This window comes from Gymnodraco acuticeps, unplaced genomic scaffold, assembly GCF_902827175.1.
Source record: "Gymnodraco acuticeps unplaced genomic scaffold, fGymAcu1.1, whole genome shotgun sequence".
NCBI classification, from domain to species: domain Eukaryota; kingdom Metazoa; phylum Chordata; class Actinopteri; order Perciformes; family Bathydraconidae; genus Gymnodraco; species Gymnodraco acuticeps.
In genome coordinates, this window is record NW_022989957.1 from 121,052 (window position 1) to 248,472 (window position 127,421).

Genomic DNA, 127,421 nt, shown 5'->3' on the forward strand with positions numbered 1-127,421 from the left:
TGCAGATGCTTGACAAGCTACCTACTTCTTTTACAAAAGAGCTGCAGCCCAGGTCCTCTGACTTCTCTAGATTTGAATTGTGAGCAATGGAAGTCATGGGTTTCTCTTTCTGTGAGCTTTTCCTAAAAGATGTAATAGTAGGATCTGGACCGAAACCATCTGGCCGTGCGTCTGCATTACTGGCATTAAAACGTCTGAAAAAGGAAACCACTCTCTTTCTCATTCGCTGAAAAACATTTCGCCTCTTTGGTAATCCTGTGCGCGTTTTGTCGACATCGCCCTGATCAGTAGGTGTGATGGCGGCTGCAGCACCATCGTTGGAATTAGGTGTGGACTCGTTGTGTGTTGTGTCAATATTGGACTTCTCTAGATTTGAATTGTGCGCAATGGAAGTCATGGGTTGCTCTTTCTGTGAGCCTTCCCTAAAAGATGTGATAGGAGGATCTTGACAGAAACCATCTGGCCGTGCGTCTGCATTACAGGAGATTTCCATGTCTTTCTCTCCACCACTCGAGTCAGTTTCGTAATTATTGACAGGAACATCCGATGGTTCAGAATGGTCCAGTCTGCAGATGGCCATCCACCTGACAGCATCTGTTACATAAGGGCTGCATTCCAGGTCCTCCTCCAGGTGACCCATTGTTACAAAGCTGTGGGTCAGGGCTTGCTCGGGTGTGATTTGTGAGTTAGCATCCAGGTCAAATAACCGTTTAAGCAGTTGTACAAAGGCCATCTTGTCTTTCAACTCAACTCTGCCCTTTTCCTCTGCGTAATCCTCCAATTTTTCATCCAAACTTGAATACTGGTCTAAAGAACGCTCTGAAATGTCAGACACGACACCGGTTTGTTTCTTGTATTCCTCTGGCGTTTTAAATCTCCACTCTGGACTATTTTCCCGTTCCCTAATGAAGTACTTGGAGGAGAACTTTCCAGCATTTAGCAAGTGGTCTCCTGGTTGGCCAATAAGATGGCAAATTACTTTCATAATACAGTATTTTGAGCCGTGAGCGAAGAGGTTAGCAATAATATACATCTCTGCAATAATACATCCCAGTGACCACATGTCTATGGCCTCAGAAATGGGGAGGCCCAAGTACACCTCTGGATCTCTGTATGCTAGAGGTTGCATTTCTGTTCCAATTTCTACTTCAGATGTTGGGATGGCCTCACCAAAGTCGATCAATTTAATCCTAAAGGGCTGATTCTGGTGGTTCACAAGCATGATGTTGTCATGTTTAAGGTCTGAATGAATGACGCCAATGCTCTTCAGGCCTCTGAATGCTACAAGTAGCTGCTGTGTGATTGGACGGATTTCATTAAGCGTATATGCTTTCTTTCTGTTTATCATAAAGTCCAAAAGGCTCTGATCCAACATCTCAAATGCGAGGCAAGAAATGTCTCCGAAAAAGAAATTGTCAATACATCTTATAAGGTTGTTCTTCTCTGGGTCAAGTTTCCTGATTTTTTCTAGCATTCTCACTTCTTCAACTTGATCTTCACTGTCTTTGTGAATCTTAATGGCTATAATCTCTGAGGTTTTTAGGTTGACACATTTTCCAACCTTGCCAAATTGTCCTTTTCCAATAAAGTCCAATACTCGATATTCTGCAGACTTGCTGGAGATTATGTCTTCTCTCTCTACCTGAAATGTTTGAGACATTTTTGCTATAAAAGGTTCTTCAATGGTCTCTAAATTGAGTCGATTTAAAGTGGATTCCTTTGTCCTACACTGAATGTAACCAAATGTGATAGAAACGGTTTCTTCCTGTAGGCATTTGGAACATGGAACGTGACATCATTGTGAGGTCATACCACGCATCAAAGTAAAGAGCATTCTAAATGTGTTGATGACATCACCATGACTCCAAAGGATCGAGCCAACAGGATTCGAAATATATTCAAATGACATCAATAAATAAACACAGATCCAAACGATTTTTAAATGTATCTTTTACAATAAAAAAACAACAATATATTCCTGTTGTCCAATCCAATTTTCTTAGAAAAAAAGTTTGTTCCTGTCACTGAGACAGAGTACCACAGCTCCTTACTGCTTACAATACAAATAACAATCAGTATTTAAATAACGCCTTATTTTAAATACATACAAAAAATAAAGGTTATTCACTTAAAATCATCAGCTTGATCAAATCACTTTTGGTTTCTTCTTTACATTGCAGAATAAGTCTAAGAGCTTAAACTGCGTACCTCAAAATAGTTCATTCCACTTTCCAGTGATGATCGACCCGACCCAGTCCCCCATAGTTGTTTTTGTGAGCAGCATAGAGTGGTGCAGTGACGAGTCCTAAAACCCGGAAGTGAGTTAGCATTTTACCACTACCGGTTCCCTCGTCTCAGAGTCAATGGGATTTCTCCATAGGGTTTTGGAAGATAGCTGGAAATAAGGTCTGTGGTTGAGACACATTTAAGAGACAGATCACGTTTTGTTCTACGACATTAAATACATCAGCAGTGACCCCACTGATGATTTTTGAAGAGTTTACGTGTCTGAAAAACGATGGTTGTTAACAAGTGGCTGAATAGGACTACAGAAGTTGTCGAGGACGTTGTACGTCATTACACTGAACACGTAAACACTCCTCTGAACACGTAAATACTGCCCCAGAACAGGGGCAAAGTTTGTTTGCCCCTGTTCTCTTTGAAAGCAAGTACCTGCCTCCTAGGGTTGCCAACTTCCAAAAATGGAGAAACGGGACACATGCATGTGTCCCCCGCGCGCGTGCGCGCAAAGATTTTCGGGTTTCTGGCGGATTTAGTTACTTTTTTAGTTACTCCACCTCCTCACCTGCTGCGACCTCGGTGAGAGGAGGACACAGCTCTTTTAGAATATCCCGAACAGTTTTGGGGCCAAGCACATTGGCTGTTATCATCTCAGCCTTTGTTCTTCCACATTGCATTTTCTTTGCAGTGTTCGAATCACTAAACATGGCACTTGCCCGCTTATTACTGCAGTCCATGCTGTTGTAACTCAAACCATGCTTAACTGTGTGATACACTGATGTTACCTCACATGCAGCAACTTTGTCTTGTTCTGCAGTTGAACTGCTGAAGAATTTAGTTATATTTGATGCACCTTTATTTTGTGTTGCTCGCTTGTGCATTTCTGTGCCAGCATGCTGTTTCAGGTCGTTTTCTCCACCGTGACCTATTGAAAACTCCCTCCGACACAAGGTGCAGAAGACCCGAGACAGATCTCCACTCACGGGCTTTATCCAACTGTGTTTTTCTTCCCACTGTTTGTTGTAAGACACAAGTATTTTCTTTTTAGAAGGGCCAGGGCCCAGAACCACATCCTCTCTCTCTTCTCCTCTTTCATTATCACCTCCTCCACCGGCAGGGCTCATTTTCCCACACGACTGAACAGACTGACATGCCACACAAACAATGATGCCGCACCCGCCGCCCGCGGCCCACCGGAGAAAATCTCTCTCTCACACACACACACACACACACACACACACACACACACACACACACACACACACACACACACACACACACACACACACACACACACACACACACACACACACACACACACACACACACACACACACACACACACACACACACACACACACACACACACACACACACACACACACACACACACTCACGTGTAGTGCTGCGAACCGGAACGTCGGGAACCGGTACTGGACTTGTAAAAAGTTTCGGTTCAAGTCCGGTTAAAACCGGAACGTCGGGAACCGGTACTTGGACTCGCAAACAAATTACCACTTACGTATATTCTGGTGTCTGTGGTTATTTAAACATTCCCTGATAAACGTTATTCAGCGTCAATAAATGAGTGCTAATCCCAGTGTGCTCAGTGTACAACATCACATGTCATTTCACCTTCGATTCACGGTTTGAAAACGTAGCATTTCGCTACATGCTAATGCTAACCGGAAGTGAATAATTTTCAGAATAAAAGTATTAAATTAATAGTGTGAACTTCCGTTTTTTTCAGAATAAAATTGATTTAAATTAAATAGTGTATTTAATTCAAAATTACGCCATATGAACATTGATTTTAATTTCTAACAGTATGTATGTACATCACTATGTATGTAGTATGTACTGTATAATGTACACATGTAGAGTTGTAGAAAAGACATGGTGTACAGACAGTACACTCTGACTGTACAGTCACTACAGTGTAGCCTATACTGTATAGTAGGTGTGTAACAGTGTAATGCGTATAGTCTACTCTACACTCTACCTTTCAGCAACGTTTTAGGGATTTAGGCTCAGTCAGCTCAGGGACTGTTTGGTTACTTTAGTTTGGTAAATGAAATAAATGTTTGAACTTTGTAGTAGTTCACTGTAGTTGCTGTCATAAGTCATGTAGATTGTAGTCATTTTTTTTACATTTGTACTTTGTAGAGAAATGTAGACACAAGTTGGAAGGGAGCACAATAAACCTGACGAGTTTGAATTTGAGTTGATTATGAGTTAATTTTCAATTGATAATTAGCTCACAATAAGTTCACTTTAGTCACACAACTTGACACAATCCATGGGTTCAGGTCCGGACTTATAGGTCCGGACCTGAACCTGAACCTCTGGACTTGAGTCCGGACCTGAACCTGAATGTGAGTCCAGCTACGCAGCACTACTCACGTGCGAGCATTGTGCCTGCCCTGTCAACTGAGCGGTTGCGCCCTTCGCATACAGCACACAAACACACACTGAATTGCGCAAACAGAAAAATATGTTTTATTTTTCCCTTTACACGGGAGTCCGGGACAAACAAAGTCCCGTACGGGACACGCCCCTTTTGGCTCAAATACGGGGCGTCCCGGCTAATACGGGACGGTTGGCAACCCTACTGCCTCCTGCAAACTGTTCAAACAAACAATTCAACTTGTACAATTTTGAATCTATATTTTTGAATATGGATCTTAAGTCGGCGTGACGTTGAAGCCGTGCTGCTGTACTCGGCTGTAGTTTCTTTATAGCATAACGTTAGCATTTTGCTTCTGGCGATTCGATTTATGATTCGAAAAATTATAAAAGTAGGGTAGACATGGGTCGCCATTTGCCCATCCTGATCTAAACACTCAGAGTCCTTTAGCTCACCTGAGTCTCTCAGTCTGAGAGGAGAGGACTCTCAGTCTGAGAGGACTCTCCTCCAGCTTGTTGTGGAAACAGCTCCTTATGTCCGTTAGTGCAGCTAGCTAACAGATGCTAACAACACGGTCCTGCTGGCACCGGTCAACACGTTCTCTCTCTCTCTCTCTCTTCTCTCTCTCCCTCTCTCTCTCTCATTCCTCTCTCTCTCCCTCTCTTCTCTCTCTCTCTCTCTTCTCTCTCTCTCTCCTCTCTCTCTCTCTCTCTCTCTCTTCTCTCTCTCTCTCTCTCGCTCAATCACACTAAATGCGCTATTGCCACACACGTACACAGAGCCGAGCTTGAATGACACAAGCATACGTTTATTTCCATGCAACTCTCTGATTGGTCTGGTGTCTTGCCTCTGTTGCATTCACTGAACACGGGAAATTAAAGTCCTGCCGTCCTCTCTAGTGTCATGATGAGGTTCAGGTAAAGCATGGTTAATGTATTATATTATTGAGGGAGAATTGTCCGGGGCTACAGAAAAAACATTTCGGGCTTTAAGGCCAGGCGACGCCACTGATCATTATAGTTATTAAAAAATAAGAGAATAAATGAAAAACAGGTTTGAAATACTCTAGGACAGTAAAACAAGAATACAGTTTAAAATTGATTAGTAAAATATCCATAAAGAAAAAGTACATCTGTTTACAGTTCTGTTTCAAATGGGTGTTGAGAGATGTATCCATAGATCTCTTAATTTTGCTCTCAAAGTGCACCAGATTGATGCTTTTAACTTCAATATTTAAAAAATAAATCTTCCCGGGGGGCATGCCCCCGGACCCTCCTAGAGGAGGTTAGGTCCACCCCCATCTAAAACATGTTCACATGGATAGGATACTAAATACATTTGCACACTTTTATATGGTGGCCCATGTCCATATGTTTCTGCTTTGGTGGTCGTGCCACAACCGTGCATGTATGCACAAGTCATAGGTGCGCTATAAAATAGCACTACACCCTGCAATGTGTGTGAAAGACAATACACTTTACAGCATGTTTTGAAGTTGAAGTTACGTTGGTGTTTGTGTGTTGGTTGTTGACGGCAGTGTGCTGTGCAGGGTGACAGGCTGATCATGCAGACTGCGTGAGGCCTCACCTTGCGGAGGGGGCCTCATCTTGCGGAGGGGGCCTCATCTTGCGGAGGGGGCCTCATCTTGCGGGGGTAGCCTCCACTGAGCCGCAAATGCGTCTCAAATGCCTATGCGCTTATGCGTAGCAATTAGTGTGGTTTCGCCGCTGCGAGGCTCCACTAGCACCGCCTAACCCCCCCCCCCCCACCCCCTCGTCGACGCTCGCGAAACAGAGGACCTCATCATATAACTTTGCGTGGGGCCTCCAGTTGGCCAAAGACGCCCCCCCCCCCCGTGGTAAATGATTCCCCCCCCCCATTCGTTTGGTTCTAGAGCCGACCTTGTTACTCAATACGGTTCGAAGGTTTTGAAACAGAAAGTTAGTTGAGAAAGGAAGTAACTATACGCTGAGTGTATAGCACAGTTCTCATTTTTCACCCCTGATATCATTGGACACTTCCTCTTTCATCACTTACTTAAGATGTTTTACTACAATTCATTCCAGTCTTGCATCAGGTCAGAACGACACGCCATGTTTGGGGGAAGATGTGTGTGGCAGTGAGGTTTGGAAAAAGGCCGGGGGGGAAATACACAGAATTCAAACGGGATGTGGTTAATTTGACGTAAAGTGTTTATCTCACGGAAAACAAATGAATGTTTAGAGTCAATCACAGAATAAACTTTAAAGGAATCTGAAGCAAAGTGTAAGTAAGTATATGTCATTCAAATGTTGGTTCTGGTTTTAATTACTGTAGCAAATCTCTGTGATTAACTGCTGTCTCAAAAAGATGTTTACTTGAGTAAACAGAAGCATATCAAAGGTGACCTGCAGCACTTCTATTTGAATCTTACTGCAAATTCCTTTAAAAGGCTGCAGCCTGCTGGGTGATTTGTGAAGTGCACATTTTACAATAATTTTAACAATCTTCCTGTTCACGTTCAGGGAAATATTTGTCATTATTTGCTCTGTTAACTAATTAAATCTCACATACAAACCTTTGGGATTATTTGGGAACTTCGTCAAGCGTTATATGTTAAATCTCAATGCACACTAAATAATGTATATGATAGAATATTGATTGAAAAGCTCTTTCTAATTAAAATATTAGATGAAAATAGATACTGGCTTAGTGCAAATATCTAGATTTCAAAATACGAGAGAGAAAACATAATTGTTATCATCTTCAGATAGTAATTCTGCAGAAAATCCACAAGAGGTCAGTATGTTCACCGATCGTAACTGCATTGCATCTCCATGAGAAGACCTTGCTTTATTTTACAATCACTATTAAATCATCTATTTTCTGAGATTAGTGTATTTGTATGCATGGTCCTTGATCCCAAATAAATACATTAATTCATTTGAAAAGTTAATCTCTTGTATTAAACTTCCTGTGAAATCCTGACCGTCTGTCCACCTTTGACCTTGTGTCCTCACTGTAGTTTGTTGGAACGTAATTAGAGTTCATGGTTGGGAATGCTTTTTGTCAATGAGAGGCCTTTACAGTAATTGTGATGTGTGTGCAGGCTTTCATTCTCTGTAGGCTCCATCAGTGCAGTAAACTTCAGCCTGACTCACCTCTGCACTAAAGCTTTCACAATGGAGGAGGGGGAGTGATCTTTGTGGAAAGTCTTTTGAAAAAACAGGAGCAGCTGACTGTTAAAGTGAATTCTTTCAAGGATGTTCAGTCTCTCTCCACTCTTAAAGTAAACCAGAGAAACAGTGTCATTAACGGTGAGGTAGGTACGTTTGAGAAACCGGCTCGAGATACATTTTTTGTTATATTCCATTGAATGCTCTTAACATCCCGATAGCAATGAATATCTTAAGTGCTTTGACAAAAAATCCATTAAAAAAATATCATCTGTGGAAGCCGTGGTGCTGTAAAAAGCACGACCAATCATCTGAGCCGGCCCGGCTAAAGTAACTGGATGGCCTACCTGCCTGTCAGCCTTCCATCTGTGCACAAATGTATCTCGTGCCCTCATTGGTCATGTGCGCGTTCGTGTGTGTAAGGAAGTGGCAGATTTTTTCCGGCTGTGTATTTTCAAATTCTAGCGCACTCGAGCTGGTTTCTCCAAAATAACCTACCCCACCTTTAAGTAAGCTAAGTAAACCAGAGAAACAGTGTCATTAACTATTGATATTAATAATTAAATGTAGCTGCTAGCCATGACATACTTGTATCTCCCCCCAACAAAGAGGCAGCTTTTTTCCTCAGGGAGGGCTCATTTCTTCATACATATTTATGTATATATCTGGCACATACATACATACATTGTTTTTACTGTTTCTTGGTCCTGGTGGTACTATGTGTGTCAAAATATAACTGTGTGAAACAGTGTTTTTCTTCTGTGGTGGGTGGCCATTTTGTGTCTGTCTTCCCTCCACTGAGTTTGGCATTGAGGTCCTGATGCTCCCTGTCAGCCATGGATCATCAGCGGCCTGTCAGTGGCTGGAAATCAAACATCCCAGCCACCCGTGTGTCTGCCAGCACTCTGCACAGTTCCTCTGCCCCCCCACCCGTGCAGAGGTGCATTGAATTATAGCCCGAGGACCAGGAGAGTGGGAAATCCCATACTAATAAAGTCCAGACTGGGAGTGTTTCCACAGACTGCTCCGCTCCTGAAGCTGCAGCATTCCTCATGGTCACTTAATCCTGCAATAACGGGGGTTTGGAAGTAGTAAGGTGCAAATACGTTGTTAATGTACTTCATTAGCTTTTTCTGGTATTAGTGCTTTACTCCACTATTTATTTTTCCGACAATTTTAACTTTTACTCCCAAATACCTTTTTTTACATTTTCAAAACAGGCTTTAGTTTAAATCTACATTTGGTGGCGTGATCATCAGTCAATGAGCGCTAATTTCAGCCTCAGACAACATGAGCAGTGTGTATGTATGACAATGACAGTATTACAATTGGAAATATAAATTCTTGAATGATCTGGTCCAGTTACCAGATTGACTCTATAAAACAGTTGGTAGTTATTGCTACTTTATTTCAAAGCCCATTCTTCCTTACTTTTACTTGAGTAAAGATGTTTAGTCAGTACTTTTTAAACATGAGTATCTGTACTTCTACTTGTGTGAAGGATGTGTGTAGCTACTCCATTAACCAGGGTCTGACTAACAACCAAGACACACTTAACTTCTAATCATTTAGTTCAAAGCTGTGGTAATGATGAAATTATCTGCTGTGTCATCCTGCAGGGTTTAACCAGTCAGCTAAAATCCACAAACCTCACAAATTCTTACGTGAAGGCGGTGTCATTAACTGCTCAGGTTTGACACCACCGACCTGAGGCAGCCCCATGCTGTGGCTCTTCTCTGGGCCAATGAAAATGCTGCATCATTTATCACAAACCCCCCCACCCTGACATGTTTTTGGCCCTCGAGCAGTGGGAGGGTCCCAGCACCACCGTGTTGGTTTCAGGCTGCAGGACGGGGTTGTGTGTTTTTATTCCTCCCCTAAAGGGCCCTCTGTGGTTGCCGCGGTTACCATGCTTTTTTGGATTGCCTCTCTATAATTGAGTTGCGTTTTCACCCTGGATTCCTCAGGCCGGCACAAAGCGGTGATTATTCCTGAGCAGCGGACGGGATGGTGGTGGTGGGGGGGGCTTTGAATGAATGCCATCACATTCTCATGAAGCCCATTGGCTGCTCACTCTTTGTCCTCCGCTCTCTGAAGGACACACAGAGCCTGTTTGATCCACAATGAGAGATGACTACATTTAACCAGGAGGGTGCAGGGGCTCAGGGTGGCATCACAAAACAATCTGCATGGCTTTTGGAAACACTCATTATGACCTTAGAGAGTAAACGTGCGGAACAGTATGGAAACTGTACAAACAATGGAGAGCACTGATAAATAAGATCAAAGATTAGTTTAAAGTTAGCCATGCTTGTTTCCTTTTTCACAGCCAGACAGTTTAATCTCCCCGTTCGCCATGGATGTTGCTATCTATGGAGGACAAATGTTTTTGCAATCCCTTGACAAGGTCTGTATTTTAGATATCAGTTACTGTCAATTTTGGCCTATGGCATCATCACTAATTAAAAGAAACATGCTTACGTCAAAAATAAAAGGTAATGTTATTCTAATTCTTTAATATTGTTTTTCTTCTTTATTATCCAATATTTTTTGGTGCATTTTATGGAAGATTGTGATCATATATATCAGGCTTTGGCAGTTGATACGAAACATTGATTTGATGCGCTTGGGATTTGTTGCCTAATTTAAACAAATGAAGACAGGGCATCACCAGACAGAGCCTTTAAGCCTTTCTAATGATAAACAAAAAACCCCTATAATATTGAGTTAGCCATCATATGATGCCTATATTCCACTTAGTTTAAAATGAAGTCATGCGTGACCGTTGTTTGTACAAACATCAGGGCTATAATCGTTTTTTCACCATCCTCCTGTTACTGCTCGTTGCTATTCATTAACTATGAATAGTACACACTCCCATATGTCCCCTCTTAAAGGCAGTGCAGCATGAAATGGCTTTATATGTTCCTATATAACCACTTTGAAGCTAAAGAAATTAATGTAGCAGGTTGTGATTTCTGTAACAATAGTGTGCAGACAGGGTCCCAGAATTGAAGAATGTAAGGCTTTATTTATAACATACCATTTTCTTTACAAACCATATAACAGTGGACTGCTTTACAATGAGAGACATTGCAATAAATACAGTTTGAGAATACAAGAGGAATAATATGAAAATATAGGTCATTTAATGGAACGAGGAAGTACGTCTGTAGAGTAAAAGTCAGCTTGGGTTTGGTCGTCTGGACCGTCATTAAAAGAAGGAAACACTATCTAGTGATTACATGAAGTACAAATAAAAGAAGGAATTCCAGTATGACTGGACAGAGGCTGGATAAGATGAAGATAAATCATATCGTTCCTCTCACGTGGATCATTAGCCCAGTTTCAGTCCAGGAACACACACTGAATGCAGCAGCTTCACCTGATGCTACACCGCCAGCCCACAACGTTATCACTACCTCCATCATTTAAACATCTTTTAAAAAAAGTGGGTATTAAAAAAGGGAATGCTCTTAAGCTTAAAACATCATCATCATCATCATCATCATCATCATCACTCTTGTCTCATTAATATATGCCACTACAGCTTCTCACAGCCTTAAAAAAAAAAGGTGAAGAAGGAAAGCAACATTTCATTGTATGCTCCGAGAAGAAGGAAAAAAACATAGTGAGGATAGCAAAAGACTTGCTCTGTTGTGTGGTTTATAAAATGCACTAGGTAATACTGATGTGGAAGTGGGGGTCTCCTCTAATAGTCAATGCCCTGGTCGGTGTAGTGGGGGCTGTATTCGTCCTGGTACGCTCCCTGGTACTCCTCCTCTGGGAACTCTGCCTGATAGTCACTGTCGCTGATCTCCGAGCCGTTGGTGCCGGTGCCCTGGCTGCCGTTGGCGTGGATCACGGGCTCTGTGGGGGGGGCGCAGTACTTGGGGTCGTACACCTGTCGGCCCAGACCATATACACTCATACCTCTCTGGGACGCCACCTTGTTGGTGCCCATCTGCAGGGAGATGGTGGAGTTGTCCATCGGCTGCTGCGCCGTCTTCTGGTCGTAGATGTCTCTGCGGGTCCCGGGGGCCGACATGCCCGCCTGAGGGGGGGGGAGCGGAAAGTTAACATGATGGAGGTGGAAATCATACACTGGTACTCAACGCCAGAGATGGCAAAAGTACACACATCCTTTACTCAAGTGGAAGTACAGATACTCGTGTTTAAAGTACTGACTAAAGTACTGACTAAACTTCTTTACTCAAGTCAAAGTAAAGAGGCTTTGAAATGTACTTCAGTAAAAAGTACCCATAACTAGCAGCTGTTTTAAAGAGTACCTGACCTCCCTTTATATTAATAGAACAATAATGTCATTGTTAGCTAATGAATGTTTCCATGCTGAACAACGGCAACATGACAACGTTTCCATTGGTCCCTCTTCTTTAGAGAAGACCAGGAAATGATGGATACACGGATCGTGTTCAAATCAATAGGCACGCAATGACTCTAAAGAATAATGATCACGCATCAAACACACATTCAGACTAAAGGAACATGTAAGAAGTAGAAAGTACAGGTATTTGGGTTCAACATGTAAGAAGTCAAAGTAAAAAGTCGTCAGAAAAACAAGTAGTGGAGTAAAGTACTGATACCAGAAAAATGTACTTAAGTAGAGTAACGAAGTATTTGTACTCCACTACTTCCCATCTCTGCTAAACACTCTAATTGGACAAGTTCCAGGAAGTACATCTGTTTAAAGGGATAGTTCGTTTTTTTAAGTGAGGGTTGTACAGTAAGTGATATTACCCGCATCAACTTTGGCTATTGTGCCAAAAACGCATTCAACTTAAGCTGATCTGACTCCGGGGTGGATTTACACATTATTTTTCACTTATGGGAACAGCCTTGGCAGGGTCTGCTCACTTTGTGCCCTTCTAGTATTTAACTGTTTAAGTCTCCTCTCGGGATCTGTTGGAAATAAAAAAGATCTAATAAGAGAAGCATAAAAAGAGGAGTGGGTTTCAACCTGGCTGGCTCCTTTGTTGGTTCCCATCTGCAGGCTGATGGTGGTCTGGTCGAAGGGTTTGTCCGTCTGGGTCTTTGGATCATACAGATGTCTCCTGGTGCCGTACGCAGTCATCCCCGCCTGACTCGCACACTTGTTTGTCCCCATCTGAGGACGAAGGAAGATAGGAAATCCAATTATACATCAGCCTTGTTGTTTTGAACCATTCACATGTACCTCATTACACAACCTTTTATTTATTTTAATGCTTTAACTTAGATTCCAATGGTTGCTTCACCGCAGTAGAAATAAGACTAGGGAAAAGGCAGCCTCTGTTTATTTCTCTGGAACTACAGCGGTTATATTTAAAGCTACAAACTAAACACAAGCTCTCAGTTACATCCAGTTCATGAGTTGTCATAAGAGTCCCCTTATCTCCAGTGATAGTTACCTGCAGTCCGATGACGCACTGACCGGCCTTGATCTTCTCGTCATCAAAATGTCGGGTCTGTTTGTCTGCATATTTCACTCCGATATCAATCTTTGTGTCCGAACCTCTGGTCTTTGACTGGAAGAGAGAACATGCTCATCAAAGCCCTGACATGACATTAGATGTATTTCCTGCAACAATAGAAAATGTGTTCCTCAGCGGACAATGCCCCCCTGTCCTCACCATGCTGGCCAGCGCGAGCAGTGTGGTCTGGACTTGAGTCATGTTCCCACTTTCAAACAGGTCATTGGCCTCAAAGATGTCATTGGGCTTTAGGCCATAGGCCAGGATGGCTTTGATGAAATTCCCAAGGTTTTCCAGCTGCAATGGAAAAAAAGAGGAAATGATGGGTGTCCAACAAAACCAGGAGGAAGCAACAACAGCACAAATAAAGCAGAGAAAGCTTCATGAATGAGTCTGAGTGAACTCATGAGTGTCTTACCTTGTGCCAGTTCAGCTGTGAGTGGTTGATTTTCCTCACTGACTCAGGTTGCAGGTTATTAATCAGACTTAAGAGAAAGGAAAGCACAACATGAATCAGACGGAAAACCCCAGAGGATATCTCTTTGATCTGCCGTGCCATGTTTCTGTGTGATACTTACTTGCAGAGGATGACTCCGTCCTTCAAGCCTTTCGTGAAGTTCTCTCCAATGGGCATTTGTGTTCTCTCCTCAATCCAGAATCGGAGATCCTCTTCCTTTTGTGTGTCATATTTCTGAGCAATCTGAGAGAAAAAGCATCATGTTAAACCTGCTGCAGTGAAAGAGACTGTAGGTCTGATATAAATGTACTTTCACTAGTCAGTTGAGTAGTAAATAATCACGTAAAGATGATAGGGAGTACAAAGAAGTCAAACCACTCGATAGGTTATATAATAAGTTGTAATATGAGATGCTTGGATCCACACAGGTATTGCATACACTGACACACATACCGCAGTAACAATGGGACCCTTCATGAACATGAGAAAAAGTCCCCTACACTGACTGGTTCACACAAAACACATCAAAATAACAATACTCAGACTTTCCAACGATCATGGAATATAAATGGACTTGATTTGAGTTCATTAGAAGTCTCTTTCAAACTAAGACAAGAAACATGAATAAAAAACAAGCAATGACACAATTTACTTGAGTGTAAATGGTATTTAGCTTTCAGTGATGTGTGACACATAAGCAGAAACAAAGAATGAACTACTCTTTTTCTCATCTTGTTTTCTTTTTGACCGTTTCCACAATTGAAGGGACCGGTTTTTAACCTTTAACTGAAGCTCTTAATAGTCATTCTTCACACAGATAATCCTGTCACTTTTCCAGTTTACAACCACCCTGCCTTCGAAGAGAAACAGTCTGAAAGTGCCCATAATCATGTACAGTACGCAACACAGAGCTCAGAGAGAGATATCAGGGAGAACAGGTAAATACTTTGAATTGAGATGTTATTGAAGCACACATTTGACTAAATACTGTTTCAGGTGTATCAAACCCTTAATCACACCCTCAGTTCTTCAACACTAGACGGACAAAGTGTTGCAATGAGAGAGATTCAATCTGTACAGTAATCCTCCTCCCATCTCTAAACAGAGTTTAAGTGTTGGCTGACACAGAGTAAACATCCCACAGACTGCTCACCCACAGCCGGGCGCAGAGTCCACTCCGCTTACACTCGGAGAAGAATCCCAGAGATAAAAACCATCTGTGTCTCTCAGGTTTCAGTGAGCCGCCACTATTTCACCGTGAAAACACTGAATGTATTTTTTACTCTTCAAAGTCACCTGCTCTAGTTTAAGGGCTGCAGAATTTGGAAAAAATAACTAATGGCGAATATGTTTGACTGATATTTCAATTGAGATATGATTGAGGGACTCATCAGTTTATAGTTGGATGTTTTGTAAATAAGAAATAAATATGTTTAGTCCGGAAAATACCATTTGTATACCGGGATATCTCCACAATGCTTCATTCAAAAAGTCTTTCAACACACATCTAGCCATTAACAAACAGTGTGCTTCCTGTGATTTGACCATTGGACATGTTGATTATTGTGCAGCTTTAATTCTTCAATAGTATTTGTTTCTTAGTGATGCAATTCCTCCAAAAACACATAATTTCTCATTTACATTTTCAACATATTCCCTGTGTCCTGAATCAACTAGTTACTGATCTGCAGATTATGTTGCCTTTTCAAACTGATTAATCATTCAATCTATGAAATGTCTGAAAAGACAACAGGTATCCAGCCCATGTTTCCATGTCCATATGTACACCTGACTTTTCTTGTGCTGTCTTGCTATGCAGTTATCATACCACAGAAATATTCACCCCCCTGAAAATGCCAGCTGTCACCTGCAGATCACATAGTTTTCTACATTATTAGAGAGGACATATTGTATTGTGCTCATTCAGGTTCATATTTAGTGTCTCTACTGCGACATGTCTCCATGCTTTAATGTTCAAAAAGCTCTTTATTTTCCTCATTTTTGCATTGACAATTACTCAAAGGAATAACCTATTGGCAAAGTTTTAGTTAGTTATATGACCTATAACATTGAGTGCATTGCACAGTCAGAAATGTGTCTTGCCGTCATGAAATGAAAACACAAATATGAATTTTTTTCATATCCTCTCTCCTCCTCCCAGCTCTTGTTAAAAGCCAAACAGGATGTTGTGCCCCAGTGAAAGGTTACAGTGAAAGGTTACCTCTTCTCTACTACGCATGATATCAGAGGAGAGGAACCCCATTGAGGAGCTGGAATGATTAGAGAGGGGGAGTAATTCTCTCTTCACGACTCCCGGCAGTTATTATCGAGGAAGATTGCCAAAAAACTCTCAGGAAAAAAAGGGGAAAAAAAGCAGGCATTGGAAAAAAGGATCTGATTCTTACGATGGAAACTGAGCTTCTGAGGGGAAATCTGGAAGGGTGAAATCTGAAATGTGAGCCAGCTGGAATGGAAAATCCGACAAACCCCTGCGCCATTTAATCTCTACCCAAAAGCATTTCCTGATGACAGCATGAAACTGCTCACATTTTTTTTTTAAAGGGTTCAGAGCTACTGTTTAACACTCTCACAGGAACGAACAATCACAGTTATGTAGTCAGAACCGGTTTCAGTCAGGCACAGATAAGAAAGGCTGATAGTAATGTGAAACATAACAACACCATCCAACCACAGTGGTTAATCAGCATGAAGCTGCTTAGCATTTTGTCACATCATACACATGGCCGAGTCCTGAACCAAGGCTGAGCAAACAGAGCGCCAGCTATTCATTAATATATAACCATCCCGGCGCATGAAAAACTCCCAACATAAGTGTGGCGAGAGGAGCCGTGTCATCAAGTCAGAGTTTCACAGGAGAAGAATAGATCTGGCTGCTGCAACTACTCATTATTTCCTCCATCAATTCATCCGTCAGTGAACAATCAACCTTTTTTGGTTAATTATATAGTGTGTATACGATGCTATGCCCATCGCAATTACCCAAAACACAGAGTATCCTCTTCATACGTCTGATTGTTTCCTCCCCATGGAGCCAAAACTCAGATATTCAGAGTAAACAGTAAATCATGATGGGACCAGATTGATTCCCAACTAGGTGGATACTCAGATTGCCAAGTCCAGCCCGTATCCGCTCCAAAATGTTATGGCTTCTTCCAGTGGCGGCTGGTGGAAATTTGTTTTGGTGGGGCTGTTGATATAGTGAGTATTTTGGGAGAAATGACCCCTTAAATTAGGACTTCTGGTGATGTAATGGCGCGTTTCCAGTGCAGCGCGGAGCTCGCTTTAATGCTGCGTTCAGACCGGACGCGATGCGAATATTCGCTTCGCTCTAGTCGCTCGAGTTTCACCGCGGCTGCCAGCTGTGTTTACTCGCATCATTCAAACAAGACGCGCTGGCTCGGGAGCTACAACTACAACAAAATGAACATATTTGACCGTGATTAAATTGTAATACACGTTTCTAAATGATGCCGACGTAACAACATACTGATACCGGTTAGTAAAAACCATGAATTAATGCTTTGACAAGTCTGCAGACAGACGGCAGGTGAAAAACCTTTTAGAATGCTTGTTTTCTGAATGGAGCTTGGCTAAGCTAACGTTATATATGCTCCGACCGTCCACACTCACATCAACGGCCTATGCAGACATAAATAAAGCAGCGACTGTATTCTCCATGACACAGACAGTCTGTGGTTTGTACTTGTTTCACTTTTGTCTAGTTTCTGAACAGATCGTATCTGTGCCCGGCTGTTTGAAGAGCAAGCATGGGAAACAAAAGATAGCATTTACCTGTTTGCATCCAGCTAGCCATGCCTTTCTGGTGTACCAGCTACGTGAGAAGCCTCGTTGATACGTTTTGTCTTTTTCACGAGCTTGCTGTGATATATACAAATCGGGTTGGTCCGGTCCAAGGTCTTTAAGTATCAATTTATCTCCCAAACTTCTCCTTTCGAAAGGATTGGAGAGTAGCTCTTGCACGGAATTGGGTGCGGACCGAGGTCCGGCGACTCCACCTGCACACCATTATCATCCAAATACTGCGTCACCTTGGTCACTCACGAGTCTAAAAAACAACTCACGTCAACGCACGTAAGCAACGTGAGTGCCCTCGTGACCAAAATATTTGACGGCGCTGATTGGCTGAAATTATGTTTCGGCGGCACAGTTTACTATTGAGACTTTTGCAACGTGCTGGTTGCTGCTGTTTGGCTCGGGGGCTCCGCCCGGTAATGATAAACTAATGCCACGGGCAAGGCCAGGCAGGAAACATGTGACTTATCAGTAACTTTAGACATCGTAACACCATTTTAAACGAGATTTTATTGTAGATTATACATTTTACTGATACCAATTGTATGATATTTACCTTGTTCATTAAAAATAAAAAATATATATATTTTTTTTAAATATATATTTTTTTATTAAATATTTTTTTGTATGTGGGAAGAGGTAGCCCCTAGCGCCCCTATGGGCCGGCCGCCACTGGCTTCTTCCTTGGCCAATGCTACACCCTTAAACCAAGTTTCATGGAAATCTGGCCAAAAGTCGCTCCGTAATCTTGACAAACAAACCAACAAACCCAATCGCGGTTGAAAAAACAACAGTTGCTTTCAAAGGATTCCAGTCAAAGTCTAACCCAAAGATTTAGTAAAGATTATCATTTGGACATTTCAGCAAAAACCTTTAACCTGCAGCAAACAGAAACTTTAGTCTACAACTTGTAGTTTCCAATTTGATGGTAGCCACATTGCTAATAGCAGTAATCTGTTAAACAATAATGTGTTTATCAAAGACTGAAGGCCACAGGCAAAGTGCAGTGTCTGGAACATCTTGCTCCACACAATCCTAACAGCAGAAAGAATCGAGAAAACAATGTTACTAAGTGGCTGTTCAGAAGTCAAGTTTAAGAAATGGATCTATGAGGGTGGTAAAACGCCAAATAACTTCACAGAGGTTTATGAAACTACGAGACATGGTTATACTCTGGAAAGTGATCGGAACGGTTATTATTTAACCTTAAAGACCTGCATAAACACACCAGGAATGTGTTCTTGTGCAGTAAGTGGTTGGCCAGTTATAACAATGTTTGTAAAAGTTGAGCGTGGTTCAAACTTTTTGCCGGACAACCCAGCATTTTTCAGCATCACCGGACTAACTCCATTCATATAAGTGAGGACGGTGATAAATGAGTTATCTTTCTGGAGCTGAACAATAGCCTCAGGAAGGGAGTCTTTCCGGCAAGTCTAAATTGGAGGCATCTCTGTGCTTGGGTAATCACAGGCTGCTCTCACAACACACTGTGCAGAACTCTGCTGTCAGCACATTACTCGAGAGCCTTCGCTATGACGACTGTGCTTCTTAGTCGGTAACACAGCACAGACAGACATTCGCAAAACGGCAATGATTCATTCAATAGTCAATTAGATGATCAGTTTTTAGCCTCTCAAATTTGAAGATGTCCTGGTTTCAATCAAATTAGGCGTCAACTTGCGATGTCAGTTGAACATTTTATACAATCACATTATTCAACCACAATTCAAGTCTTGAAAAATATGACAATATGGATCTCTAGTGCTTGAATACTATATGCATTATTTTCAAATTCAACTTGTCTTGGTACACAAGGCACTTAACTGGTTACTTCACTGTATGTAAAGAAAACATGTGAAATATAATCTGATGACTAAAATAAGACCTTCATAACCTAAATAAACTAACTAAGAACGAAGAAAATATTTAGGGTTGTCTTTGAAGATAACACTCAAAATGCTCTGACTTTTGTCCAACTGCACTTTGGCAAAAGGCACATATGGATGAGGTTGAATAAACATGATAAAAACTAACAAGGACACAGGACGAAGACTAAATAGAAAATGAGTGATAGCAAACAGTCTATTTAACCTCCAGATTGTGAAAGCTCCGTCACAAGAGTATCTATGCATTTCAGAATGACGCAGGTTTGCTTTTTAAATCAGTCCACCTTGAGATAATCCTCACATTGAGCGATAAATATGATGATAAACCACAGCAAGATAGGCGTAGATTCGTCTGTCAGGAGGAGGTCTGTTTTGCAGATGAACTGAGCTGTCATCAGTTACACCAGAGCTGTTTGACTTCTCCTCTCCAGCAGCTCTGCACACACTAACACAATCAATGTGTTTGCTGATAGGACCGCCGGACGCCACCCACAGGCAAAACAAACAGACGCTCCAGGACGGGGGTGGGAGGGACGCTCAAGAATTCAGTCATACGCTACGGTTAGCGTTTCAAGACATTTTATATCAGCAAAGGGAAGGCATCAAAAATGGCTATAATGCTTTTCTCGGTGAGCTAATAATATCCAATGTTAGATTTACCAGTTATTTTTTTATGGTAATCGCACAATTGAAAAAGGTAGTTTCATTCCATCATGCCACAGCTTAATGGAGTGTCTTGCTGAAGATATAAAGTCAAATAAACACAATATAACGATGGAAATAAAGTTATGTAGCATAGTTCCCATATCTACCGTCTTCTCCTGTATCTACTGTAGTGACAGAAATGTTTGAAGCTTTTAACATTTTTACATTGTCGATACAAACTGGCAGATCCTGATGTGTTACTCAGAGTTCATGACCCCAGTGAAAAGCTGTGATCTGAGCAGACACGCTGAAAAGCTCATGGCAGAGAGTTGTTGCCAGACCTTTAGCAAACACCTCAAAACAAGTCAAGTGAGAGCTCTTGAAATAAAAAAGACAAGATAACCCGGAAAGCTCGAGAGTCTCTGGTTTCACTTTTCTTTGTACACAAAGCACATAACTGCCTCTCTTTATGAGCCGGATTTAAAACAGGAAAAGGGAATAAAATATACAGAATAATGTAATAATTTTAAAATGTTCCATGAGGCCAGTTTCTTTTTCCAGTCACACAAAGGAAATCTATCTGCTTTCCATTTCCCCTGAAACATGAATGTGCTTCCAAAGCCTTTTATTGACTGATAAAATAATTCACTTTTATTGCACAATGGACCGATTTTCTGTTTCCTGTGGTTTATAATATTCCTTCCACAGCTTATAAAGTGTCGATACGGATTGCAGTTCAAATCAAACAACTCTATCTCCGATAAGCACCACGTTTAATATATTAACCGAGGCTGTATGTGATCGCCTTTTCCCACGTTTACAATATTTGCGAGTAGTGTTAGGTCACAATCGCAGAATGAGGTAACAGTGCTGTTGAAAGCTTTGGCTCTCTGATCAAAGTGTTTGTCATCTTGCCGTTACAAATTGGGTGTCTGTGGCGACACTCCCAGGAAAAATGACAAGAGGGCGATCTCTGGGAAGTGAGATCCAAAAATACGCCAATGGCTTTTTATATTATTACTGGTTAACAAAAACAATATGGTAATCATTCACAACCTATGACTTTAGAAGTTGAGGTAATAATTAGATAAATACAATATATATATGTTCATCTAAATAACCCGTTCTAATCAGAATACCCTGTCGTGTACACATCCAATGTGATATTTCCTACAGCAAAAAAAGCGCCACAACTGACTTGTTTTTAATCCAAATGTCTACCCAACTATAAAACCCTGATGCTCACAGCAGAGTGGAAGTGAAAGGCGGTGGGCCGATGGATGGGGTCCTCGTCGAGGGGTTTTTGCTGAAGGATTTCAGGAATGTGATGTATGCAGCTCGGAGAAGAAGAGCATGGGCTACTGATCACACCACTGCAATGGAACCCAGATGGGCCCCCGCCTGACACCCTCCTTTTGTTTATGTGCACTCCCTGACAGAGGAGGTTTTTCTGCAATTAACTGGGTCTACGTGACTGCAGTTGACACATTACAGTCAGGTTTAGAATACACATACCTCCAAATGGAAAAAGTAGAGGCCCTATTATGCTGTTGGGGGTTTTCCCTTTCCTGGAGTGTGCTATAGGGTTTGTGTGCATGTACATCGACTGCAAAGGGTAAAATCAAAGTTCCCTGTAACACTCGGCTTTGATTGGCTAGAGCTCCAACACATTGTACATGATAGGTTAAGGGGCGGGACATCTCAAGTGGTTGACTAATTCAATTCCATAATCAACACTGTAATGCAAATCCCATCAACACACAAGGTTAAAAGTTCACACCTAAACTCCATTAAGTAGCACCTCTGGAGGTCTGTGTTTACTGAAGTGACATGAAATTGTAGATCTCCAATCCAATCTGGGCATTTCTCCAGGAGCAGCTACTGAATGGACAAGTTGAAAAGTCACTTTGAACCTCAGCTTCAGGCCAACATGGACAATACGTTCTTGAAGAGCAATTTCCATGCTGTTGTTTTGTCAAAAGTCAATGTTCTTTTGTCAGTAAAGATACATTTCCGCTCCCCAAAAAGTTATGAAATGGATATAAAGTACAAAATAAAGTCAGCCGTCACACTGCCCACTTGATAAACGTGCTGGAAACTCTGGAGAAGTCTAATGCAGTATTTTTTGACTATTTCCGACGTTGACTGTTGCGTGAACAGCAGGGATGTCCAAATCAAGTTGGCTTAAGTCCCTGTGGTTGGATTGCATTGTGGTTTACTAACAGTTGTTTCTATTATTCTCCATTTTACAAGCTACTTACTGAACAATCCATGGTTAGACACTGGTATTATGGAAAATCACCAGTTTTAGCATCATAGGCCAACAATAATCTATATGAGGACTTTTTGCAGAACTTCAAACTTCACTCAAATCAGATATGCCGTTCTTTATGATGGATGACCAAACTGCTGCAGGTCAACACATTTCACAGCACTGTTAAACCAGTGGCCATCCATGTGTGCTGAAGTAATGGAAAAACATTTGGAAATTACAGGGAGCTTTAAAAATGGTGAGCGGCACATGTGATTTGTGGTTCATGATTGAAAACACTGTCCCTTTTTTAAAGTACTTATAAATACACTTCTCAGTGTCACTATAATGCAACACATGCCATTAAAATGCACTAAAGTCAATGTGCAATGATTTTCTGATGATGTCATCCATTGGACATTTCCTACAACCCCCACCAGTCTGCATCCAGACAGACATCACTTATATCTCTTTATTTAAAAACTCACTCGTTTTTGCAGTGCAGCCTCCTGTTGCACACTTTCCTTTATTATCATACTTAATACCATAAAGCTACTAAAATACCATTAATGCTACGTGGCAATCTAACTTTAAAATAGTGCAATCATCAGACAACAGATTGGAAATCAATACATGTCACATATGTATGCCAGGACCCAGACACACAGCCCCTCCATTCACAAACAATTGGATTTCTATCATATCCCTTTAATAAAATAATAAAAAGTAATGTTAACAATGCAAACACACGGTGGGCAAAGTCAACAAAATAAGCAGTTTAAATTAAACCAATGCATAAACAAGGATAAAAGGAGAGTTTTCCATCATTGAGGGGGGGATACAGTTGCTTCATGTGTAACTAAATGTTTTACACGGTTTACTATAACGAACACACAACTTTAAACCGTTAAAGTCAAGGAGCTGCACTTTCACGCTGGACTTTTGTACTAAAATCTCAACTGTTGGATCACATTTCACATTTCTTTCTCCTGCCTTTGTTAGTTTACCGTTTGAACGCATTCTTGACTTTTTATGTGCTGAAAAGAGCACCGAAATTTCTGGAAAATTCCCAAAGTTTAGGCAGCGTTCACCGTTCGCCAATGCACATTAAACTGGCACTTAGTTGAATGGCTTTGTGCTCGGCGTGTTGCTTTTCTCCCAGAGAAAGAGCCAGCGTTAACGGGCTATGTGTTTATGGCTCAGGTCCAAAAAGTATTTGTTAACTTCTCAAAGTGTCTGAGTAACCCCCCTCCCTGAAACACAAAGGTAAATACTTACTTTGCTTCGCACTTCTGCAGATAATCCGTAGGACGGTCCTTTATTAAAATGTGTCATTTTCTTGTTCGTTTCTTCTTCTTGTAAACCCGAAAGAGTATCCTTAGCTACAGTGTAGCACAGATGCTGCGGTGAAGGACTCCTATAAACTGCAGCTGCTTCTCTCTTGAACACGCAGACAGGAGGAAAGTATTCCGTGAGTTTGTCAGAGGAGAGGACCAGAGACACTGAGCTTTCTGCAGCTCTCACTCACTTTGCAAAAAACTGCCCCAAATAATGGACGCTGCTCAACAGCCAATCAGAGGGGCTGGTTTGTAATAGGCCCCTCCCCCTCCTGCTGCTCCTCAAGGATGGCTCATAAACTGTATCACAGTGTTCACACAGATTTTGAACTTGAATATAACTATTATCACTATCTGAAGTAAAAGTACTACTGATGCAGTATTGTCTATTGAAACCCATATATAAACTGCAATTACATTAAAACACAATTCATCCATTTGCAGTATTACATTACCACAAAATGATCTGAAAGTAAAAATTAAAATGCAACAACCAAGTTATATGTTCATATTTGTTTTGGCCTTCTATTACTATATTAAAATGAAACCTTTTATACATTTCATTTTAAAATCCTACCCCGGAACATATTGAAATGTTAATTCCAATTTGATTATAAATGCATTATAAACACTGTGATCTGGTTTTCCATTGACGCAGTCATTTAGCAGTCAGGGAACTAATGTTTACTTCTGTACAAGCTGCCCAATGATTCCTAAATCTACTTTAGAACAGGCTAAATGGAAATAATTTAATTGAAATGTCGGCGTGTCCATTTGAACTCCCATTAGCTGCAGCTGTGTTTACTCTTCTATGCCTAAGCCTCTGTAGGAGTGAACCCTTTCATCAGGAACACTTATCTAGCTTTTGACATATACTTATTGTAGAGTTTGTCGTTTTTTTTAATAGATTTTACAGTTTCATACCAACACCTACTTTATGAACTTGTTGCACAGGTCACACAGCCATCAGTTTCCCAGTTTTCACTCAATTAGTAACTCCAACATTTTAGTGATTCGCTATGGGCTAAAGTGGTACAGTATGAGTGGTCAGTGTGAACAAGCAGAAAGGAGTTTCTCCTCTCCTACAGCTGGGTGTTTCTTCTCCAGATTCTCTGAGATCTGTCCTATAAATAGTGCCAGATGTCACACTGACTCGGAAACTTTTGCTCCTTGTCTTCCCTCCTCCTATTCGGTTTAGTTCAACAAATCATCCCAGAACTCTTCCTGTCCAGTGGCTCCATCCAGGAACAGGAAACACAGCACAAAGAAAGAAAAACAGAGCTGTGACTATGCTTTGAACACCAAAAAGCGACATTTGAAACGATACCCCTTTCATGGACTCATTCAATTTCATTTTTGAATTTGGGCATTCATTTGTCTCAGCTGATAATTCAACCTTATTGGATCACCTTTAAAATTAGCAACAGGGATGCTGCCTCTCAAATGTTATTTATAAAACATTTCCTGTAGTTCTCTTTGATGCCTCCTCCTCTCTGACCCGTGGTGTTACCCAAGGCTCCACCCTCGGCCTCCTGTTGTTTCACATGCTTCCACAGGCACTTATCACACAAAAGCACAACATTCATCATGCACAATTAAAAACCAACGAAGAACTAAAGTGCTTGATGTCCCAAAGCCCCTGATAACTAATTATCATTGTCATTGAAACGGCTTATCAACTCAACAAGGCATTAAGACAACTCAAAAGTAAAAAAATAGCGCATTTATTCACAAGCATTACAGCAAACATTATAATGTGTTTTATTATATTTAAATGTAACAGATGTTTTCACACTATTCTCCCGAGGAAAATGGACTTGGGATATTTGTCTCTCAGAGAGGACCACTGCACGAAGAAATAGTCTGATATTGGGTACAGGATTTTCCCCGTGAGCGACAGCGTCTGCACCCGACAAATGCTCTCCACATAAACTATCAGGACTTTCTTCATTCCCAGAATTCCTAGCAGGAGTGCTGCCACACACAGGGGAACGCAGGTCCCCGGGCCGTTGCACAGCACCTGAAACAACAGACAGGGAGAGAGGAGGAGGGGATGAGCACATGTCCAGGAAGTGACACATAGTCAGAGTTATATAAGCTACATAGAGATTTGGAGTCAGGTGACATGTGCTGGGTAAAGGAACAATTGGATGATGTGTTTTCAAATCAATATATATGTAATCCCTTGTGTCCACGACAGACGGATTTAATTTACTCAACAACAACAACAACAAAAAAATCACGTTTTTCTTGTTTTCCATGACAAAGAGAGGTGAAGGGTCCAATGTAGAAAACTGATATCCATGCACTAATGTTTCCAAAGAACAGTGCATGTGGAACATATTTGGGTTTGGCTAAATATGCATTCATTTTAATATGTTTATGTCTTTTGTAGATGTTTTATTGTTTAAGATTTTTTTCCAATCTGGCTCACAGTTCAGACATCTGTTTCTTTAAAGTATGATCAATGATAACTATTGTTTGAATTGGTTTGATCTGTATTAAACCTTGGCCATTATACCCATGACTAAATCACAAGCGTTTACAATGAAAGTCAATATATCTGTTTTTTTTGTGGCTTTACGGTTTATCAGTGACTTACAGCTACAGCAGTGACTACCACCAGCTGTGATGGAGGTCACAGGTAGACACTGATTTATTTGAGTCAGGAAAAACCTAAAGCTAGAGGAGCGGACAGGAAATGATGCATGTGTTAGTTGTTAGACCTTCGGAGAGTTGAGTAGTATGCTTTTAGCTTCACATGACGGAGCATGAACATGTACCATCCCTCAACACTTGAAGAAGTGTGGTCTGAAGTTTAAAAAGGCAAAAAAACGAGAGCATGTGTATGAGTCAGTGAAGGCAGCTCAGTGAAACTCAAAGAGGGGGGAGGGGGCTGGATGAATAAGTGGCCTCAGGGTTGGAGGAAGCTGAGGGAGTTGAGGGAGTTTGGGTTTACAGGAAACCAGACGGAGCTGCTCTGGAGTCTGGAGAAACCATCACACAGTCACACAGACACAGAAATCATTCTCACAGCTCAACGACTGACAAGGAACAGTCACTTTGCTGAATGAAATGCTTCATGTAGCAGCAGATGTGAGCATTAGGACTACAAACAGCTGTTGTAAAGTGTCTCTACTGTAGGCTATTTTTATTATATGTACAGCACTTTGGCTCGACCAAAAATCGTTTATAAATGTGCTATATAAATAAAACTTGATTTGATTTGATTTGATTTGAAACACTTCACTTTTTAACTCTCATTTAGGTGGTCAGTGCTGTGAAGTAAATAAAAGGGAAATATTCCAGAGTCTACCATAAACGTCAGTAGATTTCCCCGCTTGATGTTAAGCTCCATCTGGCTGCAGTAAAAAGAACTCACACTAGTTAAGATTTCCATCTCCAGAGATTTCCATACACTTTCATAATCTGGTTATTGTCGGCTTTCTTAAAGTAGTTTCTAACAAAATAAATATGAGAAACACAGAGTTAGCCCAGCAGAAGAAACCTGATTTCATGGCCAACATCATGGGATTGCAATGTTATTGGCAAATCGTCAATAGACTGCATTTATATAGCGCTTTTCCAGTCGTTCCCCTGAAGCTGCTATACATGTAAGTCGACATTCATCCATTCACAAGTTCATAGAGGCAGAGTCTCCCACACAAAGTGCCTCCACTAGTCTTGTGACATCCCTATCTTATGTATTAATTAATTAGTTCTGCTTCTATGTATTTAAATATGACTGTTTTTAAAGTTGTCTTTAATTTACTCAAGTGTCAGGTATCATATTACATCAAAAAATGCTTTCGTTTCATTCTATTCGAATAGATTAGATGTACTTTATTTATCTCAAATTGGTATTTATTACACAAGTTTAAAATGTAAAATGTTATGTAATGTAAAATAGAATAAATAGTACTCAAATAAACAGTAAATATGTGCAAATCAACAGTAGAAAATATATAGTGTATACCAATGGAGTATCCAAAGAAAACCCAATATAATATATACAAAATACGTTAGAATCTAACTTGCAATTAAATCTAAATGCAGTGAGTTAGTGTGAGTACAGATTACAACTCCTGAATTTCTTAATTTAAAGACACTTCTGTGCAGAATCAGTACGCATGAGAGCGACTGCAGGTTTACGGCGGGTCAAACCGCGCTGCCTTCACAAGAAATGGATCATTTCTGGGAGGACTGCCCTGGCACCAAGTCCCCGGCTTTGTTTGGAACCAGCCACCAAGAACCAACAAGTTCTGTGGAGAGACGCTCACAAGTCTGCTCTCACAGCTCACATGGGCGTCCATAAAGTCATTGTGCATTTCCTTCTCTATTTACTAAAGATCTACAGCCACATACACTTATACCAACATTACATTAGTCTACTTCTTTGTTTTTTTCTAATGGAATGATAAGCAGAATGCGGCACTGATTTCATGTTCTGGTTCAAAATGAGATGTTTATAAATCTGAAGCTTTTACAAAACAATCTATTAAAGAGAACAATGTGTAATTCAATGAGCATGACTATGTAATGTAATATCAGTATTATAAAAGCTACAGCATTGCACATGAGAAGGAATGTGTTTGTAAAAGTGACAGTTCATCTTCCTTGTTGAGAAAGATACCTGCATTCTATAATACTATAACAAAGAAGACCTAAGAAATGTAAATATATTGTGCCCGGTGTGCCACAACTACATGAGATGGGTCCAAATACTTTTCTTTCTATAGTATATTTTTGCAACAGTCCTATGAACATAAGTCTACTTAATTGAATGGCATTCGACACTGATTAACTTTTATTGTTGTTAAATGAGCTATTAATAAGATTGATGTCGTGTAATTCAATGAGCATGACCACGTTGTGCAATATTTGTCAAATGATAGCACTGTACATGAATGAGAATGTCTCAGTGTTAGTTTGTTATATGCATATTATGACCATATAGGTACAATCTTAAAGCCAAGGCTCCAGATTAAAGGCCTGAAATAGTAGAAGGAATGCTTCAAGTGTCTGAGTGATGTTTCTGTGTGATAACAGCTCCCGTCTGCTCTCTGTCTGCACTCACCACGTCAGGTCTGAGTCTGAACACCAGAGGAAGGGAGAAGCGCAGGGCGTGCAGGGTGCTGAGAACTGAGGAGCTCCAGGACTGAAGCACCTCCCGGCTGCGTGGGATCCGACAGATGGAGAACTGGGGAACAAGGGCACATGACGTCACCGTTTGCATGTTGAATTTGGGTAAAACTGGCTCATATCACAGAAAACGAGTGTAGGAATATATATTATTCAAATGAATGTACGGCAATACTGAATAGTCTTTCTCATCAGTGTTTTCTCAATGGGTATTCAGATATGCATAAAGCAGGTATTCATTTAGTTTGTTGCATATGTGTGGGTGGCTGTGGCTCACTGGATAGTGTGCTGGGCATCGAATCAGGGTTCGAGTCCCACTGCAGTCAGCATGTCGTTGTGTCCCTGGGCAAGACACTTCACCTCAAATTGCTCCTGTGGGGATTGTCCACAGTACTGAACGTATGTAAGTCGCTTTGGATAAAAGTGTCTACAGTAATGTAATGTAATATGTATCCTTGGCTCAAATGATGTCAAAAGTATAAGAAAAGCACAAATAAAGAGCGTACTTCTGCCACCTGCTGGTGAGCACTAACACTCCACAGAGAGTCCCAGAAGATGCTGTATTTGAATCACTTCATAAGCAAAGACTGAAATTGTCCAGGGCTGGGGATGGCCTTAGTTAAGTAAATACTAATTAGGTCATCCAAAAGATAATTGTCAAAGATGATACATTTGTGCAAATCATTTAGAACTGTTACTAACACTTTGGTTTTCGTCAAAGGGGACAGGATGTTCTAATTTGCTTGATATGTCTGAGCAGATCATATTGGAGGAGACATTTCAGGAGTGAGTCTTGACATAGTTAGGGACATGGACCGAATGTCCTCCTACTGACAGCTGTGTACCTGTGACTCAGAGTCTGAGTTCTGTTTAGAGCTTTCGAAGGAGCAGATTTTCTCCTCACTCATCCTGTCAGTGTCGGCGATAACATAGTGTCGAGGTGTGTATCCTGCAGAGAGGGACTCCATCAGCCGCAGGATCTCTGTGGTGTGGCCACCTGGAAAACAAACAACACACACAGTCAACACATCATACACACATGACGGAGAGGAGCAGCATAGGACTTAGTTGGAAAATGTTGGCAAGACCATCCTTAGTATATTTAATACACTTGTATAATATTATATATCTCCAGATGTAGTATAACAGTGGCAAATACACAGAAAACACCCTAATAATTTAGGTCTGTTTATCATGTTTTGATCCAGCTCCATTTGTTCTAATGAAGATGGTTATTAGTATAACACTACAGTTATATGTAATGTGATGTAGTGTTTCTGTTATCAATATTACAACCAGAGTTATATTATATATCAGAAAAAATAAGCAAAACCACTCTCAAGGTTGTTTTTGGAATGTTCTGATTTGTTGTGGTTGTTTTTTTAAATAGGTTCTTATAAGTTTAGGGATGGAATATTTACCTGTTGATCAAACTTGTTCGTATTAAAGGTAAATACCGTCTGTACAAATATTAGTAGGGCAGGAAAATATGTATTTAAAAAAAGTCCCACCCCCACTTTTACTGATAACTTGGCACAGTCCAGTGCAGTAACGCAACGTGTTGTTAGCGCTGATGCTAAGGAAGTAAGCTAACTGTTAACGAACTTTAAAACGTTGTCTACCTGTTCGCCCTTATGCACTAATGCATATCTAAAAGGTTGGCAAGTACAACACATGTCTTTAATCACAACTGAGGTACAAGTTAAGCTTTTGACGGCTACTCTTCTCTGCAGATAGCCTACCTGAAGAACTGTATGTTAATATCATTATCGTTACCTGACCCTGCTACGACCAGAACAGCGACCGGACCTTTGGCTCCAGGCTTATAGTTTGATCCAGTCTTTACAATATAATATAAACGGATAATAAATAATAAACATATAAATCCAACAGCATACACGGCTCCTTCCAGGAACGCCATGACAGCTACGGCAGCTCCGGAGGACCAAAAATGACCAAAACACTCTTTTTTGATCCCTGACTTCAGAATTTCAGACACCTCCCTCTCAAGCTGAGTAGATTGTAGGATTGCATCACTGCTAAACGGTTATACTTATTATATTTGCAAGTGTTGACACTCAACTTGCCATGTTGACACTTAATGTTCCTCATTACCTAATAACGTAAGTAGGCTAATGTTTATGTTTGTAAAACTACACGTGGTCAGTGTTTATCTGCTGCTGGCCTCTCTAGCCCTGATGCACCAACACTGGTAGAACATCTTCAGGAGCCAATAGGACACATTGCAGGATCTGAGTCTCAGTTTAATAATGAAGCATGCAAAGCCTATTACAAATTGGCCTCTTACAACCAAAATGTTTAAAAGGAAATAAAATATGCTTCACCCTTCTTGTTCTATTTAAGAATGAATGCTGGTGTCTACTTTGGTTGCTGCAAAAGCATCTGTACTGCCATTGACTTGAAGTGTGGAGAGCACACATTGTTCACAAATGGTGCATTAAATAGCTCATAAAGACTCACCATACATATGTCATTGAGAGCATGTTTTGTGTTTAGTTCAATGTTCAGTAAAAATTATGTTTTTCCTTTTGTACAAATAGGCTATACTGAAATATGCTGAAATGCGGTACTTGGTACACTCCAAGCTCAACTTATTTACTACAGGTAATATTTATCAGGAAATTCAACAACGTCATTGCAGTTTTTCCATATATCCTGCAAGCTCTACTGGCTATGGAAAAAATAAACCCCAGACGCGTTATTTTCCGATAAAGTGGCGTCTCCGGTTTTTCCCACGGGACATGAACGCAGCATGTGTTCAGACAGCGGAGGCTGAGCAGCATCAGGATGGGCGGCTAGCATCTGTCTGAGTCTCGACTTTAACGGCAGCATCCTGAGCAGCTTCATGACAGGTGGGTGACACCATCATCACAACATACAGTGTAACATACAGTGTATGCAGTCTCACTGTGCACGTGCATGGTATATGTGCCTGTTGTCATCAGTGTGTGTGTGTGTATATGTGTGTGTGTTGTGCATGGCAGAACGGCAGCGGTCGTGCTGCAACGCTACAGGTGCACGGGGGCTGTCTACACACACACACACACACACACACACACACACACACACACACACACACACACACACACACACACACACGGCCACACGCACAGCCACACACACGACCTTGTCCTTCAGATGAACAGTGTGTGCAGACAGAAGGTCATCAGGAGACGCAGCTTGTCCCGGCGATGGGTTTCATTGATGGAAACAGCAGCCCGCCTGTTTTTGACTTGAGCAACATGACAACCTCAAATGTTTTCCTATTAATGACATGTAGTGATCAATAGCATTTTTCAATACATTATTAACTATCTGGATTAAGTTTTAAGTGTCAACACAAATCTCATTTTGATTTTCAGTTGACAAAATTGACTACAATCGATGTGATCAAATGCTGTTTATACATGGTCATTCTACCTGTGATGCATGGGATTTAGCCCCTGTTTTACTTTGCTCTTTCCTCCCTTAGACCCACTGAAATCTTCCTAAGCAGAACACCACAGAAGAAGACAGGGAGGCAGGATGGACTCCTTCTCCATGATGGGCAGCAGTAGGAGCCCTGTGTTCTTCACAGCTCCGTCCTCTCACCACCACCTCCAACACACACAGGCTTGTTTCCTGCCCAACGGCACCAAGAGTGGAGACACAGAGTCTTCCCGGCCCACGGTGGCCATCCTGGGCTCCGGGGACTTCTCCAAGTGCCTGACCATCCGCCTGCTGCGCTGCGGCTTCCATGTGGTGGTGGGCAGCCGACACCCCAAACTGGCAGCGCAGTCTCTTCCTCACGTGGTGGACGTGACACACCATGAGGACGCTGTGGGGAAGTCCAACATCGTGTTCCTGGCAATCCGTCGAGAGCACTACTCTGTGCTGTGGGACCTCAAACACCTACTGGAAGGTAGATACTTACACATATACACACTTAGAGCACTGTCATAAACATTTATTACAGCATTAAATCATGCATTCTAATTCATCATGCTTTTGAATCTTTCGTAGAAATGATCTGGACTGACAAAAGTGGAAAATAATATAAACACATGTTCTTTTTATTTATTATATCAGTCTTACAAAGAGGAACTTTAAAGATGAATCAAATTCAATATTGTTGCTAATGTTGTGTAAAACAATAATTCTACGAGAATTCTGGAGGTCCCTTCTAGACTCCAGGAGGGTGTCTTGCATTATTAAGTTTAACTACAGAAATCCTGTGTGTGTGTCTTGCCGTGCAGGAAAGATCCTGGTGGATGTGAGCAACAACAGGAGGGTGAACCAGTACCCCGAGTCCAACGCGGAGTATCTGGCTTCACTGATGCCAGGCTCCATCACCGTCAAAGGCTTCAACGTCATCTCAGCCTGGGCCATGCAGATGAGCTGCCCCAAAGACGCCAGCACACAGGTAACATAAACACATTCAATTCTTTGAACAAACTAACAAACACCAAACCTAACACAAGGTCCATTTACAAGATTTTCCTGCAGATTTCACTGGGTTTTCACCAACTTGTTCATAACCAAGATGGCTCGGTTATGATTATTGGGCAGAACAGCCTGAGTTCACTTCAAGGCCAACAGGCATTTTGATTCAGGATCTGTGTCTTGGGTTATCTAAGGAGACAGAAGCCAGCATACTGCATGCAACAAAGACAAAGACGGTTCAATCTGCCTTGCTGGCTATTTGAAACATTCATTTGATCGAATTTAGGCACAGATTATAAAAAAGCCCTCACATCCAGAGCAAATTAATTCCTATAGAAGGAACTCACAACAATAGAGCTGCCCGCTTCTGAAATAACCTCCCAGCCAGTCAGCTATCATGGTTAGGATTATAAAATTACAGGGCAAGTAAGAAGCTTCTCAATTAAATGCATGAGTTTCATGGAGAACCCTTGCAATCAGATATAATGCAAGAGAAGAGACTATTATTTCAGGATTAACAGGGGAGAAGAAATTGGAGTTAATAGATGTGCGAGAGGACAGGTGAAAAGACTAGTGTGGATTAAGGGTTATAAATGATAAATCACAGGTAGTATACACTCATAGTTCATGATACTATTAATCAGTTTGACATTCTATAGGTGATTATGTCCTCATCTTCCGACTTGTCATCTCTGTATGTCCAACCTCTAGGTGTACATCTGCAGTGACTCGGTGGAGGCTCGGCAGCAGATCATGGAGTTAGCCCGCCAGCTCCACTTCCTGCCGGTGGATATGGGCACCCTGTCTTCCTCTCGGGACATTGAGAACATTCCCATACGGTTATTCCCCGGCTGGAAGGGCCCTGTGCTCGCCGCCGTCGCCCTCTCCATCTTCTTTTTCGCCTACTCATTTGTACGAGACATCATCCACCCGTATGTGAAACACAAGCAGAGTGACTTCTACAAGATCCCCATAGAGATGGTGAACCGGACTCTGCCCACTGTGGCCATCACGCTGCTGGCGCTGGTGTACCTGGCGGGTCAGCTGGCCGCCGCCCACCAGCTGTACTACGGCACCAAGTACAGACACTTCCCCCACTGGCTGGAGGGCTGGCTGCAGAGCAGGAAGCAGCTGGGCCTGCTCAGCTTCTTCTTGGCTGCCGTGCACGTGGTCTACAGCCTGTGTCTGCCCATGAGGCGGTCTGAGAGGTACCTGATGCTCAACACCGCCTACCAGCAGGTCAGTGGGGGGGCTCAGAGTGATATGCTCCAGTGAAACAAGAAGATTTGTATTAATGTGTTGTCTTTGCTTTGATTAAAGAGGTCCTATTATTGGGGGTATTGAGGTTTTCCCTTTCCTGTAGTATGTAATAAAGGTTTTAGTGCATGTAAATGGTGTGCAAAGTTTCAAATCCCAAAGTTCCATCCAGAGGGAGTTTCTCTCCCACACACTCCCCTCCTTCCTTAAACGCCTCCATTGGTCTCCTTTGTTTGCTTCAGCAACATGGTGACATCACTATGTATAACACTTGCGCTTCAATTGGCTAGCGCTCCCACACATTGTATGTGAAAGAAAATCAAGAGCCATAAACCATAATTAGAAGATGGTAATAGTGATTGATTTCATCCCAAGCCTCCTCTGTGTGTGCAGGTCCACGCTAATGTGGAGAACGCGTGGAACGAGGAGGAGGTGTGGAGGGTGGAGATGTACGTTTCCTTCGGGGTCATGAGCCTCGGGCTGCTGTCGCTCCTCGCCATCACCTCCATCCCCTCCGTCCACAGCACGCTCAACTGGAGGGAGTTCAGCTTCATACAGGTACAACACGAAACAGGGGTGATGCTTGGAGAAACTTATTGTCAGGCAAATTCTCGGGTCATAAGGGGTCCTTTTCTAAGATTTCTAAGCAGTAGAAATCTTCAGTAGAAGAAATGTTTGGGCTGGAATATCCCTCTGATGCTTAATTAGTAATGGATATTGCAGAATGTGGGGTGTTGTACAGTGTAGGGGGGGGGGGGGGGGCGTCAGCAGGAAGAGTAGTAACAGTGTATGGTGGATTTGAAGTTTGTCACATGGAAATCATCAGAATCAGAATATTTTCATATCTTGGGTTTTGTGGCCGTGACTAAAAATATAAAGAAAAAAGTATACGAGGTGTGTGTCTGGCTCTCCTCTCTTTGTGAATGAACCCCAGCAGTTGTTGCTGTATATCCCATAATGAGTGTTCCTGTCTTTACTCCAGTCCACGCTGGGCTACATCGCTCTGCTCATCGCGACCCTGCACGGCCTGCTGTTCGGCTGGAAGAAAGCCTTCGAGGAGGACGCCTACCGCTTCTACCTGCCCCCCAGCTTCATGGTGGCCCTGGCGCTGCCCGTGTGTGTGATTCTGGGGAAGGTGCTCATGCTGCTCCCCTGCGTCGGCCGCAAGCTGCACCAGATCCGCCGCGGCATGGACAGCAGTCAGAACCGCTGCCAGCGCCTGGAGCCCGTGGGCTCGGCTGCACACGTCTCTCCGGAGAGAGTCACCATCATGTGAGCTCTCCCACATACACTGCCATATCTAACTGTTGTATGTGAACACATTCACATGATCCAAATGGTATTTGTTCCTGTGATCAGTTTTGCCGTCTGTGAATCGTGTTGTTCGTAGCTGTTCATTATAACTGCCCTTGTGGGACTGTTATGTTACAGTCTGTCCATCTAAATGGTAAAATGGAATATCTTGTCAATATTTCTTTAACACTTTCATCCTGTCGTTGTGTTCTGGCAGACATTACACTGAGGTAGAGTTTACTTTAAAGGAAAATTCAATACATTTTACAAGTTCTGCTCGGCCTGTTAAAACATCAGAATCTTCTAGTCTTCTTTCAAAGTCAAGAAAACAAAACAAACATGATAATGCAGCATAGGTCTCATTCAGATAGTACACGATGAGTCTATCAACTGAGTGTGTTTAATCAAGTTTTAATGTTAAAAGTTTAAAACACTTTTGTATACAGGAGTTTCAAGGTAACTTTGTTTAAAATCTGAGCTAAATAACTAGTCATGTTTACCCATAATTCCCTTCCTTAAGCACCAAATCAGTCAAAGGCAAGCTTCCCAAAGGTGACGTGTCATGGTTACACAGGTTTAAGTGTTACTTTACTAGATTGTGTTCCATAAATAAACATTCCTAAAGGTTAATACAGTTCTGCACTTTAAAAACTATTTCAGCACGTGTGTCCTTAGGAGTGTCCAGCAGGTGGCTGTGTTACAACACAAATTCAGAGGAAACAAAGTTTAGAAACACATTTCTAATGAATGAGTTTGAATGTGAGAAAGAGCCAAGAATCAAAATGTAAATTATAAAAATATTTTTAATGAAAACACTTAAATCTCACGTTACAAACATAGCAAATACAACTCAATTCACAACACATTTGTATCTCAAAGTTGAAGAAAATTGTATAAAACTAAGTCAACCCTTACAGTAACTTCGTGTGGATGTTTGAGTTGTGGAATATAATGTCAATGATGTAATGTTATCTGGCTTGTGTTCATGTAAGTGATACTTTAAAACTAAAGTGAGAATAAAATATTTTTACCTGTAGCAGTGTAGACACTTTATTTCAGAGCACTGTGCACCAGAGTACACTTAATTAAAAGGACATTTAAAGATGAAGCACAATACAGCCCCATAGGGTTAAGAAAATACCGTTACAATGTTTGTTTCATGAGGAGCCACATATTTACCAGATGCCTGCACAACACACACTACATTTAACTTTACACTGTTAAGCAACTTGAATGCATCTATTCAGGCTGAGTGAGCCATACGAATGAATTCAAAGCTGTTTTTATTACAATAAGTGCTTTTCTCGTTAGAGTCACATAAGCCGAATTGAAGCATTACATCCTCATGATAGTCTAACAGTGTCATTTTTGTAAGGCACATTGTATTTTCATAGATAAACAGGAAGGCACTAAATGGTGTGCTTTTTAAACGAGATTCGGCATTAAGATAAGGGCAGTCCACGTTCTAAAATGTTCCTAAAAACATGTCAGTGCACCTGTGCATAAAACAGTCTCATGTCTGGGAGCTGATCTGCTCCAGCTGAGGTACCAGCTCCTGAGCAGTCGGTCTGCAGCGACCGTCCCCGCTCCAGCAGCGGCCCAGCAGAGTCCTGCACTGCCGGCCCTGCTCCGACTGGAACACCGGGTGCTCCTGGACCGACGGTCGCAGATTGTGGGCCACCACCGCGTAGAGCACGTGCTGCCGGTCCCCGGTGTAGGGATGCTCTCTGGTGATCAGCTGCCACAGAGTGATCCCGAAGGAGAAGATGTCTGCTTTAGGAGACAGCCCCTCTCCTTTCAGCAGCTCCGGGGCTCTGTGCGTGTACGTGCCGCCGACGTGGCTCAGATGCGGGCTGAGACAGCTCACCTCGCATCTGTGGTCCAGTTTCAGAGAAGAACCGAAATCTACTATTTTGCACACGTCCTCCCCGGACACCAGCACGTTGGCTGGCTTAATGTCCAGGTGCAGCACGCTGTGTGAGTGCAGGAAGCGCAGACCGCGTGCAATATCTGTAGCATACCTGAGGCACCTGTCCTCCAGAGGGTCACACCCACCGTAGATGATCTGCTGCAGGTTTCTGTCCCCCACAAACTCCATGAGCACCGCTCCGATGCTGCTATCGTCTCCGAAATCCGCTGGCATGCAGGTGGTGGCCGCGATGACGCGCACGACGTTCTCGTGGCGCAGGTGCGCTGCGTTCAGCTCGGCCCAGAAGCTCTGCCGGGACGCCAGCTTGTTTTTGGTGCACTTCTTGACTTTCTTCAGCGCTACAGTCTCTCCGAAGTAATCCGCTTTGTAGACGGATCCGAACCCTCCGGATCCCGCAGGCTGCACGGAGCGCAGTTCCTTCCAGTGGATCACCGTGGACCAGAGCCGGCTGGCGACCTTTCCGTGGAGCCGCTGGACGGGAACCTGTAAGGTGGATCCGGGGTTTCTGGTCAGCGGGCTGCTGCAGGTCTCCAGGTCCAGGAAGGGGTAGAAATCTTTGGGGAGCAAGCGGGTGACGGGGATCGGGGAAGGCATGGTGGGTGGGTGTGTGTGCAGTCTGCTGCTGACTGATCAGCTGGCGCTTCTTCTTTTTGCGGTTTTATGGCCGGTAGCAGCCAGCGTTAAAGGTGCATTACCGCCCCCTAATGTATTGGAGTGTGGACCAGAATTATCTAACCAAAAAAAATAAAGTTAAATGTTCTTTATTAACTCTGTTTGTCTATAATTTGTGGTTGCTCTGTACGTATACCCCACTACAATATAGAGGTACATGGTGTACTTTTACTCATTTATTGAATACCTTATTACAGATTTTGATTAAGGATGTGAAATATAATCAAGTGTTGAATCAGACTTTAGTTCCATCTGGAGTACATTCACAAGCTACCCTGCAGTATACAAAGTCATTCAAACTAGCTGCACCTTTGCCATCTTTGAGAACACTTTAATGATCAATAATTATAAAACATATCATGCATATTATTCTGAAATGGACCAATCTGCACAATGACTATTTTTACTTTCGGGACTTTAAGTATATTGATGTTAATACTTTTGTACTTGAGTAACAGTTTGATTGCAGGACGTTTACTTGTAACAGTAATTCCTACACTCTGGTACTTCTACTTTTACTACAAGTACAAGATGTGAGTACTTCTCCCCCTTCTGGTTAATACATGGTCATCTGACCCTGCTGACATGCTGACTCCTGCAGTCCCAATTGTGTTGCCACTCCTTAAAAACATTCATTTTTACTATTTATTTTTGCTTCAGATTTGTGCACTTTCTGCTCTGCCCTCCCAGCAGAAGCCCCTCCATGAGGCCACAGCGCCCCCTGGGGTCCAGGAGTGTGAGGTACTTTCTGTTTGGGTTCAACGGGTTCATCCCGATGGTTCAACTCAGTTTACTTTGTGCAGCGGAGGAGGGCGGGGTACATCACTAACGTTCTGCATTCAGTGGTAGTAAAACACGATAATATGTATGTGTGATTCAGAAAACAGTTAATACTCGGTGCGCGCGAGCCACGGCCTGCTTAATTAGCCGCGAGACAGCTTTGTGCAGAGTCCAGTTTCAGAAGTGCACACTGACACATTTGAGCTCAGGCTGGGGGGAGGGAGCTGCAGAACATGTTACACAGCTCACAGCCTGTGTTTGTCCTTTTCACTCTTTTCACCGAGACTTTTCCAGCATGCAGGAACACATGATCACAGAGTGAACACTACTGCAGTGTAACATGCAGCTGATAACACAGGAGAGCAACAGGGAGCTGTCAGTTTGTTCATGTAAACTCTACAACTTATTTGTGCTAACCTCCTTGGCTGATCCACAAAAATAGGTTTTAAGCAAACAGTCATGATAAAGTGAGAGAAGGATAAATGTCAAGGAACACAGCAGGAATAGGAATTAGATAGCCTTCAGCGTGAAGTATACCGAGTAATGGGGTTGTTTAATATAACCGCATGATTTTATCAACCAATTACATCAGTTTTTGAGACCAACAGCTTTAATTTGTAACTGATACATCCACTCCACTTCCACTGCAACGTGCATACTCCTGAAACATTCAATACATCTTAATGTTTAGGATTGGTTTACCTCATATGTTTGAAAGTCTCTTCCACTGAAGAACAACATGGTAGCACAAACTGTCCTCAGAAGCAGTATGCTCAAAAAACATAGAATTCATGTGGTTTTTATTGTTTATTTCTTGACAGATCGCACTTATTTAGGCTTCAGACAAGACAACATCAACATTACGTTCTGTATTAAGTGTCAGATGTGCAGAATGACATTAAATAAGAGGATTGTCGAGATACGTTTGGCAGTTTCTAGGTAGGGTTGTAGTATCATGACTTTAGGAAGTAATGTTTGGCTTGTTGCCATGCAGATGCAGCCAGTAGCTCTCTAAACTATCCAACAACATATGACTATATATTAGCTGGCTTGCTATATCTTGTGTTGTTGCACTTTTATCTTGTTTTCAGATTAGTTCTCTTCTATCCTATCTCCTCTATCTTCTTGTCTGTCCTACTTTCTTCTCAATTAATGCTTGACATGATTTTAGGGTGTCTATTATCATCTGGACGGGGGCAACAGCTTGAAATGAACCATGTTGGCTAAAGCTGCCCCATTTACTGTCTTTGTAACAATAAATGGGGACTGTCCACGAAACTTAAAGAGATTTAATGTGGGCAGGACATAGTCCTCAAAGTAACCCCAGACTTACACAGAAGCAGACAAAACCACAAACAATGAGACGTAATAATAACCAAACAGACGCTCGCTCGGTTGTATCCTTCTCGTATGTTTATTGAACTTTCATTACATTGTGTAAAAACACTGGAGTTGACGACTGCAGCTCTTCTCTCTCATAGCAGCAAAGGTATGTAAATCAAATCAGGTTTATTCTGCCAGACAATAAATAATCTGCCTCTTTGGATGATGTCAAGGTTTAAAAAAACAACAGATAAAAGCTGCAGCATTCATTTTACACAACCTGTAAACATATACATATATATTCACTTATATATATACATATGTTTGTGTGAATTACTTTGCCCTATATTTATAAAAATACAACAGTAGTTTGTAAAATAGATTTGAAGTAAAATATTGAGAATTAGCAACGAGTCCATCATTGTCACGGGATGGCATTGTTGAAATGAAATGCAACGAATAACAAAACCAACATGGCTGGAATGCACTTCGTTTCTGAACGTCCTCAGCTCTTTCTGAACGGCGGAGCTTCTCACCGTCAGCGTCTTCATTTTCTTTTTCTGCCGAGTTACTCAGAGCCATCCCCCGCCATGACTCAGTTTCCCAATATCACAACACAACACAGGTGGGCAGGGGGGTGAGGGATGCATGTGATATTACAGGCAAGTCTGTAAAAAGACTACAAAAGTCACAGTACAATAAAAATATATGTCGCTATATAGTTCAACCGGGCACACACGCCAACTGTTCAGCTAAACTGGATACTTTGTACAAACGATACACTTAAGAACTAGAAAAGAGGTCTGTAGCACCTTAAGGAGCTTTAGAAGTATGTTAGCAGCTTGATCCAATACCAAAAATATATTGCAGTATTGCAGTGTTTCTTACACATTCAATAAAGTTCACTGGTACCACTGAAGCTTATAAAGAAGTCTGACATGCTGAAGGTCTGTGCCTCTCACTGAAGAATCTCCTGGGAGACTTTGCCTATTCCTTTTTACCCCGGGGATTTAAAGTTAGGACGCCAAATCTGGATCTACTTTCTCCAATGTGTAGGGATCTTCTATCTTTGATCCAAAGTTCATTGCTGTTACTTTCACAAAATCCAATCTCTTGCATCTGCCATGTGCGTAAAACACTAGCTGAGTGGATAATACATTTCAGGCAGAAATCACAAGGAAATATTCAAAATAAATGATAATATACTAAGTTGTTTTTTTCACAATGTCACACTTAGGAGTTATTTGACATACATTAAATGTATTTTTTAACATCTGATTAAACAGCCAATGAAAGGATAATACAATTAAGTGCTATATAAATGTCCATTAAAGGTGGGGAAGGTAAGTTTGAGAAACCGGCTTGAGATACACTTTGTTATATTCCATGGAATGCTCTTAACATCCTGATAGCAATGAATATCTGAAGTGCTTTGACAACAAATCCATTACAAAAGGTCATCTGTTGAAGCCGTGGCGCTGTAAAAAGCACGACCAATCATCTGAGCCGGCCCGGCTAAAGTAACTGGATGGCCTACCTGCCTGTCAGCCATCCATCTGTGCACAAACTCGTGCCCTCATTGGTCATGTGCGCGTTCGTGTGTGTTGGAGGAGGGGCTCTGTGAGGAAGTGGCAGATTTTTTCCGGTTGTGTATTTTCAAATTCTAGCGATCTCGAGCTGGTTTCTCCAAAATGACCTACCCCACCTTTAAGCTTCATTATTACTTGTGCTCTTACCTAAACCAGCGATAGAAAAGGCACATTGTTTGTTAAAGACCCCCCAATGCGATACACTTGTGCAAGTAAAGCAAAAATGACACTTTGATAGGAAAAAACACTGTCAAAATTGTACCTGTAAAAATAAAACATTTTATATTGTATTTACATGTTATTGTTCTCTAAAAGAGCTAAATATATCATCTATACATTTGTAATAAAGGTTTTAAACAAAAAAAAAAAGGTATTGGAGGAAATAAAAGGCATTCAATTTACAAAAAGTGCTATGATTACAAAAAAAAAGAGGCTTGCTAACATCTTTTGTAAATCCACAAACCTTCACAAGATACAAATAGCAGACTTCCATAAATGCTTTGAAACATTCAACTTTCACATAGTGTCCAATGTCCATTCATGTCTCACTCAGGAAAGGAACCGGGGGACTTAACACTTCTAGTTCATCATCATCATCATCATCATTTCTTTTGACTTTCAGAGCACAGAAACAACATGAGTATGTGAGGTAAATGATAACACTATTGGGTTATAAAAACATTTCATGGAGCTAAGATGCACTGCTGTGGTAAGGGGGGGGGGGGGGGCGGGGGAGTGAAGGTGTGGGGTGTAAAGTTCACATTTTTTGCCGTATGGTGTGCAGTCAGATATCTCTTGAAAAGTTTCAAAAGGACATCTTTGTTTCATGAAATGATATCAATCTGCTAAAGTATTTTCATCCTTCAGTTGCATTGTAGGTAATGATTGGCATTTCAAAAGAGTTGTGATACGGATACCAAAACATACATCTTACAAAATCTCATTTGTAATCTACAAAATAAGTTCAGGAACTATTGGGTCATAAGAAGTGAACACAGTAATGGATCTAAACACGTCTTTTTCTCAGCTTTTAGCACAGTGCTAAACACATTTCAGTCGACACCCAGCCCTGTTATATTGCTGCTTAACGATTGCTAGCACCGCACGTTAATTGTATGAAAATGCTCAAAAACACAGAATATAACTGAAAACGGAGCCATTGTTTTTTACTTCAGTATCCCCAGCAAACCTTGGTAAAGTTGTACACATGTGTTTTTAAAGAGGACATATTGTGCTCATCAACCAGAGCCCAGTGTGCTCTGATTGGTTAGCTGGCCGGCTCTGTGGACTTTAGCGGGATTTGAGCCTTAGCAGACCATTTACAGGCACACAAACCTATACACACACTACAGGAAAGGGAAAACCCCCAAAAGCAGAATCTTGTTTTCTAGCAGCATGTTTCAATCTTTAAAAGTATTTCTGTGATCTCACAGATTTGACTGTTAGCCCACAATGAAAACATGTTGCCCAGGGTAACACAAATATGCCTTAAAACTAATGTTTTCCATCGGAAATGTGACTGAATCACACACGGGTACTGAGGTCACTAATGATGCTAACCCAAACTAACACTAACTATGATTATGTTAGCATTCGTTAGCATCTCTTCAACCTCCTTTTTCCACTTATTGGGTCCAATTATCATCCCAAGTTTTGTGCATTTGCTTGTTCGAACACATCATTGAAGGTGTATTATGTTCAAGACACACAAGTTCTGCATTTTTGCCGCCAATCAGCCACTACAAATATTTGTTTCAGGTGAACAGTTCATATAATGACACTTCTTAGAAGCTTGATAGGAGTGTGACGTATTGATAAAAACACTTTCTTATGACCTTTGAGAAGTAAGGCACATCGAGGGTTACATAAACGGTAGAGATGTGTGTGTGTGTGTGTGTGTGTGTATTGCTCTCTGTGTGGAAACAGGTGCTTGTTAACTAAATAACTATGTCAGCTTTGAGAATGTCGAGAATTAAGATAAAACTTGAGCAGAAAATCAACCAACTATACTAAAATGAAATGTCAAAGTGTAATACTGTTGCTCAGTAGTTCCTTCTCAGTACCTTATCCATCATAATGTGTATTCATTTAGCTTAATGGAATGATCAAAAGACCAGATGTATGTTTTTGAAGGTTTAATCCTATTTACTACTAATTACTTGACTTTCTGATAAAAATCAGATTTGTAAGCTATTTTAAGTAAATTCCAGGAAGACATTGGTGTCTAGAATTTCACTACATATTTGAAATATATGTAATCCAGCATAGTGAGCATTATGTCGAACTTTACTGTGCTGCGTAACACAAGCGCACAGTGAAGTTATCGACAAGATACGAGCAGATGATCACTGTAATTGATCAACTCAAGTAATTCTATACAGATTAAACATTTATGAAATTCAAGCACTGCCTTGTCAGTGTCATTTTTGATGTAATGAATAGATGTAAATTGGCAAAAACATCCAAAACCTACAGTCTGGTGAAAGGTCAACTGTGATGACAGACAGAACAACAATATATCCCATAATCTGTTCACTCAAGCCGATCTATTCTAGGAGGTAAAGTAAAGAAAATGTCACTGCAATAAAATCACTAATAGCAACCATCTACAGTATGTGAAAACTCCCAAAAGACTGATGACCTGACAGCTCTCACCATGTTCACATTGTTGTGTGTGTGGCGAGTTGTAACTGCACCAAAGGCCTTTGAATAGGTTAGATATCATAGAAATCAGAAGTTATTCAAGCTGCGAAAAGTGAGAAACAGAAGATTTGGAAACTGGTTTGCAATATTTTCCTGCTATTATGTGAACATGTCATCAAGGAGTAGTGGTGGTGAGGATTTGTGAATTCTTCAATAAAAGGCTTAATAGGTGGAATCTCAGCAGCAGCATTTAGAAAGCTGATTAAGGCAAACTGTGTGTGTGTGTGTGTGTGTGTGTTACTGTAAGAGCTTATCATGATATATCTGCTTTGTACGTCTTCCGTATTAAGTGCTTTATCTTCAGACATGTTTAACTAGCATATTTTTTCTGAATAGCAGGGGGTGTAACTCAACGTGTGAGTGTGTGTGAGTGTGTGTTAGAGTGTGTGTGTGCCAGGCAGCAGTACATACTGGATCACTGGAAGGCCTGGTGGAAGCGGGGCAGTGTGGTGGGTGAGCTCAGGTTGGATATGAAGGAGGAGGGGAGCCTCTGCAGCGGACTCTCTGCAACCTCGGGGTCTTCAGGAGCCTGGGGGCGCATCTGGACCAGGGGCGGGGGCTCTTCGTTGGGAGGATAGGTGACGCCCGCCCCCCCGCTGCCCCCCGCCTGGTTGTACGGCGGCCCGTTGAGTGGCAGGAAGTTGAAAAGCTGCGAGAAGTCCATCAGAGAGGAGGACGAGGCCAGAGAGTCTGCGCCGGCTGCTGCCATCTGAGAGGACATTTTGGACAGGGACCCCCCCTCGCCCGCTTCCTCCAGCGCACCCACTTGAGGCTCCAACTCGAGTTTGGAGGAGGAGAGTTGGGGTTCTTGGGCTGCAGAGGATGAGGAGGGCATGCTGCTCTGCAACTCCATCAGGTAGGTCTCCAGTTCCCCCTTTAGAGTCTGCTCCCGCTCCTGCGAGGAGACGCTGTATGAGGTAAAGTTAGAGCCCAGTGGGTACTTAAAAGAAAAAGGCAGCGTGGGGTTGGGGAAGGGCTCCGTGTCCAGGACGGGGCCCGTGTACATGAGCTGGTGCGGCCTCTGTGTCAGCATCCCCGGCAGCTCGCCCTTGATGCCCCCAGACGCCAAGTCGAAGACGACGGGCTCCAGCGAATCAGCCGGCTCAGTTTTCACCCTCAGCAGCTCCCGGGCGTGGCTCTTCTTCACGTGGCGCGTCAGGTGGTCCTTCCTCCCGAAGCGCTGGGCACAGTACTGACACAGGAAGTCCTTGCGTCCGGTGTGCACCACCATGTGGCGTCGCACGTCTTTCCGGGTGTAGAACCGCCGCTCACAGTGCTCGCAGCGGTGCTTCTTCTCTTTGGTCCCACCAGAGGACTTGCCGGCGTGCGTCTTGAGGTGCTCCAGGAGGACCACGGTGCTGGGGAAGGGCTGCAGGCACACCTGGCAGGTGAGGTCTCCACTGTTAGCAGCATGGAGGGCCAGGTGCCGCTTGAAGCCCAGCTTGGTGTTGTAGCTCTTGCCGCACTCCTGGCAGCCGAACGCCTCCTTGTAGGGGTCGTGAGTGTGGAGGTGATTCTTTAAGTGATCCTTGCGGTGGAACATTTTCTCACAGTATGAACACTTGTGGTTTTTTTCTGGCGAGTGAGTTGCCATATGCCTTGGAACACAGACACATTCTATGAGCACTCAGAATCAAGAAGGCATGCTTTACATTACACACAAACACAGACACTAATATGCAAGAACAGATCATTGTGAACACTACTGAGCGTTATGTTAGCAAAGGTGTAAAGAGAAAGGAACATGCTGCTATGTGCTGTCTGTACCGTAGCAGCTTGTATTTGGAGACGAAAGCCTTGGTGCAGTCGGGGTGGGAGCAGCGGTAGGGTCTCTCTCCGGTGTGAGAGTACGAGTGCACCTTCAACTTCTCCAGGCTGTTGAAAGCTTTCTGACACTCCTGGCAAAGGAAATTCTTTTTGGGCTTGCCCTCTGCTCTCCGGCGCCTCCCTGTGGGCGGCGTGAGCTTGGTTCTCTCCAGGACGTGGTCACGGTGGCCCTGGGTTCCCGTGGCCATGGCACTCTAAGGCTGACCGGCTACATGGACAGGGGCGCAGAGCCCGGCTACTTCTGATGTGATTACTCTCTCCAGTTTTATGTGCTCAACACCGCCCGGACTCAGGGGCCTGAGAAAGAGAGAGAGAGAGAGAAGATGGTGAATGGTTTGGTTTCAGGTTGCTGACGGTACAAAAGACATTAAAACCTAAGTCATAAATCAACTGATGTGAGGAATGACAAAACAAGTTGAACTGGCTGCCTTTGGATTACATGTCTTATAGATCTTAGATAACTGTTTATATTCAAATGGGTAACAACTGGCTAAGTTAACTCTGGGGTTTACAATCACAATGGTTTAACTCAAAGGTTATCTGAACTACAAGCAATCCAATATATGAGCTCAAATGATACATGAGGGGAAATACATGTAAGCACAAGCAAAAGGCGATCTTCAGCAAAGTTAACTATATGCAATGTAAGCACACAAATGAAATGGAGTTAAATGCTGTAAAACCCTAGAAATAACAACCAATGTAAAGTAGTTGGCTGTAAAATATGTGTGTGTATGTGTGTGTCTAGCATAAGCTGAAAATGGCACTTTTAATGATTAGTTCACAGTTTTTTTTAGAACGACAGTCGAGTTATATGTTTTATCGAAGACACAGCCGAACTCTGATGCCTCAAACTATGAATTCTCCTTTTTTTTGTCATTAGGAGGATATAGAATTTAAGTCAGCTGTAAAAACATCCATCAAAAGCACTAACTACTGCTGCCACAGGGGGATTATTTTAAAAATGGCTGCCTGAGATGCAAAATCTGTAACGCTTCTATACCTTTAACCACTTCCACATTACTTCCTTATACATAATACCTTTTGTTTCTCCTACACCTTGGCTTTGGCAGTTTACCAGCTACCATTACTTACACATATTAAAAAGGATATTAGATTCTATAAGAGGACAAATATATTCTAATGAGTTAACTTATAATAGAAAATTATGTTTTTCAAACTGTTTTTTCTTGTTGTATCCCTTGCCTTAGTCCACATGTGTCAAACTCAAGGCCCGGGGGCCAAATCAGGCCATTGGTGGATTTAATTTCGGCCCGCAGGATAATTTGTAATTACTATTAGATCTGGCCCGCCGGTATATTGCACGCACACCTTCACTCCATCCCATAGACTGTATATATAAATACTCCATCCTGAGGGTCTCCTCCGCTCAGAGCCTGAGCCCAAACATTGATGACCTTGCCCCCAAGAGGAGATGCCAAGTATCTGAACTAGCATCACAGAGCAGCACTGAGTTTAATGGATGCTTCCTTCTGCACTTTCTCTCTCAGGACAACAGGGCATGTTTGGTTTTCTCTTTGAGGGAAATAGTTTTGTTGAAGCTGTTGTTGGCCTGTGGGAAAATCTAATCGTAAGAAATGACTCTGGAAAAGCTGCAGATCGAGCCATAAGAAATGAATGCAACTGATTATTTAATGTTTAATGTTGTTTTTATAGGCAATCATTTAATAGTCCCAGGTTTAATATGTGCAATAAGTTAATTTCAATAAGTTCTGCAATAAACATTGAACCAGTCCGGTCCCTCGACTAGTACCAATTTTTTTATTTTGGCCCACTGTGTATTTGAGTTTGACACCCCTGCTTTAGATAGACACAAATACAGATGAATAGATCTGATCTGTCATTATCACACATTGTATTTTACAATTGAAAACTTACAAAATACACAGAGATGTATCAGTCTGCACATGTTTATATGATATAATCTTATTATGGAAAAAATACTCATATCTACTAGTACAAAGTTGATACTACATTATCCATGTAGCACACCGCTTCATTGTTACTGCACAAAGGGCTGATATTTCTTTATTAATGAAATTAGAATTGCTGTGTAGCTTTTGTTAGAAGAATAAATCCTGGAGCCTTTCACTCTTGAAACAGAGATTTATACCAAGCCCTTGTCTCTGAATTGATTCATACTTTTCTAACAGATATGATCTAAATGACTGCAAATATCTGGATTGATAACAGCCGTCTGTCCTGCAGTAATAAAGACTTATTAGTGATTTAAATGTAAAAGAAGATTCACTATGCATTCAATTGTTGTTTTTGTGATTTGAACAATTTTAAGTAACATAATGATATTAAGAATTATTATTCTTATGTGTCTATATTTATAGCAATTAGCAACTTGTCATAACCGTACCAACTAATTATAAGTATTCATCAATATAGAAACAAATCTTAAATATCTTGCATATTCTTATACATTTCGATTATTTTTTAATTAAAAGTGTACAGTTAATAGTAATAACAAAATGCCCTGTGTTTGATAAGACCTTGTTTTGTGGAAAGTTGTCATATTTACTGAAACACACGTTAACAAACATTTGTTTCGGGGCTAAGAGAAGTTGCTAAGCACATCAAAAATGTCTATTTTATTAAGGCTGCAATATTGATCTCATTACTAACAATTACCTTTCTTCAGAGAAGCTACAGAAACAACCCAGGCGTAAGGAGGATGTTTTTACTTGGACTAAATCAATTATCTTGCCTTCAAAAAAACTAAAGCAACTCATTTTAAAGGGTCATTATCAAATCAATTCAAACATGTATAAACAGAATGATGCAAATCCAAATTCATTTCCCACATCTTGTCAAAGAATGAAGGCTCACCAAGCCTTTATAGAATAACATTTTAATATTTAGGAAAATGATTAGCAAAAGGCTAAGCTAGACAAATGTATGAATGCTCCGAAGCTCTTAAATATTTCTCCTAATATCTTATATAGAAAATTAGTTTTAGGCATCGACTAATTATAGTCATTTATAATGGCTAATAGCAAACTTCTGCATTAAAGAAATAATCTTTGTTTCTCATGCTACTAGTTCTGCCTTACATTAGCATCATTACATGCAATCAGATTGATATCAGTAACAACGCAGGTATTAACAGTCAAAATCATGCCATGGTAAATACAGAACAATTACACATGAATCCATATCAGCACGTTAAGACAGGTGTAAACAGAGACTTGAGCCAACACTGACAACACACTTCCTCTCAGTGACTGTTTCAATATCACTTTTACAAGCAGCCACACCAATGCTCTGGCGGGCTACACCTCGATAACACCATGGGAGATGCTTCTGATACCTAGTAGCTTGAGTGTAACGCTTATAACACCGATATCCTGCACCACATCTCTTACATAGCCATTTCTAATGTGCACAGTGCAACCTGCCACACCGCCAAAGTGAACACACGTCCTTTAAAGAGCAACAAGTCGGGGCATCGCATAATTACTCTGCCTTGACTTCTCCCTCCATTTTGCAGCTTTATTGACAAGCAATTGCCGTGTGTTGTTTACGAGGCTTGCAGCGGGTAGTAGCCGACCTGTCATGTGTGTGTCTGACACCGGGATCGATACTTGCAACGGTTTAAAAAAGCCATAAAGCTAAAAGGAGAAGCATGACAAAATGTCACTGTAGCCGCTACATGGTGGCATTACGGTTTCAGAAAAGAGATGCTGGAATCGATAAGTGTAAGTTGGCACGGCTTGTGATAAAGTGTGAAAATGAGGTAAATATCAATGTACATGCAGATAAAAGTGATAATGACGTTATTGCCGAAGTAAAGTGCGCCTGTTCCTGTACGTGTTTACCAGACTAGCGTTGTTATTATATTTTTTTTAAATAAACTAAGTTAGGAGGCAACTTTGCTCAACTTTCCTACGCTACTGGTTCCGGTGGTCTTTAATGTTCGCGGACACGCACCGTGACACTAATACGACCAGTGACATCATTTATTTTAATAAATATCAAAGCGTGTGCCGTCCCCTGCTTTTCTCTGCGGTCCTAAACTGGGTACTGATTAACACAAACTTTTTCCCCAGCTCACCCCTCTCTCATAATTTAAATAACCCCGATATTTTAATTCAAGAACAGGGTAACCGCTCACTTAATTCACATCAAACTTACCCCGGTCGCTTTAACATTCTTTCTGTTGGGTTTTTCTTCACTTTCAACTATTTTCCGAATTTTTAATAATTTTTTTCTCATATTTTTTGCTAGACGCGGCGGGCCTGAAAATTGTTTGCTTTCCCCACTTTCGAGCAGCCATTGTGTATGCGCTGCGATTCAACCCAACTATGACTTAGCCACGCCCACCTGAAATCCCGCCCACTCGCCACTCTTTTGATTTGTGTAAGCCGCTGCCACTTTCCCCTCAGTGTCAGCTACAGTCCATTTCAGTAAAACTCATTTTTGGACTTGCTCGATGCACTGTCAATCGCTTAAATGTGGTTTAGTAGCATTTACAAGGATAGGAAGACTAACATGGCTGCCAAGATATCCCATTGGCTCACAGGGTTGTCAGTCATTCTGTTAGTTTCCCGGGGCTCCTATTGGCTGATATCGCTGTCAGTTGTCTCTGACGGTGCGGGTGATTTTCCTGGTGCGCTGTTGCAACAAATAGAGAGGAGTTATCTTGAGCATGAAGGGGAGGTATTAGCCTATGGGTTGTGTTGCTTTACCAGTTAGCCACATGTATGCTAATGTATAGCTGCTCACTAGCTCTTTAAAGCAACATTCTTGTTAGCATTTCAAGGGGATATACATCATAACATAACATTTGAATAACTAGCATTAGCAGTTATTTTGGTCCTTTCACACACGGGATACTCTTCACTGGTGTGGATATTACGCTTATCCACAATTCATTAGACTACTGCAGGATACAAGTTGTTATCATTAAAAGGTATGTATTAACTTTATATAGCTTTTCCCATTTACCTCATTCCATCTTAATGCACAGTCGCTATGACGTTTGAATGGAAGCTGTTTGGTAACATGAGTGAAGGTCAACATGCTACTATGTAGCAACGCTACATGGTGTAGTGGAGGACGCCAATCTCCATTGAATAATTTGGGAAGTCTAGTAAAACGTGTTATTTGTTAAATGTGCACCATCTGTCGACACGATTAAAGACATTTCCTACAAGAGGAAGAAGCCAATTTCAATTCGGCATATATGTTACACACCAAGCTGACATATTTTTAATATTACTAGCCCTATAAAACATGGTTTAGTTGCTGTTTACCTTTGTACCACTTACACCTTATGTGGTTAGTGATAGCAACATGTGTACACCTAAAGGGAACGTTTATTGTAACACATGCAGAGTGGTTTTGTGGAGTATAACTTCTGATAGACATTATGAATATGATGTATCATAACTGTATTTTTGATCCTTTGAGGCCATTTGGGACCCTTTCTCTAGCCTCTAAAGATACAGATTGTCCAACAACAATATTACAGTTGTTTCAAAGATTTTCAAGTTTTATTCTGCTGACTTTATTTAAATATTCAAAGTATTACTCTGCTGTATGTTTTACATTCATCCCAGTAACATGTGATTCATTAATAGTAATACATCCCCATACAATAGTTAAACAACGAAACTGTGCATAAACTGAACCTCTTTTTTCATCTTTGCAGATCCCAATGGATAAAAAAAACTTACGAAAGCTTCGGAATGAGGACAATAACCCATGCATAGACGTACGTTTACCTACCCTTTACATCTTGCTTTGTGTCGAACATCGGCCTGCTGCAAGGTAACTGTGTTTCTAATTTTGTAATCCTGAAACTTGTTTCTCTTTTTCAGGAAAGTAATGCGTCCCAGCAGTGTATGAATGTCAACAGCTATGACAAGAACATGTGTACAAACTATTTCCTGAGATATAAGAGCTGTAGGAAATACTGGGTGAGTGCATGTTTCCAGGATCAAGGAGAACACACTGGCTTTCTCATGTTTACCTGTGCATGGCTGAGAAGTTAGCAGTCATTGATGCTGCAGTAGTGACACCCACTGGTGGGTCAGGGTGTCTGCACAGTGAGGGGCATAGGGGGAGGTTTGTCCTCAGTTGGGTCTGCAATAGAGAGAGAAATGGGCCGGAATCAGAGTAAAGTCCATTAAAGTTAAGATACATTTGATAAAAAGGGGAGTCATAAGCATCAGCTTTCCGATATTTGCGGAAAGGATTAAGAGGAAAAAAACAATAAACGTAAATTGTTGGAAGATGCACAAGACAGATTTAAAACAAACTCCTTTAAGACATGCACCTTATTATAATAATAATAATATATTTTATTTATAAGCGCACTTTTCATTTGCGTAAACAAAACTCAAAGTGCTTATTATGTTAATGTAATAATTATTTCACATGTATGTATCATGTCTAAATGAGAACAAAGGTCACCAGTGATCATGTGAGATCTTTAACAATTGTAACGCTTAAAATAAGTTAGTATAATTTAGTTTACGTTTTTGTCTTCAAATTCCCCAGAAAATGTATTCATTTATTTTATTTAAAACAAGGTTGCACAATAACACAAACCAACTTACCGATCAATGCAGGGTTAGTTCACTGATCTGCAATTTAAAATGTATTTTTTGTCAATGGTGGCTTTGAAGAGAACACAGATTTCAGTTCCTCTAACTTATCATTTTTACCTGTGTAATATATAAAGTACTTTTAATTTGTGTCTGTTTCCTTGTAGCAAAACATAATGGTGCAGCGGAGAAGAGAAGGAGTGAAACCGGACATGCCGACGGCTGCAGAGAGGCAGGAGATGATCGCTGCTATCGGAGAGAAACCTTACTGATATCAGCAGAAACTCAGAGACACTGTGAAGGCCAGCGAGGCCCGGACATTTACTACAAGCTGTGCTGCTGCACTGGCTGGGTTCACACTGACCCAAAGCCTGACCCATCCTAAGCTCAGGGCGTGTGGAAGTGCCCGCTTACTGGTCTGTTGTGGAATAAAAGGGAAAAGGAGGGATTTCACAGAAAGATATCAGATGTCATATTTATTGAGGAATAAAAACAATGGGACTTGAACTGAAACATCATTCAATTAGCTTTATAAGCTGTTATGTCCCGTAATGGTATTACAGAAGTTGCACTGTAGTCACAACTGTTGAGATTAATATTTAATCTTATCAAAAGTAGACTTACTTTTTCCCATGAGAACTGTATATTCTACAGTTCTCATATGTAAAAGTAGGTCTACTTTGTCTTTGAAATCTAAAGCATTGTTGGGACTAGCTCAGCTGTGGATTCTACCTGGCCAACATGTTGAAGTCTGCAGCATGTGTGATGGAGTATTGTAGCATCTCCTTTCGCATGTCATACTAGTTATTTTATTGCATACAAATCATGCATATTCTGTCCTGTATCATTCCCTACTATTCTTTGCCTTTTCCTGTTCTCCTAAAAAACTAAGATTGTCGGTCATGAAAAACAACAATTAGCTTTCTGGTTGATACTGTCATTTCATTTCATTTCAAACCTTTATTTAACCAAATTGGTCCCATTTAGATCATAGATCTCTTTTTCAAGGGAGACCTGCAGCATATAGGTTCCACATGAAACATAAAACAATAAAGGACATCATACATTATATTTACATAGTTATAGACATTTACAAGTGCCCATAGTATCAACGAGCATTTCATTTAGCCTAGCTTTAAAAACATGCAGAGGAATGAGATTGCTCAGTTTCAATTCTTGCTGAAGATTGTTCCAAGCAAGTGGAGCTGCGCACATAAAAGCTGTCTTACCTGAGACAGTCCTTGCTCTTGGCACATCTAACAATACTAGATCATGCGATCTCAGACAATAGCTGCTTGCAACTCTCTGTGTTATCAGAGAGCAGATATAATACGGGAGTTTACCCAACAAAGCTTTATAAATAAACGTGTACCAATGACTGAGCCTCTTTACAGTAAGTGATGGCAAACCTGCCTTGGCATACAGGGTACAGTGATGTGTAAGTGCTTTACAATTTGTGACAAATCTCAGTGCGCTGTGATAGGCGGCATCTAACTTGTTCAGGCAATGGGCAGGTGCATTCATATAGATCAAATCACCATAGTCCAGCACAGGTCAAAAGGTCACAGAGCCTTTTCCTGGCCTCAAGAGAGAAACAGGACTTATTTCTGAAAAATAAACCTAGTCTAACCCTCAGCTTTTTAAGCAGGTTATTGACATGAAGTTTAAAAGTAAGACAATCATCAAGCTAGATACCTAGGTATTTATAACTGGTAACCACTTCAAGTACTTGTCCTTGCATAGTAACAATATCCAAAACAGGCTCTGGTGTCTTTTTAGCTTTTGAAAATAGCATTACCTTGGTTTTATCAACATTTAAAAGAAGCGAGCTGAGTCTGAATAATGTTAAAAACAGCCTGTAATTTAACACCAGCCTCCTTAACTACTATACTGTAATTTCTTACAGGGCAATTCTTATTTTTTTGTTGCTGTCAACTAATATAATATAATGTGATATCATTACTTGTCATGTTCAGTGGCGCTGCAAGACACTGGGGGGACATTTCCTTTTTGGTACAGCACTTTATTTGACCGAGTGGACCTACATTATTTTTTCCATATTTTAAAACCTCATTTTAGAATAACAGTTTAGTAAAGCTGTCTGAAATGCTTAAAAACATAGCGAAAAGAACACAAGAGAATTCGCCCTGAGAAATAATGAAAGATTTATCAAATAAACCTTGCAAACTTAGACCAATCATATCAAGGAAATGCTACTAAAATACAATATTAATGACTCTTAATGTTCATAAACTAGACTTCAGATTATTTATCACCATTGATGAATCAAAAAGGAAATTATATCGTTTCCAAACTTTACTTTGCCGTACAAATCATTGAAATGTCTGGGAGTTTTCGCTTTTAACTGCGCGCATCCGCGAGGTGCATCGTGCATGCATATCTCGGCGGGCATGCATATTTCGGCACAACCATGGATGTATAATAAGTACAACACCGGCAAGCCTTCAGTCTACGGCACAACACCGGTGTTAAAGTCTAAAGTCTGTTTCCTGTCGATGTGTTTTCCCGCTCACCTGAAGCTGCTCCATCACCGGAGTGATGTATCACGCTAGGAACTCTGGGTATAGGAGGAGAGTAACCGAGACCTCAACATAATCACAGGTAACTTTATCAACTTTATCTGTAGCCTACTGTCGACATATGCTTAGAATAAAAGCAGAATAAAGTAGTTCATGAAGCAGATACATTAAAGTAAAATTAATTCCAGGTAACATTATCAGACAAAACTACCTTACGGTTAATTCAGTTGTCACATGCTAATGTTATACAGCAGGCTAACTCATTGCTACTGTTGACACATTAATGTTACTTTTTACACGTTATAACTCTCATTACAGAGAGTTCAACTGTCACTCACAGGTATTAAAGGTTATAGTTGAAACTGCATTGTTGTCTGTGGAGTGTAAATATGATAGCAGTTGGTGTTGAAACAGTTAATCAATTAATTTAATTTATTTTGATCAGGTAAAACATTATTTTGTAGTATCTGACATTTGAAGATTTGCTGCTTTTTCTGTTTAAACATGTTTGTGTTTAAATGCCTTAAACTCTTAAGATATTTCATGGACCTAACAATTAATGAAAGGGATTATCTATAGATTGATCGATAAAGAAGATAATAAGTAGCCTTCATTTGTAATTTTGCAGATAAAGACATTTGAGCACAGAGAGATTTTTTAAATAGTTTAAATCAATTTTGCTACGGGTGGTACTGCTCAGTTATGGTTTGATTTGACGCCTACATATCTTTGTATCCCTGATTGACAGGAGTAGAGAGGTAACCCTCACACACTGTGACTATTACTGGCAGATTTGCTGTGAGTCCACAGACCTCCATCAACCTCATGGATGTGTACGTTGGTCTCTGCTGTTCATTTGGGTAAGCTAAAGATTTCCTACCAAAATCTAAAATCTGTTGTACTGGATTATAGAATCCGGAATACCAGTCAATGGAAACAGGAGTTATCAGTTGTCTTAAACAGCTCAGGAAATAACCATTTAGATACGAATCTCATTCCTCCCGTTTCCTCAGACTTCCTGTGTGGATAGCATCAGTGCTAGAAGCTGCCAAACACCTGAGGTCTGACCACGCCCGTCGGAAGAAGGTCTACAGGATTCTGCAGAGGAAACTGGTCAGTGCTCATGTAATAGAATCCCATGTGGAACAACCATTGCTTTTTTCATGCAAGTTTTGGAAACTAAAAAAGACCATTGAGGTTGTTTGTAAGGCAAAAACTAATTACAGTTAAAGGCGACATGTGAACAAATTCAATTATTTATGTCATACATATATGTCTCTAATGTGTTCAGAGAAAATACCCTGTTTCTCCTGCTCCAACAATCAGAAAACATGTGTAATGAGTCACACTTGCGTATTCTACCTCTACCTCCATTATATCCTCATGCCTTGCTTTCACTACATAAATAAATGAAACACAAATTCATTGGTAAATTGAAAAATGGGCACAAATAATGTTTAAAGATTAGTCTTGCATATTAACAGCCCCTGGCAATCATGAAGTATTGTCTCATTCCCACCACTTGTTCTCTTAATATCCTTCTCCCTTTTGTTCCAGTGGTTTCAAGGGGTCGGTGTGAAGAACGGGGGTGTGTGGAAGCCCACGTACGTTTACCCTGAAGAGGTCAAAAAGTTGATCCGTTCTGTTTTCTCAGAGGACATCCGGGACTACCCTGACCCCTGCCATGCTCAGGTGAGTGTGAGATGCTTTCACAACGACACAAATAGTTTATAGGTAGCTCTGTAATAGTTCGAAAAACACTGACATTGAAAAAAAACAACTGAAAAAGAGCGTCAATAATTAATATTGAATTCTTATTTTTCAGTTATGGTTCAATTCAGCTCGTGGTCAAAGAGGTAATCCTGTGTAACTGTGTTTGTGTGTTTCAGGTGGTGTACCTCACTGTAGAGGATATGCACAAAGTTAATTTAAACTAAAGTCTGTCTATTTAATTGTCTTATCTATGCTGATGTACAATTTACAATTATAGACCAGCCCCAGTTTTGTTTCGTGTGAGGATTATCTCTGGGAAGGTTTTAAAGATGTGTGACTGTGTATCTCTATGCATTATTGGTTGTTCTGCATGTTACGGTATACAATCATTGTTACGTTTTATCTATTGGCCGTTTCAGGGTTGAATTTTCCGTGTTTCTGAAACTCTGCACTGGCTCTTTATTAATCAACAATGCTGCAAACCTATTTTAATTAAAAAGAGACTTCACATTCTCTATATCATTGTCTTTCTTACAGGCTCTTCACAATAACACATTTCACAGCTCTATGTTTCAATGTTCTGACTAGATGAGAGTCATGTGTGATAAAAATGCTGTTACAAGGGAAATTCATGATGAACTTAACTCTTGTTTTGTCTGACCCAGAAATAGAAGTAAGTCGCTTTTGTAGCTTTTTGGGAGTAACGACAAGGGCTTGTTTATTGTAGCTCACCACACAGGGTTGAATTATGAGCTGTCACTTATTGGTCCACGACTAATGTGCATCATTTGTCTCCATTAAGGTCAATCAAAAGACACATTTATCATTACACAAGAGCAATACATTGGTGTTTAAAAATAATAATAATGTAGTTAAGTGGAAACAACTGATGACAAAGTTGTTACAATTAAAATGATAGAGCACCTGTGAGATATTAAAACAAAAATCCCAATTAGTACTATTTAAGTTAAACATTTTAATTATTATTTTTGCAATAAACCATGCAGTGTGCCAACAAACACAATGAATCATGATCATGGCTTCTTTGGGAAACGTATCTGAATGTGTTAAAATGTTCTACCACCATGTGGCGCTGTAAGCCTGCACACTGAAGGATAAAGCACAGCACAGCACAGGCAGCAGCTATTCAGCGTGGATTTGAAAGGCAGTCATGAGACTTTTAATTTGAAAGAATAAACGCGTTTCCGCTCAAAGTTGCGGCTCAGTTAAATCTTCGACGTGCGCGTGACTAGGTCCGCAGCTAGCATCACCAGAGTGGAGACAAGTTGACAGCAGAGCAGAAACCATGGGAAACTATGTTAAAAGTAGCAGACAGTGCTCCTGGAAAAGTCTGAGGTACTTTTAGGTGGACTGAAAACTTTTCCCGAACCACATACCACATCACAGCAGCGGGAAACCATGATGGATAACCAGGGAGGTGACAGAGAGTCTGCCGCGGGGAGCAGCGTGTCAGCCCGGGGAGAGGAGCCCAGCAGCGGGGAGCTTCCTCCGGAGCTCACCTGTCCCCCGGAGGACTACCGCACCGCGAAGTTCAGCCTGGCTGCCTACCTGCTCTGCTGGGCCCTGCTCAGGTGGTACCAGGTGAGAATATTCTGACATTTACACCTAATATATGTGGCTGTTAAATTAGTAAAGTTGTCTAGAGAGGGAGGTGTAAACAAACTCGGGCCCTAACCTGGAGAGAAGTACAGAATTGTGTGTCAGTCACCCAATTAAGCTAATTGGGTGAATGCTATCAGTTAAGTAATAATGAATGATTTTTGCATGCTTACTGTTGACTGCAGTAACATTGCAGATATTATTCAGCAGTCTTCTGTTCCACTCGTGACTATTTGGCTCAAACATATCAATTAGTGATCTGGCCAAAGAACATCTGAATACATTCTCTTCACTCTTGCAGTGTCAATTCAACTCCATAATAGAATAAGACAACAAACTGGAAAATTACAAGCTGACATAATATCATACTGCATCAGACATGATTGGTTTCTTTTTGTCTACCTTTGCTACCATGCTGCTAGGGTTAAAAACACAAACACTAGATAGTTATTTCATGCATTGCAGGTTATTATGACCGCATCATCGAGTGCAATGTGTGTTTATTGCAAACCAGGTGCTATTATGTGTAATTTAAGCGAACCCACTGTTCATATTGACGTCATCCAGGAGTCCTGACCTGCAGTTCATGAAGGTTTGTCATCATGACTATCTGCACATTGACTTGACAAAACCATTATCTGGCGTAATAAGACCAGGGCGTGTCAGGAGAAGGGTGGACCCTCAAGGCGGAACATATTCATAGATTTGGCTCATGTTCTTGTAGATTCCTCATAAATCCAAAACCTTGCATCAAGATTGAATCATCCGTAACAGGGTCGGCTCTAGAACAAATCGAATGGGGGGGCAATCATTTACCAAGGGGGGGGCACACACTGCCGTCAACAACCAACACACAAACACCAACTTCAATTAAAAAAAACATGCTGTAAAGTCTATTGTCTTTCACACACATTGCAGGGGTGTAGTGCTATTTTCTAGCGCACCTATACATAGGCCACCATATAAAAAGTGTGCAAATGTATTTAGTATCCTATCCATGTGAAAATGTTTTAGGTGGGGGTGGACCTAACCTCCTCTAGGAGGGTCTGGGGGCATGCTCCCCCGGGAAGATTATTTTTAAAATATTGAAGTTAAATGCATCAATCTGGTGCACTTTGAGAGCAAAATGAAGAGATCTATGGATACATCTCTCAACACCCATATGAAACACAACTGGATTTACTTTTTCTAAATAGATATTTTACTAATCACTCCCCTTTTAAACTGTATTCTTGTGTTACTGTCCTATAGTATTTCATACCCGTTTTTCATTTATTCTCTTATTTTTTTAATAACTATAGGCTAATGATCATATAAATGTGTTCCTCGCAAATACTTGTTTACATAAATGGTGACCAAACCATTTGAGACCCACTGAGATAACTTACACTAAAGTTAACTATCTAAACACTGAGAGTCCTTCCCTCACTGAGCTGAGGTTATACGATCCTCTCAGTCTGACAGGAGAGGACTCTCCTCCACCTTGGTGTAGAAACAGCTCTTTATATCCGTTAGCATAGCTAGCTAACCAGATGCTAACAACAACATTCCACGTTACCGCTCGCGCACTCACAAAATGCGATCGTGCCACACACACACAGAGCGGAGCTTGAATGAAACACAGAGACCCAGAAGTAGGCTACTTGTACTGCACTGTATATCATATTATTTTCGATGGCTTTACTGTATAATCAGTTTAACAGATCGCCACTGGGCTTTCATCTAAACACACAGCCACGGAATGATAACAAAACAAAAGTCGGGGGTCATTGGTCAAGCAACACACCAATCAGAGAGCACACCTCAGGCTGTGTTTTATATTTGTATTCTTTATTTCTGATGTATTTCACACAAAAAACCTTTAGTGGAAACGTTTTAACTTATATGATTAAAAAAACAAAAACGGCAAAGTGGCAAGGCTTGCCCACCCTGCGTTGGGGGGGCACAGTGACTCATTTGGGGGGGCATGGCCCGCGAATGACCCCCCATGACGCCGACCCTGATCCGTAATAAGAGTCATCAAAACAATAAATGTATATTTTTGCAATAATCAGCATGCTGTGGTTTCAGATTGTAAGATTATTGTGTTTACACACAGGGCCGGTCCGTAGCACTGGCGTTATAGATGTTCGCATAGGGCGCCAGATCTGGGGAGGCACTGCGCTGGCAGCTCTGGGAAGGAAAAAAACATTTTTGACCGTTGGTACTCATCCTAATTTTCGGCCTTGATGTAACAATATTCATAATTAAGTAAATGTAACACCCTTTTCACCCCGGTTACACTTTTCATTAGCCCTGTACGATGGGCGCTGTAAGTGATGAAAATGGGGGATGTTGGCTTATCTGGCGCCCGCAGCTCACAGCCAAAGTGCGAGTGAGCGTGGGAGCGAGAGAGGGAGGGCGCACCGGTACCGGCGCTGTTGTTATTAGAATTTGGTGCTAGCTGCTCTAACGGATATAAGAAGAAGATGTTTCTACAATGATGTGGAGGGAGAGTCCTCTCCAGTCAGACTGAGAGGCTGATAACTACAGCTCAGTGAGGTAAAGGACTCTTTAGTCTAAGTTATCTCAGTGGGTCTCAAACGTTTTGGTCACAATTTATGTGAACACATATTTCCAAGGCACTCCTTTATAATTATTGGGATAAATAAAAACAGGTTTGAAATCATTCCAAAATATAGGACAGTAAACCAAAAATATCGTTTACAACTGGAGAGATAAAAAAATATGCATAAATAAATAAATGTTAACTAGGTAAAATAAGATATGAATGAACAACAAAAATAAAATAAGTTACATTTATTTGTTATTGGCTATGGTAGGTTATTGGTTATGTTCACATACTTATTTGATTATTAAAATGTAAACCGATCTTTTTCATATGGGTGTTTAGAGTTGTACCCCCCTAGATATAGTAGTAATTATGCTCAAAGTGCACCAGATTGAAGCATTTTACTTGCGCCAGCTAAAATCGCACCTAGGGCAGCAAATTGTGTAGAGCCGGCCCTGTTTACACATTAAATCGTGAAAGCTGACAGTTGGACTTTTCAGTGGAGAAACCTGTTTAGAGCCGCTGAGCCATATCCGAACAGTTTAAGAGGCCAGACCGATGTAGTGACTATGACTTTGGTGACTTCTGCACAACATCTGATGTCATGGCTACATGGCTCCTTTATAAATCACAGGAAATTCATGATTGCGAAAGTATCCCTTCTACAATGCACACTTCATTTGGTGTGATATTTGCCAAACTGCCAATGCAAAACAGCTGCTTCTATTTTAAGAGACCCATTGTAAATTCTGACATCATTCAGGTGTAGATGCACGAAGGCCTGACCCGACCTGCACTTCATCAAGAAGGTTTCTTCATGACTCACTGCACATTGACTTGAGAAACCATTAGCAGGCCTAATCAGACCGGGGCGTGTCGGGAAGAGGGAGGACCCCCAAGGTGGAACATGTCCATGGACTTCTTGTCTTCTAAAGCGCTGACTGCAGGAACAAGCAAAGTCATGTTTTAAACCTGCCCGCAGGCTCTGCTTTCCTCAGCAGCTGCACAAGTAGAGCGGCTCACATGCAGACAGACAGATCCACCTCTACACACCCAAGAATACCACTTTTCAGATCATTTACATCTGCAGACATGCAGCGTGAACATGTGTCTGGTATATAAGACTGAATGGAAACTCTTGATTAGCAGTCGACAAAACTACATCATAAATTGTTGGAAATCTTTAGGCCTGGAATGACCTCAATATTTGCTTGATTTAATCTCAGCGAGTTTTGAAAAGCTTTTGCGTTATTCATAAAATAATCCCAGTAATTGGCCACCAGGAAGGAAGATCGTAATCATTTTAACTCCATGCTGACTCATTGATTCTGGTATCGACTGCCTCCTCTCCTTGCTCTGTTTCTGGTTTTTTCTTTTTGTTAAATCATAGCCTTTCAACGTCAGCATGGCTTAATAAGCACCAGCTTATTAGCACAGACGTGATCCAGTAAGACTGGCATTTGAGCAATTTATTACCCATGATCACCCGCACTGTAACACATGATATAGTGTTGTGTTCATTTTATTGTGTCAAGTCTTCATGTGGAGTTTCAGTCTTCAAAGCACAACAGAGGAACCACATGTGTCAGTGACTGCATCTTTAAGAAGTGCGGGGGTTAACACGCAGTTTGTGAGAACACCAATGAAACGTTTTATGCTCTTTTGCTGCTGTTGAAACTTCAAACTGAGACTCAGAGTCTATGAGAGCTGCTCTGAAAACACCTGGCGACAAAGAGGCCACACAGTGACTTATTGAAAGGAGTTCTCCTGCTGCTCTGAGGATTAAGCCCAACTGTAGGCTCAGGAAGTGGCTCTAAAAGTTGCTTTCTCTAGCAGGAAAGTCATGAAAAGTTGGAGGGTACTTTTGACTGACGTATGTAATCATAACCACCCTAGAGAGGCTGTGTGTATAGCCACTTGCTGACAAAAGACATACCAAGCACATCATGTAAATAGACAGTGCAGAAGGAGAGTAGATGTGGTTTGAGAAGTATTGGCTGTGAAAGTATGTTACAGTAACAGCTGTGAATCAGAACTGACCGCATGAGTATTCTTTTAAAATCTTATAAATGTCTGACAAAAGCCTCACTTGTCTTTGTTTTGTCTCCTCAGAAACTCAGATGCCAGTCTGCCCCTCCACAGGTAGGAACATCCTTCTTTTATCTTGTCTACTTCAGACTAGTTGTTTTGGGGCTTTCCTTTGTTGACAGATTCATCTGACACAGCACAGACATTATAAACTGTAGTCTTATGCCTCTGCATGAATATTAAACCTGTGTGAACATAACCCTGTTGGCAATCATAGAGATCAGTGTTTTTGCTCAGCCCACTCAAAGCCTTACATTTCAACACTTAAAGGTAGGATTCAAAGGGTGAATAAGGTGAACACCATACTACCTGGATACATCCGCCCAATGTAGCTTCATTAAAAAAGATTCAGGGCCTCGACATGAGATCAGTGAATCATGCCATACACTAGGGCTGCTCGATTATGGCAAAAATCATAATCTCGATTATTTGGGTCAATAATTGAGATCACGATTATTAAAAACGATTTACTTTGAAAACATCCATTGTGTAGTATGTTTTTAACAGTTGATTACCCTGAAGTTTAAGTATAATTCATTTGAAAAACCAATAAAATAATCGTTTTATTTCGATTATGTTGTTTTCATAGTCGTTGCAAGCCAAAATCGTAATTGCGATTTAAAATACGATTTAATAGAGCAGACCTACCATACACTCAATGAACATGTGTGTGGCTGTGTTGGTAACAGAAATACAGAAAACACTATATTTGTAGACGTCTGTGTTCCCCTATAAGTGCTTTTGTAACCTGTTATGTGCCTATTTGTACTTTCATCTATCAGCATCATTGTTTTACTTTACTGTGGGGTACAATCATTTTAAATTCACTTTGACACAGATTTGAGATGAGGTAAATAAAAAAGAACATTGTTTTTTATTAATGCCAGGCATAGGGGACAAATAACCTGGTTATTAAAGTCCAGACGCTGAGACTAAACCATAACATCGATGATTGATCCAGCCTTTGAATGTTGAATGTTTTCTGGATCACTGCTAATGCTCTTTTTATATGAGTTTCAAAGGCTCTCATGACCCCAGCTACTGACTGAGTAGTTGAAACCATATGGCCTGGTTGTGGTGCTTTGTAACTCTTTGGTGTTAGTTATGATACCCTCTGTCAAAAGAGGACATAATTGTTCCGTGCTGTGACTTCAAGGAAAAGCCTAGAAAACCACCTTGTGTCAGATAAAACGTCTCAACGTGTAGTCAGAGTGCGTATGCCTTTACAAATCCCCTGTGATGCCTCTCTGTTGTTTGGGTACCTCCACGCTGCAGTGTGAGTGAGAGAAATGGAGCTGTGACCCCCGCTTGAACCCAAATATCTGGGCTCATACTGTCAGTGGTGGATTCCCAGAGGAGCGGAGCTTATTGTGTCCATAAACCAAACTCCATTCCCACTCTGAGGACACAGTGTGGGCTAACGCTATCAGGAGGCTCCTCTGTAATTTACAGAAGTATAAGGAGTTAAGTCTGGGTCACAGCTCAGAAACCACAGCAGCAATGAATTGTGGGAGCTGTCTTCATCTACTCCTTCAGCTCAACCCAGTCTGTTCCTAAATCACATCTTACAAATTAAGTTTGTTTCATAAACCCTAATACGATTTGTCTTATTTTGACTCATAGTTTTAACCTTTTTTTCAAATTGCAACCATCAAATTGCACTTGTTTTTTCAAAATGTGCCTTTGGATAGATTAAGCTAATTTTGCCTAATCTAAACAATTACAATTGTAGTGATAAAAGCTGATAAAAGCCAATCAATGGTCTGATATCACTCACAATTGTTAGACACTGAAAGCACTGTTTTTCTTCTTAATCTTTTTCTTAGGGGACATCACATATTTTTAAATCCACTCAAATTGGCCTGGGCGTGTCGATTTCCTACAGATATTCTTTCATTAAAAACAAAAACTGAATAAGTGCTTGCAGTTAAAACAAATGTTTGGTGAGGAAAAACCTCAAGCCTAGCAACAGTGCAGCTGATCCAGAATCTGCACAGACTGGCCACTTTCTCCTGGTGACTGCATGTCTTCTCCTCAGTGGCGCTCATTCACCGCGCTGGATGAAGTGCATTTATGTTTGAAGGCATCTCAAAGGGCTTTGGGAATTTAAATCTGCCAGGACGACAGCGGTGCCAAACGCTAACTGCCACCTTCTCTGTGGGGCGTTTAAAGAGTCTGGCATGGAGCAGCGCAGCGGGCCTGTGTGTGTGTTTCAGTCCGCTGCAGATTATCAGTGTCAGAGCCAGTGTGCGACTTCACGTGTTTTAAGAGGATCAACTTTTTTTTACATCATGCAGCTAGCGGGTGAGCCTAATCTCTTGTTGTTGTGCAAACTATTGTAGCACAATATTGATGATAGCTCTGTGTTTTAATGATTTCATTATCAATTAATTGAAATATTGTATCGATTGATTTACAGCTTGTTCATAATCCCTAGCAAACGTCTACTTTTAGGTCACTTTTGATACCTTACTTTACTGAATTTCTACCTGCTGCAAATTCCTTTTTCAGTTAAGAAAAGAAACTCCACATATTTAGATTGTCAGATGTCTACAGCTCACTCCACCCTGATATTTCCGGAGGCATTTAAAAGTTGTACTGCTCAGCACAGGGATTTTTGTGGCTGACGGGCTAATTTTAGAGCCGGTCAGTTCTGCAGGTAACGTTTCACTGTTCCTGCAGTAAAATAAGTCTTTTAATAGATTATTATATTTTCATCGACCACCCCTACAGCAGAATACAGCAGCACAGGCTTCTCTCTGTCTCTCCTGAGTCAATAGCATCTTATAGGAGCACTGAGCTGCTTCCCATATTGTTTTTAACGGTTTTATTTCACCTCAATGAATGTGAAACACCGACTGTCAGCTTCCTTTGGTTCCCCAATTTGAGACCTTCCCTGATTTATAAAGAATTCAAGAATGTTTAGTTGGTTGGAACAACGTCGTTAGAGAAGACACTTAAAGTAGTATGGACTAAACGTTATTATACGTGGGGGAAATTAGTCTTAGGCACAGTGTTACTGTTTGTCGCCTTACATTGAAAACACCACAAATAAAGCATTACAACATCTTATACAAGACATTTGATTTTCCAACACATTTCATTAGCTGACGCTTCTATCCAACGCGACTCACAATAAGTGCAATGAACCATAAAGATACAAACTCTTATTTCTGATATTTTTGCATTAAATAAGCCAAACCATTATCCTGCTTTTATTTAATGGCCAAGGTACAAGAAAAACAGATGGATTTTCAGTTTGCGACGAAGATTTGTCGACCTGCTGTTTTGACATCAATGGATGCTCATTCCACCATTTTGTAGCCAGGATAGCAAACAGGTGTGTTTTTATTGAGGGGTACCTGGGTCCAACTCGCAGTGAGGGAGCAGCAAACCGATTGGCTGATGCAGAGCGAATTGACAACTGAAATTTGTGAAATGCTTCTGTACAAAATGCACATTCCTTTATTTCACTATGATATAGCATTAGTGTCATAGGCTTGATGGAGGTTGAACAAACGATAGCTTCCAGTGGTTTGATCTGCACCTTTGTCCTGATGGCAGAGGTTCGTATTCAGAGAAGATAGAAATGTGAAAGTCTGGAATATTTTCTGTTCCTTGTTTCATGACTGTCTGCTCGGACCGGCTCTTTAAGGGCTTGTAGTCTTTATTTCCTCTTACCTTCAAAGCTGTTTTGTGCATGTCTGCTTTCCAATGAATTCTGTACATTCTTTATCTGATGATGCTCTGAAGGATTGCCTGGCAGAACATCTGTGTGTGTGTGTGTGTGTGTGTGTGTGTGTGTGTGTGTGTGTGTGTGTGTGTGTGTGTGTGTGTGTGTGTGTGTGTGTGTGTGTGTGTGTGTGTGTGTGTGTGTGTGTGTGTGTGTGTGTGTGTGTGTGTGTGTGTGGTGTGTGTGTGTGTGTGTGTGTGTGTGTGTGTGTGTGTGTGTGTGTGTGTGTGTGTGTGTGTGTGTGTGTGTGTGTGTGTGTGTGTGTGTGTGTGTGTGTGTGTGTGTGTGTGTGTGTGTGGTGTGTGTGTGTGTGTGTGTGTGTGTGTGTTGATAGTGGCTTTCCGAAGTCGTCTATGCCCCTCTTTCTATACTGAATGCTAAAATGTGTAACTCGTTGCGTTAATAAAACAGGACATGTCTAGAATCAACAGTTGCTTGTCTGCAAAGGAGGGATTATAAAGTGCTACCCAGAAACAGCACTTTACAAACAGCTTGTGTTTTGCTGGACAGCCTCTCCTCCCTACGGCCCTCCCCCCCCCCCACCCCTCTCCTCTTTCTCATGCGCTTCTTTTATTTCGTCGGGCTGCATAAATCCTGCGGCGGAGAGACAGACAGTTTCGGGTTTCCCTGAGTCTCCAACTGGAGCCTCCTCAGGATGTTTCTGCAGCATGGCCCAGGTGAGACTTTCTCTCAGTGTGAACGTGAGAAAATGCGAGAGGGCGGGGGGTGGGGAGGAAGAGCAGTTCGGCTCCACAGAGTCTTTTTATGTGACAACAGTAGGAGATTGTTACGTAACCACCTCCCTCATTAGTTCCACTGTGTTTGAGCTGTGTTGTCTTTGTTCGACCGGAACTCCACTGAGCAGATTCTCTGATGGCTGACAAGTTATAAAAACAAAACACATGTTGTGCTGCTGGAGCACGGGGAGGCTCTGAACATGCACTGGGTTGCTTGGCATTTTGAGCATCAAGGAATTAGGCCAAAAGCCCTTTCTACAGCTGCACTCTTTGTTAACCACAATAGATTAGGGTCAGGTTTGAGGTGGGGAGACCTGTTTGTCCCGGAAGTCTTTCTTCATCCCTGTATATTCCTATTTGAAAGGCTTCTTTTATTAAACTCTGGATGGCTTTATTTACTTTCCATTGGCCTCAGCGGTTGACACTTGTCAGCATTGTGAAACAGAAATATTCTTTGTCATCGTATAAAAACACAGGAGTGAACAGGTGCTCCTAAAGCACAGGTAAGCAGAAACTGTCCGGAAGGGATAGGGTTTCCCCCCCCAAAAAAAGCAAGGTGTGTTGCTTCATGATAGAACAAAAGATCGAGCTTTAGTTTGCAAAAAAAATAAAACGCAACCGTCTTCCTGATGAAGGTTTGACAGCTGTATATTTATATCTGTTCCCTTTCTTTCCCAAGGCTTTTTGGCAGCAAAATGGATGACAAAAAGACAAAGAATCTGAAAGTATGCTCGGTTAAATTGCTGAATGTCTCGTAACGTTTCTAGAAAGTACTTCATGGTTGACTTCTGTACACTTTTTTTATCAAATAATGCGATTTTTTTTAAACAGTCGTTCATGTTTCGTACTTTGCATTCAACCAGTTTTATGTCCATCCGAGCTCTAAAGAGTCAACTTCAAACCCTTGGATGCCTCAAATACATCCTCCCACTTTCTGAGCACAGACCCAATTGTGTCTGAACCCACCCGTGGATCGTCCAGTGCCATGCTAGGTCCAAGAAATGCTAATTGAAAGGTGGGTGTTTCTTATGGAAGATCACCATGAAATTAATCTTCATTTCCTTTCTATTTCCTCTTTCTCCTCAAACAAGCACACTCAGAATGTGAGCACACTCTACTGCTCCTCCTCCATGCTACATGTTTGTGTGAGAATTCTGCACGCACGCACGCATCAGTAAATCAGTGTGTGGAGGCGCAGCCGTCACATTCCTCTCGCAGGGGTTTTGGGGGGTTGGTGGGGTGACGGGCTGCTGTCCAGGCTCTAACACACAGTTGCAAAGTTGACACAAGAGAGATACTCAGGAATGTGTCTCATTTCACATCCAGCCAAGCTGAGGGGAATGCGCGGCGGGGAAACACTCAGCTGTCCCATTTCCCATGCTCCCTCACTGTAGTCTCCCGATTTGACTCTCTGGGCTGTTCCAAATCCCTTTTTTATTTAATTTGTTGATCCCCGACTTCCTAACTGTCGGGGAACAGCTTACAGACTTCCTATGATGAATGATGTTTATTATAACAACTGAATACATATATGAACCTGAAAATCAGCATCATTTGCCATTTAAAAGGTTAAAATCTGAGATATTTAAACATGTACACGTATCTAACAACATATATCTTCAGTTCCAAGAGATCATCAGTTGAACTCCCATTATTATGGATACCAGAACTGTTTGCCCCTTGTATTTCCTCAGGGACTAACTGTATGTTGATCATCATAAAGCTCAGGTGACTCTGAATAACTGCAGCTTCATCCACCTGACAGACAATACAATACACCTTTTAACATTGCATATTCTTCCCATACATACACATAGCATAATTATGCATGTATGCCAACTGTTACTAAGAATCAACTCGGTAAAAGTAGAGATTAAGTTGCAAGAATGTTGTTTGGTCCGTTGCTTATGAACATATATACAGCAATGCACTCTTACTGGCTGTTGTGTTGATTTGTACATGCATGTGCAACATTATATTTTGAACACTACTCAGTTTAAGTGTTGCAGGAGTTGAACCTCTCACTCAGTGTCGACTCTAAAAACGACTTTAAGATATATTGTATTACAAGACTTTTGTCATGCAGGGTTATGTGTTGGTCTCTCTGAAGGCCCAGAGCAGCTGACAGTCTGCTATCACGTTGGTACGCTCATCCAGCATGTGCATGACATCACTTGTTTGTATGAGTTCAGGGCTTTGGAGTAGTGTTACTTTGATCCACCTCTAACCCAAATTCATCCAGCGGCTGAAAATAGAGAGGAAGAGAAAAAGGGGTCGGTAGGCAAGCAGAATGGAAACGGGAGAGCCAAAGAAAGCATTCCTCTCACAGGAGGATGAAATGAGGGAGTGTAACGACTGACTTTTCTTTTTCTGGACCTGTGGTTTCTCTGCCCGGTTGTTAGGTTTCTCTGGCCCTCCAGCCCGGCACAACAGAGCTGTGTGTATGTATACGTGAGATTGACAGCAAAAGACTGTGCTTGGGGCAGACATGGGAACTGACGTGATTTATTTTGTATTCTTTTGACAAGTTGGCAGTAAAAACCTCTCTGTGGAGGATCCTGTCCACTGAATCCACTGAGGGATCACACTGAGGGTCATTTTTCATGGTTGTGCAGGAGCATAGAATGACACACCATGTTAATGAGCTCTGCTCCACTGGCTCTCAGCTGGGATGGAGCTGCTCCTCTCACCAGCCTGTTGCTCTTGAATGTGTCCAGCTGGTCTTCTCTGCTCATTAGAGCACACAGCCTGACCTTTTCAGGGAGAACACACGCCTGTTTGCATTCTGCTGGGATTGTATCTGTCCATAAACATTTTAACAAGACTCACTGACAATGTTTACATGCTGACTAATAGTACAAGAATATAACATCGTTATAAAAACACGAACCAAATTGGATACGGTTCGTGTTAACAAACTACTCTGAATAAGGTCTAAGTGAGACTGAAGCATTTTCCATCAAAACATGTGGAATGTGCTATTCAGGTTTTAGGGGCATTCTTTGGAAATACAGTTCATCACCTCTTTTCACCCTCTGTCTGAAACCAGAGCCCAGTCTTCTCTCATTGGTTAGCTGGCCGGCTTTGTTGTGATTGGTCAACGGCTTAAAGATGTCCCGCCCCTTAGCCTATTACGCACAATGTGTGCTAGCCAATAGAAGCGCGAGAAGTGCATAGTGATGTCACTATGTTATGGAAGTAAACAAAGGAGTCCAATGGAGGCGTTTCCCTCTGGAGGGAACTTGGGATTTTACCCTTTGAAGTATTTGTATTTATTGAAGGACCATGCATACACAAACATTAATCTCAGCAAAGAGAAGAGATGCCAGATTATAGCTAATAGCTCATTTCCATCTGTGCTCCTCAGGCAGGTTCATAACAATCAATAAACAAATAATAACATTGCATGATCTCTATCAGTCAAACCATTTTAAAACCTGATTTAAGTATAGCTCAATAAATTAATACATAGTACACTTGAAAGAAGACTATTTACTTGCCCAAAAACTAATTTAGCAAACTACAGAAGAGGGAACACTCCAATAACCATAATAGGTTATTTGAGTTTTTACTGCTATTTGCGACACACAGCTTCTTGCATGTTTGCAGCCAGCTCTGCGTATTGTGCACAAACAAACGACTAAACCGTTTGTAAGACTGTTTGGGAGATGCATGCCTCTGAAAGACAACACATATCAACCTGGCAGAGCTTAGGACAGATGATTAGGATGTCCCTCTCACATACTATAGTTTGAAGTGTTAAATTGCTACTTTTGGAGAGCAATGGAGGGGCTCTTTTCCACAAGCACGCTCTTTTAAGGTTCACAGAGTTGATCGGGCCTCTGCTACCCTTGTTATGCAAATGAAGGAGTGGATGCATGATGATTTCCTCCTGTAACTGTTGGTTACTCACAAAATATGGAGGGCCCACTGCGTTTCTCTCACTTGATTCAATCAGTGCTCTGGGCTTCTTAAATGAGTTTACAGCGGGGTGAAATGGTCGGCTGGTTCGCTTTGTTTCTGTGCCCACATTGTTGTCTGGAGCAGACATGCAGACTACTGACATCATGCAGGTGAGAACAACTAAACAGGCCCCTCCACCCTGTGCTATACTTAAACTCCACTCTCCTTGTTATTGTGTTTCTGCGATCACTTCCTGTCCCAGAGTTGCATATTGTCTTATCGGGACTTTGTCCTCTTAAGCCCAACGACAAAGCTTTCATTGGCCAACTCTTTCTTCAGCCAAGGAAATGGCTATCAATGAGCTCAACTTCAAAACCTTCGAGCGGCTGAATAAGTAGAAAATGTGGATTACACTTCAGAAGTCTGGAATCAGGCGATTGCAGAACCTCCATGCATGGTCAGATAGCTGGTGTGTTCAAGTACAATGTTTAACAGGAAATCTGACGTATTGAAAGGCATTTTATTGGTCGCCCGTCTGCCGTTGCTGGTTCTTAGCTTCACTCACACTTCAATAGGACTAGTGGTCCCCAACATAAACACTGTCAGTTTATTAGAGAAACATCCTGCAATAAATCCTACCATTATGAAGGGTATAATGTTCTTTTATTGTTGTCGTAGAGAGCTGAATTATTAATCTAGAGGTTTGGGTGGGCAAAGGATAAGCTTTACCAACAACAGCAGCACAAATTCCATCATAAACGCAACTTTTTAAACAAAAACTGACCTCCATGAAGCTGGATTTACCTATTTACCCATTTACCTTGTTTTAGCTATCCAATAAACTGCTTTGTTTCAGATGCTATAATTTGCTGCGGAAAAGTCACATTGAAACTCCAGTCTTGAACTGCCCCTTTATTCGGTGTACGTCTCCGGTGACCAAAGCTCTTGGGTGTTGTTCATACAGCGGGGCTAAGTGTCATGTGTAGTGCTGATGGGCTGCTCTCCAGAAAGAAGGAAGCCATATTTAATCCTTGCCTTGATCAATCTGGGTTAAAGTCACTCTTAACTCCTCTCTTCCTTCATTAAAGGACTCATCTGAAGAGTCCATATCCTTTGTTTGTGATAAGGAGCAAAGAAAAAGGTTCAAGTGTTTTTCCCATGCTCTACAATACATGAAGAGCTTGTTGCAAAGCTCCCAGCATGCCTCGGTCCTCCACCGCTGTCTTGTTTTAGCCTTTCTATTTCCAATGGATGGCCCATCCTGCGAGCTTAGCATGTTACAGCGGCACACACATTGTCATGTATATGCAGAGGCCACCATCTTGTCCACCAATGAGAAACGTTCTAGAAAAAAGACCCTGTCCCTTTTTCCCCATTGATAGTTGTTGTCATTGCCATAAAAATGGAGTATAATAGGTTTCTGTGGGCTTTACAGCTGGCAGGCCTGCAGCAGTGTTACTATATGGAGCTGGACCCATGATGTCTCCTGAGCTTTGTGCGGGGGGTTAACCTGTGACCTGGGACCACATTGTGTTTCAGATGACGCCTTGTTTTGGAACAGGCCTATGCTCCTGCTGCTGATACCCACTGTAAGCCGCAGTGTCTTTATACTGGCTGGAGTTGGTTAACCATAGGACACTATGGCAGTGGAGGATCAGTAAGGTTCAATGCCAATAGGTTCATTCCAGTTGCTGTAACAGTAAGTTGTGATAGACACGGTTCGCCACTGTCACAACAGTGCCGGCTAGCTAACCAATCAGAACAGACTGGGCTCTGGTTTCAGACAGAGGGTGAAAAGAGGTGCTGCAGTATGAGAAAAATAAAGAGCTTTTTGAATATTAAAGCATGGAGACATGTCCCAGTAGAGACACCACATACAAATATGAACCTGAAAATGAGCTTAATATGTCCTCTTTAAGTGGCTATGCTGGCGCCGGTGCCCTATCACTTAAACTACTGAGGAAAATGTAAAGCATTTTGTGGTAGCTCTTGAACCCTTCCTGCCAGAAAGTGACACTGCTAAATGAATTTGCATAGTCATGTGAAAAAGGTGGAGATGGAACCTTGGCATCATAGGGCTGCATGATATCAGATGTTAATAGGACAGTAGGTTAACACAGTTTATTCAATGGAACAAATGTGTTTCCTTCCCTCCTTATGGTCCAACAGTAGGGCTATAATGGTTTGTGTACAGCAACGCTCCGAGGGTCACGACCTGGCTGCCATGCACACAATATGAAGTAGATTGATGCACATAATGCGGAAACAAAGTTAAAGTGCTGAGGTAAGCACACCGAGCTGATGCTGTGCCTGTCAGTTAAACCAGTGGAGAGTGCAAATGTAACACCACCGCTGAAAGATTACATATTGTATACTAAGCTGTGTAGTAAATTAAGTACATCTTTGATCCCATTTTCAAAAGTTAGTTCCACTGCTGCTGACTTTGTGGTTTAGAATCAGGCAGTAGCTTCACTCCCATAATATTCTGTTTTGTTCATCTTCTCCAAATGTCTAAAAGCGACGTCCGTGGCTCTTGAACCGCAGCAGCGTTTGTCCCCTTCAGTGATCCTGACGGGCAGCCTGGCCAGAACACAGCCATTTATTTCAGGCTTTCTGGGAAGAGGCGGTCGGGCCTTCACAGAATAGTCTGAGTCATGCCTGCAGCTCACTGGGGAATACTGCTTTTAGGGATGAAAAAGACACCAGGCAGCTGCCCACACTTTCAAATCGCCTATATTTCACTCGGGGATCAAACTGTCTTTCTGTAACATCAGAGCTGAACAAGGTGGCAAGTGTGTGTTGTGTGTAGCTGAGGAGTAATCATTTGTACCATGACTTGATTTTGGTTTTGATGAGTCTTCCTCATGGATGACAATAATGGTAATTCACTTAAAAAAATACAAAGCTGGATGTGTTATTAGTTCTCAGGATTCCCTCCGGTTCTCTTTTGAAAACTTCTTGTAAGTAGTTTGAAAAGGTTATTTGTCATTTAGAGAGCATACATTTAGTTAATATTACACTATGTTGATCTATTAGGTCAACTGTCCAACTGAGGAAAGTGCGGTGTAGTCCCCCTCCTCAAAAACACCACCCTCCAGTACTCGGCTCAGTACCAGTGGATGCACTTCAGTTCTGACACAGTGATAAGAAATGGTGTTCATCTGCGGTTGAAGAAAAATAAGTTGTAGTTCTATATTATCTCAGAAGGGGGCGTGCTTTTCTTTGTTTGTTCTTTCCCTCATTCTGCCCTCTGTGCGGTATTGTGGCAGATTGACATCCCCTCAATGTTCAGGTGTCAGGTGTGCTCAAAGTCACCTGATCCTAGATCTGCCTTTCCCCTTACTGTCTCAGGTCTTTGGGCCTTGTTTGTGCAACTGAAGCTTAAACCTGCTGCAGTTTTAACCGAGAAAAGTTCATATTTTTTTCTATTTTTTCTTGATTTTATTTATTTTTGATTTTATTAATCTGTGTGAATCTTTGCTGTCCTGTTTTTTCATGCTTACTCTGTTGCTGCTTTGTACAACTGAATTTCCCCTCTGGGATTAATAAAGGTTCATTTTATCTTATCTTATATTTACATTGAAGTCATCCACAAAAGACTTATTGTTTGGTCTTGTGAAATAAAAACGAGTATTTACTAATAAGGGGAACCTTTGAGAGACGTGACTGTAGTGAAGCACATAGTTGAGTTGGTTTGATGGAGCAGCATATGCCCGCCGGGGCTTTTGTTTTCACTCTAAGCTCTTTGGTTTCAGAACAGTGAAGTCATTGTTTCCTCTGATGCATTATTTCTAATGATGTGTGAGAGAACCATGCTTGTGTTTTTTGTTTTTTTGCATGTGTTCTCATTGTACATTCTGAACAAAACATTTGATCAGTGTTATCAAATGTTCAAAAAGCACTCTCATTCTGCTTGTTCTACAGCACCTCTTTTCACCCTCTGTCTGAAACCAGAGCCCAGTCTGCTCTGAGTTTACCTGGCAGGCTCGGTTGTGATTGGTCAACCGCTTAGAGATGTCCCGCCCCTTAGCCTATTAAGTACAAAGTGTTGGAGCGCTAGCCAATAGAAGTGTTACATAATGATGTCACTATGTTACAAAAGTAAACAGGACTCCCAATGGAGGCGTTTCAGGCAGCGGGGGAGTGTGTGGGGAATAAAACTCCCACTGGATGGAACTTTGTGATTTTAGCCTTTGCAGACCATTTACATGCACACAAACCTATAACACACCCTGCAGGAAAGGGGAAAGTCCAACATATGAGAAGGCCTCTTTAAGACGTGTAATTGGTGTCTGTAGTTCAGACTGTACTAACTCTTCCACCTGTGTGGGGCTCTGCTGGTTAAGCCCTCAGAGTTATGTGACTCCTTTGGCGGGACTTTCTCCTCTCTCCCTCCTCCCTCTATCTCTCTCCATGTGTGATCAAGGTTAAGTCTGCTTGAAATAGCAACAGGTTGCGAAGTTGGAGCTTCGTCATACCTTGAGACCCGGTACAGAAGCTGGACAGGAATGAGCAAACTCCTGGGGAGAGAAGGGGAGGGGAAAGGGGAGGGAAGACGGCTGTGTGTCCGTCTTTCTCTGACTCGTCAAAAATGCTGAGTATTATGTGTTTACTCCACGCTATCTTCCAGGTAAGCCGTCTCGCTTTCAGTCCGCTGAATACAAAGATGTATCTTTTATACTTATTTGTATAGTTTATTTCTCTGGCTGACCTCACATTGCACTATTACAATGTTGTCTGGTCATAGCGAGAAGGCATAGACTAAAGTTCTACTGACCATCCTGGACACGGGCAGATGTTGAATATGATGGAAATATAATTGGAGTTTAAGAGAAAGATGCTCTTGAAATATGTTGTGTTTTTGGCGCTTGACCCACATATTAGTCACAAGTTGTCATGTGTTATTTTTGATTGCTTAGCAAACTTCAAGAAAGCGGGACTTATCTCATAAGAGCCTATCAGAGGGCAGACATCAGCTGCAAATGAATGAAAATAACAGACATTTGTTGAGACTTTAATGAATGATATCTCTCTTACTTGTTCAGTTTCTGCCTGTGTTGACATGAAGAAACTGGAACCAATCAAGTCAACACATTCATTATGTTGTGGTCTGTCTTCTTTGAGAAATTCATGGATCTAAATTAAAATATCGCAATTAGAAGTTAGAGCAAGGAAGAACATAGCAGTAAAGTTGTTTAGCGTGAGTACATTTGAAGGTTTCAGTTCAGTATAGCCTTGTATAAAATGTTATCTTGCTCATTATTAAAAGTCAAGGAAAGCCGCTGAGAAAGGAGGGACGTAGATCAGGCTCCTGTGGAGTTCCCACCGTTTGGTTATTTAGGAGGCATCTCTGCATCATTACTCACCGTGTGTTAGTTAGTGTGGTACAGGGGGACTGGATCTGTCCCTGAGAGGGGAGGGGGGCTCAACTCACCTGTCACTGTGAGCGGGTTTTGCTGCACACAGTTATTAAAACTCTCCTTCACAGCAGCCTGGAGATCACCATTAATTATGTTTTATATATCTTGTGTTAGTGTAGGACTGATGCCAATGTGTTAAGAATTGGCTTGATTATAGGGGTTTTAAATAATATACGCTTGTTTATTTCCCCCCAGATCCATAGGTGAACATTCAATATATACTTAAACTAATGCCCCGGCCACACGAGGACGAAAACGGCTAAACGCATAGGATTAACGCATTCGCAAAAAAGCTTCCGTCCACACGCAATATTCACCGGATAGTGTCTGTCCACACGAGACCGCTCCGTTTAGCTCCAACCGCTGGAGAAGCTGCAGTACATATGCAGGAGCCTGTACGTGGCGCTGTAACTTCCTCCACAAAAGCAGCGAAGAAGCATGGTTGTCATGGTTGCCCTTCTGTTTATTCTCCGCGGTGGGGGCCGAGGGAACCGGGCAGAGTTTTTCGCCAGTCAATGTGTATTAAAGTTTAAACCTTCCGACAAAATTATAAAAATGCCGGTCAAAGGTCTTCTTTGTTATTTATTGAGCTTTAAAACAAATGAATAACGAATCTATATAATATAATAATAAAATACACGGAGCCTCTCTTTTTCCTCCCTCTCTTCGGACAGCTCAGTGTCTGTCTCATGCAGCAGCTGATCCAGTAATGAGTGACCCGGCCGACAGTAAAAATAAACATATTTATAACTAGTTTAGGTAGTTTGAGAGGTGTCTCCGTCCTGTCAGATTAGACTTCACTCGCGTTTATGTCCATATCCAGAGAAAGATAAATAATCTGAATTCAGTGTGCAGTTTACTTTGACGCGGGGGTGAGCAGCAGAGGTGGGGAGAGGCGGGGCTATTGCCTCATCATTATCAGAAAATTATCGTATAGGGCGTACACACGGAGCCGTTTGACCCCCCAGAGCGTTGCGTATGCCGTTCTATCCACCTTGGGACCAGTTATCGTTTCCGCAGTCGTTTAGTGCCGTATTCAGTCGTCCTCGTGTGGCCGAACGGTCTATATGACACTAAACAGTAACGCAAACGACCGTTTTCGTCCTCGTGTGGCCGGGGCATTAGTGTCTTCAGCTGATAAAAGCTGAAAAAAGCTTTTTTTTTCGTTTGTCCTTTAGTTAATATATCATAGTGTAAGCCATCCGCTATCAAATTTGTGGGATGCGTTATAATTGCATTCCTGTTTGCTTTGTCACTCCTCCCTATTTAATAATGAAGACTTTCCCCCCCATGTGTCCCACTAGTATGTGAGTCCTCCATTACCCTGTGCAGATTTCTACTTTCAGTAACTCTTAACATCCTGGGATACTTAAATCAGGAAGATTGTTAGTCTTCCATGTAATGTCATTATTTTGTTTGTGTAGGAAGTAGCACGGCCAGTATAATGCAGTCTGCCGGGAATCGCATGCATCCATTGGCTGATTCTTTCTCACACTGTGCTATTGGTATTCTAACCCAGATCTCTGAGGGCCTGTTTTCCCCGCTCCCTCCCTTTGTGCCGTGTTTCCATGGTGTCCGCTGGAAGGGAGACAAGCTGGGTTAAGTGAAAGGACTGAGACTGTGTGTGTGTGTGTGTGTGTGTGTGTGTGTGTGTGTGTGTGTGTGTGTGTGTGTGTGTGTGTGGTGTGTGTGTGTGTGTGTGGTGTGTGTGTGTGTGTGTGTGTGTGTGTGTGTGTGTGTGTGTGTTGTGGTGTGTGTGTGTGTGTGTGTGTGTGTGTGTGTGTGTGTGTGTGTGTGTGTGTGTGTGTGTGTGTGTGTGTGTGTGTGTGTGTGTGTGTGTGGTGTGTGTGTGTGTGTGTGTTGGTGTGTGTGTGTGGGTGTGTGTGTGTGTGTGTGTGTGTGTGTGTGTGTTGTGTGTGTGTGTGTGTTGTGTGTGTGTGTGTGTGTGTGTGTGTGTGTGTGTGTGTGTGTGTGTGTGTGTGTGTGTGTGGTGTGTGTGTGTGTGTGTGTGTGTGTGTGTGTGTGTGTGTGTGTGTGTGTGTGTGTGTGTGTGTGTGTGTGTGTGTGTGTGTGTGTGTGTGTGTGTGTGTGTGTGTGTGTGTGTGTGTGTGTGTGTAAACTTCCCTGGCCAGTTATTTTAGAAATTAGAGGGTAAGTGAGGTATGTTGAGACTTAAGTCATGTAGAGTTTCCAATGTCACGAAGGTGGAGCTCTTTTAACCAGCCTAGATCACCATGGTAACATAAGCTCCAGTTATGTATTAAAAGTTTCTGTTATGAATACACTCCTTTGAAAATGGAGTCATCTTGCAAAAGAAAAGTCGTTCTCGTTCGACGAACTCCTTATTCATGATGCTGTTTTGTATCACTTATATTCTGGCATTTGGAGATAATACATTTGGGCTCATTAGCCATGCTGTTCTTGTGCGGTTTCCCTTCTGTAAAACAGAATATTGCCTCTTTAGCGTTGAGTAAGCGCTGAATGGAAGCCTTTGTCACAAACTGAAGTGCTCTGTTTTCACTGCAGCCCGTTAGCAAAGCAAATGTCCTCTGACCAACTCAGTGCTGAACGTTGACCTTTTAAGTGATTCATGTCGATCTGACATCAGTTCTTTCCACGAAACCATAGGAAACGCTTTATGCCATCGAACGAATTATGATGCACGTGTCAATCAAGCTTCATTGTCAAACGCAGGCTCCCCTCCTCTGCACTCGGCTTTGTTCTTTAATTCAATTTAATTCAGTAGCGGATTAGACCTTAATCCAATAAACAGAGATTAAGTCTGTGCGTTCATTTTCAACAAGGCTAAAGGAATAAGTTACGGGAAGATTCACATCACACTCGCAGTAGGACTCTCATCACAGTGAAAAGCAAGAGTTGTTTTGTGTCTCTTCAAAAAGACTTCACACGCTTCCTACTTGGCTTTGTATTTGTAATTGGCATGTTTAAGCTGCTCTGCTGGACGGCAATGCAATAAACCTCTTACATTTCTGTGGTAGATTTGATCTTGATGTGGAGTTTGATTTAACTAGGACACATATAAATGCAAATTAATTTAACTTTATTATTGTGTTTGAGTTGATATGCGGTCAGATACTAATGAAAGATAAACATTGAGGTTAAGGTCTTAAAGTGGACCTGTTATGCTATATTGGATTGATTGATTGATTGAAAAGTTTATTAACAGCTTGTATATTGGGTACAGTACAGTACAGCTCAAAACATACAATTGTTAAGGGGATGCAGACCAGAGAAAGACTTTCGTCTTGCTTACATCAGGGTCCCCCATTTCCAATTCATCATGTCATTTAAGACATATAAGACATATTTGACATACAGATGGCTTATTTACAATTTACATTTTAGATTTCGTTATAATACATCCTAACCGGACATTTAAGACATACCAAGTCTACAGATATACAGTTAGTAACAGAGTCTAAAATGCGAGTATATACATAGATGGGGGGGGGGGGAAGCTGTCCATTGTACGACAGGTTGAGATTTGTACCATTACCGGGGCCAGTTTTGCAATGCTCTCCCCCGAACATATATTGTAGGGCCATACCTATACAAAACATGTCTGTGAAGTTTTTTGCTTAAAATACCAAACAGATCCCCCGTTGTAGCCGTGCCTCATACTGCTCATACCCCTCTTTTGCAGCCCTGTTAGAGAAACAAGGATTTTGGGTCCTTAGCTTAAAAAAGAAAAAGAGGAGGTGGAGCTAATGCCTGATCAGAATTCTACCGGTGATTCTGCTGTGATAAAACGCCATCCTGTTCTAAACCACATCAAGGATTATTTCTGAAACAGTATGGAGCTCAAATGCTTTTTCTCTTGCGGGTTTATCACAAGGTGAGTTCCTTTTTATTTCCTGCTTTTTAAAACACATGTGCTCTCCAGTACAGGTTAGCTCTGAGTGTTAGCGAGGCTTGCTAATGTAAACAAAGACGAGATTACGTCCAAAACACGCCAGGCATTGTTTCTGATGGCAACTCTCTGTGGGTCCACCATCCGAAATTACATAATATCGGCAGCAAATCTGTATCCGCTCGTTGTACCCCCGTTTTTAAAAGATTTGGGTGCGGAGGAAAAGAGAAAGGGTTTTATTTTCTGACGCTGCGTGAGTTCCCCGACACACCGGGGACACATATTTATGTATAAAAGACATCAAAAAGTGCATTTAGCATGATGGGTCCCCTTTTAAGGAAAGTTTGAATGGTATTTTAATGTTCTTCCATCAGTTTGAAGAGAAAGTAAACCCACAATGACTTTATTATATTGCATAATAACGGAGATATATATCCATTTAGGTTGTCCTGTATGTATAATTCTATAATAACTCTGCTTTGTGCGTCAGAGCAGCAGCTTGTTCTCCTCTCATGAATAATTGAGTGGCAGCTGTCTGTTGTAACCATAGACTCCATTAGGTCCACTGTGTTTCCTCTGTGTGACCACTTTCACAAAACTCTTTCACTATCAATCCTTAGATCAGTGTCACTCTCCTCGTACGCTGGTTTGGTGTTTAGATTTAATTTCAGTCATTGGAACTAACTGATTGATTTCTACAGTTAGAAGATTACATTGTTGTGGTCATGAGACAATTCATTGAATTGGAAAGAGGAAGTAAAAACTGGTGGTTGAACTTTTTATACTCGAATGTTGAAAGTACTTAGTATGGCTAACAGATTGACAGATTGGTGGCTTGGTTTTAGGGGGTCACAAGTCAAAAAGGATTGGGGGTACTAGCTTAATGACCCATTTTTTGTAAATCTGATCAATACCAGTTTTCTGTGGAAAGCTCTTAATGACACTTAACACCCAGAATTCCCCCTAAATCATTACCATCGTCAAGGAGGTTATTTTTTATTCAGTCCATCTGCGGGATTATGCAGAAACTGAATACCGAATACTGTATAAGTATTGCAGTATTAGTAGTACTACTGGTACTGAATCTGTGTATGAACTTCCTTTTCCAATCCCTTGTTATTTGCTCAATGGATAAAGTCAAAAGCAGTGCACCCCATTATGCTTCATTTGCAATCCATGTGTTAAAAACATGGATTGCAAATACTCAATATTAAAGAACTCTAATCAGATGAGTATATGACCTTGGACCTCTTCCCACATGGTTTCCGTTGGCATCAGTGTGCTTGAGAACATTGCCAAAACAGCAGAAAAAGTCTTAGTGTCCAAAGACTTAATTCTGCAGAGACAGGATGAGTTATCCAAACATGACAGCCCATTCAATCCAATTCAAAGCCTGCCTCTCAGTATTAGAAGTCTCTTTCTTGTGTCAGAGCCCATACTTCAGTGCATCCTTCTGCACTCTTTCTCCTGCTTGGGTCGGCATTCTGATACTTAACCTTGTACTTGCTCATGAAATGGTTGTGTATGGAAAAAAATAAAATGTAATGCATTATTATGTCATCTGCTTTGGTCACTTTGCCAAAATGACCTCACAGCTAAGCTAAGTGCTGTTCCTGGGGTCTTAGATAAATGCTTTTATTTTCCATTACCTTATCAGCATTGTAGTTTTAAACTCCAAAAGGATTTGAATTAACTATAAAATAATCTGTGTACATTGAGGTTTCACATTCAGGGACTCCCACCACCTCCCTGTCCTACGTTACTCCAAGTAGCCTCCAGAAAAGAGATCAGGTTTCTCTTTCCATCCTCCTCTCTGCTGAGATGCGAGACAATAGGCGGCAATTTAGGGATGACCTCAGAGGAGGGCTGAGGGAAGAGGGGCAGTGATGGAGGGAGCAGTGGAAGTTTAAGGTGAGACAGAAGGAGAGTAACGCAAAAAGGGACGAGGAGTAAACACAGATTCTATACTGCAAGACCCTAAAGGTAAGCTTTGTATAAATCTGTGGCTTGCTTAGGACAGCATGAATAATTTATTCTGCCAGATGTCACTCACTGTTACACAAAGAAAGCATCAGACTAGTTTGAGGTGTCTTTCTTGCATCTGGACCGGTGGAGTTTTGATTCCAGGTGTGGGAAGGTAAAGGCTGGGCCACAGCAGAATGAAGAATACTGTGTCCTGGAGCAGAGAAAGATAAGCTGTGTTGGTGTGTGTTCATCTGAACGGTGTGTATTTGCGTGATGTTTGAACTCAGAGGACCCCTGCCGGCACAATAGCCAGCTGTCCTAGGGCCCTGACACATCAGCGTGATCGCAGCACCCACAGCCACATTCCCTCCAGGCTGGGTGTGGGTGGCGTCTGCAGGAGGAACGCTCTGTGCAGCCTTAGGATGCAGAGAGAGAGACGAGGGAGAGGAAAATCTAGATGCCTCTAAAGACAGGTATTGTTTGTGTGTTTTTATAGCAAGTGTTGTTATAGTTGGAGTAAAGTTAGTCTGCATTATTGTCCAAGCCAAGGTGTGCCAGTCAGGAAGTTCTTCTACAACTATTGCTTTTTGCCTCGTGACAGACAACGGTCATTATGCCAGTGTCCACTAGAGGTCTTCATCTGTCAAACATAAACATACTGTAGGGTGAAAGAACTAGTGTTGTGATAATTCTTTGGAGGACGGTCTCATAAACTGATATATATTATGTTATTGTTCTACAACCCCAATCAAGAGATAGTTTTCTGACTGTGTGTTCCTCAAACTGGACTTGTCGTTCACTGATTTGGTGATTACAATCGGATATTTTACTTTTTAATACTTCAAAATAAGTGGTAGACGTATTCCAGTTCTGGCTCATAACCCCATGACCTGAGAGTGTGTGTGTAGGAGGGTTTACTTTAAAAGCTCAGTTGTGTGTGTGTTGTCTTTACTCTGTCTGGGACTTAAGTAACCCCCTCAGGTCACAGGCAGTTCATCTTCAAGTTCAACACTGCAGTTTTAAAGCTACCCGGTATGGTGAAATTGAGACGCTGCACAGAAGAGCTGGGTACATTTAATACAATTGTTGTTTGTCAAGAAATTGTTCCACAGCGATGCCTCGAATGACATATTTGATTTGTCCCTGGTTGTCCTGAAACAACAGATGCAGCTCAATCTTTTTTTAATGACGTAAAGATGAATCATTAATTGTCCTATTTGTAAGTAAGTTTTCAATATTGCCATTCTTGTTTAATACAAAATGGCAAAGTACAATACAGAAATACAGTGGATGGAATCTAAATATTTTATTCTAATGAAAGTTGCTTGGTCAGAAGTGCAGGCCCCGTCTCCTGCAGGTGATAATAACATGGACCAATAGGCAGGCTTGGATAGCTAAATGGTCATAGTGCTGTGCCTCAACCTAAAAAAAGGTGCTAAGCCTTTAAGCTTCTTTAAGACACGCAACTCTAATTCATTATCAGGAAATAACACCGGCCTATCGGGAAACAGAGCACGTCTGCACAAACCAATCACTGCTGTTCTTCTGGTTTAGCCCCGCCCTATGTGAGTGTATTTTTCATTATCCTGAAGAATTGATGAATGCAGTGTTGTGAGTCCTCTTAATCTGAAGTGACTTTTGACAGTGATTGATCTTATAATTTGCGCTCATTTTCCATAATTAGTTATCAGTATTTGCCCTTAAAAAATGTATTCAGACCAGAAAGAGAACATTATATGGTTAGAGTAGGACTATAGAGATGAAATGCCATCCTAAACACTGTATGATCAAGAATGGTAGTTTGATGGGCACTGTAAAATGTGCCCTGTTTATAACCCCCCCCGGTGCCATGTTCTTCCTAATGTGATTTGAGTTGGCTTGCATTAAGGTTACGTGCCCTCGCCTGGAGTTGTCATGCACTCTGCTCTGCCTGGAGTCGCAGCTCTGTATTTATAGCAGGGCTTTCGTAATGTCTTCCCTTGTTATTGAGACACAGAGCTCGCTTTTGAGTCTGGATTATGTCCTGTCTGCGGCAGAAGGAACACATCTTAAACATGCAGTGAAAAGTTCTGCTTCTTCCTACCTTCTTCTTCCCCGTTATCTGGCTTTGTGTTTAGACCAGTGAGTGCAGGTGGATGAAGAAAGGGGATGATCTGTAATGTAAGACATGGAGCTCTTAGCGAGCACGGTTGACGGCCACAGAAGATAAACACAGAGACAAAGGCAGAAGAGTGCAGAGAGAAGCCACGGACATGTAGAATCAGGGAAGAGGAGACTCTCCGGCTGAGTGTATGAACTCTGTGGTTATGTGAGTGTGTGTGTGTGTGGGACGCCATGGGAGCTGTGCTGAGCTGGTTTTCCGCTCGTCTTTTTGCCTTGGTGCTGCACACAGCTGATGCACTGAAGCGCTGGAGAGTAAGTAAAATGTTGACATGGATTATGTGTGTGTGCGCACACTGCTTTTAAGAGGGAGAACAACCTGTTGCTTGTGACCTAAACTCCAGCTCTTAGCAACAACAATATGCAGAACATTTGTTTCTTTTAGGAAACAGTGTCCCTCGTAACAAGTTTCTGCCAATAAATGTTGTATATCTTATTTTTTGACTTTCGTATCTATATGGTTTTATTGGTTTCATCATAATATGAATGTTGTCCTCTGGTTTGAATCACAAAAACATTTAGTGGCAGAAAGTCTAATGGGAATGGAGGCTAACGCTAGCAGTTTAGAAGTGGAAAATAACTTGGTGTTAACCAAAGCTGCTAATTGTAGATGTGGAAATCTTGTATTGACGCCCACAGGCTATGCAATATGACATTCTCCAGTTATTAATGCTGCACAGAACTTGACAGTGTGTTTCCTTGCAACTCTGCCTCTAGTCAACAGATGTCATAGGAAACCGTCACTCAGAGGATATCGGCTGCTGTTTCCTCATATCGGTCCATATGCACAATAGCTAAAGTATCATCATATACAACTTATTTTTGGGGGGGAATGCAAGTTTTAGTTAGACTTTAACACATTTGATTTGCTTTACCAATTAAAACTGAAGTTATTAACATTTTACCTGCTTTAATAAATTGTGACTTAATAGAAATAGCTAAGACTAAATGCGACACAACATGACTTCAGTCGGATGTGTGCCTGGCTTTAGGACTTGTTGACCTGCTGTTCTGGTTGACTGACTCTTAGTATTAAAATCAATAGTTTACATATTGCTTTCTAAAAGACAGCCTGTTGCTGTTTGAGGATCGGCTTTAAGATTCTTATAGCCTTGTGCTAAACCACCTGTTGCTCCTGTGCTGATTTCTATCTCACCCCCTTCTTCTTTCTTTCTGCCTCCACAGCCCCAGGAAGCCCTCGAACACTCCCCCCACCCCTCTGAAGGATTAGGCTTAGAGGAGGGTGATTTGGGTGCTGACTCCCAGGAATGGTGCAATAGAGGCACAGGAGGGGGGGACACATCGGATGAGTATTGTGACTCCCGCTCACGCCACAGCGACACCCTGTCAGATTTGAGTCCGGATGGGGAGGACTCTGTGGATGCCCTGCTGGGACTGGAGGGTGCATGCCTTAGTCGGAGAGCAACAGTCAGCACCTTCCGCACTGGGCAGAGAAAAGCCAGACGGAGAGAGGTGGTGACAGCAAAAGAGGAACGCAGAGATGCACAGACAGAGACTTATGTTGGACGATTTAGATGTAGCAGGAGGAAAAGCCCAGAGAACCACGTGGAACCTAATATTCCCACGAAGCTCAGACCTTCAGACCTGTGTCATCCGTATACAGAGGAACTAGACTTGCAACAGGAACAGTCCACTTTACAGGCTGTTTGCACCGCAACTCAAGTCAAGGACAGCACGGAGCCATACAGTTTACATGTACAAAGCCAACACAACACAGACACCTTTGACAAGAAGGTAAATAGTCCACCAGACACTCAGGAAGTGAAGTTGCATGCACAACCTGAAGAAAGCAACAGACGGAGTGAATCCACAGAAACATGCACGATACACATAGATACCACGGAGGATAGGGTTGTGGACACACACCAACAGCAGATCACACATGAACACAACACAAGGTTACAGACAGAAAGAGAAAGATTAGAAGTCTGTAATGTTCAGGAAGTAGAGAATATTGAACTACTCGGCACTTACTCTGTAGAGAAAAATACACATTTAAGTAGATGCAGTAGTGACTGTAATGATAGACCTCACAGACACAGAGAACATGTAGAACAGCAGGGTGTAATTAATGAAGACAAAGACGTACAGGCTCTTAAAGCACACAAAGACGAAGGGGACTTGTGTAAGAGTGTGGGCACAAATTATAATGCAACCTATAACAGAATAGAGAGTCATTGTAATGACATAACATGCATAGCTGATACACATTTTACAGATCTGAAAGATACTCAAACACTCTCTAAACCAGAGACAGACTCTCAGTTAAGTACAGAAATTGTTGGTGCAAGTCCAAACATCACAGAAGCACATGGCACAAAGAAAAATAGTGCATTAGAAAAGCTCACAGACACAATCAATACCGTTAATATATTGGCACACAATGTGGATGATTGCTGTTCACGAACTGTGTGCGAGGAGAGACCGGCAGATATCCGCCCTCAGGTTTGTAATAGTGAAACAAAGCCTCAGGATAAGGCAAAGGTGTCGGGTGTCTGCCTTCAGGCGAGGCAGTTTGGGTGTGCACCACCTGGGACAGTAAATGAAATATGTTCATCCATCACATTTTCTGCAGAGACCTCAAACTCTTTTATTTTGGACACCTGTTCTGCTGAATTAACCTCGGTCCCAAAGGCTTCTACTGTAGCTTCACCTGTCCAAACGGATCAAAAACGACGTCAACCAGGTCGAACCCAGGGTTTGATCCCTAATCTCTTGGATCAGGGGGTATTTACAATAGAAATACCCTCTCATAGGCAGCTCAAATCTGCGAACAAGCTTCTGGAGAAGTCACAGTCAGGCTCTGTAGAACCAGGAGCTGACTCAACTAAAATCCCATCCTACATTTGTCAGGATTCTGATGAATGTCTGCCTCATCAAACATTCTCAGAGAATCTGCGGTTTTGTTCTGGCAACCAAGGAACAGAGGAATCCTCCCGTCTGTTGTCAGAGAACTTTGGAGGAGAGAGAAGGAGGGAAGGATCACCCTGCTCGCTTCTCCAGCAACACAAGGAGCAAAAGGTGGAGGGCAGTCACGCTTATCATGAACAAATTGTTGTAGGCAGTGTCCATCTTCCACAGTTTGGCACAACAGAGCACGTTGAGCAAAGACTAGATCCAAAAGCAACTGTCAGTGATCCAGAAGCCTGCTTTACTTTAGGAAAAACATCAAGCTGTCCTGTGGCTACTGAGTCCCCTCATGATATTAGCAGAGAACACCACCGGGTCAATTCCCTAACAAACATAAAAACTACTGTCAGGGCACTTTCTAGTCATTGTAATCAGCAGCTGCGTAAGATCCCTGAACCTCCCAATAGCCTGAACGCCTCTTTTTCTCTCCTCTCAGACTCCAACAATAACACAGAGGCCAGTACAAAAGGGGTCGGAAGAGGGGAGGGTTCAGTCTGTTTCTCACGGGGAGCCCACTACAAAAGTAATGAGAGAATATTTTGTCCTGTAGTTGAACCATCAATGAATGCGACCAATAACCCTTTAGAAAATGCAGCCAAGACCCAGGAACATTTTGAGGTGTTCCAGTCTTCTCTGGACTACAGAAGCAATTGCAGTAGTGAAGAGACTGAATCTGTGCTAGGGAAAAACGTTTCTATCCACAGCCATTCAAGACTGGCTCATTCAGATGGAACTAAACCAGAGAAGAGTGATGAGGGTAATACTGTCATAAGTCTAGGGTTCAAGTGCTCTAACGCCGAAAGACACGAAGGTCTTGAACCCTTAGGGTCAAGTTCAGACAGCCTATTAATGGACAGTGCATTTAGCCATCACAGATTATCTAACAGAGGAAAGGGCAGCCTATCCGAACCATTAAAGGAATATACACCGGCTGAGGGGTTTAAAGACCACACGCAGGTCACATTGTCAGCTCCACAGCAGGAGGTCAGGGTGAGGTACACACACCCTGATGTCGGCCATAACCTGCTCCCTGTCAGCAATTTAGAGCCAATTCTGGAGACTGAGCGATCACTGGAATATTGTGGCACAACAGAGGATGACTTTAAAATAGAAACAAAGGAAGTATATGAGGTCATGAGGCCTACAGAGGAAGTTAGGGCTAACCTTTCAGGGGTCATATCCAGTCCCCAACACCAGCCTGAAATAGAAGAAGAATCGTTTACTTCTGCTGAATCAGAACCTGACGTGAGCCCAGCAACATCTTTTCTGCATGGTAGTGGCGGACCTAAGACTTCTGCCTATGATGCCGTGTCTTACACCTCAGCTAGCAGCACCTGCGATGAGTTTGAGGATCCCGTTTCTCCTTTAGACAGAAATACCAACCATGACAAAATGACCAAGAGGAGCAAATCAAAAGGCAGCCAGGCAGGAAATAAAAGCTCGAAGTTTTCTGTATTTGCAAAAATGCCTTCCTTTAGGAAGTCTAAGGGCTCAAAAGGTGCAACAGGTGAGGAGATAACCCCGGAGTCATCTGATTGCGGAGGCGAGGGCCTTCTGTCTGAGCAAGGGCCACATAGGGAGAACTCAGACGAAGAGGTTTTTGTCAAAGGCAACGTGCTTAACCAATCACTATCCTCAATGCATTATGAGATGGAAGAAGAGGACTCTGGCTTTTTCCCCTCTTCTCCCAAAACTCGCCATGTACGACAGGGGAGTAATGGGGAGGGAAACGGAGGACCGAGCCCAGACAACCCCCTCCTCAGTCTTGCCCAGGCTCCCAATGGGCAGACGTACAAGAGGAGCAAGAGCAATGACAGTTTAAACATCCGCATGCGCTTTGCACAAGCACACAAGTCTCTCTCCAGCCTGTTTGAGTCCCGTTCTTTGGATAAGGAGAATGAGGAGCAGGCCACTGTGGGCACTGATGTGGATTCTGGTTTAGCCAAACAAACCTCGAGGAGGCTAAAAAAGGCCAGGGAGGCTGAGCTGCTGAAAAGAGCCATTTCAGTGCCAGAGGGGGAATGTACCAGCACAGCTTCTGGGCCGAGCTGTGAAGATACAACGTCTTCTCCACTCCTGGACAGGCTCAGCAGTCCCGGGTCTCCCACATCCCCCGGAGCCCGCCGCCATACTGATCCCACCTCTAAGCAGGAAGTTCCCTGGGAAGCGAGTGGAAATGAAACCCCCCATGGCTGTAAATCTGAAGGCCAGAGAAGGAAGTTATCACCAAATGGTGAACTTACTACTGAGTCGGGCCTTCCTCTCTTTCTAGATGACTCAGCAGTCTCACAGCCAATCAACACCAGCCCTGTCTCACCTTTAAGCTCCTCACTAGCCACCCTTACTCAGCAGATTTCACCAGCCTGGACCAAGTCCCACCCAGGGGTCAGTGAGAGTTTGACTAAAGGACCCTTACGGCCAATGAGCCCCAAACCCAACAGTCCCAGGCCGACAGCTCAACGTAAAATATTTTGCTACTCTCACTCAGCGAGGGCCAGTTCTGCCTGTCCTTTCCTTCTGAGCCAGTCGGTCAGCGTGGAGGGATTAACAGACCCCCCCGAGAGACCTAAGACCCTAAAACCATCAGCTAGCCCTGTGGGGGTCAGCCTCAGCCCTGTGGATGCAGCCGAAGGCAGAATAGACAGCCAGTCACAAATCAGCTCCATTGGCTCTATCAACGAATTAGAGGTAAGAAAAGTCTGTTTGTCATGCAGATTTTTGTAACATTTGAAAAGAAATGTGTGACATCTTTATACAGAAATCTTATATAATCTTAATATATTGTGTTGCATTGTTGGAGAAGCCTGTGACCTAAGATTTTCAACTACATAATTACTCTGTAGCTATGTTAGTTTGACAATAAAGAACCTTGAACCGTAAGTACCAAGGTTTGTCTGGGATTCAATTGTGTGTATGTGTAAATGCCCATCCTTTTTAAATGTTAACGTCACTTTAAAACTGTATAGATGAACCGGTCCTTGTTAAGGTCTCAATTAAGATGCCAGTAGGGTTCCAGCTCCCTGGGAAAAGTGTTTCATCCCCGCCTCCAACGCACCCTCACTAACTCTGGCTTGGAATGAATAGAAAAATAGAGCAACACCAGTTAATCTCTTACTCTGCAGACGATGGTGTTAGTGTGTGTGTGTGGGTCTCAGGGTGGTTGCCAGTGTATCTACTAGATCTGTCAGTATCTGGGTTGGGGACAGAGAACAAGTCCTTCTTTGTGGCTCTCCACGATCTAAATGAAGAGGAGGAGAGAAACAGCAGAGTCAACTCTTTTTTCCCCCCCCTCAGCCCCCAGCAGTGCGGTAGATTTCCATACTGTCAGTTACACGGTCACCATCGGCCCACCGCCCTGCCAGTTCCTACAATAGTCCTGTGATACAAAGCCAGTAGGAAAACTGGAGGACTAGCCCCACCTTGTGGCATCCTCCCACTTTAATTCAATCTCATTTACCATAGCCATGTTTAGGCTCATCCCAGTCGATGGTTATGGGCTTGGGTCACCAACTTTATTTTTTCCAGTAATTTGGAGCTGGATAGTTTATTTGGTTAAAAGTGTAGAACCCTATGAAACCGGATATTTTGGCGTCTGGATGGCACACATAATATCTATGAAAACACATGAAGAAAATGCAGTTAAAGGACACAAAGGAGGTGAAGGGGAATACAACTGCATATTTGAACAGCATTTTTAATTAATACATTTAATTTCATTGTTTACTTCGCCAAATGACGACACAATGCAATACGATTTTGGTTAGTTTCTCAAAATCTAGAGATATAAGCAGCAGTTGGAAAGGTGAATGTGACTAACCAGTAAACTGTGCACTTAAAAGGGAACACCAAACAGTGGTCGCCCTCGCAGCCTGTCCAGAACAAGAAGGCTGTTGGAGGTGAAGAGCGAGGTGAAGAGCGAGGTGAAGAGCGAGGTGAAGAGCGAGGTGAAGAGCGAGGGGAAGAGCGAGGGGACGCCCTCTGTGGTTCTCAGTGGGCTGAGGACAGGCTGCTGGGTGGGCGTGATCCGTGACGGAGGTGGCCAGCAGCGAAGGAGAAGGTTTTTAGACGACCACTGGATCGAAGAGCAAAAGAGAAACAAACGAAAACTGGCCCGAGCCATCTGGGGGAGTCTGGGCCAGCTCCACACGCTGCTGTCTGAAGACATGGACAAAGTAAGAAGAGGCCACAGCGCCTCCAGCCGCCGAAGCAAAGATCCGAACCTTGGAAGTCTTTGTTACACTCCTCTCTTCTCCTGTTTCTGAGTTTCCGTTCCTCCTGGACAGTCTGCTCCTGTCTGATGGCTTTGTATCGTGGATATGAAGCCTATCGTCACTTTACTATCTGCTTCAGGCATGGCCTCCTACATTTCCACTCTTCTGCACATTCACGCATGCCTTTTCTTGTATTCTTTTCTTCCTTTTCTGCAATTTCTTGATAGTTTTTTTTACGGGCTCATGTCCGCCTCGCAGGTAAATAAATGTTGGTGATGTCAGTGATTTGAAAATACTCCCCTGTTATTCCCACAGACTGATGCTGGAGTGAGCTTGGGTCCCATTGAGGCTTTCCGCGGGATGCCCCTGAAATCCCACTGCTTCTCTCAGAGCACCCCCATCGGTCTGGACTGCCTCGGCTGGAGAAGACACATCTCCTACTTCTGTAAGTACCCTCTCTGACGAAGCCCTCTGCATTTAACACTTCCTCTCCAGATTCACCTTGGGATGGTGAATACACCGGCGGTAGGAACATATGAACCTTGTGACATTTTGGTTACCTTATTATCTCCCCAAAATGATGTTGGAACACCAAAGTATTGCTGATTCATGAGCTCATTTAATCATTTATTTTATTGCTTGTTTATAGATAACTGTCCATAATGTATGTGCTGTTCTTAGTGTCATATGGCAGTACAATGTTTTGTAGTTGAGGCACAGAACCGGTGCAGTTCCTTATTCCACCTGCTGGCTGCAGTAAGCTCTCACTGTAACATTTATCAGTTACCATACAGATGCATATAATCAATACTAATATGCCATCAGATTCTCCTTTCTTCATACCCAACTTTTGACCAGAGAGAAGAAAGACAACATCATTTTAGACCATATTACTGGAAATCACGTGACATAAATATTTATGGCAGGGTGTTAAACAACTACTAAATATATCACTTGTAGTTGGATATATCTTGCCAAATGTGACTAGGCAGCAGATCTGAAAGTGAGGTCAGTGGTCGTGCTGCAGATATCGTCAGTATAATTAGATTAAGCAGACTTATTTCAATTGTCTTCTGAATCATGAGACGAGTGCAGGGTGGGCATGAGAATAAGACCGCACACACAGAGACACTTTAATCTTTTTACGCAGTGCTATGCATTATCATTGTGAACCCTAGCAGAGCAGAACTAATCTCCACAGTGATATATCTCTTTATTCTCATGTAATCCTCTTTTATAAGGTGGTTTCATTAGTCTGGAATCTAATACCACCCGTAGGAATGAAGGCTTGATCTACAAAAATTCAGATATTCCACTGTTAGGTCAGCACTGTTAGCCTCGGGTGCATAGCTTTAGATTTAGCCGATCATTGAGCGTGACTCCACTATGACAAGGCTTCATGTGCAACGCTGGCTTTGGACCGCACATTATACTGCGGATAAAGTTGTATATATGAGCCCTTTTCAAAATACATATTCTGTTTTTTGTGGGTCATAAACACAATATGTAAAATGTAAGGTTGGTTCATTCACATTACAAAATGAAACTATTTTCCATTGCACATGTGGTGTTGATCCCTGCAGATGTTATTTTAGTATTTGTCAAGAATTGGGGCTCATGCAGAATATACTGTCAATGGTATTTCTTTGCAAGAAAGTAGGTCCAGGTTCTGTGGCATTGTTCAAACTAACACAGTTTATACAAATTGATTAAACCTCCCGTGTATTGGGATGGAGGCAGACATTCTTGATAAGCATAATGAAAATAAATGCATATTTAATTGTAACCGCCTCTTGAAGCTGATTGAAGGCTAATATACTTAGTTAAAACATGTTTTGTTGTTGTTGTGAAGCCTCTGAGTGTGTCACAATATTTTTGCTTCAAATGGCTGGTGTCATTTATCTGTTTAATCATCATTATATATATTATCCTGTAGTTCAGCATGTTAAACAGCATTACATCATACATTTATTAATATATCGTCAATCATGAAAGTCCTAGAGTCAATATGGATGAAAATAACCAGAAACATAATCTGAAAATCTGTTCTGTACTCACTGTAGAATTGAAAACCAATAGAGACTGTGGCAGTGTGTGTATAGTGTGAGTGTGTTTGTTGTTGTGTGTTCGGGAGGGTGGAGGAAAGGGGGGAGGAGTGAGCAAGGGAGAGGGCTGGCTGTTTTCATCTCCACCTTAGTGGATACTGCACCATTAGTGAGCCGTTTACGCGGCAGAAACCCCCCTGAAGGACCCCCACTGATGTCAGCCTGGAGAGAGAGAGCGAGAGAGAGAGAGGCTGTCGTTGCATGAGAGCGATCCAGAGCAGAGAGGTGGAGGAGAGCAGCGCTGCTACAGCCGGCTGTGAATGGGAGGAGGAAGCAGCAAGTTGACAGCTGAAGCTTACCTCAGCGTATAGTGCCGCAGATATCCTCCGCCTCCTCTTCCTCCTCTGCGCTCTCGCCCTGGGGATAAACCACTGCTCAGCCTGTCTTGCTCTTCTTCATTTCCACTTACTTCTTTACTGCCCACTGCCGTCCCCCCCCTTGTTGTCGTCCACCCTGATCGGATGCGGACCCAGCAGGGCTCTGGAGGGGCGTGCCCCTGCCCGGGGGCAGCTGTGGCAGCAGCGGCAGCTTGGGGCTATCTCCGGGCTCCGACTCGGATGGAGGGAGCCCCACAGCCGGGGTGGTGGACAGCATGTTGGACGCAGGGCTCGGGGTGGGTGGATGTATGGGTGGACGCGGAGGTAGCTTGGGTGGAACTCTGAGGGGGGTCCTGTCTCGCTATTGGAGCTTGGAGAGTCTGCACTCCACCACAGGTAAGTGCCTGATGCAGACCCCTCTGGAAATCCCTCAATTCCTCTGAGCTTTGTAATCTGTAATCAAATATAAAGTCTCTTTTTTCATACACATGATGAGACCACACATGCTCACAAGCAGACTGGCACACTGCCATGGGGAGAGTGTGTTATTCAAGGTTGGACTGGATGTACCCTGTGTGTTTGTGTGCGTGTGAGCGTCATGCCAGCCGTTGAGCTGACACTCTGTCAGCGAGGGGCTGTGTTGACGTGTTTGGGTGGGCCTTGGCTTTCTAGAAATGCAGAGAGAGCCAGAAAACACCATCAGTCTTATGGTCTTGCTTACTGATTTCAGTCTGTGTATTTCTCTGCTAAACACACAGGTCATAGATTGTGTGTGCACTCGAGGTGGTCTTCAGATTGAACATGCAATCTGATTTCCCACCATCAACTCTCTTGGGCTTAGGTATCATTATACGTTTTTCAAAAATCAGTGCTTAGAAAACCTTGTTTCGGATAATTTGACTGTTATTTTTTGAAAATGACAGCACATGACAGGAGAAAGAGGAAGAACGACAGGCAAAGTGTCAATGAGTCAAACCATCAATGGATCGCATGGCCAGTGTTTGTATTTTTGCAGACACTTAATATCTGTAGACAACATTTGAAAATGAAAAGAATGTAGAATATGCAGGTTTTCTTAATACTGTATTCAGGGTATGTGTTGCAGTGGCAGTGGGGATTACACTTTTGTTCTTGGTCTTCTATGTGCTTCTAGAAAGATGCAATGTAGGAAATGTCATATTGTAAGATTTGGAATATTGCAATTTTTGGTTGTGGTTTTAGTGTCAATTTTTGCTACAGTAGCTGCAGGGTTGTTAGTGTTGTAATGTCTTGTAACAATGTATGTCCTTGTCTCAAGCGCTCTTCTTTATACACATCTCAAAATTGACGTGCAAATGGGGCTTTCGCTCACCGCCTGCCTATATTTCTGTTGTTGTCATGGAACTGCATTTACCGTAGCTCTGCTGAAGAAGGACCAAACACTAAAAAAAAAAAGCAGAGAAATCAGGAGCGGCACGGTCTGCCTTTTTTAAAATGTCATCACATTAGCTTTATGGTGACTTAGGGTTAGAAAAAACCAGGTGGTTTTAATTGGAAAGGATGAAGTGTATACATTGCAGAAGGGGGAGGGTTAAGATGTACAGTAGAGTGGGAGGAGGGTCAGATACAACTCTGAATATTCCCATTGGAATATTAGCAAGTGTTTCTCTGCTCAGTGGGAGGCGGAAAACTAGCATATGTGCTGCATGCTGTGGAGGAAATAAATAACACAAACATGGGTTACTACAGTCCGTGTAAAGGAATATGTGTGTACGATGTAGTCGTGTATATAGAAGCATGTGTCCTTGACCGAAGGCTGTTTCTTTGTATCTATGTTTCTCTGTGCACAATCTCACTCTCTCTCCCATTCACACCTAGAACACCACACAGAGAAACCTTGATCTAACTGTCAATGCTAGTGTCTTCCACTCTCATGATATGTCCTTAAACCTTACTGAATAGGTTAAGATTATGCTTTAAGAAAAGTAACAATATGTGATCCGAACATGTCTAAAGGAAAGTGTCTATTCTCGTTCCAAATGACAAATGACTCGAAGTAGGGAAAAATTGCGAAAAGGTGTGGGGCGGGAGCTTTTCAAATAGTGCTAGATGATCTGTTTGATGCAGACTGAAGCCCTTAGGTGTTGTCATTTCATAACACTTTACTCAGAGAGGGGGTGGAACAGATATAATTCAATACTGCCAAATGATGACGGCTTGCCATTAGGGGCATTGGATAAGAAAACTACAGTGAGAAACACTGACAAACGATATTTTGTTGTTTAGATACATTGGGACCAACAAGTCTTCAAAACTAAAGCGCTGTTTTGCGTTGCCCTTGGCGGATAGGAGAGAAAGTGAAGGGGACTATAGGGTTGAGATTTCCCGTGACGAAGATTAGAAGTTTAATCTGATTTGGGCTGGAGGACCTTTTTTTTCTTTAAGAAGGGTGCAGGTGCAAGTGAAAAGTCCCTCCATTTAGTGCTGGCAATGTGACAGGAAGACATCTGTCTCCTGCATACAGGGAGACACACACACACACACACACACATACTTTGCAGGTTCGTCAATGTCTTCCACAGCAAACTGGGGAAACTATTTCTTATTAATGGAGCAGGCTTTGTGCAGGGGGGTTTTTCATGGTAGCGAAGGGACAAACACAAACTGTTGACACTAAAGTGTCTGGGCAGGGGTTTACACGAGCATTTGGCGATATAGCGTGAGAAGATATACATCATGAACTTAGAATCTATTGCTTGAGCCCTTGTTAGGATTTTCTCCTTTTTTAAATGTACCGTCATATACAGTAGCAGGATGTGGCTCAGCAATGGTGCAAACCGTCCCCTAAAGAGCTGCCATCACTTGTGTAACTTCCTCCTTTGACAATACAATTTGTCAAAACTAAGAGGTGTTCATAATTGCCTTTTCCAGTTGCTTGGCCCCCGGTTCTACGGTTTTCATCGATTGGCTTTGGACAACTTCATGCTTTAGTGCTTTCTTAAGTCTTGAGCACTCGCACTTAAAATGTAAAGTCAAATGGACCAAAATTCACCAATGGACATATTTTATTTTGTGTATGATGCTGCCACAGAGGTCATGTGTGTGTATACATGTCTGGGATTGGCTCAGTCTTACGGGGGTCTGTAAATTAAAGTAAGGCCAGCTGGCAACTGGGAAGCACACTGTGCTGCCCAAATACACACACACACACACACACACACCACACACACACACACACACACACACACACACACACACACACACCACACACACACACACACACACACACACACACACACACACACACACACACACACACACACACACATATAATTACATTAGGGTGTAACGGTTCACAAACATTTCGGTTCGTACCTCGGTTTTTTGGTTTCGGTACGTTTTTCGGTACAGCAGAATTTTTTTCACAAACAAAACATATATATATTTTTTATTATTATTATTAAACTGTGAATAATGTATTCACTCAAATAATACAAAATAAAATAAACATTAAGGTGCAGCATTTCGATGACTGAAATAATCTGTATTTGAACTTTACTGTACTAGTACTCACAAAACATAAACTATTAGTTTTGGGTTTTTAATTATTATTAAACTGTGAATATTCACTCAAATAAATACAAAATATAATAAAATGAACATTAAGGTGCAGCGTCGATGAACTGAAATAATCTGTATCTGATCTGTACTAGCACCTAAGCAGCCAGTTTGACATTAGGACTTGCTTGTCATTGTATTTTCATGTTGTTTAAAGAAAGATGAACTTGTCCACATTGCTTGCCGAAAGGGCAGATCTGCTGGCACTAACAATGTCTCCTGCTGTGGAGAACACCCTCTCTAGGGACAGAGGTAGCAGACACAGCCAGGTAGCGCTTTGCTAACATGGCAACATAAGGATATTTGGCGTTTGTAATAGCTTTGGCTCGGTCTGAACTCTCTGCGAGTGGTGGAGGCTTAAATGCTAGTGGGAGTTGGGTTTGCACTAAAGTCATTTTTTCTTTTGGTACCGGTGATATTCACGTTCGGGTGATGCCTTTTCAAGAGTGTGCAAGTTTGATGTATTGCCAGCCACGTAACCAATTTTAGTTGAACAATGCCGACAAACAGCTTTGGTTCGGTCCACCTGTCTTTGTCCGTCATCCTTGTTCGTAACTGCGAAACCAAAATGTTCCCAAACCGGAGACTTCAATGATGCTGGAGGATTTTCGAGCTCAACTTTATCTGCGTTCGCCATTTCGACAGTTCCTCAAATTACTGACTACATTTGAACGCATCCCTCTGACCAGCTCTCATAGTATGCCTCTCATCCAATGAAATGACTTGCTCGCTCTATGACGCATTGAACCCAATGTGAGCAAATTACTCTGAATGCTGCGACGCAGCACCTGAGATTACTTCCAAAAAGTTATTCACGTTCTCAATTTTTTACGTTTAACGTTATATTCGTTCGGTACACTTCGGTACACACCTGTACCGAACCGAAGGGCCCGTACCGAATAATTTCGGTACGGGTACGTGTACCGTTACACTCCTAATATACATACACACACACACACACACATACCATGTATACATCACTTCAGGGGACATTACATTGACTTACATTCATTTCCTGGAGACTTATCCTAACCCTAACCAACCCTTAACCTTACCCTAAACCTAACCAAGTCTTCACCCTAAAATTAATGATTCCCCTCATGGGAACCTCCATTTTGTCCCCATAAGGGAGGCGAGTCCCCACACGTGACCGTGTAAACAGATTTAGGTCCCCACAAGTATAGTAATGCTAGGCCACACACACACACTGCTGCCCAAATACACACACACACACACACACACACACATGTACACACACACACACCACACAGGCAAATGTCCTGTTCTGTGGGGCAGGAAACAGTGCGGGAGGAGGGGGGGATGTCTGAAAGCATCCATCACAAAAAATGAGAGGCACGGGGCTCTCTGGGAAATAGGTCGCTGTGGAACATCCATTCGCCCCGAGGCTTCTTCGTGTTCTACCTCCAATTAAGTTACTTAGTTGAGACGGGCAGCGGGAAAAAAGAGCAGGACTACTGCAATTGTTTTCTTAGTACTATCTATTATTTGTAACTACATTGTCAACTAATGTATCACTTCAGCTCTGCAATGTGCATCGAAAGCGCATTAGCAAACCAAAAAGCGTAGAACAGATTCAAGGTAGTGTGTGTATCTGGGCACATCATTGAACAATGGATTCTGAACTATATGACATGCATCACACACCACCAACCCTAAAGACCATTGAGAATCATATTGCACACATGTTCTGTCCATTGTCTGACAATATTCAATACTGTAGTCAAACTCGTCAAAGCACAAGTGCCATCTAAAGAGCTGGGAGCAATTATCTCTGCTTAATGGCGTTGTTGTCTCCAAACAGCCCATTACGTGGTGTCGGAGCGGCGTGCTGCGTTCCATAAAAGAGAAAGCTGTAGTGGGGCGCATGATGTCATGCAGCACTGAAGAGAGGTTTTCCCACAAAAATCAATATTCATCAGTGTTTTTCCACTGAATGACGATTGATTAAACAGTCAATTAGAACTGACATGTTGGCGCTTATTTTTGAATTCTCGCATAATGTCCATGATTTATGATAAATAATAGCATTTAGTGTTGGGACGTAAGTTAATTAACTGACACCTGTGCTTGGTAGAGCCTATGTGGAGTCCTTTCAGTGTTCATTGTTTAATGTTGTGAGCCTTATAATTGTAGGAAATATTGAAGTCAGTGCTTTGTGTTAACATATGTGTAATAATTAGCAAGGCTTGGTTTGCGCAATACTCTGGTTTTTGAATAATTACCGACACAACTTACAACATTAGTGTAAATGACGTAACAAAGTTGCCTTAATTAAAAAGAACAACACAATTAATTTCATAGTTAAATTCAATAAATAAATACTTTATTTCATGTAATATTATAATCGTTAAATATGGCATGATTTAATACAGTTTGTTTTATGTTAAACCAATATGCGTAAGTGTTTGTTGTTTCCTGTGCCTAGGAACTAATGTTTGTTCATGTACTGGTACTGCGTGTTTTGTGGATGCACTGGACAACTCAACGTGGGTTGACGTCTTTATTTGAAGCTCTGCTGAAGGCAAGGCAAGGCAAGTTTATTTATATAGCACTTTTCAACACAAGGCAATTCAAAGTGCTTTACAAAAAATGAAAGACATTAAGAAAATGGCATTTAAATTCAGTCATTAAAAAGAAAAGCTAATAAAATAAACATTAAAAGAAAAAGTACATGGATAAAAGTTACAGTGCAGTTTAAGATGTGAATAGTTCAATTAAAAGCAGCGACAAAAAGAAAAGTCTTCAGCCTGGATTTAAAAGTAGTCAGAGTTGCAGCAGACCTGCAGGTTTCTGGGAGTTTGTTCCAGATATTTGGAGCATAATAACTGAACGCTGCTTCTCCATGTTTAGTTCTGACTCTGGGGACAGAAAGCTGACCAGTCCCTGAAGACCTGAGAGATCTGGATGGTTCATCATTTAGCAGGAGGTCAGAAATGTATTTTGGGCCTAAACCATTCAGTGCTTTATAAACCAGCAGCAGTATTTTGAAATCTATTCTTTGACACACAGGAAGCCAGTGTAAAGACTTCAGAACTGGAGTGATGTGATCCACTTTCTTAGTGTTAGTGAGGACTCGAGCAGCGGCGTTCTGAATCAGCTGCAGCTTCCTAATAGATTTGAAGTCTGTGACAAAGTTATAATTTGACAAGGTTATACGGAAAAGTAACTTTAAGATGAATCTCCTTTCACAAGCGGCCAACGAGGTATTTGTTTTATGTTTTCATATGTCCTATTTTCATTCATATATATGTAGCACAATATGCTAATATATTTACGTGTTATTCGTTGTTGTAGTTTTCTCACGGCGTAACTGAAGAGGGGAGGCTACAAGATGAAAACTCCAAGAAATAAACGCCCGTTTTAAAGAACCGACCTGTGTCGTGAAGAGGGCTACAATTAGCGTCTCTTGCACTTTGTGTTTAATGATTAATATCTAAAATAAGCATTTTTAGATGAAAAAGGTTAAATGGTGACTGCTATAAACATTATACCTACCATGTCAACATTGTCATTGTGAGCGTTAAGTGGGGTGTGGTAGAAAACTCTTTAGTCACTTCATTTTGACCAACACTATTATATATACTTCCTTCTTTTCATGACCCTTGATCCTCCTCAGTGTGAGGCACATATACAGAATGAATGCAACATTCAAACTTGATTTATCATACATGTAATAGTCAACAGCCTCCCTGTTGCTAGCTTGGCAGCGACTGTACTACACAGCAAGCTACAATTATTTCTCTTTGTTGGAGAAGAGGAAGAAAAGAGTGCTTCGCGTTCTCGGCTCGCTCATTGGCATTGAAGTCTCTCCCTTTAAATAGATTTCCTTCTGACGGCCCGGGCTGAGAAGAACTGAGGCTGAAACTCTCTTGTTCTTTCTGCGATTCCCTTCATCCCGTCCATCGCACTCGCTCTGCCCATCACCGAAGGGCAGAGCAGGTTTGGCACGAGCTCGCCGGTACAGCTGCCCACACACTGGATGCTCACACTGCTGATTGACAGGCAGGCAGAGACAGGATCATGGGTGTTCGGGAGGAAGGAGGGAGACAAGTCCACAAGCATCTATAGCTGCCATCACTTCAGATCAGATGGTGCTTTCGTACAGCCACACCTGATTCAAAGCAGAAAGAAAAGCTAATACAAACATTCACTAGCGTTGTTTGTAAGAAATAGTACACACTTTTCTATATTCCTGTGCAGATGCAACTGAATGAACCAAGTAACATCTCCCCATGTGCTACGACACCACAGAGGTGTAAGAGCGGCAGTTTACACCTTGTAATTGGTGTTCGAGAGGCTTCAACACAGAAAAGACCTCTACTCTTGAGTCAAACACACTATGACTAACAAAGAGAGATGGATGAGTCCTGCATATTTGACTTGGACTCTATTGTTACGTTCTCTGTAATTATCCAGGGATATTTCACCGGAATTATATTAAAAAGTTGTATTATATATGATAAAAGTAATCATTCAGCATTTGAATTAGTTTGAAGATTGTTTGAGTGTCATTTGTCCAATCTGAGATATCTTCCTTTACCCCAATAGATCAATGGAATTCAGTTTGTGTTGCTAAAAACATTACATTACATTTTTTGGGAACTATCTCTCTGCTATAAAATCTGTCTTTGAGGTCTGTTATATCTCAAAACCAATGCAAACCAAGCTCTAGAGGTAATAAAATGTTGTATTCAAAGATCACTAGAGCTAACAGATAAACATTTAATTAATGTTAGACAACTTTAGAAGTGGTTGTGGTTTGGCAGGTGCTGAAGTATACATGACACTACATGAACAACCCGGTTGCTTCCATAAATATCTCAACATACACATGCTGTGGTTTAGGCTGCGTTGCCTCTGGCGATGTAATGCTTCTGCATGTCTTAGTACAGCACATTTCCAGGGGAGAATACCCTTTTAGTGTACTCCACTGTATGCCCTTCTCCCCTGTGCTTCCTTGTACATTATGTAATGTCTTTCTAAGTGATCTGCATTTGTCTCTGCATAAAGAAAACTGACTTCTCCATTCTGACAGGTGATTTGTCCAATTTGAGTGTCTTAGCTAATACTTGTTTCACTGTGGCATTCGCTCTATTTCCAAGAGCTATCACGGCCCGTCCACAGGGCGGCGTGCGTTGAAGCTTCTGCCCATTCACTTTGAATGGGGTGACGTCACACTTTGCCGAACTGCATTGTGGTTCCGTTGCTTCGCTTAGTTCGCGTTGCTTCAAAAGTTGAGCAATGTTCAACTTTTGAAGCTTCGGCGGAAGCGTCAGCCAATCAAATCATATACCAGTACAAGCTCTTGCCAATCAAACCGCGTGCTTGTGTGTCCGGGGCGGGAGATTCATGTGATTGGTTGTTGGTCGAGTTTCAGACATGCTCACCGGCAAGCTTCAACGCACGCCGCCGTGTGGACGCTGTCAAGAAAGTTTTCACTTCTTCCATTGCCTTAATTGTCTACCCCGTCAAAAGTCAACACCTTGTTGATTCTCAGTAACTTATTTCGGCTCCCATTGCCTTCTCCCTCCTTTAATATTGCAAAGAAACAGTTCTATCTTCAGGTACATCTTTTGAGTGTGTCTCTTTATGCAAATTCCATCTATCAAAAGTCTCTTTCCGTTTGTTTTCTCGTCCTTAGTTGCCCTCCAGACCCTGCTTCAGTTACAGTAGTATTGATAGAACATGAACTCTGGTTTATTGCTTGTCCTGGGTCAGCTGAAGTGGCTGACTTCTCAAGAAATACAGATAAATGTCAGTATCGCTATCATGTATTCCTAAGTGCTCCCTTTCTGCCAGCCACAAGGGCAGCTAAGGTTAAATTCTTTCCCAAGTTTTCAGTAACATGCTCTTCCTGTCTGCACATTCTGTGTTACCTCCTCTGCGAACCCTTCTGATAGGCTTATCTTATTATAGCTGCTCAGGCCTACCACCCTGTGAAAGAAGGATTGTTTGAGTTGTCTTCCCAAGCTGTGTGCGCATAGGCTTTCTATCCTTGTCAGACACTTTTTTGTTTACAACAGAAGAATCTTCTGGAAATGACGGCCTTGTTTGTACAAAGTGTCGTCTGATCACATCTAAATGCAACAAAAGTGAGGTTTAAAGCCCTCTGTTCGCTGAGATACAATCAGTCTTACAAATGGTTACTGTCTGGACATCAGACAGTCTCTCCACATACGCATTGTGAGGAATGCAAAAAAAGATCTGGAGAGAGAATCTGCAAGTCTGCCTTATAAAGCGACAGTGATTCAGCCCTTCAGTCCATTTCATGTTGGGTCACTTTGCAAATGATTTAGTGTTAGAAGCTTGCCCTTTTGCAGTTCGCCCTGTCTATATGGAGCACAGCTTTTTCTTAATATGTATGTATTGTTTGGCCACGTTCGGCTGATCCCTCACAAACATGTTATCACTCTCAAGCCGCCTTTGAGAGTGCTGGGTCTTAAAGATAAGACCTCGGTCCTGTCAGACTCCAGAAATCACACTTTGAGGTGCTGAAACCTGAGCCAGGAGTCACTGACATTTCCAAGGAGTGTGTGATTGTCATAGACTGTTGTTTGTGCTTCAACACTGAGAAGCCATTCGTTTTAAGACTCAAAGTAGCACGGTCATGGTCAGTTAACCCTCCATCAGCAAAACAAGTTATAAAATCTATTATTTATGTTCTTCATGAGTTTCTAATTTGCTGCTTCAGTTCCATATTGGTTCGGTAATGTCATAATAAAGCTGTTATGGCTAATATGGAGTTTTACTCCGCCTTAAGTCTTTCACTTTCGCAGCCCAGAAGGAGCCATCGATGTTGGAGATTCCCGAAGAGAGCTCTCGTCTACCGTACCTTCCTCCTCTTGTCCTTTATTCGCCCATCCCCCCTCTCTCACTCCTCATCTCCATCCCTGCCTCCCCCATTCCTCTGATAATAATGCAGGCGAAGGTGTGAGGCGGCGGCAGGAGGAGGAGGGATATCGAGGTTCATACAGTAGTGTGTGTCAGCTCCCATTCAGTGTGTGTGTGTGTGTCCTTGTACAGTGTATAGCTTTCATATACTGGCCATGTACGGCACAGAGCCAGAGGAGGAACAGATCCCGGCACTTCTCTCTGCACGCACTTCTCTAAACCTTCCCCTCCTCGGTCTATCGTCCCCACTCTTTCTTCCACTCTGTCATTTTCTCTTCACTTCACTTGTTCAGAGCCTGTAAGTCCTCATCAGAGAAGATCAGCTGGGAGCCCATGGTCCTCTGTGTGTAGCGTCGCCATAGCAGGCTGTAAACTTTGCTCTTATCCCTCTTGGGGAGGATGTGCGCCTTCAAGAAATCAATGTTTATGTATATGACACTTAATAGAGACATAATTTACATATGTCCCCCAAATGTAATAATTATTTGTTGAAAGGTTACTGAGCCCCTGCTGTACATTCAAGTAAAGTACATCTGGGATTATTTCCATGTATGGGCACTTATCCATCTTCTGGTAAATATTGCCGTCATTCTCTTTTACTGAAAGTGTGCAAAAGTCAGATTTGAAACATCTCCCAGCTAGCAGATTGCATATTTCTTAAACAATACTAATTTGAATTGTTACATAATATTGATCATATAGCAAACAGGGAAATAATGTGTAAAGTGAGCTAATTCTCTTGCTGATTCTTGTGTTGACAAAATTGATCTGAATGTAATATTTCCAACGCACAGATCTATAGGTTGATGACAGTCAGCTTTAGCGAATGTCGTTAGGTCTCTAAACACTATTGACAATTTGCCTTTTTTTGCATCATTATCTAACTCCATTCTCTTGTCTTAAGTTGATAATCGGAGGAAGTCGTGTGGCATATTCTCATCAGTTCTGAAGATATTTGCTGGATACAATGGTACCTCAGAAATATATATGCTAAACTGTCACCAGACCTATAGCTGGTTTTGAGATTGGTTGCAATGAAGCTGCTGGTTACATAAGGAAGCGAGGTACGGTGCATATATAAGCCATTGAAGAGATCATCCTCTGTTTGGAAAGCTGATCTGCTTCAGGAGATAATGCCATTCACTGGCTTTAATTACTCTCCTCTGGCCAGTTAATCCCACACACAACACACACACACACACACACACAACACACACACACACACACACACACACACACACACACACACACACACACACACACACACACACACACACACACACACACACACACACACACACACAGAGTTAAAGATGACCATGAATGAAATCCGCTCCACCCCGATAACCTGGCCGCCGGTGTTGCCGCCAGGTCCTAAACTCCATCCTGCTCCGCTCATCTATGTCATCATCCTCTCTCATGATGCCAGCACACACACAGTAATCCTCACTTGACACACACAGTTTTACCTCTGTGCTTCCAACCTCACCCATTTTCCCTTAGTCACTGTGTTTTGGAACAACGTAGCTGTTTTGGAACCCTGTTCACCATTTACTGATTTCATTCAAACTGTATACGGAGCAGGTTAATACTAACACTGGACAGATCATCCACGCTGGGCCAGCATAGCTCTCATGCTGGCTCTCCCCTCTCTCCCTCTCTCCCCCCTCTCCCCCCTCTCTTCCCGGCACAGTCACACAGTCACACCGCTTTAGGTGGCACTTGGTCTGGCTCGGAGGTCAGGGTCCGTTGCACTTAATCCAATCCTTGGCTTCTTTCTCCGATGTTGATGAGTGTCTCTCTGGGCCATACCTGCTCCAAAAGATCCGAAGCATCAAAGGGAAAAAGACGTAAAATAGTAATAATGTAGTTAAGTTCATGAGAGTTCATCAAATAATATGAACACATCTGAACTCCCCCATTGTCAAAATCAAGCTGCATCTTTTCCAAACCGGTATCAGTACCACCCCAATCGTGCTGTAATTTACAAAATGGCAGCTCTAAGGAAGGGCTATACATGGATGCTTATGGAATTTTACATTGCATACATTAGCAAAGTGACTTGGTATAAGTCTTTGCATCTCCGTACAGAACCTTAGGGTTGAATAGCAGCCTGGATGTACATTTTTCCGGCCTACCATTGTAAAAAAGAGCTGCTAATATTGGCAACAAGTGAATGTCGTCTCCCTGCTGGTTGGATGTTTCGGGGCCCTTGGGGTAGGGGACAGTCAAAGGGTCATCCCAAAGCGCTGTTTCCCACCACTCATCTGCCCCACGCTGGATTTCTCATGGTTGACATGTCGGTGGGGTCTTCCCACTTGTGGAGGACAACTTGTCCCTCGGTTTCTATTTATAAAATCAGAAACAACACAACAGGGAATGTTTCCTCTCCACCGGAACACATCCTCGCTGGGTGTGATTTGTACTGTGTGAATGTGTGTATTGTGAAGATCAGATATTAAGGAAACGAATCACATGAAGCAATCATCTAATATACTATGTGTCTTTTTTAATGTACGATACCAAGTATAACGAGCCAGTTTGTCTTTCCAGTACTTTGTCACTTGAATATAGAACTTCTGATTGACAATATGATTTTGTGATTTCAAGTGCATTACTTCACTTCTTTGTTTGTTACTTGGGTAAATTATATTTACAGTAGAGGTGTGTGTGTGTGTGTGTGTGTGTGTGACTCATCATGTTAGGCATGCATTGAGATCGAGACCTGGAAATCCTCACTTGTCAGCCTTATCCTAAAGCTGGGATTCCTGCCTTTTCTCCTTAAGGAATGATTACCAGACTCCGCTGTATGTTTAATGTTTGAATGGGATCAGTGGACTGAATGCGCAAAGAAGAATTTGTGAGTTGATAAACCTGATCGGAAAAAGCATATTACCTCCCCTAGATGAATTTAGCTTGGTGTCAACAACCCAACACTGTGAATTAGAACTCGTATGAAAATAGGAAGCAGGGTATTCCTCTCGCAGGGAGAAAGCAGCTCTGACGTTAAGTCAAACAACTGTCTGTGTTGTGTAATGTTCGGTAGATTAATATCCTTGTGTTAGAACTGTTTAGCTAAGACCACGTCAGCCTTTCCAACTACTACAAAAACAAGCTTTAAAGTTTAACCAAATGTTTTAAAAACATCTCTTCATAATGAGTCATGGTGGTTATTCTGACTGTAACAGATTCTGATCACCAAGATTAATAAACCGTATACTGTATCCACTGCATAAAGGTGGTGATTTTCTTGATACAATAATTATAGACCAATCTCTATAATCTGCTCTATTTCCAAAGTTTTGGAGAAATTATTTATAATCAACTGTCACATTATCTCAATACTTATAATATTTGTATCTCCGGTTCAATCTGGTTTCAGGCCTAATCACTCCACAACAACTTCCCTACTTAATTTACGAATGACTTGTACTCTGCTGCAATGATGGTGAACTCACAGGTGCCATTTTTATTGACTTGACAAAAGCCTTTGATTTCGTTGATCGATATCTCTCTTGGATAAACTTCACGGCATTGGCCTTTCTAATAATACAGTGTTATGGTTTAACTCGTACCTTCACAGTAGAAATCAATGTGTGGTTGTTAATGGAACTGACCTGTTGATCCAACAAAAGGGTGTACCCCAAGGATCAACTCTGGGCCCACTTCTGTTCTCTATTTACATAAATGATTATCTTCTTGTCTCATTAATTGTTGTACTCACCTTTATGCTGATGACACTGTCATATATACATCCAAATCAGATTTTTCACAAATTCAGATCTCTCTTCAATCGGATTGATATCTTACAGGACTGGCTATCACACAATAACTACTGCTTAACAACAAAATCTTATACCATGGTCTTTGGTACCAGGCAGAAGCTCAATCCAAACCTAATGTAGTAATAACATGTAAGGATGGCACTTCTCTGCATAAAGTTGATAGCTTTAAATATCTTGGTGTATGGCTAGACTCTGAACTTTCATTTAAACTACATATAAAGCATGTAATACAAAAAGTCAATTATGGAATCGGTGTTTTACACCACTCTCACAATTGTTTTACGCTCAGTGTCCGAAAGAGAATTGCTTCTCAACTTATTCTTCCGATTATGGACTATTGTGATGTCTACCAAAATGCACATAAATCAGATCTTGCTCCACTCAACATAGCCTATAACAGACTATGCAGATTTGTTCTTGGTTGTCCTTTTTGTACACATCACTGCACAATGTATAACCAACTTAAATGGCCTTAATTCCTTACATTTATTATTATTATAGCGCTTTTCCAGATGCTCAAAGCGCTTTACAAATACACATTACACATATTTTTTATACATGCAATGGTCACTGGCCTTCTTTAAATGTAAGAAGACACACGCATTGGCTTCAGCTGATATTTAAATGCATTTATCTAACTATCCCCCTTATTTAAGAAGTATTTTGTACCCTACTCACCAATCATCAAGTTAGACATTCTGTTCAGATTTATTCTCTGTCCCCTCTGCAAAAAATTGATTGGCAGAAGAGCGTTCATGTTCAAAGCCCCAACTGACTGGAATACTTACCTGCTGCTATTCTCTGCATCATTGGGTTTGTTTAAACATGCATTATTATCTCACTTTCAACTGGTCTGCACTTGTTATTGATTGATGAAACTGATTTGCTTGACTGTCTCAAATTGTAATGATGTGTGCATTGCTTGCATTTTTCTTAACAGACTGTATGTGGTTTGTCTTGTGTGTCATGTTTTGCATTTCTTTTTGTTTATGTATGTCTGTAAGTTGTTGCTATTGTCGGGACCCCCTTGAAAATGAGATGGTGCATCTCAAGGGTTTATCCCATCAATAAAAATGTCTATATTAAGATATCAAGTGTTATGTTTGACATCACAAAGGAATTCACTTTTTTTAAGACGCCTCCCTGTTTTCTGATATGCATCTGGTTTACAATCTACAGCGTCATGTATCTTACAACTATTGCACATTATGTAGGAAGAAGTATGAAGTAATACAAAACATTAGTAATCCAGGAAATGCCTGTGAAAATGACTTATTTGTATATTGTCGTTTAGGTGTTGATTCACGTGAATAGTCATTTCCCAGGATGTTTTGTGGCTTTTATATCAAACATTTCCTTATATATTTACTTAATGCAGTCACTGTTTCATTCCAAACAAGTTAGCTAATTACAAAGGAGAACTTAAAGTACGTTACAATGTATCTCAGTGCAAAACACTGGCTGGTGAGGGGGTTTGGAGGAAGTATTTCAAGGGTAGAAGCCATCTGGAGGTGGAGTGAACAATCCCATCAGTATGCAGTGGATCCAGAGAGATGCTTACAGGACGAGGAGCTGTCCCTCTGTCTGCTGCCATGTACGGGCATCAGCTCTTTAACAGAGGAAATGAGGGATTGAGGAAACAAGCGAGCATGACAGGAGAGGAATTCAGGCATGACTGACAGATGGTCATGAAGCTGTAGGAGCACTGGGAGTTCCTACAGTAGTTTACAGAATAACAGTTATCAGTTCTTAAAACAATGTATATTATTTGTATGTCTTGACCTACTGCTAAAGTGGTGTACTCACTGTCCAGTTTGACTTCCTCTGATGCATCCTAGCTCTCTGATTTACCTTTGAGCCTAGTTTGTGAGTCCATCAGAAATCAGAAGGAGGCTCTAATGAGGCACAACATGCTGACACAAAAGCTTTTTCGCCGCTTGAGTTATTTGTCATTTTGTTCTCGGCATCAAAATGAGGCCATCTCTCCGTCTCACATTACCACGCGCAGATTTCCTTTAATATTATATGTCAGCATTTCCATGGCGTGCCTGCTGCGTCAGTGCCCTCTTCTACAAACCCCCCCCCCCCCCCCCCCCCCCTAACCCTGCGGGACATGCTGAATGGTTTTATCCATCTTTTTCAAATGTTCAATCATAATCTGACCCTTGCAGCTGGGTTTGTCCATCTTCGCTCAGTGAAGCAACCAGAGGGAATCCGGAGTTTGTTTTGACATCAGTATCAGTCAGGAGAGGAATAGAACAATCTAGAAGCTTGTTCTTTAATTTGAATGATTAAAGGGACCCTATTACGCTCATTCTCAGGTGATATCAGTATGTAGTGTCTCTACATGTCTCCATGCTTTAATGTCCAAAGCTCTTTATTTTTCTCATACTGCCTGTGCTGCAGCACCTCCTTTCACCCTCTGTCTGAAACCATGCAGAGCCCAGTCTGCTGTGATTGGTTAGCTGGCCGGCTCTGTTGTGATTGGTCAACCGCTTAAAGATGTCCCACGCCATAGCCTTACATACGATGTGTTGGAGCGCTAGCCAATAGAAGCACAAGTGTTACATAGTGAAAGGGAAACCCCACAAAGCAAAATAGGGCCCTCTTTATTAATCCAAGCAGATGTATACAGTAGTGAGTGTATGTATGATCTATGTTCAATGTGCATTGTAGAGTTGGTGATGCAGCGGCCTAAGACAGATGTCCTGCAGGACAATAACATCCATCTCAGCTCATCTCAAAAGGCTTCCTCGTGTTGAGAGTGACTGCTGGGCGTTAACCTCTGCACGGTCCTTCCTTTACGGAGTGCTTCGACGGGTCGACACCATTAGAGTCACATGTGTCACGGTGTGGATGGGACTTAAAGTGGGGAGGAGTGTCAGGATGGCGTTTTAAGTGTCTGATAGGTTGTTTTCTTAAGCTTTTAGGGATGAACCCTTGTTGTTAAAGGCAGTTCTGTTTTTATTGTTATCTTTCCTCATCATTCAGAAACTGCATGCCATACTGTGCCACAATATGTCTGATTGTGTTTTTATAAGAGGTTGACAGGCTATTACATCACTTTGTGTGCTAAAGCATTTTATTCATGTCATATTTGTTGGAAAAACTGTTATATAAAGTGAAGTGAGGTCTGGATGCCTTCTTCAGGCTGCACTGTGTTTAGACTGTCTGCAGACATAAAGCAGAGAAGACACAGAACCGTCCTCCATTATGTGACGGGCTTTTATCTGCACCACAAATGAATGGCACTTACTATTCTGCAGAACATGGACCTTTAGGGAACGACTAGAATTCTGCTTCCCTTTTTATTTATGTTATCACAAACACCAGAACCAAACATTATTTCTGTTTTCCTTTCGTAATTTCATTAAGCATTTAGCACAGAGGACATGATTTATGCTTTGCTCCAGTGGCACCTTGATACCTGTCACCACAGCAGTGTGTTTTCTCTCCTCACACTTGCCTCTGTCACCCCCCCCCCCCCCCCCCCCCCCCCCCCCCCCCCCTCAGGCCTGGCTGGCTGAATTCTTTCCAAACACAAATACCTCCTTGAATTTCAATCAGAACCACTGGGATGCTTCAGTCAGCTTTCTGCACTGCACCATATGGTTGCAGAGCTGCAGCTATAACAACTTCACATTATTCCCACAAAGGAAGCACAACCCAACATGAGTGGTGTTGTGTCTGTTCTTTGTGTGCGCACAGATAAGATCCCTGGTGTGTGTGGCTTTATTACAAAAAGTAATTTTGGAGCAGATCAATACACACAGAGGAACTGGGGCCTGTTCTGTTGATCCGCATTGATCCCTCTCTGTGATGCGACCAGACACAACAAACAGCCTGTTTACTGTCCGCCAGATACCTCCCCAAACACAATAAATGAGCTATAGCACTCTGCAGGCACCAAGGCTATATCGAACAATTCCTGGAGCAAAAACAACACCCTTAGTGACATGTTACTGTGCTGGGTTATGTGTTTCAACCGGTCGACAGTGAGGAGGGTTTTTGCGTGCAAGTCTTTGAACCAAATTGGCACCATTTGCATCAAAACAATGCATCCCTTCTTCTTCAGGGTAACCCACACCAGCAGCATTTCTGGAGTCTTTCGTGACTGTCTTTGATTTCAATCTCAAGCAACAGATACCAAATTATATGCATTTCACAATGTTATAATTATATAACAAAAGTGTGGGACTTTGACACTGGAGATTTGTGTTCCTACTTTCTGAGTTGTTTTTCTTTTTATCGTGATTTTGAAGGTCTAATCTTAAGCACAGAAAGAAGCTAATGCTCTAACATTGAGTTTTCTGAATAGATAGAACCATGAAGGTGAATGAAATCATATTTAGGCTCAGAGTATCACATTAAGACAATTCCTATTTCCTTCCAGCTATACCCTTTAATATATCTGTGGTGTTTTGACCATCTGTAGACGTACAGGAGTAGTATCTTCAAAGTAGCAACATGTTAATGCCTGGCCTCATAGACCCTTGTAGTGACTTTGCCAAAAGCCTATAAACAATTTCCTCCGGGGTGAAGCCTGTTACCGTGGCATCGTTGGCCTGCGAGGTGTATTTGACCCCTGACCCCGGCCCTTGATGACCTCAATCAGTCAGAGATCAATGAAAGGTTGTTCATCACTAATGTGTGTGTGTGTGTGTGTGTGTGTGTGGTGTGTGTGTGTGTGTGTGTGTTGTGTGTGTGTGTGTGTGTGTGTGGTGTGTGTGTGTGTGTGTGTGTGGTGGGTGTGTGTTGTGTTGGTGTGGTGTGTGGGTGTGTGGTGGTGTGTGTGGTGTGTGTTTGTGTGTGTGTGTGTGTGTGTGTGTGTGTGTGTGTGTGTGTGTGTGAACTGTAAGGATTCAGGAATGTGCATGAGACGTTGGAAGGTTTCCCAGCAGCAGTGCAGCTTGAGAAATGACAGGTTTTGGATTTGCAGGATGGCAGTTCTGAAATGATATTTACAAATGATGCCTAGCTTCTTCTAATGGTGTTATTTGGTGATACTGAAGGATCAGCCGCCACATTTGGGGAGTGATTTCGATACTCTCCAACGATCTGTGATGTTGTAAGTGGTATTAATAGACACTTTATATTGGTTTTCTGCAGTGAAGGAAAAAGTAGAATTACTATGGTCTTAAATACTCCATGATAATTAAAGAGAATGTTACTTAAGCAGATTAACAGAAGTATTATCGATTAGATGTATGTTGTGTATCTGAAATAAAAGTACTCATTATGCAGCAATTGTTTACTTTGTTATAGAATATCACAATATTATTATATATCTATCAGAGAACGAATGCATGTCAAATCATTTTAATGGTGTAGTTTCCGTATGTGGAGCGAACTTTTCAAAATACTGTGTATATAAAAAATACAGTATCGCATCACATGTGTTTTTATATGGAAAAGTAGCTAGTACATTTGAGTGTCTAATACATGTAGTTGAGCAAAAGTACAATAATTGCCTCCAAAATGTATTCGATAAAAATGTTAATACTCCAGTTAGGTACAAGTATAAAAGTAAGTAAAATACTTAGCAGAACAGAAGGCAGTTTCTCAAGCTTTAGAATTTTTCTTCATGTGTGTTTTATGCAAAGTACATTTGAGTAAGTGTCGCTTTCCTTTAGTTAGCTGTTCAGAAGCTCTCCAAGGTCACCCTGAAGGATCCAGTGAGTGTTTTTCTGTGGGTGCAGATTCTGCTGCAAAGCCTCTCTGTATTTCTTCCCTTCATCTGAACACAGTTGATGTAGCTGCTGACTCTCTCTGTACACACATTTCCACACTTAATGAAAATGTGCTGCATTTCAGCCACCTTATTTCCCAATTCCAGGCGCTGACTTGCTCTGCCGTTTGTCCAGTTTTGCACCGGCACCCTATAAGGGCGAGGTGACGAAAAAGATTTTTATAATTGGATTTGGTCCACATTGGCACACGGTGGGTTTGAGTGCACAGCGGTGTCCCAGTGGAGAGCCAAACTTCTAACAGACATCTTTTCAAATCCTCTCCCAATCCATTAGCCGAGGCCTGAGATTAAAACCCTGAGGTATCAAAGGAAGTCGCTTCTTCTTCGCCTTTTACCTCAAAGAGCAACTCTCTTTCTATTTCAAGAGGGAGGTCAGAAGTTCATGTATGAATGTGTGGAGTGTGTGTCTAGACTCCCGCTGAGCAGTGGGAAGTGGCAGCTGGGATGTTGGCCGGAGGACGCTTTTGTCAACTTGAAGGAGCGTTTGGCAAGGTGCCCCCTTCACCCGTCACTTCCTCTAACACAGGACGAAGCATCTTGGTGTCACACTGCTGAGGGTCACATGTGATACTTCACCCAGTTTCCTACTGAACTACTTCCCAAATAAACACTATTTAATGTATTTAAAGCAAGCTGTAGTTCATGGTAAAATCAGCTAGGGGTGTTGTGTACACTTTAGTCTTAAAGGGTAATTCTGGATAAATGCAAATTAGGTTTTAAATTCAGTTTTCCTCAGGATTTTTACCGGTTATTACAGCGGAAATAGTGGTGTCAGACATGTCAAGAAAGCAGTTTATTAGGATTAACTCACTCCCGACTTCTCTTAACTTGTGCGCGGCTTGAATTTAGGTTATTTTGTCAAACTACTATTCCCAATATCAATAACTATGTTTATATATGCCCTTATTTTTGGTCTTGGAATACTTGTTCCATACTTGTCATGAGTAATGGGGCTACTATTCCCCTGTGTTAACATTGAAACCAAGATATCGTGAAAAACCTGACGCATACACTGGAAAAAAAGTAGTTTTGACACTTCTTCTCTCAATTTCTTTATTTCATAATAAGCATAAAACATGCATTGGTTGGTCTGTTTTCTGAAAAAATTACCCTGATCTATGATGCAACATTGCCACAGCTGTTTGGCTGCTCCTGTCTGATTCAGCTTCACTGTGTATGGGACAGATGCCAGGATGACTCTACATATGCAGAGTGTGCCAGACACTGCTGATAAGTAACAGTGTTTTGACAACCATCAGCCCACAACCCATGCCTGGTGGAAAGGAAAAAGGCTGAGTAAAGTTCACGATGGAAAGAAATGGAAAGCATTGGGAAGGAGTGAGGAAGTAAGACATGACGAGTGATTGATATAAGAAGTGATTCAATGTGTTACGTAGTGAGCTTTAGAGGTGTTTGTGTTGTACTTGGACCGAGGAAGGATAACTGTATTCTCTTGCTTCAAGTCTTTATGCTAAGCTAGACTTACCATTCAACATTGATATCCTTTAAATAAACTACCATGTGTTGGTTAAGGTAATGAAGGAAACTATCCCCTTGTGAGGTTTCACAAGGTGATAGTTTCCTTCATTACAACTTGGCTTATTGATGTCTTTTTAAAGAGGACATAGTATGCACATTTTAGGTGTATATCAGTATGTAGTGTCTCTACATGTCTCCATGCTTTAATGTTCAAAAAGCTCTTTATTTTTCTCATACTGCCTGTGCTGCAGCACCTCTTTTCACCCCTGTCTGAAACCAGAGCCCAGTCTGCTCTGATTAGTTAGCTGGCCAGCAAAGTTGTGATTGGTCAACCGCTTAGAGATGTCCCGCCCCCCTTATCTCGTACATTGTGTTGAAGCAGTAGCTCATAATGTTTAATAGTACCACTGTGTTACCTAAGAAAACAAATGGAGGCGAAAAGTTTTCAAAAGTACTTTGGTCTAAAAGCCTTGGTTGAGGACAGCCAGTATTACGAGGCTGCCAGTCACGTGCCACACACACGTCTAATGGAAAGGCTACCATTACGCTTGAATTCCTTGCCTGACCACACACACATATACATACACACACTCATGGCGGTGAGTATTGAAGGTTTTCTATGCAGGCGAATTTGATTCAGGAATATGGCTGACCCACATCCAGAGGCTCAGGATGATTAAATGCTACAGTAAAGTCTCGGCTTCCTCGAGTTACACACGAACACACACTAAACCCATTTAAATCATTGTACTGTTCTATGATCCCATCAGCATCCCAGTCAAATCACACACACGTGCGTTTCTCAAGGACAGGCGGAGCAGCCAAGCGCGATGCAAACAGTGAACAGTGCAATTTAGTGCTCCTTCCCGCTGTGAGTGACGCGTATGAAGCTGCTGCTGTTCAGGAGCTGACAGCTGACACGGATTGCTTTTGTTCTCCCAGGATGACAGAACAGTTTTATTTTGCCACTGCTTCATGTTTATGGGTTTTCTATTCATCAGATTGTTCAGTTGTGCTATCTACATGGCATTGCATTACTGAATAAATCACAATGAGAGATGTAATATTAAAACAAGCTCACTATAGATAGGAAAGTGACATTTCTAATCTGTCTCAATGGAAGGCAAAAGACAATCTCTGTTTATTTAAATGTATGGTTTATAGAAGGGAATTTGATGTGATAGGCTAAGGGGCGGGACATCTCTAGGCGTGTGACCGATCACAACAGAGCCAGCCAGCTAACCAATCAGAGCAGACTGGGCTCTGGTTTCAGACAGAGGGTTAAAAGAGGTGCTGCCGCATGAGAACAATAAAGAGCTTTTGAACATTAGGTGGGGTAGGTAAGTTTGAGAAACCGGCTCAGATTTTATATTCCATGGAATGCTCTTAACATCCCGATAGCAATGAATATCTTTAAGTGCTTTGACAAAAATCCATTACAAAATGTCATCTGTGGAAGCCGTGGCGCTGTAAAAAGCACGACCAATCATTTAGCCGGCCCGGCTAAAGTAACTGGATGGCCTACCTGCCTGTCAGCCTTCCATCTGTGCACAAACTTATCTCGTGCCCTCATTGTTAGTGTGCGCGTTCGTGTGTGTTGGAGGGGGGTCTGTGAGGAAGTGGCAGATTTCTTCCGGCTGTGTATTTTCAAATTCTAGCACTCGAGCCGGTTTCTCCAGAATGACCCCACCTTTAAAGCATGGAGGCAAGTCACAGTAGAGACACTAAATACTAATTTGAAGCAGAAATTGAAACAGAAGAAACAATAACCTATACAACTGCTTCTGTAATGAGTGACGGATCAGTCCATAGTTACTACTGGTTGGTTTCTGGACGTATATTAAAGCTGCCTTGTTTGTCTCATGTGCAATCTTACTTTGGCAGAGCTTTGAGGCATAGGCGTACATACACAATGCATGGACACACCTTAGACTTGAATCTTTAGTGTTGTATTGCACCGTATATCAGTGGAAAGAGGGATGTCGTAGCTGTTTGAGAGCCCCCAGTGTACAGCAGTGGCTCGTTGGAGAATCCATGTGGTGTCCCTTCTTTCACCCCTCCACACTGCTGAAGGCTAGACTGCAGGAGCTTTATGCACATGAATTAAGGCCAGTCAATACCTGCAGCTCCTCCATCTCTACAGCGTCACACACGGCCGCCGGTCAGGGTGTCCTACACTGCCCCCATGAGGGCACAACCTGCAACTCCCACGGTCCTGATGATGAAGGCGATGAGACTGTACATGGTGTTATACGACGTGTTAAATGTTACAAGAGGGAAAAAACATCCCACTTAATTTCATTACACCACCCATTTTATGTCCATTCTTTAATCATTCAGTCCTATCATATCCGTCTGTCTCTGTCTCCACGGTGATTTGTCACCGCAGATACGTCCTCCCTGGCAACAGCTGTAGGCGAGACAGCCGAGGGTGACGCTCATACGAGGTGTGACAGCAAGTGTATTTATAGCCCACACACAGGTAGCCACACACACTTCAGAGGATGCTGCTGTGACGGGAGGAGCAACAAAGGCTCCTTTGTTAACAGCTCTTATTAGCATGGAAGGAAGCTTTCCAAAAAGTCTTTAGGGTAATGTTACATTAAATGTGTTGTGAATGTCGCTAAAATACACAAATATTTTCAAATATCAAATACCATCCCAAGCTGCTCACTCCTTGACAGGTTCATGGGGAGGGTTGCAGTTTTAGTGACACACCAAAGAGTTGCTATGATTGACTGTTCAAAGAAGAATATATGAGGAAAACAGGCTGTTTTTCTACTTTTTGAACAACCTAGGAATCGTTTTCTGTTTCCATCTATCCTTTCTATCAAACATGAAGAATGGGGAAAGGCAGATACTGCACATTTAACTGCGTGCCGACTTCATATTCAATGTCTAATGTCAGTGACAATATGGAAGTTGGTTCTGACTGTGACTAGCTTTGTGCTTAGGGCCCTGCAGCTATGTGAAGAAATGTTATCTAATATTATTGCCTATTGTTTTTAAAGTCAAACTAGATAGTCTTTCTGTTTTGTCACATCAAAAACAGAATTTGGCACGTCTGTGTTTTAGGGCGCCCACGATTTCAGAATGAATCAAAACCCTCAACTCATTGGTTCGTCAGTTAATCAAACTGTGTCTCTGTCCTCTCCTCCCCAGCGATGGTGGTCCCAGACGGAGCATCAGAGAAGTGTGGGCTGGGGGATGATCTGGGCAGCGAGGAGGACCTGCTGTATGAAGAGTATCGAGGCTCTGGTCATCGCTTTGGACACCGGGAGGAGGCGGGGGCGAGCAGCTGGCCATCAATGAGGTAGGCAATATGGAGAGGTCTCTACCAACAAATGATGGATTTCATCAGGGTATTTTCTAAGAAGAAGAACTGCTCTAGGTTGAATGTTAAGGGGACCTATCATGCAAAATGCACTTTTTGATGTCTTTCATACATAATATGTGTCCCCGGTGTGTCAGGGAACTCACGCAGCGTCAGAAAATAAAACCCTCTCTCTTTTCCTCCGTACCGTAACGGAGCTGATCCAGATTTGCGTCTGATATGATGTAATATCTGAAATGTGGACCCACGGCCCAATCAGAAACGTTGCTTTCAGAAACAATGCCCGACTGTTTTGGACGTAATATGGTCGGTGTTTACATTAGCATCGCTAACACTCAGAGCTAACCTGTACTGGAGAGCATGTGTGTGAAGAAGCAGGAAATAAAAAGGAACTCACCTTGTGGTATAACCGGCAAGAGAGAAAGCCTTTGAGCTCCAAACTGTTTCAGAGAGAATCCTTGATAATCCATGATATGGCGTTTCATCACGGCAGCATTTAGTTTAGACAGTAGCTGCCGGGTCCCGCATGAGCTCAGCCCCTCCTTTTTTTCCAATTTTCTTTTTTTAAAGCTTTATACCCAAAATCAGCACTTTCGAAACAGGAAGTGAATAGAGGGATATGAGGCATGGCTAGAATGGGTGATCTGTTTGGTATTTTGAGCAAAACACTTCATAGACATGTTTTTATATGTATCTGAGACCTATGATATGATAGGTCCACTTTAAAGAAACTACATGTAGAATTATTCTATGACAAGTCTTTGCGTGTATCATTTTTTTGTTTTAAAAAATATAATAAAGAAAAATAAGACAACCTACTATGAAAAAAGTATATCAGAGACTAAAGTTGGAAGAGGTGTTACGTTCAAGCAAGATGTCTTACTGCAGAAATGTGTGTAAGAGTGTATTAGTGGGGGTCTCGGGCCTTTGAGTAACTGTTGGGAAGAAACTGTTTTTATGTAGTTAAATAGTTTATCTTACCACCTCTATCATCCATTAGACTAGAGTTATTTTTAAAGCAGCAGTTTTGACTGTTACTCTAAGTTGACAGAAAAGTGTAATAACTAGTGAAACAGAGCCTGGCCTCCGTGACTGACAGGAAATGTTTCTTTCTTTTTGCCTCTGAGACCGGTGGCAACAGCAAGCTCTGAGGTTGCTGGGTTATTCTGTTGTCATGGATACCTGCTCTGGATTCTGTCGATGCACAAGCTCAGCAAAATGTGATTCACTTGAGTTGATAAATGCCCTCTCACAGCACCTCGGTGAAGCTTGCTAATTAAAAAAGTCTCACAGCTTGACACTCGATCAAGCAGGGGTGTAATTACCTTTGGGGACTTTTCAAAATCTTGTTTTTGTCCCCTTGCCTTTTTTAGGAGAGGAGGCATTACGGGATGTTTGTCTTAAACCTATTATGAAAACATATGAATTCCATATGAATTTCAGGGAGTAACCAAATCATATTTAAATAAGGAGGCGTGTGGCGCAGTGGGTTGTTTGTAGGTGTTCAGATCAGTGGGTCACAGGTTCAAACCCCACTGCAGTCAGCATGTTGTGTCCCTGAGACACTTCACCCCAAATTGCTCCTGTGGGGATTGTCCACAGTATTGAGTATGTAAGTCGCTTTGGATAAAAGCGTCTAACAAGTAACATGTAATGAAGAGGACCCCTTTCCATTTACATGAAACTAACTTGTATTTGATTTGGTTGTGCAAACCCTTTATGCTTTTATATTAGCAATTACTACATGTTGACTGAAAGGAGTTGCTTGTATCGAGCTGCCCACGGATCATTTACACCAACACTGCAGTTCCCATCATCACTGCGGAACATTTTCTATGATTTCAGCTCATTAGGCAACCTCACATCTAGCAAAAGCAGTTTGCAAAATGTATGTAAATCACCAGCCAGTCTTGATTTGGTGATTCTAAAGCGTTTCATTTTGGTTGAATGATGGGGATATCTTAAAAGCCAATCAATATGTCCAGGCAATCAGCTGGACATCACCTCGTTTCCTTTTCCTCCCTGGATGACCAGCGTTCTGCTGCCCTCCTGTGGGACTCGGCTGTCTGTTATCCAGGAACATAAGGAGTTAAAGTCAGGCGTCAACAAATAATGTTGCTGTGTGGTTTCTAGCAGACTGTCTGAGCAGCGAATTAGACAATGGAGACTCGAAGGCTCGGTGTAATGTGAGGCGGCTAGGAGACTGTCTTCCAGTTTCCTGTTGAACTGGCTTCATGTGGAGATGAGTGATCCGATCATGTTGCAGATTTGTTGAGTTTAATCCACCTGCATATTGAGCTCATGTCCATGGAGAAATTAAATCAGGAAGCGTGGGAAAACAAAGGCTCACTCACTTACCTCATCACATGCTAATTAGTGAAAACACATAATCATGGGAAATGCTACTGCTAATCCCCTGTAATAGCTCCACTCTACGGCGGGGATAAAGGAGGGGCATTATGGGAAAATGTGCTATACTGTAAATTGTGGTGATAACCCTCTGATTGGTGATGTTCATTAAGTGTGCTCCTGGTGAATCCCAGAAACAAATTGAAAATCCAGAGTGAACTCAATAACCTGTCTCTGAATGTTGGGTAGACGCATTAGATAGTAATTGATGTCACGAAGGCCCAAACTGCCCAACGACCTGTTTTCCTAAACGGATCCTCCTTGTACGCAGCAAGTCGGGAGCGCCATGTTTTTTGGTGTTCACATCACTGATTACCTCTACTGGAAATGCACCCCTAACCGAGAAGGCACAACCGCTGCCTCCTCGTTCGGCTGCACCTGGAAGATTACAGACATATTCTTAGATCCACAGTTTTTTTTCTTATGACATTATCATTTTTGTCATTTGTGTTGTGATTCATTATCTTTTTTCCGTCCTGTGTGAGGGATCCCACCTCCTCTGTCTCTTCCATTTTCCCTGTTGAGTTTTTCCTCATCCTCGCTGCTAGGGTCTAAGGACAGAGGGTGTCGTATGCTGGACACACTGTAAAGCCCCCTGAGATTTTTTTTGATTTGTAATATTGGGCTATATCAATAAAACATGACTTTTTTTGATACGATTTGAGACCGCTTGCAATTCCCAATCCATTCTATTCCGGCTTCATCACTTTCCGGTGGGTAAAATCAGACCACACATATCTTTGAGGACTGAGAACTAAGCAGAGTTCATCATTTGGAACTCTATCCCGCATATGACTTATGTATAAATTGAGGACTGGTACCCCTGACTTCCTGTCTCTGCGTGTGTGTAATGGTTACAAACCAGGCACCAGGAACACACAACATAATTGTTTGTGCACACAAATGGCAATCAAACGTCTCTTAGCTCTCTTTTTATCTAAAACTACTTTTGTAATCTAATATTTTTTTCGTTTTTTCAAGACTAAATCAAATCTCATATCAATATGTTTTTTGCCAGATCAACATTAAACCCCCTTCACATTCACTCACTCACACACACACACACACACACACACACACCACACACCACACACACACACACCACACACTCACAATTTCCCCTGAGATCCCCCATTATTCTGCATGGCCTCCACCGCACCCCTCCCTCTGTCCCTCTCATCTCATCACCCCACCCCCCTCCCAGACAGGAGGTTGCTATGGCGCTGCCTCAGCTACTCTGGTATCCAGGATACGCTGACACACTCTGAATCTGATTGGCTGCCAGTTATGCAAGGGTGGGCACACAAAACAGGAAGGGACGGAAGGAGAAAAAAAAAGAAAAGAGGTTGATCCTGGATGTTAGATGGATGTCTGAGGCAGCGCGGCTCCAGGCAGAGCACCGAGCACCATTTTAGAGCAGGAGAGAAAGGTGGGCTGAGACGGAGGAAGAGGAGAAGGAAAAAAAAAACAAGAGGAAGAACGAGCGGCCGGTTTCTTAAGAGGAAGGAACGCCGGAGCATATGTAGGCTGGAGTGAGAGAACAACGGGCTGGAAACAAGGAGGCAGGGGGAAGAAAATACGAGGAGGCATGAGCACGAACCGGAGAGATGCTGCATCCCGTCCTCTGTCTTTTATCCTGAGAGAGGAAGCACCGTGAGGAGGAGAACGGCTGAACTGGTGGAGCATTGAAAGAAGAAAGGAAGGATCCTGAAAAAGGAGAGGAGGTGCTCACACAGACTCACACACACGCTGACACAGAAACGCTCCCAGCCTCCACGGGCAGGCCGGGGAGACGCTGGCCATCGGCAAAGTGGCAGGAGAACCGGAGGAGGTGGCCGCCGGCGCCGAGCGGAGGAGGAAGGCGGCCCTAGAGAGCGGCGAGGGAGACAGCCGTGGGGGGGCACGAGGCGACGCGGTGTGGTGTGGCGGCTCGGCGCTGAGGAGAGACGGAGGGGGAGGGGCAGCGCGGCTGAGGAGGAGGAGGACGAGGCCAGGGGGTTGATGGCTCGTGGCAGCGGCTCGGGGAGGTGGAGCGTCAGAGGCTGGGCTTCCTCACCACCATGCTGCGCTGCAACCTCCCCCCTGAGACCCAGAAGGTGGTGGTGTTCATCATCATGATGCTGCTGATCGTCATCAACGTGGTGCTCATGTTCCTGCTGGCCTTCCAGTAGAACGCACACACAGACTAATATACTCTCTCACACAACCACACCACACCACACACCACATATGAACACATTTGGCGCTTTATGAAGATAAACTGAAACACACACAGAGCGAGGAGCAGAGAGGACTTCCTGGTGGTGAGCGGGGTGGCTGGGATTGATGGGTGTCCAACATGGCAGAAGCAGAACACAGGTACAACCAGGAGAAGATTATATTGTGTGAGAGGGTCGATTGTGTACACCAGAAACATGTAAACAAGAGCAATTAAGGGTCCTATGTGTGAAGGGGTTTATCAGAAAGTGTTCTCTCATACCTCTAGTCATCAATGCAGATGGGTGGTCCAGGTATTGAGATGTCTGCTGTGTGATTTTAGTCTCCACCCCAATACAGTGAAAATGATGTAATTCAGATTGGGGTGCATAAAGGATAAGGCTTATGTCATTCATTGCTTTACTAAATGTCAAAAATTCCATAAAAAGACCTGAAAAAACATTGATTTAGTCTGTCTCTCTTCCTGAGTTCCCTGACCTCTGTGGCTTTCATGCTCCATTGGCTAATCAATACATCTTTGTCTTTCAAAAAATAAGTAAACAAGTTTCATTAAAAAAAAACGTACTAATTTCCTAAAGCAGCGGGACAAACTTCACTCAACGAGCAGGAAATTGTGTTTTTCTTGAGGTTGTTTAACGTAAGATAAATACATTTGTGGTGTTACAGTGAGCATTTAAGGCAACATAAATATGATGTACGCAGCTTGTGCAGATAGGATTTGTTGACTCAGTAAATACAATATTGTTCCTAACCTTACTTGTAAATGGAGAATTTCTTGGGTATTTGAGAGGATATTGGATGATCCAAACCCTCTGAAAGCAGTATAACAGGTGATGTAACACACTCTGTGGACACATGGTTAGATAACACGGCTGATTGTGTTCCTAACATAGGACGCGGCAGGTTTAACCAAACTCAATAGACTTTTATCATTCATTTAGTGCCATATATATTATAATGAAATCTGAATGTAATGTAGAATATACTGAAGTTACCATACAGTAGTACCTCCAAAACATTTTGTATCTGCCTTTATTACCATCTAGCATTTCTACAGCACCTAAAGTGCAGCCTCTGCCATGCCACTTGAACATTTATGAGTTTACTTGTCATACACTTTGTTTGACTTGGCTCTGAACACTAGATCTTGTTTGACTGCCTGGTTTGTTTATTTTTGTAACATACACTAAGAGTTGTTCTAAATAAAGCTGTCAAGATTACACTGCAGATGTTGTAGCAACAGTTCTCACAGTTTGGAAAGTTTTCTTTTAACGGTGCTTTTGCAGACTGGATTTGTTGTTTAGGAAAAGGATAGTAACATTCTGTTATTTTTTAGGGGTCAGATGTTCTCCCCAGAGAAGCTGCTTTACCACTTGGTAGACATAATTCGAGTGAATCGTCTTCGCTGCTCTTTTCTCTCCTACCTGTCCTTATGCTCCACTATTCAGCAAACTAATGGCATCCTATCAAATCACTGTCTGCAGCTTTTAAAGATGTATGAAGATGATCGCACTTATCTTGTTTCCATTGATAATTCACCGCAGGGCAAGCACCACTCTGCTGCGTGTTGTGGCACTCTTTACCGTTACCTGTCCCACAATGGGACACTTCATACATGTCATTATTTATTGAATTAAAAAGAGATTTTTAGCACCAAGTTTGATTTTAATCAGCTGTTCACAAACGTCTTTTTTCAACCTCTGAAATAAAGTTGTTGCCTCATCATGTGTTGTACAAATCTGTGAGCTTTTTAAGTAGAGGGATTTCAGATTGTTTTCAATGTAATATTTAGTGTAAAATTATCCTAAAGAGTATTTTACTTCCAGGTATTACTCGGTCCCTCATTTGTTTATGTTTCTGTGCCTAGACGAAGCTGTCTGACCCCTAAAGTCAGACGACATATGTTTATACCCGACCTACGCTGACTTTAGCTTCAGGGGCACAGCTGCTTGTGTATTAGCCATGGCTGTTACCATAGTGACCTTTAGTCATGCTATATGAGCACTGTGGTGATGCTTGACCTGTTTACGAGCAGCTCGATGCTCACTATCCTCACATTAGGAACGGGACGTGTGCTGTCATGAAGTCGAGGAGGATTCAGGAGAGAAGGGCAGCACCGAGGCAAGATCATGTGGGAGGGTTGCCTAGCAACAGCCGTATCGTCTGTTTCCCATCGCCATGATGGATCACAGGAGCCAGATCGCAGAAAAATATAAAACGACTGTCTTTAAAATCACTATCATCCGGACCTCCAATCAGATCCTGCTGACGGGGTCCAGCAGAGTCTGTGTTGCCTCTGAAGGAGAGAAGCATAATGGACGCCTCTGTAGAGACCGGGCCATGTTGACGCAGTAAAACTGGTTGTGTGTACGAGGCGGGGTGAAATATGACCACTGCAGTGTCTTCATCAATAACACCGGCTCCATCTCCTCTTCTGGTCTCACACTTCCTCTGCTGTCTCTCCGTCCACTTTCACCTTAGCTTCTTATTGATTCTACACTCAGACTTCACCGCAATCAATGTCTGCTCGCTCTGCCCTACTTGTTAAGCTCTATCAAAGCTTATTAATAAAGTTGGAAGGCAGGGACTGACCTGTGTGTTCTGAATGAAGGGTTATCCTTTGACCTTATGCCTTTGAAACTGATTTCCCTGAACAAACTTTGCTGAAAATACTAATTCTATCGAGGGAACATTATGTACCATCGCTGAGAGTGCATGATTTGGGCGGTAAATAGGCTGACTGGTCACATTGCCTCAGTTACTTTGTAACACTGCAGTACATTTTTTAAACATCCAAAACTATCAATCGTATTGTTACTCAAATAATTATAATTATTTTTGTTTCTTTGT

At 42.1% G+C, this 127,421-nt stretch overlaps 7 protein-coding genes across 7 annotated transcripts; 3 read left to right on the forward strand and 4 right to left on the reverse strand.

Annotated features, from left to right (window-relative positions):
• Positions 1-10,814: 10,814 nt before the first annotated feature.
• On the reverse strand, positions 10,815-23,892 carry cnn3a (calponin 3, acidic a). The gene is made up of 7 exons (XM_034210711.1): positions 23,626-23,892; positions 13,853-13,974; positions 13,693-13,759; positions 13,434-13,571; positions 13,212-13,328; positions 12,782-12,928; positions 10,815-11,857 (listed from the first exon to the last, which is right to left on the reverse strand). The coding sequence occupies exons 1-7, from the start codon at positions 23,680-23,682 to the stop codon at positions 11,516-11,518; spliced, it is 990 nt and encodes a 329-aa protein (XP_034066602.1). The 5' UTR covers positions 23,683-23,892; the 3' UTR covers positions 10,815-11,515.
• Positions 23,893-25,392: 1,500 nt separating this feature from the next.
• Positions 25,393-30,788, reverse strand: alg14 (ALG14 UDP-N-acetylglucosaminyltransferase subunit). The gene is made up of 4 exons (XM_034210705.1): positions 30,603-30,788; positions 29,672-29,823; positions 28,762-28,884; positions 25,393-25,704 (listed from the first exon to the last, which is right to left on the reverse strand). Exons 1-4 carry the CDS (start codon positions 30,745-30,747, stop codon positions 25,474-25,476), a joined length of 651 nt encoding a protein of 216 aa, XP_034066596.1. The 5' UTR covers positions 30,748-30,788; the 3' UTR covers positions 25,393-25,473.
• A 621-nt stretch (positions 30,789-31,409) lies between these two features.
• On the forward strand, positions 31,410-36,270 carry steap2 (STEAP family member 2, metalloreductase). The gene is made up of 6 exons (XM_034210706.1): positions 31,410-31,699; positions 32,320-32,748; positions 33,083-33,249; positions 33,981-34,508; positions 34,920-35,084; positions 35,509-36,270. The coding sequence occupies exons 2-6, from the start codon at positions 32,373-32,375 to the stop codon at positions 35,800-35,802; spliced, it is 1,530 nt and encodes a 509-aa protein (XP_034066597.1). The 5' UTR covers positions 31,410-31,699; positions 32,320-32,372; the 3' UTR covers positions 35,803-36,270.
• A 642-nt stretch (positions 36,271-36,912) lies between these two features.
• mos (v-mos Moloney murine sarcoma viral oncogene homolog) lies at positions 36,913-38,388 on the reverse strand. Its single transcript, XM_034210707.1, has one exon. The coding sequence runs from the start codon at positions 38,341-38,343 to the stop codon at positions 37,333-37,335; it is 1,011 nt and encodes a 336-aa protein (XP_034066598.1). The 5' UTR covers positions 38,344-38,388; the 3' UTR covers positions 36,913-37,332.
• A 3,728-nt stretch (positions 38,389-42,116) lies between these two features.
• On the reverse strand, positions 42,117-51,109 carry plag1 (pleiomorphic adenoma gene 1). The gene is made up of 3 exons (XM_034210708.1): positions 50,808-51,109; positions 46,584-46,940; positions 42,117-46,414 (listed from the first exon to the last, which is right to left on the reverse strand). Exons 2-3 carry the CDS (start codon positions 46,829-46,831, stop codon positions 45,232-45,234), a joined length of 1,431 nt encoding a protein of 476 aa, XP_034066599.1. The 5' UTR covers positions 46,832-46,940; positions 50,808-51,109; the 3' UTR covers positions 42,117-45,231.
• chchd7 (coiled-coil-helix-coiled-coil-helix domain containing 7) lies at positions 51,100-54,140 on the forward strand. Its single transcript, XM_034210710.1, has 4 exons — positions 51,100-51,585; positions 52,327-52,389; positions 52,496-52,594; positions 53,392-54,140. The coding sequence occupies exons 2-4, from the start codon at positions 52,333-52,335 to the stop codon at positions 53,494-53,496; spliced, it is 261 nt and encodes an 86-aa protein (XP_034066601.1). The 5' UTR covers positions 51,100-51,585; positions 52,327-52,332; the 3' UTR covers positions 53,497-54,140.
• Positions 54,141-58,727: 4,587 nt separating this feature from the next.
• Positions 58,728-119,924, forward strand: LOC117542842 (the record flags this gene model as incomplete). Its single annotated transcript, XM_034210712.1, is given in 6 exon segments — positions 58,728-59,079; positions 63,761-63,790; positions 86,711-91,144; positions 92,296-92,628; positions 92,983-93,112; positions 119,774-119,924. Coding segments are annotated over 6 exon segments (5,261 nt in total), but the record flags the coding sequence as incomplete, so codon positions are not given.
• Between the last annotated feature and the right edge of the window lie 7,497 nt (positions 119,925-127,421).

Excerpts from the sequence above, each read along its gene's own strand:
- mos (XM_034210707.1), bottom strand. The coding sequence starts at position 38,343 with ATGCCTTCCCCGATCCCCGTCACCCGCTTGCTCCCCAAAGATTTCTAC.
- chchd7 (XM_034210710.1), top strand. The coding sequence starts at position 52,333 with ATGGATAAAAAAAACTTACGAAAGCTTCGGAATGAGGACAATAACCCA. Across the intron at positions 52,390-52,495 it reads ACAATAACCCATGCATAGAC|GAAAGTAATGCGTCCCAGCA; the intron begins GTACGTTTACCT and ends TCTCTTTTTCAG. Across the intron at positions 52,595-53,391 it reads AGAGCTGTAGGAAATACTGG|CAAAACATAATGGTGCAGCG; the intron begins GTGAGTGCATGT and ends GTTTCCTTGTAG.
- cnn3a (XM_034210711.1), bottom strand. The coding sequence starts at position 23,682 with ATGACACATTTTAATAAAGGACCGTCCTACGGATTATCTGCAGAAGTG. Across the intron at positions 13,329-13,433 it reads TGCTCGCGCTGGCCAGCATG|TCAAAGACCAGAGGTTCGGA; the intron begins GTGAGGACAGGG and ends TCTCTCTTCCAG. Across the intron at positions 12,929-13,211 it reads AGTGCGTCATCGGACTGCAG|ATGGGGACAAACAAGTGTGC; the intron begins GTAACTATCACT and ends CTTCGTCCTCAG.
- plag1 (XM_034210708.1), bottom strand. The coding sequence starts at position 46,831 with ATGGCCACGGGAACCCAGGGCCACCGTGACCACGTCCTGGAGAGAACC. Across the intron at positions 46,415-46,583 it reads TCCAAATACAAGCTGCTACG|GCATATGGCAACTCACTCGC; the intron begins GTACAGACAGCA and ends CTGTGTTCCAAG.
- alg14 (XM_034210705.1), bottom strand. The coding sequence starts at position 30,747 with ATGGCGTTCCTGGAAGGAGCCGTGTATGCTGTTGGATTTATATGTTTA. Across the intron at positions 29,824-30,602 it reads TCTGGTCGTAGCAGGGTCAG|GTGGCCACACCACAGAGATC; the intron begins GTAACGATAATG and ends TTTGTTTTCCAG. Across the intron at positions 28,885-29,671 it reads ACTCAGACTCTGAGTCACAG|TTCTCCATCTGTCGGATCCC; the intron begins GTACACAGCTGT and ends CTTGTTCCCCAG.
- steap2 (XM_034210706.1), top strand. The coding sequence starts at position 32,373 with ATGGACTCCTTCTCCATGATGGGCAGCAGTAGGAGCCCTGTGTTCTTC. Across the intron at positions 32,749-33,082 it reads CCTCAAACACCTACTGGAAG|GAAAGATCCTGGTGGATGTG; the intron begins GTAGATACTTAC and ends CTTGCCGTGCAG. Across the intron at positions 34,509-34,919 it reads TCAACACCGCCTACCAGCAG|GTCCACGCTAATGTGGAGAA; the intron begins GTCAGTGGGGGG and ends CTGTGTGTGCAG.